This window comes from Ranitomeya imitator, chromosome 10 (genome assembly GCF_032444005.1).
Source record: "Ranitomeya imitator isolate aRanImi1 chromosome 10, aRanImi1.pri, whole genome shotgun sequence".
NCBI lineage: Eukaryota > Metazoa > Chordata > Amphibia > Anura > Dendrobatidae > Ranitomeya > Ranitomeya imitator.
The window spans coordinates 31,814,511-31,958,324 of record NC_091291.1 but is presented as its reverse complement, the minus strand read 5'-3'; the positions used below and the strand labels follow the sequence as shown (position 1 = coordinate 31,958,324).

Sequence of the window (143,814 nt, the reverse complement as noted above, 5' to 3'; positions counted from 1 at the left end):
GAATCCACCCCAGGACAGTCAGAAGACTCCACATGACCTGAAGAAAAGCGAGGATGGAAACCAGTGTTGCAGAAAAAAGGCGAAACCAAGGTGGCGGAACTAGCCCGATTATTAAGGGCAAACTCAGCCAACGGCAAGAATGTCACCCAATCGTCCTGATCAGCAGAGACAAAACACCTCAAATAAGCCTCCAAAGTCTGATTGGTTCGCTCCGTCTGTCCATTAGTCTGAGGATGGAAAGCAGAGGAAAACGACAAATCAATGCCCATCCTACTACAAAAGGATCGCCAGAACCTGGAAACGAACTGGGATCCTCTATCTGACACAATATTCTCAGGGATGCCGTGCAAACGAACCACGTTCTGGAAAAACACAGGAACCAGATCGGAAGAGGAAGGCAGCTTAGGCAAAGGAACCAAATGGACCATCTTGGAGAAGCGATCACATATCACCCAGATAACAGACATGCCCTGAGATAGCGGAAGATCAGAAATGAAATCCATGGAGATATGTGTCCAAGGTCTCTTCGGGACAGGCAAGGGCAAGAGCAACCCGCTGGCACGAGAACAGCAAGGCTTAGCTCTAGCACAAGTCCCACAGGACTGCACAAATGACCGCACATCCCTTGACAAAGAAGGCCACCAAAAGGACCTGGCCACCAGATCTCTGGTGCCAAAAATTCCCGGGTGACCTGCCAACACCGAGGAATGAACCTCGGAAATGACTCTGCTGGTCCACTTATCCGGAACAAACAGTCTGTCAGGTGGACAAGACTCAGGCCTATCAGCTTGAAATCTCTGCAACACACGTCGCAGATCCGGAGAAATAGCTGATAAGATAACTCCATCCTTAAGAATACCAACAGGATCAGCGACTCCAGGAGCATCAGGCACAAAGCTCCTAGAAAGAGCATCGGCCTTCACATTCTTTGAACCTGGTAAATACGAGACAACAAAATCAAAGCGGGAGAAAAACAATGACCAGCGGGCCTGTCTCGGATTAAGGCGTTTAGCAGACTCGAGATACATCAGATTTTTGTGATCAGTCAAGACCACCACACGATGCTTAGCACCCTCGAGCCAATGACGCCACTCCTCAAATGCCCACTTCATGGCCAACAACTCCCGATTGCCCACATCATAATTTCGCTCGGCAGGCGAAAACTTCCTAGAGAAAAAGGCACAAGGTTTCATAACAGAGCAACCAGGGCCTCTCTGCGACAAAACGGCCCCTGCTCCAATCTCCGAAGCATCCACCTCAACCTGAAAGGGAAGTGAGACATCGGGCTGGCACAAAACAGGCGCCGAAGTAAACCGGCGTTTCAACTCCTGGAAAGCCTCCACGGCAGCAGGAGCCCAGTTAGCTACATCGGAGCCCTTCTTGGTCATATCCGTCAAAGGTTTCACAACGCTAGAAAAATTAGCGATAAAACGACGGTAGAAGTTAGCGAAACCCAAGAACTTCTGAAGACTCTTAACTGACGAGGGCTGAGTCCAATCAAGAATAGCTCGGACCTTGACCGGGTCCATCTCCACAGCAGAAGGGGAAAAAATAAACCCCAAAAAGGGAACCTTCTGTACACCAAAGAGACACTTTGAGCCTTTGACAAACAAAGAATTTTCACGCAAAATTTTAAAGACCAACCTGACCTGCTCCACATGCGAGTCCCAATCATCAGAAAAAACCAAAATATCATCCAGATAAACGATCAAAAATTTATCCAGATACTTCCGGAAAATGTCATGCATAAAGGACTGAAAAACTGAAGGCGCATTGGAGAGCCCAAAAGGCATCACCAAGTACTCAAAATGACCTTCGGGCGTATTGAATGCGGTTTTCCATTCATCACCTTGCTTAATGCGCACAAGGTTGTACGCACCACGAAGGTCTATCTTGGTGAACCACTTGGCACCTTTAATTCGGGCAAACAAGTCAGACAACAGCGGCAGAGGATACTGAAATTTGACAGTGATCTTATTTAAAAGCCGATAATCAATACAAGGCCTCAAAGATCCGTCCTTTTTAGCCACAAAAAAGAATCCTGCACCAAGAGGGGAAGAAGACGGACGAATATGTCCTTTCTCCAAAGACTCCTTGATATACGAACGCATAGCGGTATGTTCAGGTACCGACAGATTAAAGAGTCTTCCCTTAGGAAATTTACTGCCTGGAATCAAATCTATAGCACAGTCACAGTCCCTATGAGGAGGCAATGCACTGGACCTGGACTCGCTAAAGACATCCTGATAATCAGACAAATACTCCGGAACTTCCGAAGGCGTAGAAGAAGCAATAGACACAGGCAGGATATCCCCATGAATACCACGACAGCCCCAACTAGAAACTGACATAGCCTTCCAGTCCAGGACGGGATTATGGGTCTGTAACCATGGCAGCCCTAAAACAACCAAATCATGCATTTTATGTAAAACAAGAAAACGTATCACCTCGCGGTGTTCAGGAGTCATGCACATGGTAACCTGTGTCCAATACTGCGGTTTATTTGCTGCCAATGGCGTAGCATCAATACCCCTAAGAGGAATAGGATTTTCTAATGGTTCAAGAGTAAAACCACAGCGCTTAGCAAATGACAGATCCATAAGACTCAGGGCAGCACCTGAATCTACAAACGCCATGACAGGATAAGACGACAGTGAGCAAATCAAAGTTACAGACAGAATAAATTTAGGTTGCAAATTTCCAGCGGTGACCGGACCAACAACCTTAGCTATACGTTTAGAGCATGCTGAGATAACATGTGTAGAATCACCACAGTAGTAGCACAAGCCATTCCGGCGTCTATGAATTTTCCGCTCATTTCTGGTCAGGATTCTATCACATTGCATTAAATCAGGTGTCTGTTCAGACAACACCATGAGGGAATTTGCGGTTTTTCTATCACATTGCACCGAATTAGGTGTCTGTTCAGACAACACCATGAGGGAATTTGCGGTCTTGCGCTCCCGCAATCGCCGGTCAATTTGAATAGCCAGTGCCATAGCATCATTCAGACCTGTGGGAATGGGAAAACCCACCATAACATCTTTAATGGCATCAGAAAGACCATTTCTAAAATTAGCGGCCAGTGCACAGTCGTTCCAATGTGTCAGCACGGACCATTTCCGAAATTTTTGGCAATACACTTCAGCCTCGTCCTGCCCCTGAGACATAGCCAGCAGGGCCTTTTCTGCCTGAATCTCAAGATTGGGTTCCTCATAAAGTAAACCGAGCGCCAGAAAAAACGCATCAATATCAGCCAATGCCGGATCTCCTGGCGCCAGCGAAAAAGCCCAATCTTGAGGGTCACCCCGTAAGAACGAAATAACAATTTTTACTTGCTGAGCGGAGTCTCCAGATGAACAGGGTCTCAGGGACAAAAACAATTTACAATTATTCTTGAAATTCCTAAACTTAAACCTGTCTCCGGAAAACAGTTCAGGAATCGGTATCTTAGGTTCTGACCCAGGACTTCTGATAACATAATCTTGTATGCCCTGCACACGAGTAGCCAGCTGGTCCACACTTGTAATCAAGGTCTGGACATTCATGTCTGCAGCAAGCATAAGCCACTCTGAGGTAAAGGGGATGAAGAAAAAAAAAAAAAAAATGAGAGAGGAGAAAAAAAAAAAACTCAGAATCTTCTTTCTTATAATCCCTCTTTTGCAATGCATTAAACATTTAATATAGGCCTGGCAAACTGTTATGACCCCAATGGCGAGGGTCTCAGAGGAACGTGGAAGTCTGCAAGATACAAAAATCCAGCTCATAGGGCAGTGGTAACTGGGTTGACCATATATCTACTCCTAACGCCAACACTAGAAGTAGCCGGGGGTCATACCTACGTTGATCCTAGATGACTCGCGCCAGCCGGAGAATCTAAATACCCCTAGTAGAGGAAAACAAAGACCTCTCTTGCCTCCAGAGAAAGGGACCCCAAAGCAGGATAGAAGCCCCCCACAAATAATAACGGTGAGGTAAGAGGAAATGACAAACACAGAAATGAACCAGGTTTAGCACAGAGAGGCCCGCTAACTAATAGCAGAATATAGAAAGGTAACTTATATGGTCAACAAAAAACCCTATCAAAAATCCACACTGGAAATTCAAGAACCCCCGAACCGTCTAACGGTCCGGGGGGAGAACACCAGCGCCCTAGAGCTTCCAGCAAAAGTCAGGATACAGATTAGGAACAAGCTGGACAAAAATACAAAACCAAAAACAAATAGCAAAAAGCAAAGTAAATGACTTAGCTGAATAACCGGACCAGGATCAGTAGACAAGAGCACAGCAGATTAGCTCTGATAACTACGTTGCCAGGCATAGAACTGAGTGTCCAGGGAGCTTAAAAGCAACGCCCCTAACTAACGACCCAGGTGCGGATAAAAGGAAAGACAGAAAAACCAGAGTCAAAAAACTAGTAACCACTAGAGGGAGCCAAAAAGCAAATTCACAACAGGAGTGCTGCCTTATATACAGGATCTGCCTATAGGGGAGGGAGTGCTGCCTTATTCTACAGTATCTGCCTATAGGGGGGGAGTGCTGCCTCATATACAGGATCTGCCTATAAGGGAGGGAATGCCGCCTTATATACAGGATCTGCCTATAGGGGGGGGAGTGCTGCCTTATATACAGGATCTGCCTATAGGGGGGGGAGTGCTGCCTTATATATAGGATCTGCCTATAGGAGAGGGAGTGCTGCCTTACATACAGGATCTGCCTATAGGGGAGGGAGTGCTGCCTTATATACAGGATCTGCCTATAGAGGGGAGTGCTGCCTTATATACAGGATCTGCCTATAGCGGGAGTGCTGCCTTATATACAGGATCTGCCTATAGGGGAGGGAGTGCTGCCTTATATACAGGATCTGCCTATAGGGGAGGGAGTGCTGCCTTATATACAGGATCTGCCTATGGGAGGGAGTGCTGCCTTATTCTACAGGATCTGCCTATAAGGGGGGAGTGCTGCCTTATATACAGGATCTGCCTATATGGGAGGGAGTGCTGCCTTATATACAGGATCTGCCTATATGGGAGGGAGTGCTGCCTTATATACAGGATCTGCCTATAGGGGGGGAGTGCTGCCTTATATACAGGATCTGCCTATAGGGGAGGGAGTGCTGCCTTATATACAGGATCTGCCTATAGGGGGAGTGCTGCCTTATATACAGGATCTGCCTATAGGGGAGGGAGTGCTGCCTTATATACAGGATCTGCCTATAGGGGAGGGAGTGCTGCCTTATTCTACAGTATCTGCCTATAGGGGGGGAGTGCTGCCTCATATACAGGATCTGCCTATAAGGGAGGGAATGCCGCCTTATATACAGGATCTGCCTATAGGGGGGGAGTGCTGCCTTATATACAGGATCTGCCTATAGGGGGGAAGTGCTGCCTTATATACAGGATCTGCCTATAGGGGAGGGAGTGCTGCCTTACATACAGGATCTGCCTATAGGGGAGGGAGTGCTGCCTTATTCTACAGTATCTGCCTATAGGGGGGAGTGCTGCCTCATATACAGGATCTGCCTATAGGGGAGGGAGTGCTGTCTTATATACAGGATCTGCCTATAGGTGGGGAGTGCTGCCTTATTCTACAGGATCTGCCTATGGGGGGAGTGCTGCCTTATATACAGGATCTGCCTATAGGGGGAGTGCTGCCTTATTCTACAGGATCTGCCTATGGGGGGAGTGCTGCCTTATATACAGGATCTGCCTATAGGGGAGTGCTGCCTTATATACAGGATCTGCCTATAGGGGAGGGAGTGCTGCCTTATATACAGGATCTGCCTATAGGGGAGGGAGTGCTGCCTTATTCTACAGTATCTGCCTATAGGGGGGGAGTGCTGCCTCATATACAGGATCTGCCTATAAGGAAGGGAATGCCGCCTTATATACAGGATCTGCCTATAGGGGGGGGAGTGCTGCCTTATATACAGGATCTGCCTATAGGGGGGGGGAGTGCTGCCTTATATATAGGATCTGCCTATAGGGGAGGGAGTGCTGCCTTACATACAGGATCTGCCTATAGGGGAGGGAGTGCTGCCTTATTTTACAGTATCTGCCTATAGGGGGGGGGTGCTGCCTCATATACAGGATCTGCCTATAGGGGAGGGAGTGCTGTCTTATATACAGGATCTGCCTATAGGTGGGGAGTGCTGCCTTATTCTACAGGATCTGCCTATGGGGGGAGTGCTGCCTTATATACAGGATCTGCCTATAGGGGGAGTGCTGCCTTATTCTACAGGATCTGCCTATGGGGGGAGTGCTGCCTTATATACAGGATCTGCCTATAGGGGGAGTGCTGCCTTATATACAGGATCTGCCTATAGGGGAGGGAGTGCTGCCTTATATACAGGATCTGCCTATAGGGGAGGGAGTGCTGCCTTATTCTACAGTATCTGCCTATAGGGGGGGAGTGCTGCCTCATATACAGGATCTGCCTATAAGGAAGGGAATGCCACCTTATATACAGGATCTGCCTATAGGGGGGGAGTGCTGCCTTATATACAGGATCTGCCTATAGGGGGGGGAGTGCTGCCTTATATATAGGATCTGCCTATAGGGGAGGGAGTGCTGCCTTACATACAGGATCTGCCTATAGGGGAGGGAGTGCTGCCTTATTTTACAGTATCTGCCTATAGGGGGGGGGTGCTGCCTCATATACAGGATCTGCCTATAGGGGAGGGAGTGCTGTCTTATATACAGGATCTGGCTATAGGTGGGGAGTGCTGCCTTATTCTACAGGATCTGCCTATGGGGGGAGTGCTGCCTTATATACAGGATCTGCCTATAGGGGGAGTGCTGCCTTATTCTACAGGATCTGCCTATGGGGGGAGTGCTGCCTTATATACAGGATCTGCCTATAGGGGAAGTGCTGCCTTATATACAGGATCTGCCTATGGGGTGCTGCCTTATTCTACAGGAGCTGCCTATGGGGGGGTGCTGCCTTATACTACAGGGTCTGCCTATGGGGGGTGCTTTAAACTACAGGGTCTGCCTATAGGGGTGCTGTCTTGTGCTATATTGAGGACTATCTGGCACATTATACTATACTAGATTGTGGCCCGATTCTAACGCATCGGGTATTCTAGAATATGCATGTCCCCGTAGTATATGGACAATGATGATTCCAGAATTCGCGGCAGACTGTGCCCGTCGCTGATTGGTCGAGGCAACCTTTATGACATCATCGTCGCCATGGCAACCATTATGACATCATCGTCGCTGTGCCCGTCGCTGTTTGGTCTAGGCCGGGCGGCCTCGACCAATCAGAGACGCGGGATGTCTACGTCCTTTATGACATCATCGTCGCTGTGCCCGTTGCTGATTGGTCGAGGCCTGGCGGCCTCGACCAATCAGAGACGCGGGATTTCTACGTCGATGCTGTGCCGGTCTCTGATTGGTCGAGGCCTGGCGGCCTCGACCAATCAGAGAGCCGGGATTTCCAGGACAGACAGACAGACAGACAGACAGACGGAAAAACCCTTAGGCAATTATATATATAGATAGCGGTTATCTATGGGGCCATCATACAGTGTGGGGATTACAGTGTTGGAGCCATCAAACAGTTTAAAGGCTACTAAGGGGTCAGTATACTGTGTAGGTGGTACTATACAGTTAGGGGGCATTGTATTGTGTATAGGGGAGCTGTACGGGGGGAGATTCGGGACATTATTAAATGTAAAGTGGGCACTTATTGTACTAGGGGAACTCAGGTTACTCTGACTATCAAAGGGGCACACAGGGCATTATTACTTTCTAGGGAGCAAAATGTAGGCTCTTTTTCCAGGGCACTTGCACCCGGCATTACTATATTATAGAGGGGTGCTTTAGAATTTAGAGGGTACAGAGAACCACAGAGTAGGTGCAGTAATAGGGACACATACGGCAGCAGCGGCTCAGTATTGGGGTATCAGGGGCAGTAATAGGGACACATACGGCAGCAGCGGCTCAGTATTGGGGTATCAGGTGCAGTAATAGGGACACATACAGCAGCAGCGGCTCAGTATTGGGGTATCAGGTACAGTAATAGGGACACATACGGCAGCAGCGGCTCAGTATTGGGGTATTAGGTGCAGTAATAGGGACACATACGGAAGCAGTGGCTCAGTATTGGGGTATCAGGTGCAGTAATAAGGACACATACGGCAGCAGAGGCTCAGTATTGGGGTATCAGGGGCAGTAATAGGGACACATACGGCAGCGGCTCAGTATTGGGGTATCAGGGGCAGTAATAGGGACACGTACGGCAGCAGCGGCTCAGTATTGGGGTATCAGGTGCATTAATAGGGACACATACGGCAGCAGCGGCTCAGTATTGGGGTATCAGGTGCAGTAATGGGGACACATATGGCAGCAGCGGCTCAGTATTGGGGTATCAGGTGCAGTAATAGGGACACATACGGCAGCAGCGGCTCAGTATTGGGGTATCAGGTGCAGTAATAGGGACACATACAGCAGCAGCGGCTCAGTATTGGGGTATCAGGTGCAGTAATAGGGACACATACGGCAGCAGCGGCTCAGTATTGGGGTATCAGGTGCAGTAATAGGGACACATACGGCAGCAGCGGCTCAGTATTGGGGTATCAGGTGCAGTAATAGGGACACATACGGCAGCAGCGGCTCAGTATTGGGGTATCAGGTGCAGTAATAGGGACACATACGGCAGCAGCGGCTCAGTATTGGGGTATCAGGTGCAGTAATAGGGACACATATGGCAGCAGCGGCTCAGTATTGGGGTATCAGGTGTAGTAATAGGGACACATACGGCAGCAGCGGCTCAGTATTGGGTATTAGGTGCAGTAATAGGAACACATACGGCAGCAGGGGCTCAGTATTGGGGTATCAGGTGCAGTAATAGGGACACATACAGCAGCGGCTCAGTATAGGGGTATCAGGTGCAGTAATAGGGACACATATGGCAGCAGCGGCTCAGTATTGGGGTATCAGGTGTAGTAATAGGGACACATACGGAAGCAGCGGCTCAGTATTGGGGTATCAGGTGCAGTAATAGGGACACATACGGCAGCAGCGGCTCAGTATTGGGGTATCAGGTGCAGTAATAGGAACACATACGGCAGCAGAGGCTCAGTATTGGGGTATCAGGTGAATTAATAGGGACACATACGGAAGCAGCGGCTCAGTATTGGGGTATCAGGTGCAGTAATAGGGACACATACGGCAGCAGCGGCTCAGTATTGGGGTATCAGGTGCAGTAATAGGGACACATACGGCAGCAGTGGCTCAGTATTGGGGTATTAGGTGCAGTAATAGGGACACATATGGCAGCAGCGGCTCAGTATTGGGGTATCAGGTGTAGTAATAGGGACACATACGGCAGCAGCGGCTCAGTATTGGGGTATTAGGTGCAGTAATAGGGACACATATGGCAGCAGCGGCTCAGTATTGGGGTATCAGGTGTAGTAATAGGGACACATACGGCAGCAGCGGCTCAGTATTGGGGTATTAGGTGCAGTAATAGGGACACATACGGCAGCAGCGGCTCAGTATAGGGGTATCAGGTGCAGTAATAGGGACACATATGGCAGCAGCGGCTCAGTATTGGGGTATCAGGTGCAGTAATAGGGACACATACGGCAGCAGTGGCTCAGTATTGGGGTATTAGGTGCAGTAATAGGGACACATATGGCAGCAGCGGCTCAGTATTGGGGTATCAGGTGTAGTAATAGGGACACATACGGCAGCAGCGGCTCAGTATTGGGGTATTAGGTGCAGTAATAGGGTCACATACGGCAGCAGCGGCTCAGTATAGGGGTATCAGGTGCAGTAATAGGGACACATATGGCAGCAGCGGCTCAGTATTGGGGTATCAGGTGTAGTAATAGGGACACATACGGAAGCAGCGGCTCAGTATTGGGGTATCAGGTGCAGTAATAGGGACACATACGGCAGCAGTGGCTCAGTATTGGGGTATCAGGTGCAGTAATAGGGACACATATGGCAGCAGTGGCTCAGTATTGGGGTATCAGGTGCAGTAATAGGGACACATATGGCAGCAGCGGCTCAGTATTGGGGTATCAGGTGCAGTAATAGGGACACATACGGCAGCAGAGGCTCAGTATTGGGGTATCAGGGGCAGTAATAGCGACACATACGGCAGCAGCTGCTCAGTATTGGGGTATCAGCAGGATGAGGGGTTTGTGCAGGTTGGGAATAGATGGTGATAGCTGGAATGTGCGAAGTGAAACGTGTCTTTGTTGTTTTCTCTGCAGACAAGTTGTACTGTATCTGGAAGAAGTTGTCATGTCGGTCTGGACCAGATGGAAAAGACGGGAAAAGTGACGATTCCATTATAAAGAACGTCAATGGTAAGACATTACCTGTAACTGTACTGTGATCTCTTACATGTCCTGTAGGGCTAGTATCTACCACTGACCATATGGCGGTAATATCCATGTTGGTCGTTATATAGAGATTATCTTCACTAACAGCGCGGTCATCTGCTGAGGTTCTCCTCCACTATTAGGGGGCGTCATTGAGTTGTAATCAAGGTTACCTGGTTAGGGGCCCACTCAGAAGCTTCGCCCCCCCCCGGACCAAAACCCTAGCTACGCCTCTGGAAAAAAAGGAAGATGAGAAGAAATGAGACATTGTGATTATGAAAAAGGAAAGGAAGAGGAAGGCAATGATGAGTTCCACTAACTAGTTAGAAGGAAGGGAAAGAAGAGGGGAAAAAAGGGGAAGGGAAAATAAAGAAAAAAGAGGGAAACCGAACAAGGATCATTTGAACACTGTTAAATCTGTAGAAAATATTATTCAGACATTTCTAAAGTTCTAATATGTTGACTTATGACTTGCCCAAGATACGATTGAGGCTGCAAGTGGGCTCCAAACTCCTGCACCATCACCAAATATGACACCAACTAATGTAGAACAGGGAATCAAATTATTGCTCCCGTCCGTGGCCCGTGGGAACATGTCCGCCGATCAGGTGACAAATGCTTCTTTGTGCTTTGGTCAGATCATTTATGTAAACGTTTAATCTTCATTTGTCGGCAGCACATCACTCTATGTAAACTGTGATGTGCTGCTGAGAAGGATGAGCGCGCAGGCAAACAACTATCGCAGTCTACTCGTCATCGTTCATCTACGTACAATGCCAGTGCAAGATTCTTGTGAATGGAGCTAGATAAGCGCTGTCCCACTTGCTATATTTCTGATCACAACATATTTGAGCAGAAAATGGACCTGAAGGAATCTAGTTAATGTAGATTAACAGGTATCAGAGGTGGCAGTCGCACCAGTCCCTGGTCACCGAGTAGACCCCAGGGTTTGTAAGACCACCAGACACCAGAAAACCAGACAGGGGGCAACAGAAGGGCTAAGGCTACTTTCACACTAGCGTCATGCACTGCACATCGCAATGCGTCGTTTGGGAGAAAAAACGCATCCTGCAAAATTGCTTGCAGGATGCGGTTTTTCTCCATTGACTAATATTAGTGACGCATTGCGATGCTTTGCCATACGTCGCAACCGTCGTGCGACGGTTGCATCGTGTTGTGGCGGACCGTCGCCACCAAAAAAGTTGCATGTAACGTTTTTTGGTGCTTCATCACCGTCTTTTCTGACCGCGCATGCGCGGCTGGAACTCCGCCCCCGCCTCCCCACACCTCACAATGGGACAGCGGATGCGTTGAAAAACAGCGACGTGCAGTGCCCAACGCTAGTGTGAACGTAGCTTAAGAAGAGAGATGTTGCACTGATTACGCTTCATACGTGTGTAGGAAAGCCTTATAAAAACGTATCTGTGCGGTGAGGAATGAGGAATGCAGAAGCCGCTCGTGCCGGATCTCACATGACCGACAGCACGGAATATTACAACTCACAACGTGACAATCTGCACAGCTCTGCTCTAGAGTCACCAGAGGGGAGCTGTACAGAGGGGTGAGCAGTATAGAGAGGTGAGCAGTGTAGAGGGGAGCAGTATAGAGGGGTGAGCAGTATAGAGGGGTGAGCAGTGAAGAGGGGAGCAGTATAGAGGGGAGCAGTATAGAGGGGTGAGCAGTGTAGAGGGGTGAGCAGTATAGAGAGGTGAGCAGTGTAGAGGGGAGCAGTATAGAGGGGTGAGCAGTGTAGAGGGGTGAGCAGTGAAGAGGGGAGCAGTATAGAGGGGTGAGCAGTGTAGAGGGGTGAGCAGTGAAGAGGGGAGCAGTATAGAGGGGTGAGCAGTGTAGAGGGGTGAGCAGTGAAGAGGGGTGAGCAGTGAAGAGGGGTGAGCAGTATAGAGGGGTGAGCAGTATGGAGGGGTGAGCAGTATAGATGGGTGAGCAGTGTAGAGGGGTGAGCAGTATGGAGGGGTGAGCAGTGTAGAGGGGTGAGCAGTATGGAGGGGTGAGCAGTGTAGAGGGGTGAGCAGTATAGAGGGGAGCAGTATAGAGGGGTGAGCAGTATAGATGGGTGAGCAGTATAGAGAGGTGAGCAGTGTAGAGGGGAGCAGTATAGAGGGGTGAGCAGTGTAGAGGGGTGAGCAGTGAAGAGGGGAGCAGTATAGAGGGGTGAGCAGTGTAGAGGGGTGAGCAGTGAAGAGGGGAGCAGTATAGAGGGGTGAGCAGTGTAGAGGGGTGAGCAGTGAAGAGGGGTGAGCAGTGAAGAGGGGTGAGCAGTATAGAGGGGTGAGCAGTATGGAGGGGTGAGCAGTATAGATGGGTGAGCAGTGTAGAGGGGTGAGCAGTATGGAGGGGTGAGCAGTGTAGAGGGGTAAGCAGTGAAGCGGGGTGAGCAGTATAGAGGGGTGAGCAGTATGGAGGGGTGAGCAGTATAGATGGGTGAGCAGTGTAGAGGGGTGAGCAGTGAAGAGGGGTGAGCAGTATAGAGGGGTGAGCAGTGTAGAGGGGTGAGCAGTGAAGAGGGGTGAGCAGTGTAGAGGGGTGAGCAGTATAGAGGGGAGCAGTATAGAGGGGTGAGCAGTGTAGAGGGGTGAGCAGTGAAGAGGGGTGAGCAGTGAAGAGGGGTGAGCAGTATAGAGGGGTGAGCAGTATGGAGGGGTGAGCAGTATAGATGGGTGAGCAGTGTAGAGGGGTGAGCAGTGTAGAGGGGTGAGCAGTATGGAGGGGTGAGCAGTGTAGAGGGTTAAGCAGTGAAGCGGGGTGAGCAGTATAGAGGGGTGAGCAGTATAGAGGGGTGAGCAGTATAGATGGGTGAGCAGTGTAGAGGGGTGAGCAGTGAAGAGGGGTGAGCAGTATAGAGGGGTGAGCAGTGTAGAGGGGTGAGCAGTATAGAGGGGTGAGCAGTATGGAGGGGTGAGCAGTATAGAGGGGTGAGCAGTGTAGAGGGGTGAGCAGTATAGAGGGGTGAGCAGTGAAGAGGGGTGAGCAGTATGGAGGGGGGGGGTGAGCAGTGTAGAGGGGTGAGCAGTGAAGAGGGGTGAGCAGTGAAGAGGGGTGAGGAGTATAGAGGGGTGAGCAGTGTAGAGGGGTGAGCAGTATAGAGGGGGGCGCAGTGTAGAGGGGTGAGCAGTATAGAGGAGGGCGCAGTATAGAGGGGTGAGCAGTATAGAGGGGTGAGCAGTGTAGAGGGGAGCAGTGTAGAGGGGTGAGCAGTATAGAGGGGTGAGCAGTGTAGAGGGGTGAGCAGTATATAGGGGGGCGCAGTATAGAGGGGTGAGCAGTATAGAGGGGGGCGCAGTGTAGAGGGGTGAGCAGTATAGAGGGGTGAGCAGTGTAGAGGGGTGAGCAGTATAGAGGGGTGAGCAGTATAGAGGAGAGCAGTATAGAGGGGTGAGCAGTATAGAGGGGTGAGCAGTGTGGAGGGGTGAGCAGTATAGAGGGGTGAGCAGTATAGAGGGGTGAGCAGTGTAGAGGGGTGTGCTGTATAGAGGGGTGAGCAGTGTAGAGGAGAGCAGTATAGAGGGGTGAGCAGTATAGAGGGGTGAGCAGTGTGGAGGGGTGAGCAGTGTAGAGGGGTGAGCAGTATAGAGGGTTGAGCAGTGTAGAGGGGTGTGCTGTATAGAGGGGTGAGCAGTGTAGAGGGGTGAGCAGTATAGAGGGGTGAGCAGTGTGGAGGTTTGAGCAGTATAGAGGGGTGAGCAGTGTGGAGGGGTGAGCAGTATAGAGGGGTGAGCAGTGTAGAGGGGTGTGCTGTATAGAGGGGTGAGCAGTGTAGAGGGGTGAGCAGTATAGAGGGGTGAGCAGTGTGGAGGTTTGAGCAGTATAGAGGGGTGAGCAGTGTGGAGGGGTGAGCAGTATAGAGGGGTGAGCAGTGTAGAGGGGTGTGCTGTATAGAGGGGTGAGCAGTGTAGAGGGTTGAGCAGTATAGAGGGGTGAGCAGTGTAGAGGGGTGTGCAGTGTAGACGGGTGTGCTGTATAGAGAGGTGAGCAGTATAGAGGGGTGAGCAGTATATAGAGGGGTGACTACTGTACAGGGGGTAATCAATAAAGAGGGGTGAGCAGTCTAGAGAGATGAGCAGTATAGAGGGGTGAGCAGATAACAGGGTGAGCATTATGAAGTGAGCAGTATAGAGGGGTCATCAGTAAAGAGGGGTGAGCAGGGTAAACACGTGAGCAGTATAGAGGGGTGAGCAGTATAGAGGGGTGAGCAGTATAGAAGAGTGAGTAGAATAGAAAGGTGTGCAATATAGAGAGGTGAGCAGTGTAAAGAGGTGAGCAGTGTAGAGAAGTGAGTAGTATAGACAGGTGAGCAGTATATAGAGGGGTGAGCAGTATATAGAGGGGTGAGCAGTATAGAGGGGTGAGCAGATAGAGGGTTGAGCAGCATTGAAGGGTGAGCAGTGGTGTAGAGAGGTAAACAGTAAAGAGGAGTGAGCAGTATTGAGGGGTGAATGGTGTAGAGACGTCAGCAGTATAGAGGGATGAGCAGTTCAGAGGGGTTAGCAGTATAGAGAGGTGAGCACTGTAGAGAGGTGACCGCTGTGGAGAGGTGAGTACTACATAGGGGTGAGCTGAATATTGGGGTGATCACTATACAGGGATGAGTGATGTAGACAGGTGATCAGTGTACAGAGGTGAGCAGTATAGAGAGGTCAGCAGTGTAGACCGGTATATAGGGGTGTGCGGTATAGAGGGGTGAGTACAGAGACCATGACCCCTGCACCCTCTATCGCCCCCTGGAGTTGGCGCTGCCCCTGTACACTGACTACAGGACTCTGCGTCACACTGTTTCGCCATGTATAGACGCCTGTGTCGGCCTCTGAAGCTGCACATTTCCGCCAGACCCAGCAAATCGGTAGCGGAGAAAAAATGTGCCCAATCAAGTGTACCATAGAGGGGAGAAACAGCGAGACCCTTCAATATTAACATCCAGCCGCCCCCGGAGCTATAAGAGCAGACCGGTGGGTGCCGGACCCCAACGCTCTGATATTGATGAGTTATCCTATGTGTAGCTCATCACAGTAATTATACAGTGCCTTCAAATTATACTGCCATGGAGTGCCAAAATAATGCCACTATATACCGCTATGACCACCTCTGCAGACCATTATACTTATAGACCATCAATATACGATTAATGAGGATCCGAGACCCCGGCCGATCAGCACAGTGAAGTGCCCACTTATTGTCAGGGGTTCAGAATATAAAAAAAAAAGAGAATGTTTAATTTAAGCTTCACAGATGGGGTCCCCTAATCCGGACCCTTCTCTATAAGCCGGAATACAGAGGAGGAGGACAATAAAGTACCGCCATGGGCTCACAAGCAGGACCGGCAGACTGCAGTGTTTGTACCCATAGCCTTCCCCCTCCTGCTCACCCCTTTAAGTGTTTATAATGGCTGACCTAAGTCTATAAAGTTGTTCCTGGAAACATCCATGGGATGTGTGCTTTGCATACACACATTTGCCTGAGATAAGTGCAGCGCACACACAGACCTTTGGGCTCATGGGAACTACAGCCAATAATGGGGCTTATGTATAAGATTGTCGAAATCTTATTATAAATTTTGCTGCTATTGTAAAAAGCTGTTTTTAGTTTGCACTAAATGTGCGTACATAGTCACATTGTAGCACCTTAAGTATAGCGCTTTTTCTTTTTACAGTGTCCTCCCTTATTACACAATTTTTTTTCCTTTTCATATTAACCGTGTTTACATTACACAATGTGTCATAAGTGTTTTGAATCTTAACGAATATCGTCTTGTCTTGCAAGAAATGGGGACCAATATCGAGATGGAATGACATGGAAACCGAACAATAACAACATGGAGACATTGTATCTCACCTTGTGGTCAAAGAGCGGCTCGGAACCTGTTCTTTCCCTACAGTGGAAACCGCATCCTGATCAGTCTCCATTCACATCCTGTCCAGCTGGTCTCCCCCCAATGGTTGTGAAACAATGGGACATCTCTTGTGGTCTCAGGGGTCTTTGTACTTTGGGACCCTGTAAATATTGATCGGAGTCTCCTCATTAACATGTCTAAGGCTTTGTTTAAACACAGCGTTTTTTTGGAGGAACTTTCTGAAATCTTGTAGCTTTTGTTGGCCCTGTAAAAAAAAAAAAGCAGCTTTTAAAGGTGCAAAAAAAAAAAAAATGAAAATTAGTATTTTTTTCCCTGCGTTCATATTCATCTTTCCTTTTGCGCCTCTTCTTTTTTGGATCTTCGTCATTGTGAGGGAGGTTTGGGGGTTTCTAGATGTTCTCGACTTGACTCATGACTTTTTCGGAGAGGCACTACATTTGTTTCAGATGTGCTCTAGCCGCCCCCTGTCCCTGCCCACCGGAACTTTATGTAGCCCAGATTTTTTTTCATAACATCTTTTATGCCGTTTTGAGAAACTTATGACTTTTTGGGTTAAAGGGTCGTTACGAAGGTTTCAGGCAAAAATGAAGAGTGTGGTATATTCTGCACAAACTTCAAAAACAGCGGGAGAAAAATGTCAGCGAAGATTCGGAGAGAAAACAAAGAAAAGTGACATCAAATATATAAAAAATCCAGCAGGGTAGAAATCATTATTGTGTCTGCGCCGATCAGTCACACGGGGCCGCTCCTAATACACACTGGATCTGCCTCTGTTATGGGGGCTGTATGTTATGGGGGCTGTATGTTACGGGGGCTCTGTGTCTGTTATGGGGGCTCTGTGTCTGTTATTGGGGCTCTGTGTCTGTTATGGGGGCTCTGTGTCTCTGTTATGGGGGCTTTGTGTCTGTTATGGGGGCTCTATGTCTCTGTTATGGGGGCTCTGTGTCTGTTATGGGGGCTCTATGTCTCTGTTATGGGGACTCTGTGTCTGTTATGGGGGCTCTATGTCTCTGTTATGGGGGCTCTGTTATGGGGGCTCTATGTCTCTGTTATGGGGGCTCTGTGTCTGTTATGAGGGCTCTATGTCTCTGTTATGGGGACTCTGTGTCTGTTATGGGGGCTCTATGTCTCTGTTATGGGGGCTCTGTTATGGGGGCTCTATGTCTCTGTTATGTGTCTCTCTGTTATGGGGGCTCTGTGTCTCTCTGTTATGGGGGCTCTGTGTTTGTTATGGGGGCTCTGTCTCTGTTATGGGGGCTCTGTGTTATGGGGGCTCTGTGTCTCTCTGTGTTATGGGGGCTCTGTGTCTGTCATGTGTCTCTCTGTTATGGGGGCTCTGTGTCTCTGTTATGGGAGCTCTGTCTCAGTTATGGGGCTCTGTGTCTGTTATGGGGGCTCTGTGTCTTTCTCTGTTATGGGGGCTCTGTGTCTCTGTTATGGGGGCTCTGTGTCTCTGTTATGGGGGCTCTGTGTCTCTCTGTTATGGGGGCTCTGTGTCTCTCTGTTATTGGGGCTCTGTCTCTGTTATGGGGGCTCTGTGTCTCTCTGTTATGGGGGCTCTGTGTCTCTCTGTTATGGGGGCTCTGTGTCTCTGTTATGGGGGCTCTATGTCTCTGTTATGGGGACTCTGTGTCTCTGTTATGGGGCTCTGTCTCTGTTATGGGGGCTCTGTGTCTCTGTTATGGGGGCTCTGTGTCTCCCTTTGTTATGGGGACTCTGTGTCTCTGTTATGGGGGCTCTGTGTCTCTGTTATGGGGGCTCTGTGTCTCTGTTATGGGGGCTCTGTGTCTCTGTTATGGGGGCTCTGTGTCTCTCTGTTATGGGGGCTCTGTGTCTCTCTGTTATTGGGGCTCTGTCTCTGTTATGGGGACTCTGTGTCTCTGTTATGGGGCTCTGTCTCTGTTATGGGGGCTCTGTGTCTCTGTTATGGGGGCTCTGTGTCTCCCTTTGTTATGGGGACTCTGTGTCTCTGTTATGGGGGCTCTGTGTCTCTGTTATGGGGGCTCTGTGTCTCTGTTATGGGGGCTCTGTGTCTCTGTTATGGGGGCTCTGTGTCTCTCTGTTATGGGGGCTCTGTGTCTCTCTGTTATTGGGGCTCTGTCTCTGTTATGGGGACTCTGTGTCTCTGTTATGGGGGCTCTGTGTCTCTGTTATGGGGCTCTGTCTCTGTTATGGGGGCTCTGTGTCTCTGTTATGGGGGCTCTGTGTCTCCCTTTGTTATGGGGACTCTGTGTCTCTGTTATGGGGGCTCTTTCTCTGTTATGGGGGCTCTGTGTCTCTGTTATGGGGGCTCTGTGTCTCTGTTATGGGGGCTCTGTGTCTCTGTTATGGGGGCTCTTTCTCTGTTATGGGGGCTCTGTCTCTGTTATGGGGGCTCTGTGTCTCTGTTATGGGGGCTCTGTCTCTGTTATGGGGGCTCTGTGTCTCTGTTATGGGGGCTCTGTCTCTGTTATGGGGGCTCTGTGTCTCTGTTATGGGGGCTCTGTGTCTCTGTTATGGGGGCTCTTTCTCTGTTATGGGGGCTCTGTCTCTGTTATGGGGCTCTGTCTCTGTTATGGGGGCTCTGTGTCTCTGTTATGGGGGCTCTGTGTCTCTGTTATGGGGGCTCTTTCTCTGTTATGGGGGCTCTGTCTCTGTTATGGGGGCTCTGTGTCTCTGTTATGGGGCTCTGTCTCTGTTATGGGGGCTCTGTGTCTCTGTTATGGGGGCTCTTTCTCTGTTATGGGGGCTCTGTCTCTGTTATGGGGGCTCTGTGTCTCTGTTATGGGGGCTCTGTGTCTCTGTTATGGGGCTCTTTCTCTGTTATGGGGGCTCTGTCTCTGTTATGGGGGCTCTGTGTCTCTGTTATGGGGCTCTTTCTCTGTTATGGGGGCTCTGTCTCTGTTATGGGGCTCTGTCTCTGTTATGGGGGCTCTGTGTCTCTGTTATGGGGGCTCTGTGTCTCCCTTTGTTATGGGGACTGTGTCTCTGTTATGGGGGCTCTGTCTCTGTTATGGGGGCTCTGTGTCTCTGTTATGGGGGCTCTGTCTCTGTTATGGGGGCTCTGTCTCTGTTATGGGGGCTCTGTCTCTGTTATGGGGGCTCTGTCTGTTATGGGGGCTCTGTGTCTCTGTTATGGGGGCTCTGTGTCTGTTATGGGGGCTCTGTGTCTCTGTTATGGGGGCTCTGTCTCTGTTATGGGGGCTCTGTGTCTCTGTTATGGGGGCTCTGTCTCTGTTATGGGGGCTCTGTCTCTGTTATGGGGGCTCTGTGTCTCTGTTATGGGGGCTCTGTCTCTGTTATGGGGGCTCTGTGTCTCTGTTATGGGGGCTCTTTCTCTGTTATGGGGGCTCTGTCTCTGTTATGGGGGCTCTGTGTCTCTGTTATGGGGGCTCTGTGTCTCTGTTATGGGGGCTCTGTGTCTCTCTCTGTTATGGGGTTAGACATGGGTTATATGATCTGCTCTCCACACGTCAGCCATGGAAGTTTTTCTTCTCCTCACGATGACCGTTATTACTCAGACACGGCCGTAAAGCGAGACCTCATCTTTCCCCTGGAAATGACACCGAGTCTCCAGTAATTTCCCGTCGTTTCTGGACTCTCCTGACGTCACTGTTGCTATATTTAGCACGTCACGTTTCCAGCCCCTCCCCGTCTCCATGGTAACACGAGAGCTTTCCTCCCATTATCGTACTACGAGCCGGACGTCACGTAATTTCCGACTTCCACGCCCCCTGCTCGCTCATTGGTCAGTTCAGAATCCTATATAAGCGCCGCTCCTCCGCTCTTTCGTCATTTTACGCCTTAATCACAAACACAACGATAACAGATCCCGCGCCCCGATGACCAGGTATGGCCGATACCGATAGCTGTTCTCCGCTCAGTCGCCGCCTCTCCCTCATGTGTTGTGTCCTGAGCAAGATACCAGTCGGAAGAGCTGAAGTGCGACCCGCGGCCGCCGCCTTCCACCGGAATATCCAGGAGCCTCCCGCCCAGGAGACCGCCGCCAACTTCTGCTGGAGCGCCCTGGTCACAGGCTGATAGCGCCCTCTGGTATGTATGCGAGGCATTGCTGGGATTTATAGTTCTTCTGACCGGATGTGCCTTTTTTAGGTTCTGGGGTTGTTACATATGTATCTATGAAGTAACTCTTTACCGTCCACTTCCTATGGGGCTGATGTGGGTTCATTCATTGATAGGGTGTGTCCCTTTAAGTAGGGCAAGTAATGGGGGTGGACCAAGTTGCCCCCTTCTCCACATGATGACCCGACTGCTGGGGCCTGCAGTGATCTCACAATCTGGCCCTTTTACCCCTGGCACTGTCCCTATGGGGCTACTGGGCTTGGCTTTTTTTCAGTAGCCCCCCACTAGAGAATGACTGGGGGTTTAGTGCATCATACACTAACGTTCCATTGTAATGGGGATCAGCGTTCCCCATTGTGGTCCTGTGGTTAGGAGAACTTGTTGTTCCAGCTTGAGAACCCTTGATGAAGCGTTTTCATGGCGAAACTTAACTCAAATCTGAGGTTTTGTTTTTAAATAAACTCGGGTGGTCTCATCGCTCTATTCTCACAGGGACCCTTGTCTGTCTAGTGTTTGGATCTGTTCATACACTGCTCATGATCCGTTTCTAACTCGCCTATTCTTATTTTTTTTTTTAGCATACTACAGAATGGGACTGGACCATCTAAACTTTCGTTTATACTGGAAAAACTTGACTTCTCCGAGAGGCACTGCTTCCCAGTTTGACGTCCTGAAAGAACATCCACAGTTGCCGCTTGTCCTCACCAACTTTGCCTCAGACGTGGTTATAGTCACAATGGCCGCCAGGATCCTACAGACCATGATTTCCCTGAGCAAGAACCTTCTGCAGAAACGTACCCTGTATTGGATGATGCTTCCTCGTGGCTTTTTGAGTAAGGCCTTGCGTACCGTCGTGGTGGTTTGCTGGAGTGTTCTGGACGTTCTGTTACCACTACTGATGAGCGTGTACGTTTACAAGAGGGTGGCCGTGTCTAAGAGCGAGAAGCCAATGAATATGGTGACTAAGGGTCACTGCGAAGGTCCGATGGAGCCGGAGAAGATGATGGATGGGGAGATCTGCAGTCTAACGATGGAGACTGTAGGAGACATCGCAAAGATGGAGGTGGACAGTGAATGTGAGCAGATGCTGAAGGAGCAGGTTCTCCTACCATCTTGTACCAACCCAATCATCATGTCCATGATCTGCATGCCAACTGATGAGACAGACTCCTCCGATGAGTCTGAAGTGGACAGTGTTAAAGGTTTAGACTTCTCACAAGAAGAGATGTCTACGGACAGCGGCTTGCAAGAGTCCTGGACTCCAGGGTCCAAGTGTGAAGAGGATCTCGGCGAAGGAAGCGATTGGTCTGACGAGGACTCTTGGGACGAAGACAGTAATTCGTGCCAGGAAGACAACGATGACTTGTGGGCATCCTTCTGCCGCAGCGATGATCCGTATAACCCGCTTTCTTTTGCCATGCCTATGAAAGGTCCCAAGAGGCCAGATAAAGAGGTCTCCATCGAAAGTGGTAGAAAGCAGCAGATCCTGGGTCATTTGGACTGTTCTGAAGTCCGTGATGTCAAAATGGAGTGTGGGACTGTTACCGAAAAACCAAAACTGAAGACCAAGCTGTGCAAGAAGCCGATGCTGTCCGGATACAAGTCTACTCACAAGTGCACGCTGCCCAAGGAGGAGGCCAAGGAGGAAGCTGACCAGAGCACCAAGAAAGTAAGTGATAAGATACAGTAGAAGTAAACTGTTGAAGGCTTGCTTTGTCTATTACTTTTTAGCCAAATGTATGCATCTTGGGAGTGTGTGGGGGGGGGTTCATTAAGACTGGTATCTGCTCCACCACTGAGTACCCGAGTTGTCCACAGATGACTACCATTCCTACCTACAAATTGAGCCATCTCATGACTCTGTAAAGGGGTTGGGGTGCTGTATACCCATCTGACGGCAATCTGTCCCACGCAAGTAAATCAGCCGAGCCTGTAGATGTTCAACACCGCCGGTGGAACCATAGGATCAATGGATCATGTACTGTAATTCAGAGTGGCCAAAACTGCTCGTCCCACCTCTGTAAGAGTCAGGAGATCACCCCTCAATACACGCTAGGAAATACAAGGAGGGCTTTACAGTAACTTGCATACATCCAATAAGTGACACTCTTGAGGTTGAGTAAGGAGACCTTCTCTGACTTACAGGAAAGATGCTGGCCAAAAATATACTATATTCAGTCCCTGATGCCTTTTGCTGTGAGATAATTAGGGCAAGTCTGGGAAGAAATTCAATATTTCTACCTGGGGATTAGTGTTGGCGCTGAGATCTAAAGTTTCAGGTCGTTGCGTAAGGTCTCTCGCGAGGCGTGATGCCATCTTCTGAAACAATCAGGTGGTGATGGATGGGAGACGTCGGGGAGTAGACAGTCTGTGACAGCCACGTGACTGCTGTCGTCATCATGACTTGGCTCATTAATGGTGTAATGACTGTAATTATCACATGGTTCGGCCTGTCCTCCCCGGAGAGTCACAGACCTGTTATGTATAGACTCAGATCTAATGAAGCTTTATTGTAGAACCTGGATCTTATATTTAACCCTTCTCTATTTCAGGTGCGCTTCTCATCCAAAGTCACCGTCCACCCCATCATTACCTGGAGCTTTGCTCACAGAATGGCCCGGAAAGGACCCTGGGAAGTGTACGCCCGAGACCGCAGCCGCTTCCAGAGACGGATCGCCGAGACGGAGGCCGCTATTGGCTTTTGTCTGAAACCTCATCACAGAGAAAACATCTGGGCTGGATTATATGCAAACCCCTCGTAGACAGTTATGGACATGTGAACTCTTCTGCCTGATTTTGGATTTTCTAAGTCTTTATTTTTGCACTCACTTGTAGTAATCTTTTGCACTGGGTCCGGGTGGGACGTTCAGTTCTGACAGTATTATTGGAGGACGTTTATTTCATTAGTGGATGGTTTTAAATTGTTTTTTTTTTTAGTTTGCATTAACTCCATGTACGTGGGTGCCAGGAGCCCCAAAATGTGACCTGTTTTATGTTCTGATTCCCCCACAAATGTTACTGATTACCGTATATCCCAATGCAAAAAAAAAAAAAATGGTACGACACTTACTAGCCAAGTGGCACGAAGCGGCCTCAACTGCATCTACCTCACCCTGCCCGGCATTACATGGGCATTGCCGTAACGTGCCATGATTGCTGCTTAATACCGGTCTCTGGCAGCTCCAAACAGATGGAGATTTGCACTAATGTACTCGCAGTTCCTGGGATCCATAGTAAATCTGACAACTGTCCACTTTGTTTTCCGAGAAAGTCGTGCCAAACTTAGCAATTTTTCTAATCCAGAAAAATAAAAATGTATCTTAGCCCTTCTCTCCAATCTATTTGTATAAGCCCTATGTAGTAATGATTGTTTGCAGTGCCCCCTACTGGGGAGATTTATAGTTAGTTGCTCCCCTTCGGTTAGGAAGGTTTGCACCATTTTATTTAACATGTTGATTTTTATTTCTATAATATTTTAATATTTATAAATAAATATTGTTTCGTTATCGATGTGGTGATTTATTATGGTCTGTTCCTTGGAGATAAAGGCCATTTCTGACTTCTCAACACTGATCTGGTTTCCAAAATGGTTTGTTACTTTTATGCTTTAACCCCTTAAGCCCCGAGGGTGGTTTGCACGTTAATGACCGGGCCAATTTTTACAATTCTGACCACTGTCCCTTTGTGAGGTTATAACTCTGGAACGCTTCAACGGATCTTGGCGATTCTGACATTGTTTTCTCGTGACATATTGTACTTCATTTTAGTAGTAACATTTATTCGATATAACTTGCGTTTATTTGTGAAAAAAACGGAAATTTGGCGAAAATTTAGAAAGTTTCGCAATTTTCCAACTTTAAATTTTTATGCCCTTAAATCACAGAGATATCTCACGCAAAATACTTAATAAGTAACATTTCCCACATGTCTACTTTACATCAGCACAATTTTGGAACCAAAATTTTTTTTTGTTAGGGAGTTATAAGGGTTAAAAGTTGACCAGCAATTTCTCATTTTTACAACACCATTTTTTTTTAGGGACCACATCTCATTTGATGTCATTTTGAGGGGTCTATATGATAGAAAATACCCAAGTGTGAGACCATTCTAAAAACTGCACCCCTCAAGGTGCTCAAAACCACATTCAAGAAGTTTATTAACCCTTCAGGGGTTTCACAGGAATTTTTGGAATGTTTAAATAAGAATGAATATTTAACTTTTTTTCACACAAAATTTATTTCAGCTCCAATTTGTTTTATTTTACCAAGGGTAACAGGATAAAATGGATGCCAAACATTGTTGTACAATCTGTACTGAGTACGCTGATAGCCCATATGTGGGAGTAAACCACTGTTTGGGCGCATGGCAGAGCTCGGAAGGGAAGGAGCGCCATTTGACTTTTCAATGCAAAATTGACAGGAATTGAGATGGGACGCCATGTTGCGTTTGGAGAGCCACTGATGTGCCTAAACATTGAAACCCCCCACAAGTGACACCATTTTGGAAAGTAGACACCCTAAGGAACTTATCTAGATGTGTGGTGACCACTTTGACCCACCAATTGCTTCACAGAAGTTTATAATGCAGAGCCGTAAAAATAAAAAATCATATTTTTTCACAAAAATGATCTTTTCGCCCCCAATTTTTTATTTTCCCAAGAGTAAGAGAAGAAATTGGACCTCAAAAATTGTTGGCCAATTTGTCCTGAGTACGCTGATACCCCATATATGGGTGTAAACCATTGTTTGGGCGTATGGCAGAGCTCGGAAGGGAAGGAGCGCCATTTGACTTTTCAATGCAAAATTGACTGGAATTGAGATGGGACGCCATGTTGCGTTTGGAGAGCCCCTGATGTGCCTAAACATTGGAACCCCTCACAAGTGACACCATTTTGAAAAGTAGACCCCTTAAGGAACTTATCTAGATGTGTGGTGAGCACTTTGACCCAACAAGTGCTTCACAGAAGTTTATAATGCAGAGCCGTAAAAATAAAAAATCTTATTTTTTCACAAAAATGATCTTTTCGCCCCCAATTTTTTATTTTCCCAAGGGTAAGAGAAGAAATTAGACCACAAAAGTTGTTGTGCAATTTGTCCTGAGTGCGACGATACCCCATATGTGGGGGGTAAACCACTTTTTGGGTGCATAGCAGAGCTCGGAAGGGAAGGAGCGCCATTTGACTTTTCAATGCAAAATTGACTGGAATTAAGTTGGGACGCCATGTTGGTTTGGAGAGCCCCTGATGTGCCTAAACATTAAAACCCCCCACAAGTGACACCATTTTGGAAACTAGACCCCATAAGGAACTTATCTAGATGTGTTTTGAGAGCTTTGAACCCCCAAATGTTTCACTACAGTTTATAACGCAGAGCCGTTAAAATAATTTTTTTTTTTTTTTCGCAAAAATTATTTTTTAGCCCCCAGTTTTGTATTTTCACAAGGGTAACATAATAAATTGGACCCCAAAAGTTGTTGTCCAATTTGTCCTGAGTACGCTGATACCCCATATGTGGGGGGGAACCACTGTTTGGGCACATGGCAGAGCTCGGAAGGGAAGGAGCGCCATTTGGAATGCAGACTTAGATGGATTGGTCTGCAGGAGTCACGTTGCATTTGCAGAGCCCCTGATGTACCCAAACAGTACAAACCCCCCACAAGTGACCCCATATTAGAAACTAGACCTCCCAAGGAACTTATCTAGATGTGTTGTGAGAACTTTGAACCCCTAAGTGTTTCACTACAGTTTATAACGCAGAGCCGTGAAAATAAAAATTATTTTTTTTTTTCACAAAAATGATTTTTTAGCCCCCAGCTTTGTATTTTTACAAGGGTAACAGAATAAATTGGACCCCAAAAGTTGTTGTTCAATTTGTCCTGAGTACGCTGATACCCCGTATGTGGGGGGAACCACTGTTTGGGCGCATGGCAGAGCTCGGAAGGGAAGGAGCGCCATTTGGAATGCAGACTTAGATGGATTGGTCTGCAGGCGTCACGTTGCATTTGCAGAGCCCCTGATGTACCCAAACAGTAGAAACCACCCACAAGTGACCCCATATTGAAACTAGACCTCCCATGGAACTTATCTAGATGTGTTGTGAAAACTTTGAACCCCCAAGTGTTTCACTACAGTTTACAACGCAGAGCCGTGAAAATAAAAAATCCTTTTTTTTCCCACAAAAATGATTTTTAGCCCCCCAAATTTTTATTTTCCCAAGGATAACAAGAGAACTTGGACCCAAAAAGTTGTTGTCCAATTTGTCTCGAGTACGATGATACCCCATATGTTGGGGTAAACCCCTGTTTGGGCGCACGGGAGAGCTCGGAAGTGAAGGAGCACTGTTTTACTTTTTCAATGCAGAATTGGCTGGAATTGAGATCGGACGCCATGTCGCGTTTGGAGAGCCCCTGATGTGCCTAAACAGTGGAAACCCCCCAATTATAACTGAAACCCTAATCCAAACGCACCCCTAACCCTAATCCCAACTGTAACCCTAACCACACACCTAACCCTGACACACCCCTAATTCTAATCCCAACCCTAATCCCAACCGTAAATGTAATACAAACCCTAACCCTAACCCTAGCCCTAACCCTAGCCCTAACCCTAACCCTAATGGGAAAATGGAAATAAATACATTTTTTTTAATTTTATTATTTTTCCCTAAGGCTAGGTTCACATTGCATTAGGGAAATCCGTTTAGCACTAGCGGATTGCGCTAACGCAATGTCTTTTTAGGTGTCGTGTTTAGTGGTCGCGTTAACGTCCCCGCTCTGGAAGATCGGGGATCGGACCTCGGGCGCGCCGCGGACGCTGCAAGCAGCGTCTGAGGCGCGCCACAAAAGAACGGCACCTTGCTAGCGCGAGCCGAAAATGGCACGCTCTAGCGATGCGCTACACCCGAAAATCACATTGCTGTCAATGGTTGTGCTAACGGACCCGTTGCACGGCGTTAATTGTGACATTTTCGCCGTGCAACGCTGTCCGTTAGCGTTAACCCATTAACGCAATGTGAACCTAGCCTAACTAAGGGGGTGATGAAGGGGGGTTTGATTTACTTTTATAGCGAGTTTTTTAGCGGATTTTTATGATTGGCAGCCGTCACACACTAAAAGACGCTTTTTATAGCAAAAAAGTTTTTGCGTCTCCACATTTTGAGACCTATAATTTTTCCATATTTTGGTCCACAGAGTCATGTGAGGTCTTGTTTTTTGCGGGACGAGTTGACGTTTTTATCGGTTACATTTTCGGACATGTGACAGTTTTTGATCGCTTTTTATTCCGATTTTTTGTGAGGCAGAATGACCAAAAACCAGCTATTCATGAATTTCTTTTGGGGGAGGCTTTTATACCGTTCCGCGTTTGGTAAAATTGATGAAGCAGTTTTATTCTTCGGGTCAGTACGATTACAGCGATACCTCATTTATATCATTTTTTTTATGTTTTGGCGCTTTTATACGATAAAAGCTATTTTATAGAAAAAATAATTATTTTGGCATCGCTTTATTCTCAGGACTATAACTTTTTTATTTTTTTGGTTATGATGCTATATGGCGGGTCGTTTTTTGCGGGACAAGATGACGTTTTCAGAGGTACCATGGTTATTTATATCCGTCTTTTTGATCGCGTGTTATTCCACTTTTTGTTCAGCGTTATGATAATAAAGCGTTGTTTTTTGGCTCGTTTTTTTTTTTTTTTTCTTACGGTGTTCACTGAAGGGGTTAACTAGTGGGCCAGTTTTATAGGTCGGGTCGTTACGGACGCGGCGATACTAAATATGTGTACTTTTATTGTTTTTTTTGTTTTTTTTTTATGTAAAGAAATGTATTTATGGGAATAATATTTTTTTTTTTCTGCTTTATTTAGGAATTTTTTTTTTATTTTTTTTTACAAGTGTGGAAATTTTTTTTTTTACTTTTTCACTTTGTCCCAGGGGGGGACATCACAGATCACCGATCTGACAGTGTGCACAGCACTCTATCAGATCGGTGATCTTACATACAGCCGGGCAGGATTAGAGCTGCAGCTGCAGCCTGATCCTGACCCGGAAGTGCTCCCTGCAGGACCCGGATGCAGCCCGGCGGCCATTTTGGATCCGGGGACTGCAGGGAGAAGACGCTCGGTACACGGTGAGCACATCACCGTGTACCGATCGTCTCAGGGAAGCCCGCAGGGAGCCCTCTCCCTGCGCGATGCTTCCCTGCACCGCCGGCACACCGCGATCATCTTTGATCGCGGTGTGCCGGGGGTTAATGTGCCGGGAGCGGTCCGTGACCGCTCCTGGCACATAGTGCCGGATGTCAGCTGCGATAGGCAGCTGACACCCGGCCGCGATCGGCCGCGCTCCCCCCGTGAGCGCGGCCGATCGCATATGACGTACTATCCCGTCCATGGGAATTAAGTCCCAGGTCACCTGGACGGGATAGTACGTCATATGGGATTAAGGGGTTAAGTGTCTCTTTGGGGGCTGGCCCACTGTGGCGCCTCTTTGGGGGCTGGCCCACTGTGGCGCCTCTTTGGGGGCTGGCCCACTGTGGCGCCTCTTTGGGGGCTGGCCCACTGTGGCGCCTCTTTGGGGGCTGGCCCACTGTGGCGCCTCTTTGGGGGCTGGCCCACTGTGGCGCCTCTTTGGGGGCTGGCCCACTGTGGCGCCTCTTTGGGGGCTGGCCCACTGTGGCGCCTCTTTGGGGGCTGGCCCACTGTGGCGCCTCTTTGGGGGCTGGCCCACTGTGGCGCCTCTTTGGGGGCTGGCCCACTGTGGCGCCTCTTTGGGGGCTGGCCCACTGTGGCGCCTCTTTGGGGGCTGGCCCACTGTGGCGCCTCTTTGGGGGCTGGCCCACTGTGGCGCCTCTTTGGGGGATGGCCCACTGTGGCGCCTCTTTGGGGGATGGCCCACTGCGGCACTACAAACTGCACAGCTCCTGAGGAAGACCAATGTGGCATCTGATAACGAGCGCTAGGGATATGTTTACCGACATGGGAATTTTAATGCTGTAGAAATCTGACATCTCGGCGTGCATGTTCTGAACCTGCTTCTTGTCTCAACGGGCCTAAAGTTCAGTTCTTGTAAAACAGAATATACAATTGAGCAGTAAGGCGTTAAGTCAATGTCTGGAAAAGGCTTAATCTCTAGTGGAAGCATTAAGGTATAGTATTCTGCAGGAACGGTGACCTGTCAAAGGGAATCTCCAAAAAGGTCCCCTGAACCACTTATACCTGTATGTAAGGACTTGGGACCCCCTCTAAATGTCGTCACACTTGTAGTATAGGTTTTAAGTGGTTTAGTTGGAGTACATTTTATATGCAAATGAGGGTAAACCCATCTTTAAGGCTATGTTCACACGCTGTGGATCTTGCTGTGGATCCACAGCATTTCCACAGCTGTGGTTTCCCGTGCATTTACAGTACCATGTAAACCAATGGGAAATGCAATCTGCAGTGCACTTGCTGCGGGGGAAAAAAACGTGCAGAAACGCAGCGGTTTACATTCCGCAACATGTCAATTCTTTGTGCAGAATCTGCAGCGGTTTTACACCTGCTCCATAATAGAAAAGTGCAGGTGTAAAACCGCAGTGGAATCCGCACAAAAACGCAGTGTTTTTACCCTGCGGATCTGTCAAATCCACTGCGGAAAAATCCGCAGTGGACCATTTCTACGTGTGTACATACCCTAAAATCCCGTCCTAATGAATAGTAGGTGTAGTAATATTAGCAAATCCCTCCAATTAGAAATGTAGTGTTTTTTCTTTTTTTCCTGATTCGCCGTTTCCTCATGTGCAGGCATTGCCGGACCTTAGCTTATCCATGGTTACGACCACTGATACAGTGAGTTAGCTAGTTGTAAAGTGGTCGTAACCATGGATACTTAAGGGCCTGCACATGAGCAAAGAGATGTAGTGAGTCAAACAATACTAAACGTCTAACTGGAGGTCTTCACTATCGCATATACTACATATTGGCACAGGATCTTAGAGATGGGGATGTCCCTCAACTGAATCGCTGGCTCTCAAAAGTGGAATTGTGCTTGAAGCTGGCAATGACTCCATGTGAGTGCTCTGCACCTCTGCAAACACTCACATGGGTCAGATTGGCTGCAGCGGTCACATCTGCTCAATGAATATTGGGAGGGCCTTTGGGGCAGGAGAGACCGGTGAAAATTACAAACTAATCTGCCATGTTCCCAGCCCGAAACTGGAAAAAACAATACAGGTTGCATATGTTAAGTGTACATTCATACTGGGCATTTACCTTACCAAAAATGAGCAAATACCCTGAAATAATTTAACCCCTTCATGACCCAGCCTATTTTGACCTTAAAGACCTTGCCGTTTTTTGCAATTCTGACCAGTGTCCCTTTATGAGGTAATAACTCAGGAACGCTTCAACGGATCCTAGCGGTTCTGAGATTGTTTTTTCGTGACATATTGGGCTTCATGTTAGTGGTAAATTTAGGTCAATAAATTCTGCGTTTATTTGTGATAAAAACGGAAATTTGGCGAAAATTTCGCAATTTTCACATTTTGAATTTTTATTCTGTTAAACCAGAGAGATATGTGACACAAAATAGTTAATAAATAACATTTCCCACATGTTTACTTTACATCAGCACAATTTTGGAAACAAAATTTTTTTTTTGTTAGGAAGTTATAAGGGTTAAAATTTGACCAGCAATTTGTCATTTTTACAACGAAATTTACAAAACCATTTTTTTTAGGGACCACCTCACATTTGAAGTCAGTTTGAGGGGTCTATATGGCTGAAAATACCCCAAAGTGACACCATTCTAAAAACTGCACCCCTCAAGGTACTCAAAACCACATTCAAGAAGTTTATTAACCCTTCAGGTGCTTCACAGCAGCAGAAGCAACATGGAAGGAAAAAATGAACATTTAACTTTTTAGTCACAAAAATTATCTTTTAGCAACAATTTTTTTATTTTCCCAATGGTAAAAGGAGAAACTGAACCACGAAAGTTGTTGTCCAATTTGTCCTGAGTACGCTGATACCTCATATGTGGGGGTAAACCACTGTTTGGGCGCACGGCAGGGCTTGGAAGGGAAGGAGCGCCATTTGACTTTTTGAATCAAAAATTGGCTCCACTCTTTAGCGGACACCATGTCACGTTTGGAGAGCCCCCGTGTGCCTAAAAATTGGAGCTCCCCCACAAGTGACCCCATTTTGGAAACTAGACGCCCCAAGGAACTTATCTAGATGCATAGTGAGCACTTTGAACCCCCAGGTGCTTCACAAATTAATCCGTAAAAATGAAAAAGTACTTTTTTTTCACACAAAAAATTCTTTTAGCCTCAATTTTTTCATTTTCACATGGGCAACAGGATAAAATGGATCCTAAAATGTGTTGGGCAATTTCTCCTGAGTACACCGATACCTCATATGTGGGGGTAAACCACTGTTTGGGCACATGGTAAGGCTCGGAAGGGAAGGAGCGCCATTTGACTTTTTGAATGAAAAATTATTTCCATCGTTAGCGGACACCATGTCGCGTTTGGAGAGCTCCTGTGTGCCTAAACATTGGCGCTCCCCCACAAGTGACCCCATTTTGGAAACGAGACCCCCCAAGGAACTTATTTAGATGCCTAGTGAGCACTTTAAACCCTCAGGTGCTTCACAAATTGATCTGTAAAAATGAAAAAGTACTTTTTTTTCACAAAAAAATTCTTTTCGCCTCAATTTTTTCATTTTCACATGGGCAGTAGGGTAAAATGGATCATAAAATTTGTTGGGCAATTTCTCCCGAGTACGTCGATACCTCATATGTGGGGGTAAACCACTGTTTGGGCACTCGGCAAGGCTCGGAAGGGAAGGCGCGCCATTTGACTTTTTGAATGGAAAATTAGCTCCAATTGTTAGCGGACACCATGTCGCGTTTGGAGAGCCCCTGTGTGCCTAAACATTGGAGCTCCCCCACAAGTGACCCCATTTTGGAAACTAGACCCCCCAAGGAACTTATCTAGATGCATATTGAGCACTTTAAACCCCCAGGTGCTTCACAGAAGTTTATAACGCAGAGCCATGAAAATAAAAAATAATTTTTCTTTCCTCAAAAATGATTTTTTAGCCTGGAATTTCCTATTTTGCCAAGGATAATAGGAGAAATTGGACCCCAAATAGTGTTGTCCTGTTTGTCCTGAGTACGCAGATACCCCATATGTGGGGGTAAACCACTGTTTGGGCGCACGGCAGGGCTCGGAAGGGATGGCACGCCATTTGGCTTTTTAAATGGAAAATTAGCTCCAATCATTAGCGGACACCATGTCACGTTTGGAGAGCCCCTGTGTGCCTAAACATTGGAGATCCCCCAGAAATGACCCCATTTTGGAAACTAGACCCCCAAAGGAACTAATCTAGATGTGTGGTGAGGACTTTGAACCCCCAAGTGCTTCACAGAAGTTTATAACGCAGAGCCATGAAAAAAAAAAAAAATTATTTTCTCAAAAATGATCTTTTAGCCTGCAATTTTTTATTTTCCCACGGGTAACAGGAGAAATTTGACCCCAAAAGTTGTTGTCCAGTTTCTCCTGAGTACGATGATACCCCATATGTGGGGGTAAATCACTGTTTGGGCACATGCCGGGGCTCGGAAGTGAAGTAGTGACGTTTTGAAATGCAGACTTTGATGGAATGCTCTGTGGGCGTCACGTTGCGTTTGCAGAGCCCCTGATGTGGCTTAACAGTAGAAACCCCCCACAAGTGACCCCATTTTGGAAACTAGACCCCCAAAGGAACTTATCTAGATGTGTGGTGAGCACTTTGAACCCCCAAGTGCTTCATAGAAGTTTATAATGCAGAGCCGTGAAAATAATAAATACGTTTTCTTTCCTCAAAAATAATTATTTAGCCCAGAATTTTTTATTTTCCCAAGGGTTACAGAAGAAATTGGACCCCAAAAGTTGTTGTCCAGTTTCTCCTGAGTACGCTGATACCCCATATGTGGGGGTAAACCACTGTTTGGGCACATGCCGAGGCTCGGAAGTGAAGTAGTGACGTTTTGAAATGCAGACTTTGATGGAATGCTCTGTGGGCGTCACGTTGCGTTTGCAGAGCCCCTGATGTGGCTAAACAGTAGAAACCCCCCACAAGTGACCCCATTTTGGAAACTAGACCCCGAAAGGAACTTATCTAGATGTGTGGTGAGCACTTTGAACCCCCAAGCGCTTCATAGAAGTTTATAATGCAGAGCCGTGAAAATAATAAATACGTTTTCTTTCCTCAAAAATAATTATTTAGCCCAGAATTTTTTAATTTTCCCAAGGGTAACAGGAGAAATTTGACCCCAATATTTGTTGTCCAGTTTCTCCTGAGTACGGTGATACCCCATATGTGGGGGTAAACTACTGTTTGGGCACATGCCGGGGCTTGGAATTGAAGTAGTGACGTTTTGAAATGCAGACTTTGATGGAATGCTCTGCGGGCGTCACGTTGCGTTTGCAGAGCCCCTGATGTGCCTAAACAGTAGAAACCCCCCACAAGTGACCCCATTTTGGAAACTAGACCCCGAAAGGAACTTATCTAGATGTGTGGTGAGCACTTTGAACCCCCAAGTGCTTCATAGAAGTTTATAATGCAGAGCCGTGAAAATAATAAATACGTTTTCTTTCCTCAAAAATAATTATTTAGCCCAGAATTTTTTATTTTCCCAAGGGTTACAGGAGAAATTGGACCCCAAAAGTTGTTGTCCAGTTTCTCCTGAGTACGCTGATACCCCATGTGTGGGGGTAAACCACTGTTTGGGCACACGTCGGGGCTCAGAAGGGAAGTAGTGACTTTTGAAATGCAGACTTTGATGGAATGGTCTGCGGGTGTCACGTTGCGTTTGCAGAGCCCCTGGTGTGCCTAAACAGTAGAAACCCCCACAAGTGACCCCATTTTAGAAATTAGACCCCCCAAGGAACTTATCTAGATATGTGGTGAGCACTTTGAACCCCCAAGTGCTTCACAGACGTTTACAACGCAGAGCCGTGAAAATAAAAAATCATTTTTCTTTCCTCAAAAACTATGTTTTAGCAAGCATTTTTTTTGATTCACAAGGGTAACAGGAGAAATTGGACCCCAGTAATTGTTGCGCAGTTTGTCCTGAGTATGCTGGTACCCCATATGTGGGGGTAAACCACTGTTTGGGCACACGTCAGGGCTCGGAAGTGAGGGAGCACCATTTGACTTTTTGAATACGAGATTGGCTGGAATCAATGGTGGCGCCATGTTGCGTTTGGAGACCCCTGATGTGCCTAAACAGTGGTAACCCCTCAATTCTACCTCCAACACTAACCCCAACACACCCCTAACCCTAATCCCAACTGTAGCCATAACCCTAAACACAACCCTAACCGCAACACACCCCTAACCACAACCCTAACCCCAACACACCCCTAACCATAACCACAACCCTAATTCCAACCCTAACCCTAAGGCTATGTGCCCACGTTGCGGATTCGTGTGAGATATTTTCGCACCATTTTTGAAAAATCCGCGGGTAAAAGGCACTGCGTTTTACCTGCGGATTTTCCGCGGATTTCCAGTGTTTTTTGTGCGGATTTCACCTGCGGATTCCTATTGAGGAACAGGTGTAATTCGCTGCGGAATCCGCACAAAGAATTGACATGCTGCGGAAAATACAACGCAGCGTTTCCGCGCGGTATTTTCCGCACCATGGGCACAGCGGATTTGGTTTTTCATATGTTTACATGGTACTGTAAACCTGATGGAACACTGCTGCGGATCCGCAGCCAAATCCGCACCGTGTGCACATAGCCTAATTCTAAAGGTATGTGCACACGCTGCGGAAAACGCTGCGGATCCGCAGCAGTTTCCCATGAGTTTACAGTTCAATGTAAACCTATAGGAAACAAAAATCGCTGTACACATGCTGCGGAAAAACTGCACGGAAACGCAGCGGTTTACATTCCGCAGCATGTCACTTCTTTGTGTGGATTCCGCAGCGGTTTTACAACTGCTCAAATAGAAAATCGCAGTTGTAAAACCGCAGTGAAATGCGCAGAAAAACCGCGGTAAATCCGCCATAAATCCGCAGCGGTTTAGCACTGCGGATTTATCAAATCCGCAGCGGAAAAATCCGCAGAGGACCAGAATACGTGTGCACATACCGAAACCCTAACCCTAGCCCTAACCCTACCCCTAACCCTACCCCTAACCCTAACCCTACCCCTACCCCTAACCCTAACCCTACCCCTAACCCTACCCCTAACCCTACCCCTAACCCTATTCTAACATTAGTGGAAAAAAAAAAAATTCTTTACTTTTTTATTGTCCCTACCTATGGGGGTGACAAAGGGGGGGGGTCATTTATTATTTTTTTTATTTTGATCACTGAGATGTAATCTATCTCAGTGATCAAAATGCACTTTGGAACGAATCTGCCGGCTGGCAGATTCGGCGGGCGCACTGCGCATGCGCCCGCCATTTTGGAAGATGGCGGCGCCCAGGGAGAAGACGGACGGGACCCCGGCTGGATCGGTAAGTATGATGGGGTGGGGGGGGACCACGGGGGGGGGGGGGATCGGAGCACGGGGGGGAATCGGAGTGCGGGAGGGGTGGAACGGAGCACGGGGGGCGTGGAACGGAGCACGGGGGGGCTGGAATGGAGCACGGGGGGGTGGAACGGAGCACCGGGGGGGGGGGGGGGGGGGTGGATCGGAGTGCAGGGGGGGTGATTGGAGCTCGGGGGGGTGATTGGAGCACGGGGGGAGCGGACACGAGCACGGGGGGGAGCGGAGCACAGGACGGAGGGGAGCCGGAGCAGTGTACCGGCCAGATCGGGGGGCTGCGGGGGCGATCGGTGGGGTGGGGTGGGGGCACACTAGTATTTCCAGCCATGGCCGATGATATTTCAGCATCGGCCATGGCTGGATTGTAATATTTCACCCGTTATAATAGGTGAAATATTACAAATCGCTCTGATTGGCAGTTTCACTTTCAACAGCCAATCAGAGCGATCGTAGCCACGAGGGGGTGAAGCCACCCCCACTGGGCTAAACTACCACTCCCCCTGTCCCTGCAGATCGGGTGAAATGGGAGTTAACCCTTTCACCCGATCTGCAGGGACGCGATCTTTCCATGACGCCGCATAGGCGTCATGGGTCGGAATGGCACCGACTTTCATGACGCCTACGTGGCGTCATGGGTCGGGAAGGGGTTAAACACTGGCCTTGCTGCCCAAAGCGATCAGATAATGAGGCCCATTGTTACTAGTACAGTACCTTGTAGCCTCTGTACACACTGATCAGATATGTCACAAAGACCAAGCTTACAGTGGACCTAAACTTCAAGGGAAGGTACCGCGTTTGTAGATCATTAATTAATCAATGTAATGTAGCATAACATGCTGTTATAACCCAGATTTGAATGCATGTAAAACAGATTTCGTGTGTTATACGAGTAGAAAGAATGCACTGGGGGCTGACATCTTGGTTTTGCAGCAGTAGCAGGGCACTATCAGTGTCAGATTACGGCACCCCATGGACATAGGAGATAATAGACCGGCTTGGACCCTATCTGTAACATTGCAGCAGCATTAGCAGTGAGCTGGGCACGCCTCTGTGGGCTGCACAACTCACTGCTGTAGGTGTGACTAGCTGCCATTTTATTACAGCCCTGTGCTATCTGCCGAGCTCCACTTGCTCTCTATCACAGGAGAGAAGAAGCCCTCACTTCTCAGAGTCCTCTGTACTGCAGGTTCTGGGCAGACATCTTCTGCTCTCACACGCTGCCCTGTGTGCTGCCCTCTGCTCTGTCTCCGCCTCCCCACTTGCACACAGTCCCAGTGATCTCCGGTGAACTGCACTCTCCCCGTGTCGCTCTCCCTCTCTGTGCGGCGTGGGGGAGGTCTCTGTGCGGCGTGGGGGGGGTCTCTGTGCGGAGGGGGGGTCTCTGTGCGAAGTGGGGGGGTCTCTGTGCGTGTATGCAAGCATCGTCCGATGGGACTACAAGTCCCATCGGACGATGCCTGCTACAATGACAGTGATTGACACATTAGCCAATTATGGGACAGTAATAGTCCCATCATCCGGCTAATGTGTTGAATGAAAAAAAAAAAATACTCCATACATACATGCTACATACATGCTACATACAATACATTCATACATTACATACATATAGACATACAGTACATTAAACATAGATTTCATACTCACCATTACTTGTCACTTTGTTCCCCGAAGCCAGTGTCATCTGTAAAAAAAATATTAAAAAAACAAACAACCAATATACTCCCTGTCCGCAGAAATCCACGAGTGTCCCACGGCGATCTCCCGTGGAGAACGGCAGCATCAGATAATGCGACTGCTCTCTAGGGGCTCCAGGAACACAATGACAGCAGGAAGGTATCCTTCCACCACTGTATTCCTCCGCCACTGTAAAAAAAAAAAGTCCCTAGTCTCACTTTATGCCATTGCTGTATGAGAATTTTTCCCAGGCATCAATTGCCATAAAATGAGACTTTGTCCTAAGGTAACCTCTCAGTGATGCACTGTAGGAGCCATTGTCTCCTGTCAGTGTGTCACTGAGGGTCCTATAGAGCAGTGACATCACCCGATGTCACTGTTCTATAGGGGAGATCGTCGTGGGACACTCGTTATTAATAGGACTACGGCGGACAGGGAGTATACGGTTTATTATTTTACTTTTTTTTGCAGGCGCTGAAGTATGGTAAGTATGGTGAAATGAAGAATATTAAAATACTTTTTTCCTAATGTGTGCGTGTTTTTTTTAACCCTTTCTTACTATTGGATTAATAACGGATAGGTGTCTTATTGACGCCTCTCCGTTATTAACCCGGCTTAATGTCACCTTACAATAGCAAGGTGACATTAACCCTTCATTACCCCATATCACACCGCTACACGGGAGTGGGAAGAGAGGGGCTAAGTGCCAGAATTGGTGCATCTTACAGATGCGCCATATCTGGGACGGCTGCGGACTGGTATTTGTAGCCTGGGGGAGGGGGGAGCAATATCCATATCCCCTCTCTAGGCTATGAATATCAGCCTGCAGCTGTCTGCGTAGCCTTTCTGGCTATAAAATATAGGGGGACCCCACGTCATTTTTTTTTGGGGTCCCCCTATTTTAATAGCCAGTAAAGGCTACGCAGACAGCTGCAGGCTGGTATTCATAGCAGGCTACAGATATTGGCCCTCGGCCGTCGCCTTTCCCCCTATGGCGCAGAAAATTGCACGGGCGCCCACTTTTTTTTTGTTTTTTTTTTAATTCAACCCTCATAAAGGCCTCTTTCACACTTGCGTCGGTACGAGTCCTTCGCTATGCGTCGGGCCGACGTACCGACGCACGTTGTGAAATTTGTGCCCGACGTGGGCAGCGGATGCAGTTTTTCAACACATCCACTGCCCATTCTGAAGTCTGGAAGGAGGGGGCGGAGTTTTGGCAGCGCATGCGCGGTAGAAAATGGCGGACGCGCTGGACAAAAAAAGTTCACTTGAACGTTTTTTCGTGCCGACGGTCCGCCAAAACACGACGGATCCGTTGCACGACGGACGCGACGTGTGGCCATCCGTCACGATCTGTCGCTAATACAAGTTTATGGGAAAAAAACGCATCCTGCGAGCACATTTGCAGAATCCGTTTTTTTCCGCCGGATCCATTTTTTCCTGCTGGATCCGTTAATTCCCGCCGGATCCGTTTTTTTCCACAATTTCCTTTTTTTTCTGCCAGATCAGTTTTTTTTCCATCGGTTCCTTTTTTCCCCGCCTAATCCGTTTTTTTCCGCCGGATCCGTTTATTTTCCACAAGTTCCTTTTTTTTCTGCCAGATCAGTTTTTTCTGCCGGATCCGTTTTTTCACGCGAGATCCGTTTTTTTTCCACAATTTACTTTTTTTTCTGCCAGATAAGTTTTTTTTCGCCGGATCCGTTATTTTCTCATTGAGTTGTATTAGCGCCGGATGGCCACACGTTTCATCCGTTTTTTGCAGGATCCGTCAAAACAGCTGTTTCCGCCGGACAGAAAACACATACAGAGGAACGGTTGAATCGCGATCTCACCCGCCGCTATTGCGGGCACATGTCAGTCATGTTTTTTTTTTATTGACAGATTGGGCGATTCTGAACGCGGCGATACTAAATATGTGTAGGTTTGATTTTTTTATTGTTTTATTTTTGATGGGGCAAAAGGGAGGTGATTTAAACTTTAATTTTTTTTTTTCATATTTTTAAAAACATTTTTTTTTACATTTGCCATGCATCAATAGCCTCCATGGGAAACTAGAAGCAGGCACAACTCGATCGGCTCAGCTACATAGCAGCGATCATCAGATTGCTGCTCCGTAGCTGAATTACAGGCTTGCTATGAGTGCCGACCACAGGGAGGCGCTCACAGCAGGCCGGCATCAGTAGCTATAGAGGTCTCAAGGACCTCTATGGTTACCATCCTGACGCATCGCCAACCCCTGATCATGTGATGGGGGTGAACGATACGCTAATTTCTGGCCGCGCGGCTGGAAGCGGTAGTTAAATGGCGCTGACAGCGGCATTTAACAGGTTAATAGCGGCGGGTGAATTGCGATTTCACCTGCCGCTATTGCGCGCACATGTCAGCTGTACAAAACAGCCGACATGTCGTGACTTTGATGTGGGCTCAGCGCCGGAGCCCACATCAAAGGAGGAGACACGACATGCGCAGAACATGTTGCGTTTTTTACTGCGATGCGTTTTTCCCCCAGAAAAAACGCAACATATGCACAAAAAATGCGGAATGCATTATAAATTGCATTTTTAAATTGTTTTTATCACATTTTTATAGCGAACAAACGCAAAAAAATGCGAAAAATCCTGAACGTGTGCACACAGCCTCAATGTGTATCTCCCCATCACACTCCATATGTGTCTCACTCATCATACTTCACGTCTCTTTCTCTCCCATCAGTCACTCTTAGGCCGGGGACACACACAACGTATAAAAAAAACGGTCCGTTTTTGACGGACGAGAATCGCACAAATGTTACCAAAACAGTGATCCGTGTGCAGTGCGAGGATGCGATTTTCTCGCATCCAATGATCCGTTTGGCGTCCGTGTGACATCCGTATGGTGAGATTTTCTCACACACTTGCAAAATGAGCAAATAATGGCTGAACCTTTCCTGTCACCTGCCCAATGCCTGAGAATTTCTCGCACGTCACACTGATGGTCCGTGTGCTGTGCTATTTTTTCTCACCCCCATAGACTTTCATTGGCGATTCTCGGCCGAGAAACGCTGACAATCGCAGCATGCTGCGATTTCACTCGGATCCTGAATACGGCCGAGAAAATATCGGATGATGGGAGCTGCCCCATAGATTAACATTGGGACGAGTGCTATGCGATTTTTTTATCGCATTGCACTCGTCCGTATTGCGGTCTAGTGTGACCCCGGCCTTAGCCATACAATGCATCTCTCCCCTCCCTCCATAATGCCTGGCTATTCACTGCAGAGCTGGATCTCCCAGACAGCTCCTAATGCTGCTCCATTCACACCACGTCTTCACTCTTCTTGGGTCCAGATGCTGCTGAGCCCACTGTGTTCTGCTCCTCTGTAAACAAGCTGTGCCTCTGATGCAGTAACTGCTGGTGATAGCAGGTCACAGGGCAGTCACACACAAAATGGTGCTGCCCTGTGATGCTGCTCTTCATTCTTACTGTTGGGGCAGTAACTGCTGACATCACCATTTCCCTCCCCTTTGGGTGGTCTAATATCCCTGGGGCAGAGCTGCTAAATCTTACTATAGCTGCTTGAGGTCTAAAACGGAAAATGCTCCCCCTAGTGGTAAATATGTATATTTGTAAAAAAATATATAATATTTTTCATATAGAAATGTTTGCAAACAGTGCAAACATTGCATTAATACATTTTAATTATACTATTTTAAGCTTAATTTCACAAAAAAAACAAAATACAAGAAAACTGGTGGCACCTTCCCTTTAAGGCTCTATTGATGCCCTATCCGCAGCAAGTTTACAGCTACTGCTTAATTCTGATTAAAAAAATGTAATGCTTGTCCACATGTACTCAATATGCTTGCTGTCAGTGACTGGAAACTACACCTGGATGATGCCTACTTGTGCTTACTACTCATATCTGAGGCTTTGCTTATGTCTGAAGATGACAATGTTACTCATCTGTGCAGTTAGTGTGAATGCTACTAAAATTTGTATTTCACCATTTAGATTCAATTTTTGTTTTTGGCTACATCGCATGTATCTCAAAATATACCTCAGATGCCAAGAGGAGTGTATTTATGGCACATGTTGGTATATAGAACTATAAAGTCTGCTATATATTCACAAGTAAAAAGGGGACCGTAATGGGGTTATCCAGCACCCCTCATATCAGCAGTGAGGTTCTGCTGCCATCATATCCCCTGCCTCTTGCATGCATAATATTGGGATTAGGATGAGAATGCCTCTTACCTCCATATATGAAGCTCTCCTTTAATGGGTGTGATTAACCCCCGCATGTTTTGACTGTCAAACAGCTGAGATAAATGCAGCCGAACATATTTTTTTGAGCATGCTGAAGACACTCGGTAGCACACAAACCTGTTCAAGTAACACCGTATCCAAGCTTGTTTGATCATTACCAGTAAGGACATGCAAATCACTCCCACGATAAGAGCACAGACATCTCCAACATTATTTTTATTGAGTGAAAATAAAGTTCCTTACAATAAAAGCTTATTACATTAAGTCGTAAACTCGTCCGCTATGACCTGGAGCCTGAAATGTTACTGCCAGCGCCAAGCCTGGACGAAATATCCAGTAATCTCAATTTATCTACCTCTGTAGCTTTCAATGATGAGAATTTACTTTTGTTTGTGGCTTAGCCCAATTCATTTTAAGGTCTTGTTCACGTGTCCCTGATGCAATTTTTTTATTCTTAAATTTCTGCCACAGTTATCCAAAAACCAGCAAAATTTCCATGTGTATCGCATTTTCCCAAAAAAAAAAAAGGAAAAATACTGTGTGAACACAGCCAAGACTGTGCAGAAGGTGAATGTTTTGAAGCAGGAATCCAATACATGTATTGTGTCTGATCCGGAGATTAAAGCAGAGGATTAGCTCTACCGGAGGACAACGGGGCAGAAATCTTAGACCATCCGCGTAAATACACAATTGAGTTTTATTAGGACATGTGAACACTCCCCTAAGAACTGTGACGGATCAGGCATTTGTATGGTGCCTGTGGCCAGAGATCGTTCACCGGTGGTCCTGCACTGTCCGAGGTTTCGGCAAAATGTGCTAGAAAACAAAAACCACAAGGGTTGTATACTTGCGCTGGCTGGGTCAACGGAGGCCATAGAAATGTAATTCTAAGGGATCTGGAGGCGTCTTTTTGGCACCATGTTTTGAGCAGCACTGAGTCTATATATCACAGCCCGAAACGCGTTGCAACAAAGAAGTCTGCAGCACTGTATATTGATATATGTGTACATACATAATGCGAGGAACTCGACTAAAGGGGATTCATCGGAGGGTGTTTACCTAGTTACTACGCCGTACACCCTACTGCATCTAAGGACTGAAGGGCTATTAGATACAGTGACGCAAGACACAATCTCGCACCCTTTTCTCACTAAGGAAGGTCGGAAAAGGCAAAAGATTAATGGACCGCTAATCATTAGAAACTTGGTGCCCATCTATGGAGTTTAAAGGGCCCGGGTGCTCGTTCATTGAGGAAGTAGGAAGATGGGGGGCAACTACTTGTGGGTTCAGCCCACAATGTCCCAATTGACACAAGTAACAATTACTAGAGGGGGATTACTACGTTTTTACTAGATGCTGGATACATTATACATGCCGGATAGGCAGAGACACAATGTAACCAATATATATATACTGCACATAGATGGGTGACATCGTCGGCCATGATGAAAACAGAAAAAGGTGCTTCTCCAGGGTGCGACCCACCTAACGGCCCACAGTCTTTCGTTACTTTTTGCTTGTTTGTTTGTTTCTTTTTAAGTTTGTTTTTTGAAAACAAGAAGCCCGATTCCCAATGTGAGAGATTTACCCAGAGGTCGATTGCACATCCCTTTAACTTTGAAATTCGGGAGAACAGAGGGATACAGAGTGGAGACCCCAAGATGGAGGTGACCGATCCGTGTGTCCCTGCCGCATTTCCCCCTCCCCTTGGGTCTTTAACTTCCTACTGTTAGATTTGCTGAACTTGATGTTCTTGGGAAGGCGCCGAGTCTTTCGTATCTGGGTGGGCCGCATCTCCTGGAGGTCCCGGATGAACGTCTGACACCTGGTGGGCTTCTTCTGGTTTATCTGTTAACACAGATCACACAATGAAGGCGGCTGGGAAGACGATGCCTGTATCCATTACATAGGACAAAAAGGTAGGACATCGACCCACTCCCAGACATTACAGCTGGTGTCAAAGAGCTGCCCGACACTTTTGTATCAGAGGATTTGGCATGCTGAAATTCAAGAAGCCCAATCATTTTTTTCCCCTTAGGCGTAATCCTATAGGCTTTACTATAGGAAGAAAAACAAAGTGGAACAAAAAACTGTCGAAAAATTGAATATAAAAAAAAAAAAAATTTTTTTTTTTTTTTTACAATAAGATTAACCCCTTAAGCCCCGAGGGTGGTTTGCACGTTAATGACCGGGCCAATTTTTACAATTCTGACCACTGTCCCTTTATGAGGTTATAACTCTGGAACGCTTCAACGGATCTTGGCGATTCTGACATTGTTTTCTCGTGACATATTGTACTTCATTTTAGTAGTAACATTTATTCGATATAACTTGCGTTTATTTGTGAAAAAAACGGAAATTTGGCGAAAATTTTGAAAATTTCGCAATTTTCCAACTTTAAATTTTTATGCCCTTAAATCACAGAGATATGTCACGCAAAATACTTAATAAGTAACATTTCCCACATGTCTCCTTTACATCAGCACAATTTTGGAACCAAAATTTTTTTTTGTTAGGGAGTTATAAGGGTTCAAAGTTGACCAGCAATTTCTCATTTTTACAACACCATTTTGTTTTTAGGGACCACATCTCATTTGATGTCATTTTGAGGGGTCTATATGATAGAAAATACCCAAGTGTGACACCATTCTAAAAACTGCACCCCTCAAGGTGCTCAAAACCACATTCAAGAAGTTTATTAACCCTTCAGGGGTTTCACAGGAATTTTTGGAATGTTTAAATAAAAATGAATATTTAACTTTTTTTCACACAAAATTTATTTCAGCTCCAATTTGTTTTATTTTACCAAGGGTAACAGGATAAAATGGATGCCAAACATTGTTGTACAATCTGTACTGAGTACGCTGATACCCCATATGTGGGGGTAAACCACTGTTTGGGCGCATGGCAGAGCTCGGAAGGGAAGGAGCGCCATTTGACTTTTAAATGCAAAATTGACAGGAATTGAGATGGGACACCATGTTGCGTTTGGAGAGCCACTGATGTGCCTAAACATTGAAACCCCCCACAAGTGACACCATTTTGGAAAGTAGACACCCTAAGGAACTTATCTAGATGTGTGGTGACCACTTTGACCCACCAATTGCTTCACAGAAGTTTATAATGCAGAGCCGTAAAAATAAAAAATCATATTTTTTCACAAAAATGATCTTTTCGCCCCCAATTTTTTATTTTCCCAAGAGTAAGAGAAGAAATTGAACCTCAAAAATTGTTGGCCAATTTGTCCTGAGTACGCTGATACCCCGTATATGGGTGTAAACCATTGTTTGGGCGTATGGCAGAGCTCGGAAGGGAAGGAGCGCCATTTTACTTTTCAATGCAAAATTGACTGGAATTGAGATGGGATGCCATGTTGCGTTTGGAGAGCCCCTGATGTGCCTAAACATTGAAATCCCCACAAGTGACACCATTTTGGAAAGTAGACCCCTTAAGGAACTTATCTAGAGGTGTGGTGAGCACTTTGACGCAACAAGTGCTTCACAGAAGTTTATAATGCAGAGCCGTAAAAATAAAAAATCATATTTTTTCACAAAAATAATCTTTTCGCCACCAATTTTTTATTTTCCCAAGGGTAAGAGAAGAAATTAGACCACAAAAGTTGTTGTGCAATTTGTCCTGAGTGCGACGATACCCCATATGTGGGGGTAAACCACTGTTTGGGCGCATGGCAGAGCTCGGAAGGAAAGGAGCGCCATTTGACTTTTCAATGCAAAATTGACTGGAATTGAGATGGGACGCCATGTTGCGTTTGGAGAGCCCCTGATGTGCCTAAAGATTGGAACCCCTCACAAGTGACACCATTTTGAAAAGTAGACCCCTTAAGGAACTTATCTAGATGTGTGGTGAGCACTTTGACCCAACAAGTGCTTCACAGAAGTTTATAATGCAGAGCCGTAAAAATAAAAAATCTTATTTTTTCACAAAAATGATCTTTTCGCCCCCAATTTTTTATTTTCCCAAGGGTAAGAGAAGAAATTAGACCACAAAAGTTGTTGTGCAATTTGTCCTGAGTGCGACGATACCCCATATGTGGGGGTAAACCACTTTTTGGGTGCATAGCAGAGCTCGGAAGGGAAGGAGCGCCATTTGACTTTTCAATGCAAAATTGACTGGAATTAAGATGGGACGCCATGTTGGTTTGGAGAGCCCCTGATGTGCCTAAACATTAAAAACCCCCACAAGTGACACCATTTTGGAAACTAGACCCTCTAAGGAACTTATCTAGATGTGTTTTGAGAGCTTTGAACCCCCAAGTGTTTCACTACAGTTTATAACGCAGAGCCGTTAAAATAAATTTATTTTTTTTTTCGCAAAAATTTTTTAGCCCCCAGTTTTGTATTTTCACAAGGGTAACATAATAAATTGGACCCCAAAAGTTGTTGTCCAATTTGTCCTGAGTACGCTGATACCCCATATGTGGGGGGGAACCACTGTTTGGGCGCATGGCAGAGCTCGGAAGGGAAGGAGCGCCATTTGGAATGCAGACTTAGATGGATTGGTCTGCAGGAGTCACGTTGCATTTGCAGAGCCCCTGATGTACCCAAACAGTACAAACCCCCCACAAGTGACCCCATATTAGAAATTAGACCTCCCATGGAACTTATCTAGATGTGTTGTGAGAACTTTGAACCCCTAAGTGTTTCACTACAGTTTATAACGCAGACCCGTGAAAATAAAAATTCTTTTTTTTTTTCACAAAAATGATTTTTTAGCCCCCAGCTTTGTATTTTTACAAGGGTAACAGAATAAATTGGACCCCAAAAGTTGTTGTTCAATTTGTCCTGAGTACGCTGATACCCCATATGTGGGGGGGAACCACTGTTTGGGCTCATGGCAGAGCTCGGAAGGGAAGGAGCGCCATTTGGAATGCAGACTTAGATGGATTGGTCTGCAGGCGTCACGTTGCATTTGCAGAGCCCCTGATGTACCCAAACAGTAGAAACCACCCACAAGTGACCCCATATTGGAAACTAGACCTCCCATGGAACTTATCTAGATGTGTTGTGAAAACTTTGAACCCCCAAGTGTTTCACTACAGTTTACAACGCAGAGCCGTGAAAATAAAAATCCTTTTTTTTCCCACAAAAATGATTTTTAGCCCCCCAAATTTTTATTTTCCCAAGGATAACAAGAGAACTTGGACCCAAAAAGTTGTTGTCCAATTTGTCTCGAGTACGATGATACCCCATATGTTGGGGTAAACCCCTGTTTGGGCGCACGGGAGAGCTCGGAAGTGAAGGAGCACTGTTTTACTTTTTCAATGCAGAATTGGCTGGAATTGAGATCGGACGCCATGTCGCGTTTGGAGAGCCCCTGATGTGTCTAAACAGTGGAAACCCCCCAATTATAAATGAAACCCTAATCCAAACGCACCACTAACCCTAATCCCAACTGTAACCCTAACCACACACCTAACCCAGACACACCCCTAATTCTAATCCCAACCCTAATCCCAACCGTAAATGTAATCCAAACCCTAACCCTAGCCCCAACCCTAGCCCTAACCCTAACCCTAACCGGAAAATGGAAATAAATACATTTTTTTTAATTTTATTATTTTTCCCTAAGGCTAGGTTCACATTGCGTTAGGGAAATCCGTTTAGCACTAGCGGATTGCGCTAACACAATGTCTTTTTAGGTGTCGTGTTTAGTGGTCGCGTTAACGTCCCCGCTCTGGAAGATCGGGGATCGGACCTCGGGCGCGCCGCGGACGCTGCAAGCAGCGTCTGAGGCGCGCCACAAAAGAATGGCACCTTGCTAGCGCGAGCCGAAAATGGCACGCTCTAGCGATGCGCTACACCTGAAAATCACATTGCTGTCAATGGTTGTGCTAACGGACCCGTTGCACGGCGTTAATTGTGACATTTTCGCCGTGCAACGCTGTCCGTTAGCGTTAACCCATTAACGCAATGTGAACCTAGCCTAACTAAGGGGGTGATGAAGGGGGGTTTGATTTACTTTTATAGCGAGTTTTTTAGCGGATTTTTATGATTGGCAGCCGTCACACACTGAAAGACGCTTTTTATAGCAAAAAAGTTTTTGCGTCTCCACATTTTGAGACCTATAATTTTTCCATATTTTGGTTCACAGAGTCATGTGAGGTCTTGTTTTTTGCGGGACGAGTTGACGTTTTTATCGGTTACATTTTCGGACACGTGACAGTTTTTGATCGCTTTTTATTCCGATTTTTTTGTGAGGCAGAATGACCAAAAACCAGCTATTCATGAATTTCTTTTGGGGGAGGCGTTTATACCGTTCCGCGTTTGGTAAAATTGATGAAGCAGTTTTATTCTTCGGGTCAGTACGATTACAGCGACACCTCATTTATATCATTTTTTTTATGTTTTGGCGCTTTTATACGATAAAAGCTATTTTATAGAAAAGCCGGATTACGTACCGGTAATGCTCTTTTAATGAGTCCACGACAGCACCCCACATGAGAGAGAGGGATCCGCCCATAGGAACAGGAAACCTACAGAATAAAAGGAGGCGGTCCCCTCTCCTCCTCAGTTTAGTTACAGAGTATAAAAAGGGGAACCGCAAAAGTGTTAGTATTCATTCTTATTCAGTCACATAAATTTCTTAACTCTATACAACCATTATTTGTGACCTTAAAGGAAAGAGCTGTGCATAAATTAGGGAGGGTAATACATGGGTGCTGTCGTGGACTCATTAAAAGAGCATTACCGGTACGTAATCCGGCTTTTTACCCTTCGCCACGACAGCACCCCACATGAGAGATTTTCAGAGAGTCATTATTTGGGTGGGATTACTGTATTAAGAACAGCTCTACCAAAGGTCAGATCAGAAGACGTGGACAGATCAAGTCTATAATGGTTGTAGAAGGTAGAAGGTGTAGACCAAGTTGCAGCCTTACATATTAAATGGATCGGTACATCTGCTTGTTCCGCCCAGGAGGAAGCCATGGCTCGTGTTGAGTGCGCTTTTATACCCACTGGAGGAATCTCGCCTTTTGACGTATAGGCCAAGCAGATAGCCTCTCTGATCCACCGAGATATGGTAGCTCTCGTGACCCCATGTCCTTTCTTGTGGCCCTGAAAGGAGATAAACAGAGCCCTACTCTCCCTCCATGTCTGACACCTTTCTATATAAGTCAGGATGGCTCTTCTGACATCTAAGGTGTGGAACTTATGATGTTCTGGAGTTACAGGTGAATCAAAAAAGGAAGGGAGAAATATTTCTTGTGACCTGTGGTAGGTGGACGCTACCTTAGGGAGGTATGAGGGGTCTGGTTTCAGGACTATCCGATCATGAAATATCAGTAAGAAAGGTGGGTCTACTGATAGGGCCTGGATGTCACTAACCCGTCTAGCTGAGGTTAGGGCTACTAGTAAGGCTACTTTATATGTTAGGATTTTTAAAGGTATTGAATCTAATGGTTCAAATGGAGAGCCTGTTAAGGCCTCTAATACTAGATTTAAATCCCACGGAGGTAGACGGGGAATATGGACCGGTTTACTACGTTCACAAGATTTTATGAATCTGGAGATCCACCTATTAGCTGCTATATTGCATCCATATAGGGCTCCTAATGCCGAGACCTGAACTCTTAAGGTATTTACAGATAGTCCTAACTCTCGGCCTTTTTGCAAGAACTCTAGGATAGGTGTGAGTGGAACTTGCTTAGTGAACGGTACCGTGTAGAAGTCTAAAAATTTATTCCATACCCTACTATATATTAGGGTGGTAGATCTTTTCCTGCTCAATAAGAGGGTGTTTACTAGTTCTGTTGAGAACCCTCTGGAACTTAATAGTTGCCTCTCAAATTCCACGCCGTCAAGTGAAGACCTTTCACTTGCGGGTGGAAAAAGGGGCCTTGGTACAGCAGCTCCTTGTCTGATGGGAGGATCCAAGGATCGCATAGGCACATGGTCTGGAGACAAGAGAACCATGGTCTTTTCGGCCAGAATGGTGCAATGAGGATTACTCTTGCCTGTTCCCTCCTGATCTTTCTGATCACTAGAGGAATCAGAGACATTGGAGGAAAGGCATATGCCAGTCTGAACCGCCAAGGATGGTGGAGAGAGTCCAACATATCTGGGTGATCCCTGGTGTTCAGGGAAGCGAACCTTTGTACTTGCCGGTTGTCTCTTGTGGCAAATAGGTCGATTTGTGGTATCCCCCATGCTTCTGTTATCCTTCTGAATATGGATTTGTTTAAGGTCCATTCTCCTTGACGCAACTCGTTTCTGCTGAGGTAGTCTGCCCTGATGTTCTCTACACCTTTGATGTGCAGGGCTGTTAAGGATGTTAGATGAGCCTCTGCCAGCTGAAAGATGTTTGCAGCTATGGTCATCAGACTTCCTGACTTTGTACCACCCTGACGGTTCAAGTATGCCACTGCGGTGGAATTGTCTGAGTAAATTCTTACATTTGTTCCATGAATCTGCGGAAGAAAATGATATAAGGCACATTCTATTGCTTTTAACTCCTTCCAGTTGGAGGAACATATTAATTCTGTCTGATCCCAAGTATTTTGGGCCAGATTGTCTTCCATATGTGCTCCCCACCCAATAGGGCTGGCGTCGGTGGTAATTATTTTAGACGGGTCTATTATCCATGGCACACCTCGTGATAGGTGGTCCATGTCTAGCCACCAGGATAGCGATTCTAAGACATTACTGGAAAGAGTTATTCTACTTTCTAGATAACCGTCTTTCCCCTGAGCCGACAATACTTCGTACTGCAATTGACGGTTATGGAATTGTGCCCAAGGTACAGCAGGGATACATGATGATAATGACCCCAGTAAGGACATGGCCTTCCTTAGTGTCATGTAGGGTTTGCGTATTGCGTCTGATACCTTTGATTGTATAGTCAACCTCTTTGACTGAGGAAGAAAGCATTTCTGACTTACGGAGTCTAGCTGGATTCCTAGAAATGTCTGAACGGTTTCTGGATTCAGCCGAGATTTTTCGAAGTTGACGATCCAACCTAACTCCTGTAGGGACGAGATCGTATTAGATAAACGAGTTTTACATTGAAGTGCAGAGCTTCCTACCACTAGAAAGTCATCTAGGTAGGGTATTATCAAGGTATCTCGTTGGCGTAGATGAGCCATCACTTCTAGTATCACCTTAGTGAAGACGCGGGGAGCCATAGAAAGCCCAAATGGCATTGCAACATATTGAAAGTGACGAACCTTTCCCTCCAGGGTGACTGCTACCCTTAGGTACTGCTGATGTTCGGCATGTATGGGAAGATGGTAATAGGCGTCCTTTAAGTCTATTCCGGCCATGACACACCTAGGGAATAAGAGTTTTATGGTAGAACTAATGGATTCCATTTTGAAGGTATGATTACGCAGGAAAGAATTTAATTTTTTAAGATTTATGATGGTTCTAAATGAACCATCTGGTTTATTAATCAGGAATAAAGGGGAGTAGAACCCTTTCCCTTTTTGATCCTGGGGAACTTCAATCAGGACTTTCTTAGATAGAAGAGATAGGATCTCTATTTCTAGAGCCCTCTGTTGGTCCTGACCTTTTGGAGATGTTATTATGAAGGAATCCCAAGGGATTCGATCAAATTCTAATTTAAGGCCGTATTGCACAATGTCCAGAATCCACTGGCTGGATGTTATCTGTTCCCATTGGGGAAGAAAAAATTTTAATCTGCCGCCTACTTCCTGGTTAGCGGTATTTACGTCTCGGATTATGGGACCCGCTAAAAAAGGCACCTTTTTGCTTTGGGTCCTTCGACTCCCATCGCTCTCTTTGTTCAAGCGGCTTGTTCCTAGTAAAGGGGCGTCTCCTGAAGGCTCTCCTGTAGGATGGAAGATACTGGTTAGGGAAGCCTTTCTTCCTTTCACCTGCTTTATTCAGGAGTTCATCCAGCGTCTTCCCAAAAAGGAACTCACCCTGACAGGGAATCGCACAAAGTTTTGCTTTAGCTTGTGCGTCCCCCTTCCAATTCTTTAGCCAGAGTGCACGCCGGGCTGTGTTGACTAGGCCGGCTGACCTGGCTGCAAGACGTAGCGAGTCCACTGAGGCATCAGCTAGGAATGCTACTGCTTCTTTAATTTGAGGCAATTTCAGCAGGATAGATTCCCTCGAAGTTTTGCCTCTAATCTGTTCCTCCAATTGCTCCGTCCATACTAGTAGAGATCTTGCAGTACAGGTACTAGATATGGCGGGCCTGAACGCCCCCGTATTGACTTCCCATGACCTCTTTAGTAAAGCTTCTGCTTTACGGTCCAGCGGGTCTGTCAGGACCCCTGAATCCTCCACTGGTAGGACCGACTGTTTGGTTGTGGAGGCTACCGCAGCATCAACTTTTGGCACCTTTGACCAGGTGTTTAGGTCTTCATCGCTGAAGGGATAGCGCCTTTTAGAGGATGATGGTAAAAACCCTCTATTCTGCTTGTCCCACTCCTTTTTGACAATATCCTTGATGGTTTGTATGACGGGGAAGGACCTACGTTTCTTCTGTCCTAACCCCGCAAACATTATGTCCTGTGCTGATTTCTTTTCTTTCCCATCTGGGCACCCCATCGTGCTCCTGACAGATTTTATTAAATTGTCCACATTACTGTTGGGAAGACAAAGTCCCCCTTCAGTCTCGGATGAGCTCGGCTGAGATCCCTCTTCGTCTGAAGAAATACATACACCCTCTGACTCCGAACTAACCGGAGACCGGGACCTGCTAGGCTGACGGGTACTGGCGCTACTTGTCTGCGCCAAACCCTGCATCTCTTCTCGGATAATAGCTCTGACATCTGAGGGAGTCATGATATTTTCCTGCCGTAGAGTTTGCATGATACACTCTGCACACAGTTTTTTGGCATAATCATCCGGGAGGGGCTGCGTACATAAAGCACACTCTTTATGCTTAGATTTGTGTGTCCTTTTCTTAGTCTAGAGGAAGGATACAGGAGGAACATATATCAGCATATAGGAAGAGACTCTTTCAAAAACTCACCCAGTGAAGCTGACAGGTACCGGTTCTGGAGGCGGAATTCGTTTGGTGGTAGAACTCTTCTCTGGAGGTCGGCCACCACTCTTTGTGCTGCTCCTCGTGCTTCTCTCCCTGCTGGGAGAGCGCTGTTGCACTGCGGGCAGGTGCGCTTCGTCGGCCGGTGAAGCCATTTCACACACACCGGCCCGACGCTAGCGCTGCATTTTTAAACTTGCCGCCCATTCTCCTGCCTCCCCGGACCAACCCGGAAGTGCTCCCGCGACTTCCGGGTTAGACGCGCCGCTCTCACTCACCATGCGGCCGCCAGAGGCTATTAAGCCGGCCGCTGCAGCGCGCGCGTCCTCACAGTGCCGGCCGGACCTACGGTGACCGGACCCGGACCGTGGATGTTTGGCCAGACGAGGGGGGAGGCTGCAAGCAGGGGCTCCCCCGCCGCTGCTTCTGGTACCGCAGCCCCTGCCGTTCCCACAGAAACCGGCGCAGGCGGGTGCATGGCCCAGGGATCCTCTTCATCTGTAGGTAAGCCGGGTCCCTGTAGGAACAGGAAACCTAAACTGAGGAGGAGAGGGGACCGCCTCCTTTTATTCTGTAGGTTTCCTGTTCCTATGGGCGGATCCCTCTCTCTCATGTGGGGTGCTGTCGTGGCGAAGGGTAAAAAAATAATTATTTTGGCATCGCTTTATTCAGAGGACTATAACTTTTTTATTTTTTTGGTTATGATGCTATATGGCGGCTCGTTTTTTGCGGGACAAGATGACGTTTTCAGAGGTAACATGGTTATTTATATCCGTCTTTTTGATCGCGTGTTATTCCACTCTTTGTTCAGCGTTATGATAATAAAGCGTTGTTTTTTGGCTCGTTTTTTTTTTTTTTTTCTTACGGTGTTCACTGAAGGGGTTAACTAGTGGGCCAGTTTTATAGGTCGGGTCGTTACGGACGCGGCGATACTAAATATGTGTACTTTTATTGTTTTTTTGGTTTTTTTTTATGTAAAGAAATGTATTTATGGGAATAATATTTTTTTTTTTCTGCTTTATTTAGGAATTTTTTTTTTATTTTTTTTTTTACAAGTGTGGAAATTTTTTTTTTTACTTTTTCACTTTGTCCCAGGGGGGGACATCACAGATCACCGATCTGACAGTGTGCACAGCACTCTATCAGATCGGTGATCTTACATACAGCCGGGCAGGATTAGAGCTGCAGCTGCAGCCTGATCCTGACCCGGAAGTGCTCCCTGCAGGACCCGGATGCAGCCCGGCGGCCATTTTGGATCCGGGGACTGCAGGGAGAAGACGCTCGGTACACGGTGAGCACATCACCGTGTACCGATCGTCTCAGGGAAGCCCGCAGGGAGCCCCCTCCCTGCGCGATGCTTCCCTGCACCGCCGGCACACCGCGATCATCTTTGATCGCGGTGTGCCGGGGGTTAATGTGCCGGGAGCGGTCCGTGACCGCTCCTGGCACATAGTGCCGGATGTCAGCTGCGATAGGCAGCTGACACCCGGCCGCGATCGGCCGCGCTCCCCCCGTGAGCGCGGCCGATCGCATATGACGTACTATCCCGTCCATGGGAATTAAGTCCCAGGTCACCTGGACGGGATAGTACGTCATATGGGATTAAGGGGTTAATAGGGGGTTTAATGGTTCAGAAAACCCTTAACCCTCTTCAGTTGTGTAAAAAAATAATTATTATATATAATATATAATTTTAAATATATATATATATATATATATATATATATATATATATATATATATGTATATATATATATATATATATATATATATATATATAATTAACCCTTCTGTGATCCGGGACGTGCACCTGTCTGGTGCTCGCAGTTAATACCACTGGCACTAGTTAATAATAATAAAATAGGAGGGCCATGTGGCATTTCGGTATTGCCATGTAGCTACAAACCTTGTACAACGGCTCCTTCTGGTACTTGAGCCTGGAACTTCAGTTCTCCATCGGGTCCAGCAGCGGGTGCTCCGGGGGCTTCGGCCTGCTGCGCCTTCTTCTGCTCCATCTGGATTACAGCCTTAAAAAAAAAAGATGAGGATTCTTAATCGCATACCGTCACCTCCAACCATGTTATCCCCACCCCCCCATCGGATGTCTCAGTCCACCTGTGCATTAGACTTGGTGGTCTGTCTGGTGCTGGATGCCCACCTCGCTACGTACCTGCTGGTACTCCTTCTTCTGAGCGTCCAGCTCGATCTGCCTCTGCTGAAGGACTTCATGCTCTTTCCGTAGCTCCTCCGCTCGCTGAATTAAGGCGGCTTCTTGGGTGGCCAGCTCCTGCTCAAACCTGCGCAGCTCATCCTCTGTGTAAATCTGGGTCTCGTCCACAGTCTTAAGGAAAAAGAAAGAAAATGGTCGGCGATGATCTACGTGATGCACAAGTGAGTGGCAGCTATTAATGTTGTATGGGCTCCTTTAATTTTCTCCTTTCATTACCTTCCGTCCCTCATCTCAGTACCTTTCCCTAAACCTCACCTCCTAGGGATTGACCATCAACGTCTAAATCCCAAAGTCCCGAGTTACATCCTCACCTCCCATCCTCCGGCCTCATTAAACTCTTTCCTCTCTGTAGATTTCAAGAACTCTTCCAGCGTCACCAAGCGATCGTGATTCGAGTCCACCTAGCAAAGAAGAAAAACAGTTTTACCAAGTCTGAAATGGATAAAATAAAAATACTTGCATAAATTGATAGGGGAAAAAAACGCCAATTTCTTAAAGGGGAAGGTGTCATCAGCAAATTACTTATCGTTTCATTACTTCTGGACAACACATATACTTTATGGTCCTCACTATACTCTGCACTGACGTTCTAAAATGTCAGTTCAGAGTAAGGGTGATTTGTTTGCCATCGGGGAATACGTCCAAAATCTCCCGAAAAACGGGGTCCGGACGCATGAACAGACGAGGTCATAGACTTTAATGGTGACGGCAGAGCGAATGTGCACTCTGGGAGCAGAGACCATGAAAATTGAGAAGTTTTATTTTAAAGTTCCATAACGTTGTCTTATACAATGACGAGTCTTTAGGCCGATAAAGAAAATCGTCTTTTTTTATTCTGTTTTTCAGTTTTGTTCTACTAGAACTTAATCACTGTGTAAATGAACATTCGACAACTCTATCATTACATTTGTCACAATTTTTCGCCATATTTTGGCTTGCTGTCAGTGAATGGGAACACTGTAGTAGTAAACCTGCATATAAGGAATCCTGCTCTGCTGAGAAGTGAATACAATGAACTACTTGATGTCAAAGAGAATGGAAAAAAAAACTGTTCTCAGCTAAAGTGATTAGCATTTTTTTCCCCCCTATCTCTTAACCCCTTCACTGCCTTGGGTTTTTCCGTTTTTAAGTGATTCCACCTGCGGCTGTTAGGGGCACATGTCAGCTAATGAAATCATGAAAAGTTTCAGGCTCATCACCGGAGCCCGCAGCAAACAGGGGAAGGCTAAATTAGACGTACCTGTATGTCTAAGGTTGGAAAGAGTAGGTGTCATCAGAAAATTACTTATTGTTCAGCTACTTCTGGACTGTCCTCCCTTAACTTTGCGCTGACGTTCTAAAATGTCAATGCAAAGTATCCAGCGCAGACAAGTTAATTATTAGCAATTTCACAATTATTTCTAGTAATTTTCTACAATGTATCAGTGAGGACTACGCTGGCGAGGGGGATGGACAGTAGAGTATAATAATCAAGTCTCTCCCCTATCCCTTTAATGGCATATTTCAAACCTCCATACATTTTTCATGACGTGCTCTCTCATCCGCAGCCTCTCTTCTTCCATTTCCACCATGTCATCTTCTTCATTCTTTGGGTCATAGACTTTCTCCAGCTAAAAGCAAAATCCACAAAACATTATTCATATTATCTATTAAGTCAGAAATAAGACTTCAAGGGGCACAGTCTACTCCAGTGGTATATGAGAGGAGAGAGGAATAACCCAAAAAATTGTATCTTTTTTTTCTCTTTTCTCCCATTTCCTCTTTACTCCCAGGTGGTGTCTGGTATTGCTGATATGAATCGATTCTCAGGATCCAGTCGGTCCATTTCCTATGTCATTGATCTGTGGCCACTTGTCGAGAGCACTGAGATCTCCTCCTACCTTCCGGCATCCGTGACTCTTCTTTTGACTAGCCAGCCTGGCGAGACATCACATGTGCGTCACGCCGCAGCAATAGCGTCAAGCCAGGCGAGCTAATCAAAATAACACTCACGGATGCCTGAAGGTAGGAGGACAATATCAAGGGTCTCATCCAACAACCACAGAGTACTGACATGGCCGGTGGTCATCTGGAATATGCCGCTAGATTACCTCCTTAGTGAAGAGCGCCTCCAGCTCTTGCTCGTCCAGAACGCCGTCTCCATTGGTATCTGGAAAAAATTTAGAGATGAGCAGAATGTTGAATCTCAAACGTTGGTGAGGAACGCTCTGTGTTCACAGTCTACACGCTATATACCATGGACTAGAAGAAGCCGCATAAGAACCTACACACATCTGCGTCCTCGGTCATGATATGTGGTCAGACGAGACTTACCGTGTAACTTGAAGAATGTTTTTGGGTTGAAATCATTGGGGTCCAGCCCGTCCGTCTCCTCCCAGACTTCCTTCAGTTGATCTTTACTTCCCTGGTGAAAACGATGGAGCAGATCAGACATACCGAATAATGAAAATCCGCCTAAAGGTGGACATACGACTGTGGGTCGCTCGTTCAGTCGACAGCTGGATGACCCAACCATGAAGTGCACTTACAGGTACATTCACTTTTGGGTGCTCCCTGTGCTTCTTCTTCATCTCTTCGTAGTGCGCTTCCTCCATTCTCCGTTTATCCTCATCCAGGGACTTCAGATATTCTCGCCTCTCGTGTTCCTTCATCATCTCGTAACGTTTGAACTCTTCATGATGAGCGGCATCGTAATTCTCCAGATCTTTGGTGGCCTGAGCAAAATAAGCAGAATCCACATTACATTCTCACTTCAGTTTTTCTAATAGGGATTAATCGATCCTTTGACTATAGGTCTCCACCCCGCTCTCCTCACATCGCTCTGTTACAAGCTGAGGTGTGCTCCATTCCTCATTATTATGCTTTTATAATATTCTGGCTAGAAACACGACTACTTTAAAGGCTATGGACACCTATAACACAGAAAAAAATGCTTTCTATTTAAATTAGTGATCCAAATTTGAATTTTTTTGGGGGGAGCATCTCTCCCAGTAATATAGGCTGGATGTGAGCTGTGTCTCTCCCAGTAATATAGGCTGGATGTGAGGTCTGTGTGTCTCCCAGTAATATAGGATGGATGTGAGCTGTGTCTCTCCCAGTAATATAGGCTGGATGTGAGCTCTGTGTGTCTCCCAGTAATATAGGCTGGATGTGAGCTCTGTGTGTCTCCCAGTAATATAGGCTGGATGTGAGCTCTGTGTGTCTCCCAGTAATATAGGCTGGATGTGAGGTCTGTGTGTCTCTCCCAGTAATATAGGCTGGATGTGAGCTCTGTGTGTCTCTCCCAGTAATATAGGCTGGATGTGAGCTCTGTGTGTCTCTCCCAGTAATATAGGCTGGATGTGAGCTCTGTGTGTCTCTCCCAGTAATATAGGCTGGATGTGAGCTCTGTGTGTCTCTCCCAGTAATATAGGCTGGATGTGAGCTCTGTGTGTCTCCCAGTAATATAGGCTGGATGTGAGCTCTGTGTGCCTCTTCCAGTAATATAGGCTGGATGTGAGCTCTGTGTGTCTCCCAGTAATATAGGCTGGATGTGAGCTCTGTGTCTCTCCCAGTAATATAGGCTGGATGTGAGCTCTGTGTCTCTCCCAGTAGTATAGGCTGGATGTGAGCTCTTTGTGCCTCTTCCAGTAATATAGGCTGGATGTGAGCTCTGTGTGTCTCTCCCAGTAATATAGGCTGGATGTGAGCTCTGTGTGTCTCCCAGTAATATAGGCTGAATGTGAGCTCTGTGTGTCTCCCAGTAATATAGGCTGGATGTGAGCTCTGTGTGTCTCTCCCAGTAATATAGGCTGGATGTGAGCTCTGTGTCTCTCCCAGTAATATAGGCTGGATGTGAGGTCTGTGTGTCTCTCCCAATAATATAGGCTGGATGTGAGCTCTGTGTGTCTCTCCCAGTAATATAGGCTGGATGTGAGCTCTGTGTGTCTCTCCCAGTAATATAGGCTGGATGTGAGGTATGTGTGTCTCTCCCAATAATATAGGCTGGATGTGAGGTCTGTGTGTCTCTCCCAGTAATATAGGCTGGATGTGAGCTCTGTGTGTCTCTCCCAGTAATATAGGCTGGATGTGAGCTGTGTGTGTCTCTCCTTGTAATATAGGATGGATGTGAGCTCTGTGTGTCTCCCAGTAATATAGGCTGGATGTGAGCTCTGTGTCTCTCCCAGTAATATAGGCTGGATGTGAGCTCTGTGTCTCTCCCAGTAATATAGGCTGGATGTGAGCTCTGTGTGTCTCTCCCAATAATATAGGCTGGATGTGAGGTCTGTGTGTCTCTCCCAGTAATATAGGCTGGATGTGAGCTCTGTGTGTCTCTCCCAGTAATATAGGCTGGATGTGAGGTCTGTGTGTCTCTCCCAATAATATAGGCTGGATGTGAGCTCTGTGTGTCTCCCAGTAATATAGGCTGGATGTGAGCTCTGTGTGTCTCTCCCTGTAATATAGGCTGGATGTGAGCTTTGTGTGTCTCTCCTTGTAATATAGGCTGGATGTGAGCTCTGTGTGTCTCTCCCAGTAATATAGGCTGGATGTGAGCTCTGTGTGTCTCTCCCAGTAATATAGGCTGGATGTGAGCTCTGTGTGTCTCCCAGTAATATAGGCTGGATGTGAGCTGTGTGTCTCTCCCAGTAATATAGGCTGGATGTGAGCTCTGTGTGTCTCTCCCAGTAATATAGGATGGATGTGAGCTCTGTGTTTATTCAGGGTGCTGAGCACTCGCTCATATCAGCGCAGCTTCTATCCTGCACCTTTTTCCACTTCATGCGCTTTCCCCCTTTTCTGTAGCTGGATCTCTCTGCCCTCTCTGAGACGTTAGATACTTTCTCCCATCTCAAATAGTCTCAATGTCCTGGAAATCTACTGCCTATTGCTGCTATCTATAACACTAAGTAAAGGGCGGGGAAGGACGAGAGAACCATCAAGGAGGAGAACCAAGATGTCTGACGGAGTTGCAACATTTTTTTGCAACAGCAGCTAGCAAGATAAAGGACAATCAGCAGCAAAATTTTAGAACATTTTGAATGAAGACTATTTAAAAAGTTGCTTAACTTTACAATTAGGAAACAAGCAAAAAAAAAAAAATGTCCTAAAGTGGATGTAGCTTTAACTACAGAGCTAGGGTACTCACACAAACTGGTGGGCACAGCCAGAATTTCCTTCTCGTCACTGTTAAAGTGATCTTGATGAAAATGATGGTTGAGGGTCCAACCTCTGGGACGCTCACCAACTGGGTGACATTTTTCCTGCAGAGCAGCGCTCCTGGTCACCTCACTGTTGAAGGGGACTGCATCCCACCCAATTCAGGCTATCATGAAGTCTTTATGAAACGGTCTCCGTGTAGGAATAGACGACCCCACAATATACAGGTCCAATCACGGATGATCTTACTTACAGTCTGAATGAGCAACTCCAAATCCCGGGCCTCAAACGTATGTTGGTTCTGAGGGTCCAAGTGCTCAAACTGTTTCAGCAGAGCAGAGTGGTCAATCTGAACGTCTAGGAGAGGAAAAAAAAAATCACGTTTTACACTTGGCAAATTAGAAAAACGCAGGTAAAGAGAGTAAGAATATCATGGACATTGCTCTGCAGAAGAGCTGTCGACGCAAAACGGTGGAATCTTTTTAGAAATTTGCTTTGTCATTTTCAAAAAAATAAAAAATGGGAGACCCAGTGCACTCCTCCAGTGTTCCTCATTTCATCTGCACTTGACTCACTGCCTTCCATGGTGGCGTCCATCTTTGCCTTGATCAGCATTCGCAGCCTGGACACCTCCTGCCTCTTCAGCTCATCTAGCTTGGTCCGGACATGGTGGCTCACAAAATCCAGCTCCTTACTGAGCTTACCGCTCTGCAGACAGGGAAAAACACATCGCCGGTAACTATCGGGGAGCATAAAACCAGATTCTCCGCACTGCATCGTCCCCTTCGCTGCGCTTCCCTCCACAGCAGCGCTCCTGGCCACCTGTCCGAGCAGGTTACTGCAGCCGGCCCCGATGACATAGCGCTCAGCCGAAACATAGTTTGTCCGCCAGCTCTCAAATGTAAAGCGAAGCCATCGGCAGAAAATGCTCCATTGGATAAATCAAAACTTTGTGTTAAATTCAGTTTTCTGATTTTTGGGGGCTTTTTTTCTATTGAAAATAAAATGTAAATTAAATAATAAAATTATTATTTTACTTATAATTTATGTATAATAAATCAGAATAAATAAATTAAAAAATCTTGCAGTTCTCACATTGGCCACTGGGGCTGTTTTAGTCTAACTTCCTGCTGTTTCAGGAAACAACACACGCACATTAGCCACAATCGTCGTATCCCGACCCTATCTAATGAGCGTGTGAAAAGGTCATTGTGATGGGAGGTGAGCTGTGATATCACCTATTGTGAATGGTGGATCCTGTGTTATCAATCATTGTACAGGAGGAGGAGGTGAGCTGTGACATCACCTATTGTGAATGGTGGATCCTGTGTTATCAATCATTGTACAGGAGGAGGAGGTGAGCTGTGACATCACCTATTGTGAATGGTAGATTCTGTATCATCTACTGTATATAGAGGTGTTATCAGTCATTGAACAGGAGGAGGAGGTGAGCTGTGACATCACCTATTGTGAATGGTAGATTCTGTATCATCTACTGTATATAGAGGTGTTATCAGTCATTGAACAGGAGGAGGAGGTGAGCTGTGACATCACCTATTGTGAATGGTTGATCCTGTGTTATCTACTGTATATAGAGGTGTTATCAGTCATTGAACAGGAGGAGGAGGTGAGCTGTGATATCACCTATTGTGAATGGTGAATCCTGTGTTATCAGCTGTGTCCTGCCTCTGATGATAATGAGTGTGCTGAAAACTCAAAAGTGCAAGTTTGAAGAAAAAAACAAACAAACCAGTGGCCATTGTGAAAATTGCAAGAGTAATAATTTAGTTTTTTTTTTGTTTGTTTTTTTTTAACAAAGATCATGATTGAAATGAAAACAACAAAACAAAGCCAACATTTTTTAGTAAACATATATAACACAAAAACCTGATTTAAACAATAAATTATTCTCTGATGATAGCGCCCCTTTAAGGCTAGGCGGAGACACGAAGTTCACAGATTACTTTTCTGGGGCGGCTCTTATCTTCTTAAGAAAACTGAGCCAAAGTTCGTTATCTCCAGATAATTAATGTGCGTCTACATTAAAAAAAAACCTGATGCACTTTGCTCCTCCAGGTGGACAAAAATCAATAGTGGAGAGCAAAGACAGGGTGCAGAGATCGGCCACGGGCACACAACGCTGACGCTCACCTTGATGTCATCTGCGTTGGCGGCCTGAAGCTTCTCGCGGAAATGATTGTCCGTTTCCAACACGTCAATGACCTCTCGCAGGTAACGATCATAGTACAAGCCGGTATCCTGTCACGAGATAATCAATAACCTGATCATGATGATATTAGGGTCCAAGGCTGGTTCTGCTAAAGGGACAGATATGTACCCAATTCTCCGACCTCTATCAGCTGGGCCCGGGGCTTATCCTGCAGCTCTACCAGCACTGACCACATCAAGCCTGTGCTGCCCATGGACCATGTGTAGGTACCACACCTTTCGGTACCTAAATGCATGTATTTAAGGCTAAAAAACAATTTTTCCAATTGGTTTCCATTCAAAAAGTTGCAGCAATTTGCTTTTAGAGCCTGTTTCGCCGCTCATTCAACTTTGATGTGGTCATAAATCAGCTCAGAAAAGAAAAAAATAGATAAAAAGAGGCACAAACTTTGTCAGACCATCATAGCGAGCTCACTGATGGATTCTCCGTTAACTCATTCTGCAGCCAAAAGTTATAGAAGGCACATGGTACAAAATTTTTAATGAAAGCCAATTGAAGAAATGATTTTTACCCTAGGATAGATGGATTAAAAAAAAAAAAAAAAAAAATCTGGATCGGATGCTCTAATTTTCCCTATAATCTGAGCGGATGTGAAGTCTTCCTATGTCGCAGCGGTCAGTCCCGGTGACTGCAGAGGGGTCGGCGTCTGTCTGATCCCAGCTGTTAATGAGAATTTATATCCCCATGATAACTAATGAACACCCGCCCGGGGCGGTCCGACGCTCACATGAGGACGGCCATGATGGAGCACTTACCGCCGGTTCTGCCGGGGGCTCCACTTCTTGCTTTGGAGGGGCCCTGTCTATGGGTACAGCCAGGCAAAGCCCCAGGAAGGAGCCTAACAAGACGAGCGGGATCTTCATCCTCAGGTGCTGCAAAGCAAAAGAATAGAAAAAAATCCTTTAAATACATCCCATCCCCGGATTTCACCATTTCCACCAAGTTTGAGCTTGGTAGTATAAGGCCAGTGCAGAAAGCTTGGCAGTGATTGAGCCCTGTAATGCCCAATGATGGGGTACGTGGAGCGGGCACAGGAGCTGAGCCTGCTCCACACTATGTAGTGTAGTGTGTCGGCTGCGTTATATGCTTCCAACAGAAGCGAATGGAAGTTTCTGATGCCGTATTACTGCAGTGCATAGTACCGATGAAAACAAAAACAAACACAAATATGAACAAAATAAATAAATAAAACTATGGATAAAACAAGGAAGAAAAATACTGATCAACACAAATGTGAATAAATACCAATACGATACATTAAAAAATAATAAATAATATGAACACAAAAAAAAAATAATGAAAACATAAAACTATGGATATAAAATAAAAAATATGAACAAATAAATAAAAATATGAATAAAATAAAAATATGAAAAAAAAAACTGTTTGCAGGTTAAAAAGAAAAGCAAAACAAATGTGACGGCACTGTGTTCATAAAGGTCCAATCTATCAATATACCGTATATCAAAAATTTTATTAACCTGCACACGAAACGTCGTAAAGCAAAAAAGAAAAAAAAAAAAACAAAGAAAAGAAATTGAAATGTAATTTTTTTAAACTTTCACATGAAGAAAGTGCAGAAATTTTTTAAAGCTAATAAAATAGTCGGGTATCACAAAGAGCTGGAAAAATCACCGCACAATGGACACCAGAAAAATGAAACGTATTTATTTACCGGTATTTTTTTTTTTTTCACCATTTCTCCCAAATTGGTCTTTTTTCCCCCCTGTTTTTCAGTATCTTTAGATGAACGGTGTCATTAGAAACTACAAGTCATACCGCAAAAAACAAAAAAAACAAACATACAGCTACACTGATGAAAAAAATACTTATAGCAAAAAGTAAAGAGAAAAATCAACTGGGAATTAAAACGTAGACGTGCTTCCAGAGAACACGAGAGCTTCGTGGAGAGCGGGGGGTTCTCAGAGGTTTGCAGATGCTCAGGACACAGGTGACATTGGGAGCGGGACGCACCGCTCTTTCCTGCGCCGTCAGCTGGAGGATTTTAGCGATTCGCTGGAAGACAGCCTCGGTCACACAATCTCCGATGTCTCCATCATATAGTGACGACTCCGGACACTATTATCACAGATCAGGACTATGAGCCGTGCAGAACACGGAGATTGTGCAATGCTAGAGATGTCCAAGTCCGGCCACGTCCCTCTCCTACACTGCAGCGTGTTCACTAGGGTTGAGCGACCTTGACTTTTTTAGGGTCGAGCCGGGTTTCGCGAAACCCGACTATCTCAAAAGTCGAGCGAAATCGGCCGATTATAGCGAAAAGTCGAGGATCGACCGAAACACAATGCAAAGCCAATGGGAATTTTTTTTTTTTTTTTCCTCTCTCTCTCTCGTCCGTCCGTCCGTCCCTGAACTGAAAAGCTGGTGTTACACAGTGCAAATTGCTACAGCGCACAAGCGACAACATGGCGATAGGCGTCCACGCCCCTAAGACCTATGTCATCACTCTGCCCACGCCCCTTCATTGGCTGAAAAAAATGGCGCCAAGCGCGTCATACGAAACGCGACTTTGGCGCGAAAGTCGCGTACCGCATGGCCGACCAATGACGCAATGGAATAACGCTCATCTTCTGCGCTCCAACTCACCTCCCGCGCTCATCTCCCTTGCGCTCCAGCTCACCTCCTGCGCTCATCTCCCTTGCGCTTCAGCTCACCTGCTACGCTCATCTCCCTTGCGCTCCAGCTCACCTCCCGCGCTCATCTCCCTTGCGCTTCAGCTCACCTCCTGCGCTCATCTCCCTTGCGCTTCAGCTCACCTCCTGCGCTCATTTCCCTTGCGCTCCAGCTCACCTCCTGCACTCATCTCCTTTGCGCTCCAGCTCACCTCCTGCGCTCATCTCCCGCGCTCATCTCCCTTGCGCTCCAGCTCACCTCCTGCGCTCATCTCCCTTACGCTCCAGTTCACCTCCTGCGCTCATCTCCTTGCGCTCCAGCTCACCTCCTGCTCTCCTCTCCTGCGCTCATCTCCCTTGAACTCCAGCTCACCTCCTGCGCTCATCTCCCTTGCGCTTCAGCTCACCTCCTGCGCTCATCTCCCTTGCGCTCCAGCTCACCTCCCGCGCTCATCTCCCTTGCGCTTCAGCTCACCTCCTGCGCTCATCTCCCGTGCGCTTCAGCTCACCTCCTGCGCTCATCTCCCTTGCGCTCCAGCTCACCTCCAACGCTCATCTCCCTTGCGCTCCAGCTCACCTCCTGCTCTCCTCTCCTGCGCTCATCTCCCTTGCGCTTCAGCTCACCTCCTACGCTCATCTCCCTTGCGCTCCAGCTCACCTCCCGCGCTCATCTCCCTTGCGCTCCAGCTCACCTCCTGCGCTCATCTCCTTTGCGCTCCAGCTCACCTCCTGCGCTCATCTCCTTTGCGCTCCAGCTCACCTCCTGCGCTCATCTCCCTTGCGCTCCAGCTCACCTCCTGCCCTCATCTCCTTTGCGCTCCAGCTCACCTCCTACGCTCATCTCCCTTGCGCTCCAGCTCACCTCCCGCGCTCATCTCCCTTGCGCTCCAGCTCACCTCCTGCGCTCATCTCCTTTGCGCTCCAGCTCACCTCCTGCGCTCATCTCCCTTGCGCTCCAGCTCACCTCCTGCGCTCATCTCCTTTGCGCTCCAGCTCACCTCCTGCGCTCATCTCCTTTGCGCTCCAGCTCACCTCCTGCGCTCATCTCCCTTGCGCTCCAGCTCACCTCCTGCCCTCATCTCCTTTGCGCTCCAGCTCACCTCCTGCGCTCATCTCCCTTGCGCTCCAGCTCACCTCCTGCGCTCATCTCCCTTGCGCTCCAGCTCACCTCCTGCGCTCATCTCCCTTGCGCTCCAGCTCACCTCCTGCGCTCATCTCCCTTGCGCTCCAGCTCATCTCCTGCGCTTATCTCCCTTGCACTCCAGCTCACCTCCTGCGCTCATCTCCCTTGCACTCCAGCTCATTTACATCATTTACAGCCCCAATGACTAAGTCAGGAAGAGATTACACAGCGAAAGAAAACTGTCAAATATCTCCCCAAAAAATGGAAAAGAGATGTTCCCAGCAACTAGCCCTCCCTGGGTTCGGTGCCGAGTCTCCTCCGCTGCTCCCGGCTGCAGTGCTATCTTCAGGTTCACAGTGCTGCAGACAAATTGGTGAGCTCAGCGACTCATGCCGCCATATAGGGCAGAACCACTAAGGGCAGAACCACTAAGCTCACCTCACTGGCTGCAGCGCTGTCAACAACATCAGACACCAGGAGAGACTGATCCAGAGAGGGGCAAGTAAAGAATATATATTTTTTGTTTGCTTGTTTTTTTTCCAAAGAAACTGGACCCGGGAAAACCAGGACACCCCTTTAATGTATGGACATGTCTGGTCCTCTAGAGAGAGTTACTTTTTGAAGTTTCTCACCAGTCTGCCTAATTGAGGTTGTTAATAATGAAAAAAAAACAAAAACAAAAAGGTGTTTGATGATGCGTTTTCAAAATCAGACAGCCCCTTTAAGGCTGGGTCTATACAGTGCCTTTGGTCCCGAAATTATGCGCGAACGAATGGGGTTGTAATGTGATTTGTGAGTTACCGCATCCACCACTAGCAATAATCCAACCGATTTCGATGTTTTGCGATTCACTCATTTGTCGGGTGATCAGATCGTTTATGCTGGCGAGTGAATCATCGGTATCGGCAGCACGCAGCTCCGTGTAAACAGGATGTGCTGCCGACAACAAGACGATCATATTAGCGATCGTTGTTCTCCCAGTGATCGGCTGCTGTGCCGTAACATCGCCGCCGGTTGGGAGCATCACCGAGGTGGTGCAGTAGGTAAATGTTCCGGAATTCAAGATTTTCCAACCTATTGATCTGTGAAACCAAACTCCGGCAACTAAGCGTAACGTGTGATTACAGATTGGGAACGGCTTTGCTCTTTTTCCACGCAGGGCGAGACGATGTTCGTTCTTTGCATCAAATAGGCGAGGAGTGAACTAGTGACTCATCTCTACTATCCAAAGGATGTCCTTAAAGGGGCGGTTCAGCCAGATAAAGCTTTTAATGATGCAATAAAACCATAGTATGCTGTGCACCCCTCCTATTCCGATACTATGGCTGCACTGAAAGACGCAAAGAAATATTGGCTTCAACAGTCCTAACGTGCCTCCTCGTCATTGGACACCAGTAAAAATGAGTCACGGCTTATACTTTACGCATTAAGGCCTAGAACACATTCAATTCAATGCTACTTTCAGAAGATTCAAGGTCCTGCACAGACACCCGAGGGGACAGAAAAGACCCAAAAAATACAAGGCCCTGCCCAGTCCACGACGTGGACAGAAAAGACCAGAAGATACAAGGTCCGCACAGATCCCGGGAAAGGGACAGAAAAGATCAGAAAAGACAAGGTCCGCACAGATCCCGGCAGGGGACAGAAAAGATCAGAAGATACAAGGTCCGGCACAGACCCCGGCAGGGACAGAAAAGATCAGAAGAGACAAGGTCCGCACAGATCCCGGCAGGGACAGAAAAGACCAGAAGATACAAGGTCCGGCACAGACCCCGGCAGGGACAGAAAAGATCAGAAGAGACAAGGTCCGCACAGATCCCGGCAGGGACAGAAAAGACCAGAAGATACAAGGTCCGGCACAGACCCCGGCAGGGACAGAAAAGATCAGAAGAGACAAGGTCCGCACAGATCCCGGCAGGGACAGAAAAGACCAGAAGATACAAGGTCCGGCACAGACCCCGGCAGGGACAGAAAAGACCAGAAGATACAAGGTCCGGCACAGACCCCGGCAGGGACAGAAAAGACCAGAAGATACAAGGTCCGCACAGACCCCGGCAGGGACAGAAAAGACCAGAAGAGACAAGGTGTGGCACAGATCCCGGCAGGGACAGAAAAGACCAGAAGATACAAGGTCCGCACAGACCCCGGCAGGGACAGAAAAGACCAGAAGATACAAGGTCCGCACAGACCCCAGCAGGGACAAAAAAGACCAGAAGATACAAGGTCCGCACAGACCCCGGCAGGGACAGCAAAAGTCCAGAAGATACAAGGTCCACACAGATCCCGGCAGGGACAGAAAAGATCAGAAGAGACAAGGTCCAGCACAGACCCCGGCAGGGACAGAAAAGACCAGAAGAGACAAGGTCCGCACAGATCCCGGAAAGGACAGAAAAGACCAGAAGATACAAGGTGTGGCACAGACCGCGGCAGGGACAGAAAAGATCAGAACAGACAAGGTCCAGCACAGACCCCGGCAGGGACAGAAAAGACCAGAAGAGACAAGGTCCGCACAGATCCCGGCAGGGACAGAAAAGATCAGAAGAGACAAGGTCTGGCACAGATCCCGGCAGGGACAGAAAAGATCAGAAGAGACAAGGTCCGGCACAGATCCCGGCAGGGACAGAAAAGATCAGAAGAGACAAGGTCCGGCAGGGACAGAAAAGACCAGAAGATACGTGGTTCGGCACAGATCCTGGCAGGGACAGAAAAGATCAGAAGAGACAAGGTCCGGCACAGACCCCGCCGGGGACAGAAAAGACCAGAAGATACAAGGTGTGGCACAGGTCCCGGCAGGGACAGAAAACACCAGAAAATACATGGTCCGGCACAGGTCCCGGCAGGGACAGAAAACACCAGAAAATACATGGTCCGGCACAGATCCTGGCAGGGACAGAAAAGATCAGAAGAGACAAGATCCGACACAGACCCCGGCAGGGACAGAAAAGATCAGAAGAGACAAGATCCGACCCAGACCCCGCCAGGGACAGAAAAGATCAGAAGAGACAAGATCCGACCCAGACCCCGCCAGGGACAGAAAAGACCAGAAGATACAAGGTGTGGCACAGGTCCCGGCAGGGACAGAAAAGACCAGAAGATACAAGGTGTGGCACAGGTCCCGGTAGGGACAGAAAAGATCAGAAGAGACAAGGTCCGGCAGGGACAGAAAAGACCAGAAAATACATGGTCCGGCACAGATCCTGGCAGGGACAGAAAAGATCAGAAGAGACAAGGTCCGGCACAAACCCCGCTGGGGACAGAAAAGACCAGAAGATACAAGGTGTGGCACAGGTCCCGGCAGGGACAGAAAAGACCAGAAGATACAAGGTCCGGCAGGGACAGAAAAGACCAGAAAATACATGGTCTGGCACAGATCCTGGCAGGGACAGAAAAGATCAGAAGAGACAAGATCCGACCCAGACCCCGCCAGGGACAGAAAAGACCAGAAGATACAAGGTGTGGCACAGGTCCCGGTAGGGACAGAAAAGACCAGAAGATACATTGTCCGGCACAGATCCTGTCAGGGACAGAAAAGATCTGAAGAGACAAGGTCAGCACAGACCCCGCCGGGGACAGAAAAGACCAGAAGATACAAGGAGTGGCACAGGTCCCGGCAGGGACAGAAAACACCAGAAAATACATAGTCCGGCACAGATCCTGGCAGGGACAGAAAAGATCAGAAGAGAGAAGATCTGACACAGACCCCGGCAGGGACAGAAAAGATCAGAAGAGACAAGATCCGACCCAGACCCCGCCAGGGACAGAAAAGACCAGAAGATACAAGGTGTGGCACAGGTCCCGGTAGGGACAGAAAAGACCAGAAGATACATCGTCCGGCACAGATCCTGGCAGGGACAGAAAAGATCAGAAGAAACAAGGTCAGCACAGACCCCGCCGGGGACAGAAAAGACCAGAAGATACAAGGTGTGGCACAGGTCCCGGCAGGGACAGAAAACACCAGAAAATACATGGTCCGGCACAGATCCTGGCAGGGACAGAAAAGATCAGAAGAGACAAGATCCGACACAGACCCCGCCAGGGACAGAAAAGACCAGAAGATACAAGGTCAGGCACAGGTCCCGGCAGGGACAGAAAAACCAGAAGATACAAGGTCCGCACAGGTCCCGGCAGGGACAGAAAAGACCAGAAGACACAAGGTCCCGCACAGACCCCGGCAGGGACAGAAAAGATCAGAAGAGACAAGGTCCGCACAGACCCCGGTGGGAAAATATTCTTTCCCTGAAGAGTTATATGATTCTCAGGACTGTGGCAGCCGGACCAGAACCCTACGGACCTCTCACACCTGCCAGTATCCTCGGCCCCTTTAATTAATATTAGGCCCTTGCGCTGTCGTGATTTTGACATGGGGAGCGTCAGTCAGAAGAGAGGCCCGGGATGTCGCCAGATGCTTGGGGGTCCGTAGGTCACAACGCCACATCGTATTGTACCTGGTCAGTTTTCTGAATAGAATCAAGAACGTTTTCATTTGCTGACAGCAAGCAGAGGTTTTACATGGATAAGGAACCGAAATGTAAAGCATTGGGCGTTAGGTGCTGGGTACCAGGCAGAGCAGCAGCTATGGCGTCCGGTATATGAGGACGCAGATAATACAATAATCATACGTGTGTCCGGAATCTAATGTCTGGCTATGGCACTGCCAGCTGAGCAGTCACTGATTACGGAGGCCCGCACCGATCATGAGGATGGCAGCCTATGACACTGGTGGGGACAGCGGAGCTCAGTGCTCGGCCATCTGTCCTCTAATTAAAGACCAGTTTAAAAACACGTTGACAGATTTTGATCTTTTTTTTCTTCCCGCTTTTCCCCTGATTATTCTCCCTTTCTTTTTTACCTTTAGTGTTTAGTATTTTAGAAAGGGGACGTGGCTCACTGGATCCTCAGGGGCGTGTCTTAGGCTGCTCTGCTTAATTAACCTCTGAGCACCGCCCCCTTTATTAAAGACTAGCTGAAGAGCCCGGCGTTGCCTGGGCATTGTAAACATCTGTGGTTAGTTATAGCACGTCACTTCTCTTATTTTCCCATCACGCCTCTCATTTTCCCAATCACATCTTTAATTTTCCCCCTCACACCTCTCATTTTCTCCCTCACTCCTCTCATTCCCCCCTAACACTTGTCATTTTGACCTCACATCTGTCATTTTCCGATCACTACACTATTTTCCCTCACTCCTCTCATTTTGCACTCACACCTTTTCATTTTCACCTCACACCTCTCATTTTCACCTCAGTATATACATGTTTGTCATCTCCCTTATATATAGTATACACCTGTATGTCATCTCCTGTATATAGTATATACCTGTATGTCATCTCCCCTGTATATAGTATATACCTGCTGTGTGTCATCTCCCCTGTATATAGTATATACCTGTATGTCATCTCCTCCTATATATAGTATATACCTGTATGTCATCTCCTCCTATATATAGTATATACCTGTATGTCATCTCCTCCTATATATAGTATATACCTGTATGTCATCGCCTCCTATATATAGTATATACCTGTATGTCATCGCCTCCTATATATAGTATATACCTGTATGTCATCTCCTCCTATATATAGTATATACCTGTATGTCATCTCCTCCTATATATAGTATATACCTGTATGTCATCTCCTTCTATATATAGTATATACCTGTATGTCATCTCCTCCTGTATATAGTATATACCTGTGTGTCATCTCCCCTGTATATAGTATATATCTGTGTGTCATCTCCTCCTGTATATAGTATATACCTGTATGTCATTTTCTATATATAGCATATACCTGTATGTCATCTCCTCCTGTATATAGTATATACCTGTAGGTAATCTGCTCCTGTATATAGTATATACCTGTGTGTCATCTCCTCCTGTATATAGTATATACCTGTATGTCATCTCCTCCTGTGGCGAGGATGGTGTATGTGTGGTGAAATGTGTGCTGAGGGTGGTATGTGTTCAAGCACGTGGTAGTTTGTGGCGCATTTTGTGTGTGTGTTCATATCCCCGTGTGTGGTGAGTATCCCATGTCGGGGTCCCACCTTAGCAACTGTACGGTATATACTCTTTGGCGCCATCGCTCTCATTCTTTAAGTCCCCCTTGTTCACATCTGGCAGCTGTCAATTTGCCTCCAACACTTTTCCTTTCACTTTTCCCCATTAGGTAGATAGGGGAAAAATAGTTTGGTGAATTGGAAAGCGCGGAGTTAAAATTTCGCCTCACAACATAGCCTATGACGCTCTCGGGGTCCAGACGTGTGACTGTGCAAAATTTTGTAGCTGTAGCTGCGACGGTGCAGATGCCAATCCCGGACATACACACACATTCAGCTTTATATAGTAGACTATACAAATTAGCGCTACACAGAAAGGCCGATATCTCTGGAGCCGTATGGCGGATTAACAAAATAATTAAACAGGATACCCAGGGGAGCAGCGGGAACAAACAAGAGCAAAACTGGACACAAATGGAGGAACCTCGGCTCCAAAGAGGAACCCACCCCATTCGTGTGATTAGTAGGGGTCCAAGCAGTGATCAGCAGTTGTGAAAACGCCTCTTGGAAGCGTGACTGCCCTTCAGAAGTTGTGATTGGTTGGCGTCTGGTGCGGAGACCCCCACTGTTCACTTATAGGAAGGCTATAGCCCCCTGTAATTGCATCCGCATCCCAGAAACTCAAAATAAGCCCCGTCAGACAAGGCCCAGAGGCCCCTCCGCAGATGACAGCAGGCAGGGTGCGTTTCTCCTTTAATTAAAGGGGCTCTCCAGGGTTTAATAAAGTTATTGACAACACGAGCATGATGTCATAGTGACGTCACTGCTCATCATGACGAACCCCCTCTGTCCACCTTCCCCATTACAATCCCATTCAACCTTGACAAGTGAGGTGTTACGTGACACCATTATGTCTCCTGACACCTCCCCACCCCACAAGGGACGACTACTCCTCTCATCCTCCCTCATGGTCCCCACAATGGACGTACCTGTCCAGGAGCTCGCTGCCCGGTGTCTTAGCAGGTGAAGCACAATCCCCGCCTGTGGACAGCTCTGTGCAGGTTCCACGACACCCTTCCGGCTAATGACGTACTACCAACATGACTGCGTCCCACCAGAAACATGGCGCGGCGTCGCAGAACTATGACGTTACGTCGGCTACATAAAACTAACCCACCAGAAACATGGCGCGGCGTCGCAGAACTATGACGTTACGTCGACTACATAAAACTAACCCACCAGAAACATGGCGCGGCGTCGCAGAACTATGACGTTGCGCGGGCTGCAGAACACTAACTCACCAGAAACATGGCGCGGCGTCGCATCCTCATTACGTCACGTCGGAATATAGAGCACAAAACCACCAGAAACTAGGCGCGGCGTCGCGGAGCTATGACGTTCAAAAGCTTAACGCGACCGTTACCATAGGAACAGGTTGATTCGAACGGAAAGCTTCGTGAGACAAAATTGTCAAACAAGCGTCGTTCTTACAAAACATGTTCGAAATTATGCTAATAAATAAGTCATCGATTGCATTGCAGTTATAATATAAAGTTGCTGCTATGGCATTATTTAATAAATTCCAATGTCTCCTGAGATCCATCATTATGGCCCCAAAATGTCCAGAAGCAAATGTTTTTCAGGACATTTTTTGGCTTTTTTGTGTTTACATAAGGGGTTAAATATAAGATAAATCATATCCCGAGTCTGAGACTGCCCTTTTTATTTAAAGGGAACCTGTCAGCAGTTTTGGCCGGTATAAGATGCCGCCACCGCCTTTCAGGTCTTATCTACATCATTCTGTAATACTGCAGATAAGCCCCAGGTTCAACCTGAAAGATGAGAAAAACAAGTTTTATTATACTCACTGGGGGCGGTTCTGTGCTGTCCGGTCCGATGGGTGTCGCAGGTCCGGGTCCTGCGCCTCCCATCTTCATGGGATGACGTCCTCTTCTTTGCTTCCTGCCGTGGCTCCGGCGCAGGCGTACTGATTTGCTTTGTAGAGGGCAGAGTAAAGAACTGCAGTGCGCAGGCGCTGGGAAAGGTCAGAGAGGCCCGGCGCCTGCACGTTGCAGTTCTTTACTCTGCTCTCTACTGGGCAAATCAGTACACCTGCGCAGGAGCCACGGTGCTGGGGAGCGATGAAGCAACAGGAGGGCGACATCACAAGAAGATGGGAGGCGCCGGTCACAGACCTGCAACACCCATCGGACCGCACCGGACCGCCTCCCAGGTGAGTATAATAAAACTTATTTTTCTTATCTTTCAGGTCGGACCGGGGGCTTATCTACAGCATTATAGAATGCTGTAGATAAGCCCTGAAAGGCGGTGGCCGTATCTTATATCGGCTAAAACTGCTGACAGGTTCGCTTTAAGGGGATGTCCAGCCTTAGGGTACAAGTCTGGATTCACTCTATGTGGTCCGATTGTGGGGTACAAGTCTGCAGTCACTCTATGTGATCTGACCTTAGGGTACAAGTCTGTAGTCACTCTATGTGATCTGACCTTAGGGTACAAGTCTTCAGTCACTCTAGGTGGTCCGACCTTAGGGTACAAGTCTGCAGTCACTATGTGGTCCGACCTTAGGGTACAAGTGTCCAGTCACTCTATGTGATCCGACCTTAGGGTACAAGTGTCCAGTCACTCTATGTGGTCCGACCTTAGTGTACAAGTGTCCAGTCATTCTATTTGGTCTGAGCTTGGGGTACAAGTCTGCAGTCACTCTATGTGATCCAACTTTAGGGTACAAGTCTTCAGTCACTCTAGGTGGTCCGACCTTAGGGTACAAGTGTCCAGTCACTCTATGTGGTCCGACCTTAGGGTACAAGTCTGCAGTCACTATGTGGTCCGACCTTAGGGTACAAGTCTGCAGTCACTATGTGGTCCGACCTTAGGGTACAAGTCTGCAGTCACTATGTGGTCCGACCTTAGGGTACAAGTCTGCAGTCACTATGTGGTCCGACCTTAGGGTACAAGTGTCCAGTCATTCTATGTGATCCGACCTTAGGGTACAAGTGTCCAGTCACTCTATGTGATCTGACCTTAGGGTACAAGTCTTCAGTCACTTTGTGGTCCGACCTTAGGGTACAAGTCTGCAGTCACTCTATGTGGTCCGACCTTAGGGTACAAGTCTGCAGTCACTCTGTGTGGTCCGACCTTAGGGTACAAGTCTGCAGTCACTCTATGTGGTCCGACCATAGGGTACAAGTGTCCAGTCACTCTATGTGGTCTGACCTTAGGGTACAAGTGTCCAGTCATTCTATGTTGTCCGACGTTAGGGTACAAGTGTCCAGTCACTCCATGTGATCTGACCTTAGGGTACAAGTGTTCAGTCATTCTATTTGGTCCGAGCTTGGGGTACAAGTCTGCAGTCACTCTGTGTGATCCAACCTTAGGGTTCAAGTCTGTAGTCACTCTAGGTGGTCCAACTTTAGGGTACAAGCCTTCAGTCACTCTAGGTGGTCCGACCTTAGGGTACAAGTCTGCAGTCACTATGTGGTCCGACCTTAGGGTACAAGTCTGCAGTCACTATGTGGTCCGACCTTAGGGTACAAGTCTGCAGTCACTATGTGGTCCGACCTTAGGGTACAAGTCTGCAGTCACTATGTGGTCCGACCTTAGGGTACAAGTCTGCAGTCACTATGTGGTCAAACCTTAGGGTACAAGTCTACAGTGACTATGTGGTCCGACCTTAGGGTACAAGTCTACAGTGACTCTATGTTATCCAACCTTAGGGTATAAGTCTTCAGTCACTCATGTGGTCCAACCTAGCAATAGAGAAAATATAAAATATACTGTAATTTTTGATGAATATAAGTAAAATAAGAGCTATCCTGAAAGGGAAGGTGAGGTTCTATTGCAAAACATTAAAACTCACTCCTAACCTAGATATGTTGTAGGCTAAGCACAAAGGTGTCTCTGTATAGTGAAGTGCATAGACACAAATGTATACATAGTACATACAGCAGTTTCCAGTCCTAAGAACAGAATGACTGGATTAGACCCATCTAACTCACACAGCAGGCTCAGTAGAAACACAAAGTGGTTCCTAATAGGTACTTGAGGACAAGCAGTTTGACAGTGGCCCAAAAAACATTTCTACCTTAACAGAACCACCCAAAAAATCATAATTGCCTGTGTGGATGTAGGTATAATAAACATAAGTGAGGCAACAATATCCACCCAACAAGCTATAGATGATATAGTATGGAATGGTCTCATTCATGTGTGGACAGCAGGTCATCGCGGTACAGCGGAGATCCACCAAGAGACACGGGGTAAACCGGCCCTTAGAGACCCTGCAGAGGCTGGCATAACCTAGACCCCAATACTCTCGCCCTGACAAGGGTGGTCTACATCTGAGCCTTACAATAAAGGCCCTGTACTTTCCCTGTGCCTCCCGATGCGTTTCATCATTATGTGAATCCTCAGGGGACGTATTAGCACATATGGGCACACACTGCTAGTGCAGACAGAAGGGGACACTCCAGGGTTCTTCCTGTGGTTGGGGGAAGCAAGAGAAGCCCAGAGAGAATAAATGTATATATCAACATCAATTATCCAAAACGGAAGGGTTAAAAATTACCCAATCACGAATAAGCACCTACTTACACATGGCTGGAGCGCACGCCGGCTGCCCAGCCTGACCATGGAACGCACAGTCCTCCATTTTCCTCCATTGTGAAGACCGCTCCGCTGTGTTAGAGTATAGGTGGAATGATGCGTTCCACAGAGGAATCATTCCCGGTGTCGACCCCGTCATGTAAAGACATAGGTGGAACGCTGAGCTCCACAGGGGAGAACTTGCGAGGTTGTCCCCAACCCTAGCTGATTCCTCCGAGACAGGGAGGACGCATTTCAAGCATGGGTTATAAGGCCGACAAGACACTTATCCACGGAATTATAACGAGTATCAATACATAGACACAATATAACTCGGCAAGTAGGTAAACAAAGAATAATCTGTATTAGAACAAGGAATAATAGCAGGTGGCCACTACATTTATGATCAAGGTATTGGCACTTAGGAGGACTTACAAAGGGTAAGACAAAAACAGACAAAACTAAAGTGTCTAAGATAGAACAACTATAATTGAGTTCTTCATTCAGGCCTGCTGGCACCACAGTCTTCAAATGAAAAACCCATCTGGTTTCCTTTTGCAAAATCAACCCGTCCCAGTTCCCACCCCTCTGTGGGTTGTCTACCCTTTCAGTGCCCATAAATTTCATGAAGCGAATGTCTCCCCCATGGCAAAGATGTGTCGTGACATAGGGGAATCTCTTTGGTGGAGGATGTCTCCCATGTGCTCCCCAATCCTGTGTTTGCATACCCTGACCGTTTTCCCCACAGGTACAGGTGGCCTTATAGACCACCCTTTACTACTACAATTGATGAATTCCTTTACTTTATATTGTTTACATTACTGGTGAATGTATTCCCAGGAGTAATGTGGGAGCAGGCGGTGCATTTGGGCATCGTTGGGCAGCCATGTACCTACGACAGGTTTCTTAAAGTGACTGTTGACAAGTGTGTCCCTCAGTGAGCGACCCTTTCTATATGTGATCAGTGATTGTTCAGTAAGCTCTGTGCCCATCTCAGAATCCATTAATAGCATGGGACAATGTTTTTTGAGGATATTTTGTATCTCCTGTGCCCCATTGTCAAAGGTAATTATCTTGTAACCTGTAGTTGGTGTTTTTGGTGTAGGTTTTAGGGTAGAACCTTAGTGTACAAGTCTGCAGTCACTCTATGTGATCTGACCTTGGGGTACAAGTCTGCAGTCACTCTATGTGGTCCAACCTTAGGGTACAAGTCTGCAGTCACTCTATGTGGTGCAACCTTAGGGTACAAGTCTGCAGTCACTCTTTGTGATCCGTCCTTAGTGTACAAGTCTGCAGTCACTCTATGTGATCCGACCTTAGAGTACAAGTCTGCAGTCACTCTTTGTGATCCGACCTTAGTGTACAAGTCTGCAGTCACTCTATGTGGTCCAACCTTAGGGTACAAGTCTGCAGTCACTCTTTGTGGTCCGTCCTTAGTGTACAAGTCTGCAGTCACTCTATGTGGTCCAACCTTAGGGTACAAGTCTGCAGTCACTCCGTGTGGTCCAACCTTAGATACAAGTTTGCAGTCACTCTATGTGATCCGTCCTTAGTGTACAAGTCTGCAGTCACTCTATGTGGTCCAACCTTAGGGTACAAGTCTGCAGTCACTCTTTGTGGTCCGACCTTAGGGTACAAGTCTGCAGTCACTCTTTGTGGTCCGACCTTGGGTACAAGTCTGCAGTCACTCATTGTGGTCCGACCTTGGGGTACAAGTCTGTAGTTACTCTATGTGATCCAACCTTAGGGTACAAGTCTGCAGTCACTCTATGTGGTCCAACCTTAGATACAAGTTTGCAGTCACTCTATGTGATCTGTCCTTAGTGTACAAGTCTGCAGTCACTCTATGTGGTCCAGCCTTAGGGTACAAGTCTGCAGTCACTCTATGTGGTCCGACCTTGGGGTACAAGTCTGCAGTCACTCATTGTGGTCCGACCTTGGGGTACAAGTCTGTAGTTACTCTATGTGGTCCACCCTTAGGGTACAAGTCTGCAGTCACTCTTTGTGGTTCGACCTTGTGTACAAGTCTGTAGTCACTCTTTATGGTCTGACCTTGGGGTACAAGTCTGTAGTTACTCTATGTGGTCCGACCTTAGGGTACAAGTCTGCAGTCACTCTATGTGGTCTGACCTTGGGTACAAGTCTGCAGTCACTCTATGTGGTCTGACCTTGGGGTACAAGTCTGCAGTCACTCAATATGGTCCGACAGACGGACATTATGGGGTGTATACACAGACTGCAAAATATGCTTGTGTGAACTCGGCCTTAGGGGGTTTGTCCAGGACTTATATACTGCATATATCTCAAAATCAGTAGGGGCCCGAAACTAGGCATCACTGGTCATTACATTGTATACAGAGCTGTAGTTCTCAAGAATCAAAAAAATACATAATAATGACAATATAGACCCCTCGCAGGATGCAACACTCATGAGATCCATTAGATATCGCAGCGTGATCTGGTAGAGTCCTGTTAAGTGGCAGTAATAATATTTTGCCACTAGATGTCACTTTGGAACATCTAAGGAATGTCATATCCTCCTGCTGCTAGAAAGGTTGTATATGCAAAATAACTTTTTTTTTCTTTAAATCTGACCTCCCCGGGATTCGAACCCCCAACTTATATCATTGGAGGAAGCACCAAAAGGCACATGCCACAGGCTGCACTGACAAATCAGAAAATGTTTTGTAGTTGAAGATGCATCACATTCCACTTCCTTACAGGCAGATTGTACTGGCACATAGAGATACATCTCCATATATCAGTGCATTTCTATGTCCTTGTATTCTAGAAATAAAATAAAAGTCAACGATTTTATTTCTTCTTATTATTAAAAAATAATGAAAATAATTACAATAATTACATTTTTAATACACTTTGGAAAAAAAATAAACATCTTAAATCAGCAAATAACAGATATATTTAGTAAACTGAAATTACAGCAACTTGATCAATACTGTGAACAGATATTTTACACTGATCAATAAATTGCGTAAAAATTAACGTACGTGAATTAATTTTTTTTCTCCACTAAATCCTTAAATAAAAATATAATGCACTTTTTTTTGTAAGTAAAGATAAACTTTGATTCTGCACTTAAAAATGCAACTCTTCTTCTTTTTTTTTTTTTTTACATGCTTTTTTTCCAGGCTCCACATAGAAGCCTATAGAGAAAACAAATTCACCAAAACGAAAAAATCTGATGTGATTTCATGAAAACTCCTGCCACTGTCGGTCTAAAGATCTAAGGGGTAACGTTTCTCTTTGTGGAGAGTGACATGCCAATCTTGGCATGTCAGAGTGAGGAGACTTAGAGGCCATGCATGCAGATGCTTTCTTTCCCTATAGGCTTCTGTTAATGCATGTTGAAAAGGCATGCAAAAAAAAATGTAGGTGGGTTTTAAAGTGCAGTATCAAAGATTTTCTGCTCTATTAAAAAAAAAACACATTAAAAATACTACTGCAAATTTGAAAAAAAAAAACTGCATCAAATAAAAAAATGCAGCAAAAATGTAAGAAAATGGTAAATGGAGGTGGCCAGGAGGTGCAACCAAAAATTTGCCCCACAATTTGTCCTTCTTTCTACTCTATAAAAGTTGTGAAGTATGGACGCATACATTTCATAGCACATTAGTATGATAAGCACATAGCGTGTACTAATATAAGAGTCCGGGAGAACGCTGTAACCGCCGAGAACTCTGCCATGTAACGGGTTTTTCAGTTTCGGAAAACCCCTGTCCCCTGGTACAGATTGTAAAAAAAAATCCTTATTCACCTTTCCCTGGTCCAACGCTGAGTCTTTGGTGTCTGCTTTTCTCTGCAGTACTAATGTCACATTGAGAGCGCTGCAGACAATCAGCAGCTCTGCCCAAGTATATATATATATATATTTATATATATATATATATATATATAAACAACTGCATTTATTCACCCTTCCCCGGTCCAGCACTGAGTCTCTGGTGTCTGTTTTTTTCTGCAAAACTCACGTTGAGAGCGCTGCAGACAATCAGTGAGCTTGGCAGATTTGCCCAAGTAGATAGCATTCAACGACAGACTGCAACGCTGACGTCATATGGACAGCACTGCGGCCTGTCACGGAGCTCAATGATTGTCTGCAGGGCTCTTAAAGTGATGCTAGATGATAACAGAAACCAGGAGCAGCGGTAAAAGATTCAGCACTGGACCTGGGGAGAGGGAGTAACGCATGGACCTGGGGAGAGAAAATAAAGATCTGGACCTGGGGAGAGGGAGTAACGCCCGGGACCAGGGGAGAGTGAGAAAATTTTGGACCTGGGGAGAGGGAGTAAATATATGGAGTGGGGAGAGGGAGTAACATACTGGACCTGGGGAGATGGAGTAAAGTGCTGGACCTGTGGAAAGGTAGTAAAGATCTGGACCTGGTGAGAGGCAGTAATGCCCTGGACCTGGGGAGAGGGAGTAAATATCTGGACCTGGGGAGAGGGAGTAAATAACGACCTGGGGAGATAGAGTAAAGCGCTGGACCTGTGGAAAGGAATTAAAATCTGGACCTAGGGAGAGGGAGTACTGCACTGGACCTGGGGATAGGGAGTAAATATCTGGACCTGGGGAGAGGGAGTAAATAACGACCTGGGGAGATAGAGTAAAGCGCTGGACCTGTGGAAAGGAATTAAAATCTGGACCTAGGGAGAGGGAGTACTGCACTGGACCTGGGGAGAGGGAGTAAATATCTGGACCTGGGGAGAGGGAGTAAATAACGACCTGGGGAGATAGAGTAAAGCGCTGGACCTGTGGAAAGGAATTAAAATCTGGACCTAGGGAGAGGGAGTACTGCACTGGACCTGGGGATAGGGAGTAAATTTCTGGACATGGAGAGAGGGAGTATAACTCTAATTAATTAATTAAAACAAACTGCAAATGGAGGGACAGGGATTTTCCAAAATAGAAAAGCCCATTTTTAGCGCATCAGTCACCAGATAATAAAGGTTTGTTCACACATGGAAGGCGAGGAGCTGCAGTAATGCGGCACAATCTGCACCAACATGCCGGTCGTCGCCGGTTGATTAGTAAGTCGCATGCAGTTTTGCAGCTTAACGTGTATTTTTCCGCGTGGCTATTAGTTATAACGTGCAGGATACGTAACCCAGCACGAAATGGGTTAAAAACTGTGTTCTGCAACGGAGAGGAGGAGAGAAGGCGTGGGCCGAGGAATGCCAACACGGCTCCACGTGGCGCTGCTGCACATCTGGCTGACCGCTGCAGGTGAGAGCGAGGACCCCCGAGGAAAACGGAGACCCCTAAGAGGCCGGGACGGCACAGTTCACACCAGTAAGTGCAGGATCAGGAATATTGGGACAAGTAACTTTATATACCGACCGCACATAACAACACTTTTTTTTAACCCCCCCCCCCCAAAAAAAAAAAAAAAATTAAGCTTCTGCGAATATCATAATTATCGCCGTCTTATACTTCACAGTAAAAGGTCTTAATGTGTTCAGATTGGTATCTGGACCGCAGACAATCCTGTGCTTATGCAATACCCCCGCTATAATAACTTACTTTTTACCGTCATGTCTTACAAGGGTTAAAAATAGCAGCTCCGAACGGTAAAAATAAAATCTGCTGCAAAAACTCTATATGCTTGATTCCGGAGCCTTCTTTCCGGCCCTCATCTGTACTACATGACTTGAGTACGACAGCTTCTTCCGAGCCGCACTGAAATGGCCGCATAATTCGGGTACATCCAAATGAGACTATTCTCCTGCAGAATCGGGCTAATTTTGGTGCAGAAATGCTGCAGATTTCACATTTCTGTGAAATTCACAGCAATAATCTGCAGGAAAAGTCGACATATTGCAGATTTTAAATCTACGGCACAAGTCAATTTTTGCCGCTAATTTTCTGCAAGCAAGGGTACCACAGAGTTTTCTGTAAGCAAGGTGCTACAAAGTTTTCTGCAAGCAAGGTGCCACAGAGTTTTCTGTAAGCAAGGTGCCACAGAGTTTTCTGTAAGCAAGGTGCCACAGAGTTTTCTGTAAGCAAGGTGCCACAGAGTTTTCTGTAAGCAAGGTGCCACAGAGTTTTCTGTAAGCAAGGTGCCACAGAGTTTTCTGTAAGCAAGGTGCCACAGAGTTTTCTGTAAGCAAGGTGCCACAGAGTTTTCTGTAAGCAAGGTGCCACAGAGTTTTCTGTAAGCAAGGTGCCACAGAGTTTTCTGTAAGCAAGGTGCCACAGAGTTTTCTGTAAGCAAGGGTGCAGCAACGAAATAAATGGGTCTTGAAGTATTAATGATAGAGGAGCATTTTACTGAAAATTTTGCTGAAATCCTCCCCTTATATGAGACAGAAAAAAACCTATATTTCCCTAAGTGGGCATCCGTTAGCTGGCTTGGTTTCCCTTGGCAAAAGACCCGTGATAATTGGGGACCCTTGTTGGAGCCAGAGGTGCATTCTTATACTGACGTTATTTTTCTTTCGTTCCTGCACCTCTCCATTCCTGAGATATGGCCCTATCTGCAAATACAGTCTTTTAGCCAAGTGGGAGTGGTCATCGACTTATCTAATAAAGACTATGCCCAATTAGCTAACAAGACTAAATCTGGCTAAAAAGTCACATTTTCTGCTAAAATGTTGCAAAATTTGCTTACAAAAAAATCACATTTGCAAAAAAAAAAATCATAGAAGTGGATTTTTGCCACTTTATAAAAAAAATCAATAAGTAGTTCAATAGATGAATCAGACAAATACACCCGGAAGGATAAAACTCTGCCCATGATGATGAACATAAAAAAGTAAAAACAGGAAAACGCCTATAATATGGAGGGACATAGTAAATGAAAAATGAGGCAAAGATGAAAAACAGGCGCAAAAAAACCCACTAAAAACTAGATTAAAAAAGGCACAAATCCAACAATGTGTATCGCTGAATAATGAAGAATGGGTGACAAATCCTATAGGGAATATAATGGCAGCTGTATATTATTATCCTTCTTTTTGGAAATATATTGGACTCGGACATGCCATGGTTGTACTTCTTGGCTCCCTGTGAACGTCTTGCAGAGGGCCAATGGGGTGACAGAGGGAGCTTTCTCCATCTGTCTAACCACTTCGATGCTGTGGTCACTGTTAAACAACCCGGATCTGAGTGATCTCTGATCCCGGCCGTTGTTGTAGGAGCCTGCCTGTATATTACTATACCTCTTGAGCTAGTATTGATCCAGCATTACTGTACCGAGAACTAACTACGTGCCGGTATATGTTTTTGATGCGCATAATTTTTAGAGAATGCAGAAAAACCTGCTCTGATAATGGGATGGATATATTTGATATACATTGATAAGATGCCAGCACATTATATAACTAAAATGGGGACAAAAATTCCCAGCAAGGGGTGTGGGAACGATTATCTGTATGAATCAGCGGAGCTGGGGAATCTGGATGAAGGTTTGGAGCTGGGCTGGGTTCACATCCCGTTCAGGGCTTCATCAGGGGCTTCTGTCTCCTTAGCTAGAAAATTTGAATCAGATGGAGTAATTGAGTTCAATGAGTCAATACATGAAATTTTGGATTTATTTTGACCTTTTTTTGTCCATCTTTTTTGCCGGATATAATAATGTGGTAGGCAAACCCCAGATGAAGCAGCCAAAGTGAAACCAACCCCTCTAAAATGGTAAACCGCGGATTTACAGACATCTGCTTATATCCTCTGCCATTATGTGGAAATTCAAAAGAATGGCCATAGAACGAAAAAATGGAGTCATCCAGCTGGCTTGTTAGTGGCTCTTATATGGCTTTTTTTTTTTTTTTGGGAGGGGTGGGAAGTACACCTCTATGACATCCATATGTCGTAATGTTGGGTTGATCACATTTTCAGAACACTATATTAAATAGATCTGGAACCAATGAGGCTGGTGTACTTACTATGAAAATCCATGTGTGAATTAAAATGAGTCCAAGAGAGGGATGATGAATTCAAGAGTATTACTCGGACAATCCCATAGTGTCCCATGTAAAATAAACACGCTACATATTCACCTCTCGGACCGGCGCCGTCCCAGCGATGGCGCTGCCGTGTCTGCTGGTACTTGGGATAGACGGGGGCTCCTGCAGCTATCTACAATGCAGATATGACTGGTCCTAAGCTTGACCTAATGTTAAGGGGGTTGTATAAATCGGACCCAGCGCTCGGACTGGCCGGCGGCTCTGCTGACCTGAACATGGCAGCTGTATAGAAATATAGTAAGCTGTCACGCTCGGGTGGGGAGAGCCGCCGGCCAGTCCGTAAGTCCCATAGCCACCACGGTAACACTGGGACCAGTCTATGCCCTCTACATGGAGTCTATGAGCCCAGTGATAAATCGGGCACACTCATGCCCACGGCGTCTGTGTACAGAAGGCTGCGGCATGAGTTACTATTACTTTATTATTTGATGTTCTGCTGTAATAAAGCAAACAGAAGGAAGGTTTTGCTTGTACTGCGATCTGCGCTGAGCGATAAGTAAATGTTCTCTAAGGTCACTTTCTCAGATTTGCCAGCTCCTCTAGGAAGAAAACTGGTGACGTCGGGAAGGTCACAGCCGCGATGTAGAGACGGTGAAGCTCCTAACTCCGGCGGCAGGTTCACTAATCCTGAACAAAACGTATCATGAGTGCCCCATAGATCGGCCGACAAGTCACTCTCGGTATGTGTGGTGCAGGGACGTGGGTTGTGTGTGAGCAGAGACGGCGGCTGTAGACACACGTGTAGGGTGCGTGGTTCGGGTGTGGGGTCATTCACTTTTTAGGGTCAGGAGGATGCAGCGCTTTATTCAAGGCGGCAGCGACTACTGTTAGCAGCGGTGTAACTAGAGTCCGATGGGCCGCGGTGCAAGATTTGGACCTGGGGCTCCCCCCATCCTGGTGTGTGTAGGAAAGCAAGATTTACTACAAGACCAATAGTGCTAGTGATACCCGTGACCTGCTGGGGTAAGTGACAGAGTCAGCGACTTTGTGCTCCATCACAACTCTCAACAGTATGGGTGTCCTGAGATCACCGATTCCATTAACAATGTAGCAGACAAGGCGGCCCACAACCAGACCGGCCCTACTGGCATTTGCCAGAATTGCCGGATTGCCAGTCCAGCACCGACATATGCCCTTCATCCTGGTTTTTATGTCCCTTATCCTGGGCCCCATCCTGATATGTATCCCCCATCCTGGTATATATGTCTTTTATCCTGGTCCCATCCTGGTATATATATATATATCCCCCATCCTGGTATATATGCCCCTTATCCTGGTCCCATCCTGGTATATATATATCCTGCATCCTGGTATATATATATATCCCCCATCCTGGTATATATGCCCCTTATCCTGGTCCCATCCTGGTATATATATGTAACGGAGTCTACCAAGCTGGGGTACCTCTTTCAGTACCACCCCGTGTTTCAGGAGGTCCAATCTGCTTTTGCTAGATTCTGAATGAAGGACGCTGGCAGAAATTTCTTGATTACATGAGAGCATATAAAAGCTGACTGCTACCCCACGTATTTCCAGTCTAAGGCCATGTGCACACGTTCAGTATTTTTCGCATTTTTTTCGCGTTTTTTCGCTATAAAAACGTGATTAAAACGCGAAAATAACGCTTACATATGCCTCCTATTATTTACAGTGTATTCCGCATTTCTAGTGCAAATGTTGCATTTTTTTCCGCGAAAAAATCGCATTGCGGAAAAAAAAGCAACATGTTCATTAAATTTGCGGAATTGCGGGGATTCCGCACACCTAGGAATGCATTGATCTGCTTACTTTCCGCATGGGGCTGTGCACTCCATGCGGGAAGTAAGCAGATTATGTGCGGTTGGTACCCAGGGTGGAGGAGAGGAGACTCTCCTCCACGGACTGGGCACCATATAATTGGTAAAAAAAAAAGAATTAAAATAAAAAATAGTGATATACTCACCCTCTGATGGCCCCGGTGTCTTCCCGCCTCTCTGCGCTGCATGCTGCCGCTTCTGTTCCTATAGATGGTCTGTGTGAAGGACCTGCGATGACGTCGCCGTCTTGTGATTGGTCGCGTGACCACGACGTCATCGAAGGTCCTGCACACACACCATCTATAGGAACGGACGCCGCTGAGTAGATCGGCTGTTTGCAGGGTGAGTATAACCATTTTTTATTTTTTTTATTATTATTTTTAAACATTCTATCTTTTACTATTGATGCTGCATAGGCAGCATCTATAGTAAAAAGTTGGTCACACTTGTCAAACACTATGTTTGACAAGTGTGACCAACCTGTCAGTCAGTTTTCCAAGCGATGCTACAGATTGCTTGGAAAACTTTAGCATTCTGCAAGCTAATTTCGCTTGCAAAATGCTAAAAAAAAACCGCGAAAAAAACGGGGAAAAAACGCAAAAAAAAATGCGGATTTCTTGCAGAAAATTTCCGGTTTTCTTCAGGAAATTTCTGCAAGAAATCCTGACGTGTGCACATACCCTAAGAACAACCTTTATTTACAGCACACAGAATATATAACACAGATACACAGGGCAGGCCGATAGGAAAACAGCTGGCCAGACATACATTACAATAGCCGCAGGGGGCCGGAGCCTGCCAATATTTACTGTGGGAATTGCAAAGGTGGGGGGAGGTCAGAAAGAGAATATCTTGTCCAGGGGCGCAGCCTGTGGACTGATGCATTTCACATGGAAACTATTATACATACATATATTGCATAACATTCTTGGTGCTGGGGGTTCTGTAACAATATATATCCCCCATCCTGGTATATATATATATATATATATATATATAAATATATATATATATATATCCCCCATCCTGGTATATATGTCTTTTATCCTGGTCCCATCCTGGTATATATATATCCCCCATCCAGGTATATATATCCCCCATCCTGGTATATATGTCTTTTATCCTGGTCCCATCCTGGTATATATATATATATATATATATATATATCCCATCCTCGTATATAGCCCCCATCCTCGTAAATGTCCCATCCTGGTATATATGTCCCTTATCCTGGGCTCCATCCTGGTCTATATATATCCCCCATCCTCGTAAATGTCCCTTATCCTGGTCCCATCCTGGTATATATGTCTCTATATATATGCATCCGAGAACGCACATCCAGTTGAAGTTTGCGCTGGCATAAGATGGCCCCTGACCCGTGCGGACCTGGTTGCGACCTCCGTGACTTCGGCCCTTACACCCGACTGTCAGCAACACAAGTCCTCAGTGAAGGCTGCAAGTCAAACTATCAATGTAGAAGTGGTCAAGAGCTGGGAAACACATGATGTGTGATCCAGTCACCAGTGACACCTTCCTCCCCACTGTCCCTGATCCAGCGCGTTATCCTTTGATTTGGGAAGTTTTCCCTAGGGGTCTTGTGTATGTCACAGTACGTTTTCCCTGGAGGTCTTGTGTAGTGGTTCCCTAGCGGTTGCATCTTTTCACATTTATGGCATTTGTGCTGTACTGTCTGTTTCTGGGTTCACCATGAGTGAACTGAGGATCCATCAGTGAGCGCGTTCTGTCCTTTTCTGAGCTCCTCTCAGTTGATTTCTGACAGACCACCTCAAAGTTAATCGTGTAGGGTCTGTAAAAGCCAAGAGGTGCAACATTTTTAATGAAACCCAATTGCAAACATGATTTTTAACCCCCAAATACAGGCATTTATGTCCCGAGAGGTTAACAATCTCTTGAAGTCTAATTTATATTGATAACTAGGAGCTGGATTAATGGACTGGAATGAAGGGATGCACAAGTGTCTCTGATCAGTGACCATTCAGGTGTCACAGCCCTATAACTAAATCTCACGTCAAAGACACAAAAAAAGGACACCTCAGCGCTCCAGAGTGACACACGGCTAAGTTTAGGGTGAGGACTCATCCTCCAATAAGATTTGGCTGATGCAATACTGTGAGAGTGAGCGGGCGCCATCTTTCTGGAGACCTCAGAGCACAGCGTGCAATGGGAATGTGCACAACAAAATGGCGGCAGCACTGGAGACAACATTTTCCGCGCGGTCCTCTAGTGTTTGTGGTGAACATTCCACGCGTGTTCGGCTCTAGTGACATTTATTCTGCAGGTCCTGCGGGTTTAAATAATCATCCCTGTTAATAATAACAACGGTATGTATCCTGCTGGTACAGACGGACAGGGGCGGGAGAAACCGAGGGCAGATACTGACATTAGGGGGGGAACTGTCAGAACCGACAGTCATAGAAAGCACGTGGAGGCGGGGACAGAGCTGACGGGGAAAGCAGCAATGCCGAAGGTTGATAAAAAGAGTCTAAATGAAAAACTAAAAAGTAACCAGTCACAGCGCGGCTTACACATTTGCAGAGCCGAATTATCAATGAAAGCTGCGCCGTGATTGGTTGCTAGGGGGCAATAAGGATTTGTTATTTGTTGCTAGGGGCAGCGTTTCTGTTTTTGGGTCACTTTTGGGATTATGTGAGGTTTTTGTGATTCGGTAATGCAGCTGTCACTGTACGAATGGTCACTTGTCTCAGAGCGCCGCTGTCGCTAAGCTACGAGCTGTCGCTAAGGCGCGTAATAACGTTATTACGTCATGTTCAATATGCAGTAAAAGTAATATGTCCACAGGATTATCCAGGTCCGTATCCTGGCAGGATCCCAAAATTGTGGCTTTTTTTTTTTTTAATTTAGTGGTTAAAAAAATGTAGTTTTTATCACTAATTTCCAAGACCAGTGATGTTTTTATTTTTCCGTCGCTACAACTTTGCGAGGCTTTGTGTTTCGTACATATTTGACATTTTTATTGATATTATTTTGGGATTCATACAGCGCTTTGTTTGCTTTTTATTACATTTTTGGGGGAGACCAAAAAACAATGTCTGGCATTTTTTTTCCTCTCTTTTCAGAATTTTACTTACAGTTTAATTATATTTTTAGAATTTTATATATTTTTTTTCTTCAGTATTTAACGTACAGTTTAATTTTATATATTTTTTTAGAATTTAAATATTCTCTTTTCAGTACTTTATGTACAGTTTTTTTGTATTTTTTAGAATTTTATATATATTTTTTTCCTCTATTTAGCGTACAGTTTACTTATTTTTTTTGTGTTTTATATATTTTTCTCTCTGGATTTGACGTACAGTTTATTTTTTTTTAGAATTTTTTTATATCTTTTTTTTTTTTCTGCATTTAACACACAGCTTATTTTTTTAGCATTTTATATATTTTTTCTCTGTATTTAACACACAGGTTAATTTTTTTTTTTTTTAAAGAATTTTATTTATATTTTTCTTTTCAGTATTTAACGTACAGTTGGGATTTCTCAAGTTTGGAAATTGTCCAGTATTCATGAGATGGGGAATAACGTCATGACTGGTGGTGGTCGCCGTGTGAATGGAGTGGCGATCAATCATGCGCACTGACATGTAGCATTACTGTTGCTTACACAGTGCCTTTCAGGGAATGCTGGGAGTTGTAGTTTTTCAACAGCTTCGTTATTATGATTCCAGCAAACGATAGGAACCTTTATTTCCATCCCAACATCTTGCCGCCGTCCATGGTCGACAAACATAACAGAGGCAGTTTTTTTTTAGTTCAGGACAAGTAAATCTTGCAGAATGCATTCTCGTATCTAAGCGAAAGGATGTTCCCGATCCTATAGTGCTGGCAGAACTAACACATTGGGCAGTTATGGCTGTTTTTTTATTTGGATCCTGATGCTTAATATATACTAAAATCTTGGAAAAAGCGTCACGTGAGCACACCCTTAGAAGTACCAATAACTTTAGGGGTGACTCTCACCCCGCTGATATTTGGCAGCCTAGATGACAGACCGGGAAGCGAAATAGCAGCTTAGATTACGGCTTTTATCCGTAATGACCAGGTCTGGACGGCAAATACGTAGTCGGTGTGTGCGCCTCTCAGATTACTGACCGTCTCTTGCCATCCGCATTTTTCATCCATTTATAACAGGACTATTTTTTTATTTCTTTTGAATAATTTAGCAAAGTTCAGTGCTTTCTACGTGACCACCCGGCACTTTCATGCATTTCTATAAAAGGCTGATAATTTTAATAGGAATTGTGCAATACATCATTTACCCTGTGGTGGCGCTGGTGGGATAGAAACTTTTGCGTCATCGTCCCCCCCCAACACCCTGTGATCATCCTATAGTCCAGGAACCTGTCTGACAAAGCGGAGAGCCCCTTTCCACATCAGTAGGCATAGGCAGGTTCTTTCCGTAGTATTTTAATGATTAGGTGGTTCCGGCTGCCCCCAGGGGTGTTGTGTCTTAGGCAAACAAAATATTTTGTACTGTTGGAAAAGCAACGCGCGCTCTACTCTTCTTTCTCCAGGAGTGTATGGAGCAGAGGATCGAGGGTGCGCCGCACCTCTGCTCCGATCAAGCTGCATGGATAGATTGTCAGGATGAGTGAGGGTCCCAGCGGTCGGACCACCAGCGATCAGTACTATGGACAGGGAATAATTTACTCTTTTTGGGAATAACCTGTCATCTAAGTCATGCTGCTCGAATAAAGACAGCATAAATCAAGTGTGTTTTAGAGAAAATATGGTTTAAAAAATGGTCAGATTCTCCCCGCCCGCACCTCTAGATTGACAAGTCTCTCCCTATGGGTGCGGGACGGGTTCGGGCAGCATGAATCCGATGACCAGATTTCGTTTCAGGCCTTACCGTCCGGCTTTGTGATTCGGCACAGTGACTTTTACATTAACATGAAGGAGCAGCCCCCCGGTTTGGAGACCACCACCTTTAGGACCCTGTTTGGAGTAACGGGGGGGTTAGGCCGTTGGGTATCTTCTACCATAATCTTGCGCCTGTATTTGGGATTACGTGGGTCTTACGTCTCGCGTTATATAATCTCCACCGCTGTGCCGTGGGCAAATTCTCTGTAAATTATCGTTCGCGAGGACGGCGTAAATGGCTGCAGATAATGATATTCCGCATTGTACGCGGATTACAGACTTCATGCCGGCAGCGGACGTGTTGTAACTCGCCGAAGGAGAGGACGGATCAGTCCCGGTGGAATTCTATACGTTCAGGCTTAGGTTGGATTTTTTTAGTTTGTGTTTCCTAAAAATGCAAATTATTTACAATTTTTTTTTTTCTAGATTTTTTTTTTAAACCTCTCCACGGGTGGTGTCAGCTCTCAGCCATTCATTCAGACATTTAAAAGAAGATCTGTAGACGTTCAAGATCATTCCCAGCCAGGCCCCTTCCTTCGCACGAGGCGAAGACTTTCGTATCCTCGTGGATATTCGTTGGCCTCCGCTTTGCGGTCACCGCGCCCGAATCGTAGAGATGCATCGAGGGGACGGGAATCCCCGGAGGACCCAAAACATCCATCCTATTTGATTTCCATAGGTACCATGCAAAGCTTCATTTCCCCTCCGGGGGCGCTGTAGGGAGATTGAGCACGGATTTTTGATAACTCATTTTGGAGGAACCTTCTTAAAATGTGCAGACCATATCGGGAAGGAAACGTCTGCGCCTGTAATCCTCAGGAAATGTGTGGCCACATACAGGAGGTGTAATAATGCGCCCGCCGGGTGCACGCTTCTCCATTCACGGAGCCGTCTGGGGTTGGTACTTTTCAGATGTCAAACAATTGATATCGCCCTCCGCTTGCATGGGTCTCCTTTTCTGGGTAACCTGCCGTCCTCGTTTTTTTTTGCATGTGAAATCCTCTGTCTCTTTCTTTGTCACGTGGGGCGACCATGCTTTTATCAAAAGGCGGGAAATCGAGAGCGTCCGCACTGGAGGAATCCAGAGAGTGGTAGTCCTGGATCTAACAGTCCTGGCAAGTACCAGTCTCACTATATGCTATGTCATAGTGACTAGGGGGTATCATGTGGCATTTTGGGGGTTTGCATGCACCTCTCCAAAGTGAAACTTGCAGCAAATTTGCAAAAACTCTGATTTTAATAATTCTCTTTTTTTTTGCATCCACACAGCTTTTATTTATTTATTTTATTTTTCTTTTTATTTATTTTTTTTGGATACTTTTTGTATTTGAATTCTAGACATTTCTTAAAAGAAAACACTTTTTGGGATTGTTGTCCAAATAGAATATAAGTGTAAATATTTGCAATTTACCAGTGTCCTTGTATTGAGCACGGCGGCGAGCCTACCCAAGAAACCGTTTTCTGGCATCCGTGTGAAGGGGGCTGGCTGTTCATTTCAACAGTTAAAGGTTTTTTTCCCCCATCTTTATTGAGGGGTATTGTCGGATAGGGCTTCTAAATACGGATAATTTAGCAATTTGCCGCTTGTTAAAATTTGCAGCCGTTCTTGAGATATTGACACTTTACTGCTCATTGCCTTGGAAACCGACCACTCCTGCTAGACAGCAGAACATGCGCAGCGCTTACAAGCTGCTCTCTTAAGCTTTTTAAGCACTGTTTTTGTTGTTAATGCTGGCTAGGATCACTCTTACCTCCTAATCCCCTCGGCTAGCCTCTTACAAGCTAGACAGCAGCGGTGGTCGGGTCTTCTAGGCGACGAGCCGTAAAGAATAGATTTTTATTAGGTAATTTCATAGCGAGGCCACAAAATCCTACAAGTATCGAACCCGACGTCTTCGTCTCAGTGCGGAGATCAAGGACTCTAAGACAGAAGACTAGTAGAGAGGGACCCACGAGGAGTACGAGGTAACTGCGGAGGAGGACATCACTTCTAAGGAGGCTTCGCTCCTCCAGACGTCGGAGATCTGAACCAACCACCGGCTACCGATTCAACAGCAAATCCTCCTGAAAAAAGATGGAAGTCGTTTCGACACTGCGATGCACATGCTAATTCTAATGATGCGCAAAAGTGGTCGGATAAGGTGTTATCTGAGCATGCTCGAGTGCTAGCCGGGGGTCTTCGGCGTGCTCGAATGATATGTTTGAGTCCCCGCAGCTGCATGTCTTTTGTATTCAATGTCATTTAGAAGATAAAGGGGTTAAATTGAGGGAAAATGTTCTGTCTAGTATTTCCACGGAGGCGTGGGCACACACACCTCCCGAGACGCGGAGCTGGTTTGCTCAGATGCACAGAGGAGGGGTTACAGCTTGTCTGGAGTCACCGGCGGAGGAGAAGGTAGGGTTAGGACAGCGTGGCGGCTGGGACTGCTGAATGCCGTCCTGTATGTGGCCGGGACTGGGGGGGACGCATGGTGCTGCTGTCACCGGTTGTATTGGTCCATGGCGTCGTATCTGGAGCAGGCGGAGGATTGCCCCCCGTGTAGTAGCGTGGGATTATCGGGGTGCGAGTCAGTGGGTAGCAGCCAAAAATGGTCGGATCTGATGCGGCTGTGACTATTCCTCCCCCCATACAGAAGAGTATTAAAGTTGGAAGACAAGTTTTGTATATTACTTTTTGCTCACTGGTTCGGGCCAAGCAAGATAATGAGGGTTTAGTGTCCCCCTTTAAAATTGCATGGAGTGGCGGTCCCACTGATTACAGGTAGGGCATAAATGGCCAGGTACAGCGCTCGCTATCATCGTGCACCGTAGAGGAGGACGTGGGACCCCCGCCGTAGTGGGGGGTCTCGGCAGTCAGACCTCCTCTAACGTTAACACATGCCCCCCATTCTGTGGGTACAGTAAATATATTGATAGATGGAGTACCCCTTTAACCAGTACCCGACTTCTGATGACCGGGGTGTTTGCAGGGGGACCCCACCACCTTTGCGCCCCTACGAAGCTTCCTAAAAAATCGTCATTTTGTCTATTTACTGGATATAGAACAATAAATCAAATCATCGAAGGTTCAAAGATGAAGTGCAAAGTAAAAAAAAAAAAAAAAATGTAAAAAAATCCCACAAGTTTGAATCATCCCCCCCCCCCTGTTTAAAAAAAATAAGGATTTTCGGTATCGCCGCATCCGTTAAAAGTCCGACCTATCAAAATGTAAAACGATTTAATCTGCACGATAAACTCCGCAAAACAATAAGAAAGACACAATTGCTATTTTTCAACGCTGTAAAAAATAGATAAATGGCAGAATTGCTTTTTTTTCACAATTTTTTTTTTTTCCATTGCTCTTTATGGTAAAATAAACGGGGTCATTCAAAAGGCTCTTCTGGCAGGAAACGAGCCCTGGTACCGACCGTGTCTATAGAAAAATATAAAGTTCTGGATTAAGGGGAGGAAAAAGAAAACAAACCTGAAAGATTGGCCGCGTCAGAAAGTGGTTAAGTAATCGCAATATTTTTCAGGCTTTTTTTTTTTTGTTTACCATTGTTCAATGACCATCCGATAATCCAGAATATCTGATAGTCCGGCAAATTTCCTGTTACGTTAGGCAATTTTCTGTATTTTTTTTTTCTAATATTTGACTTTACAGCACTTGTGTTATGAGCGGAGAATAAGGCACTGCCAGACTTAGAGAACAAAAGGATGGGGCATGAAAATTCAACAGGCCCCATCTTTGTTTTTTTTTTTCCAACATGATCTGTCATTCAGGGGAGATTTTTTTTTTTTCAAATTGCAAGAATAGTCCTTGTTCTCCTGGACTTGTCATCTCCATTTACGTCAGAGCTGGAAGAAGCCGCCGGGAGATTTGGCTGCTGAGACTTTTGGACCGGTTTCCGCATATAAAACACCGTAGTTGCGTCACAATTGATAGACTCACCAGGGACTGAGCGTGATAATACGGCACCTAATATACCACCGCAATACCTACGGCAAGGCACTTTGTCATCTTGCAATAAACCAGTAAATGTGACTTTAAGGAAACTTGGCCAATATCCTTCTGCTTCTATTGAGCAAGAAAATTCTCTCACACTTTTTTAAAAGTTTTGTAGTATTAATGCTCATAGATTTTTTATTCCCTTTTATTTTTCTTATATTTCTTTATCCTTTATTTCCTTTTATATTTCTTATATTTTTTTATCCTTTTTTTCTTTTATATTTCTTATATTTTTATCCTTTTTTTTCCCTGTTATATTTCTTATATTTTTTTCCTTTTATATTTCTTATATTTTTTTAATCCTTTTTTCCTTTTTATATTTCTTATATTTTTTTTTATCCTTTTCCCCTTTTGTATTTCTTATATTTCTTATCCTTTTTTCCTGTTATATTTCTTATATTTTTTTATCCTTTTTTTCCCTTTTATATTTTTTATATTTTTTTTATCCTTTTTTTCCGTTATATATTTTATCCTTTTTTTTCCTGTTATATTTCTTATATTTTTTTATCCTTTTCCCCTTTTATATTTCTTATATTTTTTTATCCTTTTTTTTATTTTATATTTCTTATATTTTTTTATCCTTTTTTTCCCCCTGTAATATTTCTTATATTTTTTTTATCCTTTTTTTTCCTTTTATATTTCTTATATTTTTTTAGCCTTTTTTTCCCTTTTATATTTCTTATTTTTTTTTTATCCTTTTTATTCCTTTTTATATTTCTTATATTTTTTTATCCTTTTTTTCTCTTTTATATTTCTTATAAAAGGGAAAAAGGATTAAAAAAATATAAGAAATATAAAAGAGGGAAAAAAAGGATAAAAAAATATATTTCTTATTTTATCCTTTTTTCAATTATGTTTTATTTTAGCTATATAATTGCACACTTGGCTCTGGCGTGGGCACTGAGCTGAGATCCCAAGAACCACGGTCAGAAAGATAAAAGGAGTAGAGCGAAGAAAGCGACACACGCTCGCTCATGCAAGGGGTTAAGTTGGTAAATTAGGAAACGCCTCTCAAAATGCCAGAAATGTTGCTTTATGGCTGACGGGCAGTAATGAGCGTAGTTGTACTTTTCAGTTTTGCATTTCATCATAACTTAAATATCACCCTCAAAAAACGAATAGTCCGCAGCTCCTCTGCACATCTAAGTGTCTCCATGGTAACAGACAACAAGCAAGCACTGCCTATTCGGACCTTACGGTCACGCTCCTGCTTCTTGCTGATCTGTTCCATCTTTTTCATGTGATACATTTGCAATCTGACTACATTGGGTTGTTTGTAGTCTGTTACCGTGGGAACGCAAGTTTGAATAGTTGATACAATGAGACCAGAGTTCTTGTACAGCACAGAACGTCTTTCCTTTTTTCTTTTCTTTTTTTTTTTTTTGCTCAGGGTTCTTTACGGAGACCTCACTATAGGTGACGGATGAGTGAAAAAAAAATGTATCGGTGTGTTTCTAACAATTTTTTAAAATTTTTTGCAGGTTTTGAAGCGACAGTAACGCCATTACCAAACACTACATTATAGTGACACCACCCAATGGAAAAATCCTTAAATGAATTAGAGGGCAGCGTCGCAGGGGAGTCCAGCCGTGATCTGCTACCGGAGCCCACCTCCCGCCCCACGTGGGGCAGTAAAGTGCAGTACATCCTCGCCCAGGTCGGCTTCTCTGTGGGTTTAGGAAATGTCTGGCGGTTTCCTTACCTGTGTCACCAGAATGGAGGAGGTAAGATCTGCCACATTTTCTATGGTCCATCTCGCAGCCCAGTCCCAAAATGCCTTATTAGAGAAGTCGTCCGGACCCAATGGTACCAGCCGACCACCTGCTGTGTAAGGGGGCCTCCCGAATCTCCCCCCAAAGGTTCGGACCCTCGGAATTCAAGGGAGATAAGTCAGAGGTGCCGCTTTAATTTACAGTAAACTGCTGGGAAGGTTTTATTTTGAGCAGCACCACGCGCACACGCAAGAGATGTCAGCTGACTGCTTGGCTGGCGGGTATCTCCCCCAAATTCCCCATACACAAGCACGCGGGATCTAGTAAGGAGCAGGCTGTCCTCCGCCTGTACACTCCTTTATTGGCTCACACTATCTGGGGCTCCCCTCCCGGGCGTTTTTGCCATGTGAGGCGTGTAATATATCCAGCTCCGGGGTTACTACAGTTCAGATACACCCGGCTCCTGAATAGTTATATTACATATATTCTCAGTCGATCATGGCTGTATAATGGAGAGGCTACACGCTTTCCTGGCTATATTGCTTCCAAATTACCCTTAGCTGGAACAACCCCTTATATATTTGGTCATTCAATAGGGTATATATATATATATATCACCATTAATTCCATGGTGCTGTACATGAGAAAGGGTTACATACAGGGTTATGTATATCGTTTACAGTAAACAAATTTACAGTGACAGACTGGTACAGAGGGGAGCGGACCCTGTCCTTGTGGACTTACATTCTTCGGGATAATGGGGAACAGACAGAAGGTCGGGGGGTGCAGCAGCTCTGATGGTGGTGAGGCGGCAGCTCAGGTGGTGGTGAGGCAGCAGCTCTGGTGGTGGTGAGGCGGCAACTCTGGTGGTGGTGAGGCAGCAGCTCTGGTGGTGAGGCGGCAGCTCTGGTGGTGGTGAGGCGGCAGCTCGGGTGGTGGTGAGGCGGCAACTCTGGTGGTGGTGAGGCAGCAGCTCTGGTGGTGGTGAGGCGGCAGCTCGGGTGGTGGGGAGGCGGCAACTCTGGTGGTGGTGAGGCAGCAGCTCTGGTGGTGGTAAGGCGGCAGCTCGGGTGGTTGGTGAGGCGGCAGCTCGGGTGGTGGGGAGGCGGCAGCTCGGGTGGTGGGGAGGCGGCAGCTCGGGTGGTGATGAGGCAGCAGAATGGTTATTGGAGGCTGTAGGCTTTCCTGAAGAGATGGGTTTTCAGATTCCGTCAGAAGGATCAGAGGGTGGTGGATAATTGGACGTGTTGAGTGGTGGAATTCCAGAGGATGGGGGATATTCGGGAGAAATCTTGGAGGCGGTTGTGTGAGGAGCGAATAAGTGTGGAGGAGAGAAGGAGGTCTTGAGAGGACCGGAGATTACGTGAGGGAAGATATTGGGAGATTAGTTCAGAGATATAGGGAGGGGACAGGTTGTGGATGGCTTTGTAGATCAGTGTTAGTAGTTTGAACTGGATTCGTTGGGGAATTGGGAGCCAGTGGAGGATTTGCAGAGGGGAGAAGCAGGGGAGTAGCGAGGAGAGAGGTGGATTGGCCGGGCAGCAGAGTTGAGGACAGACTGGAGCGGTGCAAGAGAGTTAGCGGGGAGGCCACAGAGGAGGGTGTTGCAGTAATTGAGGCAGGAGATGATGAGGGCGTGCACAAGAGTTTTAGTAGATTGTGGGCTGAGGAAGGAACAGATTCTGGCAATATTTTTGAGTTGGAGGCGACAGGAGGTGGCAAGAGTTTGGACGTGCAGTTTGAAGGACAGGGCCGAGTTGAGAGTAACTCCGAGGCAGCGGATTTCAGGTGCGGGAGAGAGCGTGATGCCGTTTACCATAATTGATAGATCGGGTACGGGGGATACACGAGATGGGGGAAAGATGATGAGTTCGGTTGAAGAAGGAGGATATGTCTGACAGACACTCCGGGATTCTGGACAGAAGAGAGGTGACATCTGGGCCAGAGATGTAGATCTGAGTGTCGTCCACATACAGGTGGTACTGGAACCCATGGGACTTTGAGTTGTCCTAGGCCAAGGGTATAGATGTAAAAAAGTAGGGGCCCGAGGACAGAACCTTGAGGGACACCAACAGAGAGAGGGCGGGATGAGGAGGTAGTGTGGGAGTGGGAAACGCTAAATGTGCGGTTGGAAAGGTATGAAGCAATCCAGGACAGAGCAAGGCCTTTGATGCCGAGGGAAGAAAGAATCTGTAGCAGTGGTCGACTGGGTCGAAAGCAGAAGACAGGTTGAGAAGGAGGAGGATGGAGAACTGTCTGTTGGCTTTGGCTGTAAGTCATTAGTAATTTTGATCAGGGCAGTTTCGGTGGAGTGATGGGGGCGGAAGCCAGATTGGAGGTTGTCAAGGAGAGAGTTAGATGAGAGGTGGGAGGAAAGTTGAGCATGGATATGCTGCTCAAGGAGTTTTGAAGCAAACGGGAGCAGTGATATTGGGCGGTAGCTGGGCATAGCAGTTGGGTCAAGGTTAGTTTTTTGAGGATGGATGTACTGGTGGCATGTTTGAAGGCCGAGGGGAAGGTACCAGAAGATAGCGATAGGTTGAAGAGATGGGTTAGAGCTGGAATAAGCATGTTAGTGAGGTTGGGGAGCAGGTGGGAAAGGATGGGGTCAGGTGCACAGGTGGTGAGGTGTGATTTGGAAAGGCAGTGAATAAGCTCTCCTTCAGTGATGTGGGGGGGGAAGTTATTAGGGAAGGGCATAGGTCTGGTATATGGAGTGGTTGGGGTGGTGGAACAGTTAGGGTTTGCCTTGTTTGGTCGATCTTGTTTTTGAAGTAGGTGGCAAAGTCCTCGGAAGAGATGAGGGGAGTTGGAGGTGGCAGTGGTGGGTGGAGGAGAGAGTTGAATGTGCTGAACAGTTGTTTTGGGTTGTAGGATAGTGAAGATACAAGGATAGTGAAATACGTCTGTTTAGCAGAGGTGAGGGTTGATTTGAAGGCAAGTGTAGCTTGTTTGAAAGTAGTGAAGTCATCTGGCAGGCGTGTTTTCTTCCAACGCCGCTCCGCGACCCTGGATGCTTGTTGAAGTCTTTTGGTGAGATTGTTGTGCCAGGGTTGCCTATTGATTTGTCGCACTTTGCCATGCATGAGAGGGGCGACTGAGTCTATGGCTGATGTGAGGGTGGAGTTATAGAAAGCGGTGGTTGTCCGTGTCGTGGAGTGAAAATATGGAGGACAGGGGTAGGAGAGAGTCTGTGACTGTCTAGGTGTGCGAGGTTTCTGCGAGGATATGGTAGTGGCTGGATGTGGGGGCGGGTGAGAAGGACAAGGATGAGAAGGTGAGTAGATGGTGGTCAGATAGGGGGAAGGGAGAGGTTGTGGGATTAGATCAGGAACAGAGGAGGGTGAAGGTCTAGTGTATGTCCGTCTGCGTAGGTGGCTGTGGAGGACCACTGAGTAAGTCCAAAGGATGAAGTAAGGGCCAGGAGCTTGGAGGCTGCTGGCTGGCGGTGTCAGTAACGATATTAAAGTCGCCCATGATGATGGTGGGGATGTCAGCAGAGAGAAAGTGAAGGAGCCAGGTGGAGAATTGGTCAATGAAGGCAGTGGCTGAGCCCGGTGGTCGGTGTATGACAGCCATTTGGAGATTAGAGGGAGAGTAGATACGGAGAGAGTGAACCTCGAAAGAAGGGAGAATAAGGGAGGGAGGGGGTTGTATAGGGTTGAAGGAGCAGTTTTTAGAAAGAAGGAAACCCACTCCTCCGCCATGTCTGTTGCCAGAGCGAGGTGTGTGGGTGAAGTGGAGGCCACCGTAACTCTGCTGCAGGCGAGGCCGTGTCCGGGGGCGTCAGCCAGGTCTCAGTGAGGGCCAGGAAGGAAAGGTTGCGGGAAGTAAAGACTCAGAGATCGTGGATCACGTGGAGCTTGTTGCAATATATATTTTTTTATTTCATATACATACATCTAATATACTGTATATTTACATATATATGTGTGTGTGCATATGAATAAATATAAATAAGTAAATATATAAAGTATAAATTCAAAATATGTGTATAAATATTTCTTTTTTATATATACCGTATTTTTCGGACTATAAGACGCATCGGACCATTCGACGCACCCCAAATTTGGGGTGAAAATTGCAGAAAAAAAGATTTTTTTATAAGATGGGGGTCCGTCTTATTGTTCGAATTTAAGGTATCTTACCTGTGGGCTGGTGGTGGCCGAGCAGGGTCACAAGAGGCATGGTGTCAGCAGAGATGCGGTGATGCTGAGGCGCTGTGGGTGGCAAGGCGTGCAACTGAGCAGGGTCCCTTCCTGCTTAGGTGGGCGATGCCACGGCCTGGTGTCCATGGGATTGCGGCATTGCTGTGGTGGCGACAGACGTGCGGTCACCTCCTCAGATGAGGTGACGCCACAGCCGGTATCCAAGGCGACCTGCAGAGCTGCGTTAATCACCGGTTTCTCGGTGGCGGCGGCCATCTTCCTGAGGCCGCGCGTGCACAGATGGAGATCGCGGCGGCCATTTTCCTGAAGCTGAGATCTCAATCTGCGAACTCGGCATCTGGAAAATGGCCGGCGCGATCTCAATCTGCGCACGTGTGGCCTCTAGCGGCCATTTTCCTGGAGCCCTGGGAAGCAGAGAACTCAATCTGCGCATGCGCGGCCTCAGGAACATGGCCGCCGCCACCAAGAAAGCCGTGATTCACCCGGCTGTGCTGCTCACCTTGGATACCGGGCCATGGCGTCACCTCACCTGTGGAAGGGACCCTGTTCACACGCGGCCACACCACTGCCGGTAAGCCTGCATTCGAACTATAAGACGCACCCCCCATTTTCCTCACAATTTTTTTTGGGAAAAAGTGTGTCTTATAGTCCAAAAAATACGGTACATACGCATATATGTATATTTACACCTATTTAAAGGTAAATATATATTACAATATATATGTGAATGAATAAAATCTATATGTAATTTTTTTTAACACATTAATTTACATATATATATATAATATATACACACACATACATTACTTAACTTTTTTTTGTTTTACTTAGATGCTTGTATTTGTCGCTAAAGATCATTTTGGCACATGGGTTTTATTAAAAAAAAATTTGCACAGTTTTGGTTTTGCAGCCTGTTTATTTCCCGCCACATTCAACTGTGATGTGGTCGTGAATCAGCTGAGAAAAAGACAGATCTGAGTTATTCACTCCCTGCCAGATTGTGATAGCTAGCTCACTGATAGATCCTCAGCTGACTCATTCTGCAGCAAGCACCGACTGCAGCACAGAGGCTAGAGAAGGCAAACCGTGCAATATTTTTAATGAAACCCAATTGCAGAAATGATTTTTAGCCCCAAATACATGCATTTAAGAAAAAACAAAAAAGTCGCTCGAAGGTGGGCAATTCCTTTAAGGATGGTCTGATGACTGATGTTTTGCTGTGATGATGACATTGTGTCCTTGTCTTGCAGGCGCCTTCTTATTGCTGTACTTCCTGTTACTCCTCCTCGTTGGCATCCCCCTCTTCTTCTTGGAGTTGGCTGCCGGGCAGAGTATTCGTCAGGGAAGCATCGGGGTCTGGAAGCACATTAACCCACGGTTAGCTGGGATTGGCTTTGCTAGCTGCGTGGTAAGGCACAGCCATAGAAATATCATCAATTCTGGATCTCATCGTTCCATCCGTGGTTCAGAAGACCACGACTCTGACCCCAGACATCTCCTCTGATCAGTCACACTTCAGCACTCTACTTAGTCGACTGCTTATTGACAACCAACACAGCGCCACCTGGAGGGGAAATGTGATATTACATGATGGCTGTTCAACTGAATGCAAGGCATAGAAGAGACGGGTCCGCCATGTTAGTCACGCATAGAACTGTTGGGGCATTATGATAACCCCCTAATGAGTATGGGGGTCTTCAGCAGCGGATATTACATTTCAACATTGTGAAATGCCCGATTGTTTGCTACCACTAGAGATAAGGGGGTCTGGCAGCAACATATCCCAGTGTAAGCCCAAACACACGGCCCGATCCAGGGGCGGCCATTCTATAGCCGGTGCTGTCAGACGTGGTGTCGATCACCTACAATGAAGGGTAACGTATAGATAACTGCCCTCGCTGTCCTCTCTTTTCTTAGGTTTGTTCCTTCGTGGCCCTTTACTACAACGTCATCATCGGATGGAGTCTGTTCTACATGTTCAATTCTTTCCAGTACCCGCTGCCATGGGAAAAATGCCCGTCCCTGGCCAACGAAACACTCGCAGGTACGTACTGTTAGGAGGGAGTACCGGGAGTCCAAAGTTTTATTTTTAAGAGGTTGCTCACTCTCCGGTCAAACTTTTTCTACTACCCTCATTGACCGCAGACATTAAACTCAACACTTTCATATTGTGTAGGAATAAGGATGCTGGCGGCAACATGTTCTTACCCATGCGCCACTTCTCTGGCTGCCTCCCCGCCTTTGTCTACTTGAGCAAGTGCTAAAAAAAAGGGTATTTTGCTGCCTATACCTATGTATGCAAGAAACATCGCATTAGTTGGGTTTGAGGTGAGCAAATATGTTTGCAGGACCCTGGCCTTTATTCCGTGGCTAATGTCATGTGTGATGATGTTAACTTCACGCCATCCGACTATGCAGAATTTGAGAATACCCCCCCACACCATTAGTTGTTATAGAATAGCGCCATCTGCTGTTCATAGAAAAAATAATCATGTAAAAGAAATTCAATGAGCAATGGTTCTGCCTGGTGTAGGATTGTCCAGGATACATGACCGGACCCCACAGATCCAGATATTGAGGGTAGTGGGAGATCAGAGTCTTGACTTTCATGTTTTTGGGTGATATACAAGAAGTATTGTTTCTCCTTGCGGAGATTGACATGCTGAGCATGCCGAGATGAGGAGACTTAAAGCTGGGAAATTGCATCTCCCAACACTTCAGGATATAACATTCTCACTGCCATGTCATTATCTCTTGTAGAACCCGAGTGTGCCAAGAGTTCGGCCACCACGTACTTCTGGTACCGGAAGGCTCTGGACGTCACCGACTCTATAGGGGCCTCCGAAATGAACTGGCCGATGACCGGATGTCTGTTCTTCGCCTGGTTTCTCGTGTGCGGAGGGATGATCAAAGGAATCAAGTCTTCTGGGAAAGTAAGAAGAGAGATCTGCTCAGATTCTGGGTGTAGTGAAAATTTAACCATTTCACATGAGGTACAAGTACGCCATCATGGGCCTTTAACAGCCACCTCTTCCCGTGGCTGTTAGCGGCATCATTTAGCACACCTCGGCAGGGGGACGCATCATTCCACACACCCAACATCGAGCCCATGGTGTGGTCACGGGGTGCTGATGAGTGGCCATGACAGCCAGGTATATATAGTATAGGTATATAGTATCTATTGTATAAATGTAATATATTACATTTATTATTACTTATTTTTACTTGGGTGCGTGTTCACTGTTCTTTAAGTCCCCCTCGAGGGACTTTGAACCTGTGATTGCTCTCGCTATATACACCAATACTGCCATATTGTAGTATATAGCTTAAATCTTGGTCTTTTATGAGGCTTCTCAGGTGGCCAATATGGGAGCCATGGGGCCCCTAGCCATTGTGGCATCACATCTGTGGGGAGGGTGTATGTGCATGTTTCCCTGGTCAATATCATCTTTGTTGAACCACGTCCCGACACAGGACATACTGGAGCTGAGCCCATACCATACCCCTCAGACGCTGTCTGTGCTACACAGCCGCCATCTGGATGTAAGAGCTCCGCTGTTAGTTCTTTAAATGATGCTGTCCACCTCTGACCACGACATTGATGGCGGTAATCGCCTGTCATCGGGATAGCTCATCATTATTGGGTCAATGAAACCCAGCACCCTCCCGATCAGGCGTATATACACAGTCCATCACACTGTGTAGTCCCCGCTCCTGGGTCCCGCAGAGCATCTCCCGATCAGGCATATATACACAGTCCATCACACTGTGTAGTCCCCGCTCCCGGGTCCCGCAGAGCATCTCCCGATCAGGCGTATATGCACAGTCCATCACACTGTGTAGTCCCCGCTCCCGGGTCCCGCAGAGCATCTCCCGATCAGGCGTATATACACAGTCCATCACACTGTGTAGTCCCCGCTCCCGGGTCCCGCAGAGCATCTCCCGATCAGGCGTATATACACAGTCCATCACACTGTGTAGTCCCCGCTCCCGGGTCCCGCAGAGCATCTCCCGATCAGGCGCATATACACAGTCCATCACACTGTGTAGTCCCCGCTCCCGGGTCCCGCAGAGCATCTCCCAATCAGGCGTATATTCACAGTCCATGACACTGTGTACTCCCCGCTCCCAGGTCCCGCAGAGCATCTCCTATTATTAGGATACACATAGATTATACGCACTGATGGACATTTCAGTTTGCCCTTTGTCTGTTTTCCAGGTGATGTACTTCAGCTCGATCTTTCCCTACGTTGTCCTGGTCTGCTTCCTCGTCCGCGGACTTCTTCTGGACGGTGCCCTGGATGGGATCCGAATCATGTTTACACCAAAGGTGCGCCACTCCGGCGGCTACTAAAAAAAGAACAAGGCAGACCACTTTCTTCTAAATTTGTAAAGTGTAAATTCACTTTATTCTTTTTTTTTTCTTAGCTGGAAATCTGGGGAAACATACAAGTTTGGCGACAGGCGGCCACCCAGGTCTTCTTTGCTTTAGGCCTCGGATTTGGCAGCGTGATCGCCTACTCCAGCTATAACGATCGTCAGAACAACTGCCACTTCGATGCCATCCTGGTGTCTTTTATCAACTTCATGACCTCCATACTGGCGACGTTGGTCGTCTTCGCCGTCCTGGGATTCCGCGCAAATGATATCGCCGAGCAATGTTTTTTGGAGTAAGCGGTTATTATTCTGAAGCTGCCACCTGTCAATCTCAGCTGGACCCGCTAATGCACATGTTCTCTCATTTTTCAGAAACCAAGAGAAGATCAGAGATTTAATGAAGGTCGGCGTTATCTTTGACTTTCCCGTACCGTTGGAGAACCTGACCATCGCGGAGTACAGCGACTGGTACACGAGGGCGGACAACGTGACCGGCCTGGCACAGTACGACCTCACAAATTGCCGGGTAGAAGATGAGATGAACAAGGTGTCGGACCTCTCCGTGTAGTATCCCTTACCGATATTTTCCTTTTTTTTTCTTCTTTATATGAACTTTCCATACTTTTTTCTTTTTCGTTGCAGGGTGTAGAAGGGACCGGCCTGGCGTTCATCGCCTTCACCGAAGCAATGACCCGTTTTCCCGCCTCCCCATTTTGGTCGTTGTTGTTTTTCCTCATGTTACTGAACTTGGGTCTAAGCACCATGTTTGGAAACATGCAAGGAATAATCACCCCGCTGCTCGACAACTTCTCGTGTTTACGCAAGAGGAAAACACTATTCACAAGTGAGAACATTATTTACGCCGCTTCATTGGTACGGAGATCGTCGCCATTCACATCAGCCCCTGTCTGCTTTCAGCTCAGGGGGGTTATGCATCCATATTATACCCCTGAGACCTCTACAAATCACTACACCCGTCCCCTTTACTTACTCTTAATGATAAAATGATTATTCGGGTTTTGTGACAGCAATTCGATTTCCAAGTAACGTGTTTCGAGGAGCTCGGAGTTCAAAACGTCTTTTTTTTTTTTTGGCGATCAATTTAAAAAAAAGCAGTAAAGATTTGGAGCATTGTTCTTTTTAAAGGGTGAGAAGTAGTTGTCCTTCATTTTGAGGATTGGTCAGAGGTCCCAGCATTCGGACCACCACAGTCCCATAATACAGAGCTTTGACCTAATTATAGCCAACCATTGACATAGAAAGATATCAGAAGTTGCCCTTTGCGGTGGTCCTGTAACTGAGACCCCCCCTCTATGGGACACCTTTTGCATAACCCATGAATTCAGTTCTTCCCTTCATTTTCTTTGTGTTTCTTGACTCTTTTCAGTTTTCTGCTGTGTATGCGGTTTCCTGATCGGACTGATCTTCGTCCAGCGATCCGGCTCCTATTTCGTGTCCATGTTCGACGACTATTCGGCCACCCTGCCCCTCATCCTTGTGGTGATAGCTGAGAACGTGGCCGTGGCCTGGGTGTACGGGGCAGACAGGTACCCTTTCTTTATCCTAAGGTTAGATCGCTCATTTTGGACCGTATGTTACTCGTATTCCCGGGATCCCGTCGTCGCTCATCGAGGCTGAGTGGCTGCAGATCAATCATGGCTCCTGTAAAAAGCTAAAATTGTGATGCCAATGTGAACACAACCTGACCTATAACCTATAGCTGCTCTCCCGTTCCTCCTACCTGCCTGTAGATTAGCACTTGGCCACCAGGTGGCGACTTTTTAATATATAAATACCAAAACTGAGCATAGTCCGGACAGCATTTTCCCCATTTATCCCATGAGTCATAACTCCCCCTTATGTCAAATATCGTAACATCGAGGGGAATATTTTATAGTCAACAGGAAAGTGAGACTAATTTTTTTTTTTTCTTATTTAAAGGGATTGTCCATCTTTGGGGGACAGTTTTTTTTTTCTTCCTTAAATGCATACAAATGGGGCTGAAAATCATTTTTGCTATTGGGTTTCATTAAAAATTTTGCACCGTTTGTCGGCTATAGCCGCAGCATTACGCTTTATATTGGCGGCTGCAGAATGAGGTAACATGTCCATCAGTCTCCTCCAATAGAAAAGCAGTTTTCTCATGCAAGGTTTTCAATTGGGCAAGACCGGTCACATGCTCCTCCATCGGCAGACATTTTTGGACTGGAGATCTGTAAAGGTAATAAGCAGTGCAATACAGCGGCTATAGGAGGCAAACAATGCAAAATTTTTAATAACATCCAATTGTAAAAATGATTTATAGCCCCAATTACATGCATTTAAGTAAAAAGAAAAAAGTCCACAAACACCCTTTAACCTCTTTCCGATGTTGGGCGTTATAGCACGCCCACATCGGTATTCCTCCCTTTGGTGCGGGCTCTGGCACTGAGCCCACATCTTTCCCGGCACGTGTCAGCTGTTTTGAACAACTGACATGTGCCTCTAACAGTCATGGGTAGAATCGTGATCCACCCGCGGCTGCTAACCTGTTAAATGCCGCTGTCAATCTCTGACAGCTGCATTTAACTCGTGCTTACCAGAAATCCCGCCCATCGACGACCCCGTCACGTGATCACGGGTCAGCGATAGGTTGGCATGATAACCAGAGGTCTCCAGTAGACCTCTATGGTTGTCATAGCCAGATTGCTGTGAGCGCCACCCAGTAGTCGACTCTCATAGCAATGATCTGATCATCGCCTGTATGTAGCAGAGGTGATCGGAACTATTGCAGCTTCTAGTCTCCCATGAAGACTATTGAAGCATGCAAAAAGTAAAAAAAAAAAAAAAAGTTTTTAGAAATACGTAAAAAAAAATTAAAAAATATGTAAACATTCAAATCACCCCCCTTTCGCCCCATTCAAAATAAAGCAATGAAAAAAATCAAACATACACATATTTGATATCGCCGCGTTCAGAATCGCCCGATCTATCAATTAAAAAAAAAAAAGAATTAACCCGATCGCTAAATGACGTAACGAGAAAAAAATTCGAACCAACAGAATTACGTTTTTTGGTCTCCACTTCTCCAACTACATTGCGATGAAAAGAACGTATCTGCACCAAAATGGTATCATTAAAAACATCAACTCGGCGCTCAAAAAAATTAGCCCTCACCCACCCCAGATCACGAAAAATGGAGACGATACGGGTATCGGAAAATGGCGCAATTTCTTTTCTTTTTTTTTAACCAAAGTGTGGATTTTTTTTCACCACTTTGATAGAAAAGAACCTAGACATGTTAGGTGTCTATGAACTCGTACTGACCTGGAGAATCATAATATCAGGTCAGTTTTAGCATTTATTGAACCTAGCAAAAAATCCAAACAAAAAACAAGTGTGGGATTGCACTTTTTCTTTGCAATTTCACCGCACTTGTAATTTTTTTCCCATTTTCCAGTACACGATATGTGTCGCTCAAAAGTACAACTCGTCCCACAAGCCCACAAGAAAGAAGCCCTCACACGGCCGTACTGACCGAAAAATAAAATAGTTCTGGCTCTGAGAAGAAGGGGAGCGAAAAACGGAAAAAAAAAACGCAAAAAAGAAAAAAAAGCTCCGGTCATGAAAGGGTTAAAGGCATGTATTTTAGCTTAAAAAAAAAAATGTTACCAGGGAGACAGAATTTTATCATTTCACTCATTGTTAGGGATTTAGATTCCTGTTACAAGAAAATGTAAAGATGAAGAATATTGCAACCTCTTAGATAATGAACAAGGTGCGGCTGAAGGTCGGACGTTCACATGGACGTGTGATTACTATTTCTTTTTTTTTCCCATCTGTGTTCAGGTTTATGGATGACATTGAGGGAATGCTGGGCTACCGTCCTTGGCGGCTGTACAAGTACATGTGGCAGTATTTCAGTGTCCTGGCCATGATCGGTCTCCTGCTCGCCAGTTTGATCAGGATGTGTATCGAATACCCCAAGTACCAGGCCTGGAACATGGAGAAGGTACGATGACCGTGCGGTGGCGTCTTGATCCACCTCGCCATGTTTTCCACTATTCGGCCCCTTCTCATTCCCATTCATGACCTTTTCGGAAAGGCAAATGGCAGATGACATCCCACCCAAAGGCCGGATTTGTATCTAGGCTTTCCGGCACCCGGGGCAAGAATTCAGTCTGGTACCCCCCACCATGCGGTTTGAGTAGTCTTCATATGATCAATCATTAATATGTGATTTGCACACTTAGTCACGCGACGACGAGCTGCTCTCCCTAATTTTTCCACGAATATCTGCTCGGCACATGACAACATATATATGCAAATCGCGTACTGGCGGTTTCGTGACCGCCCTCTCTCACTGCCGGCACCAGAGAATCCTGACAGTGTGCAGTGCGCACTGTGAGAATTCAGAAGTCTGCAGTCACATAGAATGACTGCAGATTCATCACAAACTTGGACAACCTCCATAATGCTTCTCACATAACTAAAAGCATAGTAACTCTTTAACTTGTTGGACGGCACAACGCTTTATTAACATAGTCATGTATCATAATCTTACAAGTTATGGATTGTTACATGTGCACAACATCAGAACCAATACCAGCACAAGAATTCATCACCAGAACCATCATTAGTACAGAAATACATCCATATAACCACCACCAGTACAGAAACACAGCATCACAACCCTCATCAGTACAGAAATTAATCATCAACCACAAGCAGTACAGAAGTTCATCCGTAAAACTCCCATCAGTACAAAAACACAGCATCAAAACCTGCATCAGTACAAGAGTACATCACCATGACCACCATCAGTATATGAATTCAGCACCAGAACCACCATCAGTACATGGTACATCAATTGTAATGCCTGGTCAGACCCAAATACATTTGTATATCATGAACCTACAACTTCCACTACGTCCTTAACAATGGTAAGGAGATACTGGGAATTGTTGCTATCAGTCATCTTCAGGCTGCGGACCATACAGGAACCACAGTACTCATGAGAATTAGTCAGTATCACAAAAAACATTTCCATCCAGGTACCTGATAGATGACATTGTCTTTGGAGTCGTTCCCTTTATTTTCTTCATCTTGTCCAGATGCCATAATGACTTCTCACAGCCACAGCTCGTCTCTGCAGACTTCTATCTTCTCCGGTCTTCTGCAACATGATGCCCTTAAAGATAGCAGTGTCATTATAATGCTCCTGAATAAACATATCAGCCCTACACTGAGCCCCTGAATAAATAATTGCCCCTTACTATATTTCCTGCTCAAAATATGACCCCCACACTGTCCCTCTCACATGCTCTCAACACTGCCCCCTCCTTTCCATTCTGGGACCCCTCTTCACACTGTCCTCTCACACTATGTCCCCCTAATAAGTCCCAGTCTCTAACTCTATACTGTGCCCTTTCATCACAATCCCCTCTCCTTGGCTTACTGTACCCTCACACTTTTCTACTCCCGTACTGTCTCCTCACACATTTCCACCTCTTTCCTCATACTGTTTTTTTCTCACATCTCCCCCTGCTCCTCATTGTGTGTCTTCATACATTTCCCCCCTCGCTCCTCATACTGTGTCTTCAGCTCCACTGGAGCCCTCACCACCATCGTTGTTTGCGCCTCTGCAGCGTCGGCAAGTGACGTCAGCAGTGCGATCATGCTGCTGACGCCGCCGTGACCCGGCAGTCAGAGCTTCAATTGTCCTAGATTCTGAAAGACGCGAGTACAATTGATCACTGGGTGGCGACTCATTGCACTTTCTCTGAAAGCCGGGTCAGAGAACGGCCAACTCCCAGTCCGGGGGGCGGCCAGACGCAGCTGCCGGTGACACACCTCGGATCGCCAATCAGGTGGCCCAACAGTGCCGCGCTGCCCGGGGCATGTGCCCCTACCCCAGATATTCCTCTACGAAGGACCAGGACCATTGCATGACCAAAGTTGGAGTTCGTATTTTGGATCAAGAAATGTATTCTTTTGTTTTTTGATGGACTGAAAGCAGCCGGTGTTGGAGATGATGCTGGTCCCGGCTGTTTAACTTCTTAGATGCTGCGGACATTGGCCACCTTGCATCTAAGTGGTTAGACAGAGGGAAGGGGCTTTCTTCAGCCACCTTGTATGTCATATGAAGGCTGTGGATTGGTGTCCAAAGCCATTATTAATGATTTTTTTGTTTGTTTGTAGGCGGCTGAAGAGAAGTTGGAGTATCCCCCATGGGCGCTAGGCATGCTGATCAGCTTGATGATATTGGCATCCTTGCCCATCCCATGGGTTCTCCTGAATCAATCGGTACAAGACTGGTTAAAGAGGAGGAGGTCAAAGACATACGAGCAGTGCGAGTACGCACCAGGCTGCACAGTCGACGAAGGGCTGGAAGCTATCACAGAGGACACGCCAAGGTGCGGCAACGGCTACCTACACGTGGAGATGGAAGATTTGGCCGAGAGTGGCCAGCTGCTGGCCGACGGAGACGAGGAGGATAATAACAACGTAACGGGCTAAACACCCGGCAAAGGCAGGGAAACAATGGGAATTAGGACTTATATCATGATCACTGAAGCACCTTTACGTGATTTCCAATCGCTCAAGTGGTGAACGGCGGGCGAGTCGGCTTTGTCCACCCCGGGGGGGTTATCGATCAAAGTCTCCCGCAGGGGAGGAAATCGGTGCCACGTCGAAAATCAGACTGTGCCAATCAACCAGAGGTCGGCTCCCGCCTGGCCTCAGCTGCTGGCGTCGGTATTTGCAGTTCCTACCTCTCTCTCCCAAGATTAGATCTTGTGAATGGGGATGTTACCATATGAAGTGGCGAACACTCAGCACTTTTCACTTGCCAATCACCCGATCGGAGAATCTCATGCAGATCTAATCTAGTGATTTTTTTTTTTTTTTTATCTCGTTAATGCGGTCGGAGCAATTTTTTTTTTAATGTTACAGATCCTACGAGGAAGGGACCTCCCTGTTACAACATCTTGTATTGCACCATATGTCATATATATATATATATATATATATATATATATATATATATATATATATATATATATATATATATATATATATATATATATATATATATATATATATATATATATATATATATTTTTTTTTTTTTTTTTTTTTTTTTTAAGAATTGGCAAAAGAAGTGACAATATTAATTTTATTATTATTTTTTTTTTCTTTTTAAATGCTTGAAAGACAATACTGCAGAACAAACGGATTACAGATACTTGCCGAACCGGAAGATTGCGGTACCGAACCGTTCGGATGGACCTGTAGATACTATTATTTATGGCTTTTAGGAGTAAATAATGTGTCCTTTTTTTATCATAGTGTAAAATTTTATTATTTTATTCGTCTTGAAGTCCTCCCTGTCACGTAAAACGCTCGCTGTCGCGGATGAGCGCGGGCCCAGGTCTGTATTGTGTAAGCGGGATCCTCAGTCCTAAGATACGCCATGTGCGTAGTAATATGTCCGGTCCGTACATCGGGGGTCCATGGAGATCTATGAAATACACACATGACGTCTTCCAATCTCCTCATCGGGAAAAATGCATTAATGGTGGATTCGCGGGCGGCAGCAGAAATTTTCGCTATTCTCCCGATCAGTTATACTGATGGACGCTGACATTTCTGCAGTAAGTTTGCCGTGTGTGAATTTACCCCAGGGAATGGGGACGTCCTCACTTTTTGAGCAACTCGTTGCATTCCTAAAGGTGCCAAGTCTGTGGGACCCGTGGACTCGTCGTTGTGCCCATTACTGTAACCTGTCCACACATGACTGAAGTGTAACTTGCGACTGGACATAATGTGCATTTTTTTTTTTTTAATAAATAATTGTGTTTTTGAAGCTTTGTTGAGTCGCTATATAACAGATATATAAATTCCCTAAAACATATAACTGTACATGAAGTTTTGGAAGACTCTTTCACATCCGATTTTTCCAGGTGCGAGAAAAACGGAGAGTTCGGTCCGTTTTTTCTCATACGTGGAGAAATTAAAAAATAAAGTTTCTCCATTCTGAAAGTCTGTGAAAATCAGACCACAATCGCAGTCTGATTTTTATTTTATTTTTTTTATATATATAGTACAGGACGACTTGTAGTTTTCAATGACGCCATTCACTTCACCATATAACATACTGAAACACTTGAAAAAAATTTCTATAAAGGGTCAAAAAAAAACAAAACGCAACTTCAACTTTTGTTTTTTTTTTATGATTTATTTTTATACTTTTTTTATTGTACACAAAAAAAGCAACCCGATTCAGCCATTGTTTTGTTTTTACGGCGTTAAAAAATTACCCCGCAATGTGATCCTCCAGGATAGTACAATTTCGGCAATACCAAATAGGATTTCAAAGGCATAAAGAGGAAAAAAAAGAAGTCAAACCTCCATAATTGCGAGTTTTTGGGTCACCACACTTCCCTAAAAAAAAAATTGCAATGTTTCTTGTTGTACTCTACATTGTCTTGCTAAAAACAAGCCCTGACGCTGCCAGCAATATTACGGGTCTTGGAAAATGTCAAAACTAGAGGGTTTTTTTTTTTTTCGTTTTGTTTTTGTTTCTTTTCCACAAACTCGGGAAAAAAAAATTCACCACTTTAATTGAAGAAAAAAAAAAAAAACTCCACGCAAGTTTGGTATCACCGGACTCATTCTGAGCTGGAAAATCATATTGCTAGGTTATTTTTATCGTACAATGAATCACGTAAAAAAAAAAAAAAATATAGCATTTTATTTCACGTTTTCATCACACTTGATTTCCCCCTCCCCCCCAAGTTTTCCAGTACATTGACATCATTCATTTGATCATACAATCAAAACTATAACTTGTTCCTGCAAAAAATCGTGCCATCATGCGGCTGTGTCGATGGAAGAACAATAATTTGACCTTTGTGCAGCGTTTGCAGGTTGTCGCAATATTATTTAATCTGTAGGAAGTCATTGTCTCGCAGCACCAGCTATAAACCTCCCTCCGGGCAGCGGATGTGCTCTATAAAAGTAGGAGCGGGAAGGTTAACACAATCTAATAATGTGATCAGTGGAGGAAATTCGTCACATAGGGAACTTTTGAAGTCCGTTTTCCTTGCGGCTGCCTTTCCTCTGTTGGCATTAGAATTCATGTCTCCATGATGTTGGATATTAATATTCGGGAGCGACATTTCGTTCTCATCGACCATGGCTTGGAGATGTGTCGCGGAGAGCAGACGGTGACAGATCCGCTTATGACTTTCAGAAAGGGATCCTCTATTCTTGGATGAAGAGGACATTCAGCGGAGCTCTGTAAGTTGAGAGCTTGGTCATCCTAGAGAGGCGTCCGTTCTCGGGAACTTTTTTCGAGCTTGAGAAATGTTAGCTCAATGTCCGGCCATCGTTGCGTCCAGGGCAAAAGCGGGACTCGTCGCTGAAGAGGATAGACCTCCATTCCGGCCTCTGGTCTCCATTTGGAGACCACTTGGAAAACAACATGAAGAGGTGAATGTCACACCGGTCCTACTCCTGGTATGAGATGGCATAATGTACATAACCGGACCCCTCTAGTCTTCATTGTTGGAACCAGTAGTGTGGCCATTTCTCCAATGTGTCCCAGAAACCATTTATCAATACCACAACCCCCGGCCGCATGTTGCTGGCGTTACGTGCGAGCAGCCTGTGTGTCCTACGTGTGCTCCCATGGCTGCAGCATCTCCACACTTGTCTTCCATCGAGACATCATTGGTCTGGGATTACACAGCTGCCAGCAGAGGATCTTGATGGTTTGCTCAAATGGATTCAAATGGTAGAACCTTCCTCCTACGACCATTAATGACCTCACTGATAGCAGCCAAGGCTGTAAGTGCTCATACTCCAAGACTGAATAAATCGAGAAGTTTTGGCCATGCACGAGTCTATCCATTCTGTGATTTCCACGACTTTTCCTTCATGTTACGATCTCAATGTTGAGAAGTGAATTGAATAATGTTGTTTTTAACGTGATGGGAGGTCTCATCAGTTGCTAGAGTATTCTGGAAGGTTGTGTCCCGATATTGATCGGTCACTGACTGTAACCATTTCTGGAGCACGGCGTCGCCATCTGGGGTCTGACGTGAACAGTGACCAGAGAGCACGTGTCATACCGGTTGTATTGTATAGACTGCCCACAGCCGTGTCACCGTGCGTTCCTCCATGTGCAGGTTACTGGAATCAGCAGTTTAGAAAAGTTTCTATATATTGTTCTTCTCTACACGGAACATTTCTGATAAGTGGCACTCTCCTGTGTATTCGGTTTCTGCACGAAACCACATACTTGTTTTCTACACCTTGTATGTTGCCTATCAGGAAGGAGAATAATGGTATGACTCATCTTCAGACTCGTACATTACATTTGCACCTTTTTTTGGTCTGTTTTTTGGTGTTTGTCACCTGTTGTTTTTTCATTTGCGCCTTTTTTTTCTTATTTTGCACTTTTTTTTAGTTTTTCTTTTTACGTTGGTCATCATGTTCGGGGTTTGAGGATGTTTTCGGCTGATTCATCAATTGCACCTTAGCTAAATTTTTGGACCAAGTGTTCTCCTGTCACCCCCCTAGAGTGATTTTTATGTACGTCTGACTTCTTTTTTATTTAAAAGGGCCATGACGTGGACATTTTTTATTTTTGGGGGTTTGTAGATGTCTTCAGCTAATTCGTACATTGCAACTTTTTACATAGGTTCTAAATTTTTTGACCAACCCCCCTAGAGCGATTTTATGTCTGAATTTCTTTTTTTTTTTTTTTCCATTACAGCGGATCTTCTAACTTTTTGCTTTAAAAAGTTGTTTACAAAAAAAAAAAAGGTAATGGCAAAATCGGAGCATTTTTGAGATTTCGGGTTTTTACAGACGTTCTTGGCTGATTCACCACTTTTTAAAAAGTTCCTACGTTTTTTGACCAAGTATTCTCCTGTCACCCCCAAGATTGATTTTTATGTACATCTGACTTTTTTTTTTTCCCCAATTCCAGCAGAACATGCAGCTTTTTTTCTGCCCAAAAATGTTTCCAAATTAACGACAAAAGTACAAAGAATTTTTGATTTTTGCGCCACATTCATGAACTACATGCACCATTTGGAAGAATTTGGCACCAAATACCTCGGCGACAAAAATAAGAAAAGTGACTTTAAAAAAATAAAATAAAAAATGCAAATGTTAAATGGACCCTAAGAATAAAAAATAAAAAACACAACTTAGGAGTTTGGTGCATTTCTCACGAGGTCCTTAGATATACGTCGTCATACGGACTACGACACCTCGTTGGCCCTTTCTTGTCGTTTTGAAGTGCCCAGGTTGGCGATTTCATGGTGGAAAAAGCCAAGTACAGTAGCAAAATTTTGCATCTCTGCTGCCCTATGTCCTGTCCTTGTTTGCTGCCCTGCGTCTTTACACAAGGGTTCCATCCAAAAGATGAAACGTCCCGGAGCGTTGCGCAGAGACCCTTTCGGAAGTGCTTGTCGTTTGGGGAAAAATTCTGCCGAAAAATGGAAATTCCCAACTACCAGGGGATGTGGGATTTTATTTTTTCCCTATTAAAAGTCCCAAAATTTTTCGCCTTCCAAATAATTGCATAAAGAAAAATGAAAAGTATTCATCTCGCGTTACCGGCGTTAATTTATAATCATGTCCAGCGAGCAGCTGATTTGCTATATATATGTAGGGAGGAGACGGTTAATGCATTTTTTCAGAACATTTTTTACGTTCCCTTGTATAACTGTCAATCAGTAAGGCAAGCCCGGACGGTAGCGGCCGTATATATAGCTACTTATGGGCCTAATTCACCGCTCGCTATGTTTATAGGCCGTGCAGCTGTTGGTATGCAGACTCGGATGAAAATCTCAGAGGTCGCTCTGTGTACGAAGCTTCCACAACCGGCTCGCTTGTTTTGACTTTTCTGTAGGATACACATATAACGTTTCTTTTAATATGGCATCTTATGTTCCAGAAAATCTAATAATCCTGGACTTTTTTTTTTTTTTTTTGAAGCGAAGAACTTCATGAAAAAAAAGTACCTAACGGTGGCCATACTCTTCACAAAGTAGACTATTAAGATGGAAACAAGGTCCCGGAAAACTCAAAAAGACCCTCAAACTATTTACAAACTTCAATAACATCAAAAGGCGGCTAAAGGGTCCAATGGGATCAGATAGCATTACAAAGGGGACGGGAAGAGGGGCTAGCCCGATGTCAGTCTCACCCACCTTGCCGCGGAGGTTGGCACCCTAGTATCGCGATGTGGTGCCCCCGCTCCTTGACAGCTCTCCCTCTCTGACCCTATTATACCCTAGGTGTAGACACCCAAAAATTGTCTGATGAGGGACAATAACTGTGAAAGAAGACAAGCCGGTCTCTGGGCAATGTCCTGCTCGAAACCTTACTTCACGCGGATGTGACGCATACCTAATTATTGTACAGACCAAGCACCCCTCTTTTTGGCAGCGGTAGTGCCCTCTTTCTTTTTTTTTTGCCATATTCCAAAAGTTGTCCAGGAATGGACAAGAGTTTGAGGTGGACAACTCGAATTTGGGTAGATACCAAACACTGCTTACCAGGAACACCCCAGATGGGCCATTTTTGGAGATACTCTGAACCCAGATCCCTACACTTACCCATTTATCTGCAATTTCCTGACTTTTTTTTAAAATATATACCGTATCTTGTCCATTATTCATCGGATTATGTGTCATTCTTACGTAACAGGACCTAGATTAGCTGTTGGGCAATAGTATCATACAGCGGAGGAAAATAAATTCTTCGTCGCTTGTGAATGACATCACGTTTTGGGTCATCAGATGAGTTGCTGCCGATGCGTCATGTATCATTCCTGCATAATCTATAGGGACGAGGAAAAATGACTCCTCTCGTAGAGCACACGGGGCACGATCATAAAAAAAAAAATAATTATTTCTCACTTTTTTCATTGTAAACCATGATTTTCTAATACCTATACAAAAGCGAAACCTAGAGAGTGCTAAATTTGGGGGGAAAAAAAATGCAAAAAAAAATTGCAATGGAAGAAAAGGGAAGAAAACTCCACGAAAAGTGCATCGTTGTGCATTTTACATATTGACAGAAGCCCCCCCCATAGCCGTCTGCCAAACCATTGCTCCCCAATAGCTATCACTTCTGAGTCCCCCATAAACCGGAACAGTCAGCCCTGGCGAGCGCTCCCGTGCCTCCTATGAAAGAGATGCTGCTAGACGGCTTATGTCGCGGAGAACTGAAGGATCAACCATTGGAAATCCAACGTGCTGGATCCTTCTCCGGAACGGGAGGCCACCCCATGCACATGACATGGAGGAAGAAGAGGGAGGAAGAATGCTGCAAGAAAAAATAAATGCTGAATTTTGGAAAAAAAATTAAATTTGCGAAACCACCATTTTTCTCCATTTTTTGCAATGTTTCCATAGCGTTCCCCTGCACCGTCTGTTACTGCCCAATCAGCGAGTTGCCGGTGCGAAACATATGGATTCTCTTTTGGTCTCTGAATCTACGGACCCGATTCATTATTGAATTGAATTTCAGCTTTTTTTGTTAAGTTTTTGGTGTTTTTCTTTTAGCCTGTTTTTGATTAGCGCTTTTTTTTTTTTTTTAAGGGGATTTTAACTGTGTTTTCTCATTTGATTCTTTTTATATTCACCAATTTAAGTGTGTGGTTTTTTTTTTATTTCCAAATATTTTCTGCTGATTTGTGCCAATTGCACCTTTTCAAAAAGTCACTAATTTTTGGGGCAAATTTTATGTACGCCTGTTTTTTCTTTTATTTGTGCAGAAATTTTAGCGAAGCCAGACACCGCGGCACTGAGCTCGTAGGAACCGTGGCACTGAGCCCATAGGCACTGCGGGACTGAGCTAGTAGATACCGCAGCACTGCGCTCATAGGAACCGTGGCACTGAGCCCCTGGCACCGCAGCACTGAGCTCGTAGATATCATGGCACTGAGCTTCTAGGCATCGCGGCACTGAGCTCGTAGGTACCATGGCCCTGATCTCAGGTACCGTGGCACTGAGCCTGTAGGCACCGCAGCACTGAGCCCCTGGGAGTGTGGCAGTGAACCAGTAGGCACCGTGGCACTGAGCCCATAGGCACTGCGACACTGAGCTCATAGGTAAAGAGTCACTGAGCCCGTAGGCACCGTAACACTGAGCACCTGGCACTGTGGCACTGATCCATTAGGCACCGTGGCTCTGAGCCCATAGCCACTGCGGCACTGAGCTCGTAGATACCGCGGCACTGAGCTCGTAGATACCGCAGCACTGAGCTCATAGGAACCGTGGCACTGAGCCCATGGCACCGCAGCACAGAGCCCCTGGCAGTGTGGCACTGAACCAGTAGGCACCGTGGCACTGAGCCTGTAGGCACTGCGGCACTGAGACCATAGGCACCGCAGCACTGAGCTCGTAAATACCGCGGCACTGAGCTTATAGGCAACGCGGCACTGAGCTCGTAGGTACCGCGGCCCTGATCTCAGGTACCGTGGCACTGAGCTCATAGGCACCGCAGCACTGAGCCACTGGCACTGTGGTACTGAACCAGTAGGCACCGTGGCACTGAGCCCGTAGGCACTGCGGCACTGAGATCGTAGGCACCGCAGCACTGAGCTCGTAGATATTGCGGCACTAAGCTCGTAGGTACCGCGGCCCTGAGCTCGTAGGTACCGTGGCACTGAGCTCGTAGGTACCGCGGCCCTGAGCTCATAGGTGCGTGGCACTGAGCTCATAGGTACCGCGTCCCTGAGCTCGTAGGTACCGCGTCCCTGAGCTCGTAGGTACCGCGGCCCTGAGCTCGTAGGTACTGTTGCACTGAGCTCGTAGGTACCGTGGCACTGAGCTCGTAGATACCGCGGCACTGAGCTCATAGGTACGTGGCACTGAGCTCATAGGTACCGCGGCCCTGAGCTCGTAGATACCGCGGCACTGAGCTCGTAGGTACTGTGGCACTGAGCTCATAGGTACCGCGGCCCTGAGCCCCTGGTACCGTGGCACTGAGCCCGTAGGCACCATGGCACTGAGCCCGTAAGCACCGAGGCACTGAGCCCCTGGCACTGTGGCACTGATCCAGTAGGCACCATGGCACTGAGCCAGTAGGCACTGCGGCACTGAGCTCGTAGGTAGTGCGGCACTGAGATCGTAGGTAAAGCGGCACTGAGACCATAGGCACTGAGCTCGTAGGTACCGCTGCACTTAGCCCGCAGGCACCGCGGCACTAAACCCCTGGCACTGTGGCACTGAGCCCGTAGGCATTGTGGCACTGAGCCCGTAGGCACTGCGGCACAGCTCGTAGGTGCTGCGGCACTGAGACCGTAGGTAAAGCGGCACTGAGGTCATAGGCACCATGGCACTGAGCCCCTGGAACCACAGCACTGAGCCCATAGGCACTGAGCTCGTAGGCACCGTGGCACTGAGCTGCTGGCACTGTGGCACTGAGCCCGTAGGCACCGCGGCACTGAGCCCCTGGAACCACAGCACTGAGCCCATAGGCACTGAGCTCGTAGGTACCGCTGCACTGAGCCCGTAGGCACCGCGGCACTGAGCTGTTGGCACTGTGGCACTGAGCTCGTAGGTACCGCTGCACTGAGCCCGTAGGCACCGCGGCACTGAGCTGTTGGCACTGTGGCACTGAGCTCGTAGGTACCGCTGCACTGAGCCCGTAGGCACCGCGGCACTGTACTCGTACAGCGGTACTGAGACTGTAGGTAAAGCGGCACTGAGGCCATAGGCACCGTGGCACTGAGCCCCTGGAACTGTGGCACTGAATCCGTAGGCACTGCAGCACTGAGCTTGTAGGCACCGCTGATGATGGAGCCTACAATCCATCATTACTGGTGCTGTTTCAGCAAATCATAGTAACACCCTTGCTCTGCTGGACAAGCCACTGGTCGTCCGTCTAAGTATATTGGTCTTATTGGGAATTACAACCAGACTTCTGGATTATCAAACTGCGACAAATGGTATTTTTACTGTTTGTCAGGACTCAAAAAGCCTCCCTCAGGAAGACTTGGCAGAAGCCATTGAATTTAGCGGGTCCTGGACGCAGCCTGCCCTTCTTGATCTAGACTTACAGCAGGGCCATCGGTGTTGCATCCACAGAGCAGCTGCTGCCCATAAGAGCGAGCTTCAGGGACGAGTGGCTGGGTCACCAACTCAAGTATCAAAAACAGGGACCAAAATAAAAGAATAGTCAGAGGAATAAACAGGGTTCAATACCTAAGATTCGTCAAAGCGAAGTCAAAACCAGGTCCAGGGGAGTCAATGAATCAGATAAAGGCAGGATCACACAGATATAGGAGGTGCAATAATATTCAGCAAGTCTCAGCAGACGGGAGGGAGTTTAAATAGGGTGTGGTGCGGCCATATTGGTCACATCACCGCGGATGGTCAATCAGAGAAACCAACCCTAACCGTCCTCAAGTCATCTGCGAACAATCCAATCACTGGGCTGTGCCCTCCTACTGTTGCTGGGCCTCACTGACCCTGGAGAGACCAAGTATATTTCGCGTTGACTACTCGTTGCAGTTCCCTCCGGTATACTCCTTTGTGGCCTCTGGCTACGCTACTGGTAACAACTGGTCACAGATAACAAGCAGTAGTAACCAATAAAACGCATGATATCTATGAACGGGAAACTTGTCGGACTGGTTTTGGGCACGCACAGCACGCCCCGCCGCCTCCTCCGCGGCTTGTCTGTTCACTTCTCGGCTCTAGAGAAAAATATAGAAGACTGGAAAGGATATAAAAAGTAATAAGATGGAGAATATTGGGGTTGTGGGGGTTTAAGAGCTCTGATAATGACCCCGATTCAATCTCGGGGTCCGTGGGTGACAGATTCGCAGTGGGCTTCTTGAAGGACTTCTCTTCCTCTGTTCACCCAACTAACCTCGTATGTTTTAAAGGGTTATTTACATTTTTAGGAGTTACTTAAATGTTAGGGGTCCGACTGTAGGGACCCCCACCAATCCTGAGATCATGGATTTGCAGAACGTTGGCACCACCACTACATTCATTCTATATGGGGCTGCTGGAAAAAAAACCACACACCGCGTTATCTCATAGAGGAGCGGTGGTCCGCTTTTCTGGCCACCGGTCCACTTTTTTGGCCACGGTTCCATTTAGACAGAACCTAGTTCTCAACATCAGTGGGAATCCCAGTGGTCAGAACCCACCCATTAAGTAATAAATTCTAGAGATGGCGAATACTGTTTATTTACCCACCGTACACCTCATTTTAACTACATTTGGGTCATCAATGCAGCCAGGGCTATGCTGGATGTGACAAATGATGATATACTGCATGTGATCAACCTCATCAGATTGAAGCCATCATTTCCACTGTCAGCTCGCAATGGGATACCTTAGTGGGCTCAGCATTTGCAGATCCTAGATTCATTTAAAGGCTATAATCACCTTGGTCAAGAAAAAAAAAACTATTTTTACACTTTAGCTTTTACCTTTACTTAATAAAATTGCACTAAGTTTCAGTCTAATACGCATTTTGCAGCCTGATCCAAGTTTCAGATTTTTCTCTTGTCGGAGTGTCTCTCTCAGTAATATAGGCTGGATGTTAGATTTGTGTCTATCCAAATAATATAGGCTGGATGTGAGCTGTGTCTCTCCCAGTAATATAGGCTGGATGTGATCTCTGTGTGTCTCTACCAGTAATATAGGCTGGATGTGAGCTCTGTGTGTCTCCCAGTAATATAGGCTGGATGTGAGCTCTGAGTGTCTCTCCCAGTAATATAGGCTGGATGTGAGCTCTGTGTCTCTCCCAGTAATATAGGCTGGATGTGAGCTCTGAGTGTCTCTCCCAGTAATATAGGCTGGATGTGAGCTCTGTGTCTCTCCCAGTAATATAGGCTGGATGTGAGCTGCGTGTCTCTTCCAGTAATATAGGCTGGATGTGAGCTGTGTCTCTCCCAGTAATATAGGCTGGATGTGAGCTCTGTGTGTCTCCCAGTAATATAGGCTGGATGTGAGCTGTGTGTGTCTCCCAGTAATATAGGCTCGATGTGAGCTGTGAGTCTCCCAGTAATATAGGCTGGATGTGAGATCTGTGTGTCCCTCCCAGTAATATAGGCTGGATGTGAGCTGTGTGTCTCTTCCAGTAATATAGGCTGGATGTGAGGTCTGTGTCTCTTCCAGTAATATAGGCTGGATGTGAGCTGTGTGTGTCTCTCCCAGTAATATAGGCTGGATGTGAGCTCTGTGTTTCTCCCAGTAATATAGGCTGGATGTGAGCGCTGTGTGTCTCTCCCAGTAATATAGGCTGGATGTGAGCTCTGTGTGTCTCCCAGTAATATATGCTGGATGTGAGCGCTGTGTGTCTCTTCCAGTAATAGAGGCTGGATGTGAGCTCTGTGTGTCTCCCAGTAATATAGGCTGGATGTGAGCGCTGTGTGTCTCTCCCAGTAATATAGGCTGGATGTGAGCTCTGTGTGTCTCCCAGCAATATAGGGTGGATGTATGCTGTGTGTCTCTCCCAGTAATATAGGCTGGATGTGAGCTGTGTTGTGAATTCTGTGGCTGAATTCACTCCTGTGGTCACAAGTGGTACTGCAGCTTCTGAGCTTCCTCCCTCAGGTGTTCTGGTGAGCTCGTTAACTGCTTCATTACTTAACTCCGCCTGATGCTGCTATCCTTGCTCCTTGTCAATGTTTCAGTGTTGGATCTGAGCTTCTCCTGATTGTTCCTGTGACCTGCTGCTCTGTATAGCTAAGTGCTTTTTGCTTTTTTGTTGCTTTTTTTCTGTCCAGCTTGTCTTTTGTTTTGCTGGAAGCTCTGAGACGCAAAGGGTGTACCGCCGTGCCGTTAGTTCGGCACGGTGGGGTTTTTTTGCCCCCTTTGCGTGGTTTTGCTTTAGGGTTTTTTGTAGACTGCAAAGTTCGCTTTACTGTCCTCGCTCTGTCCTAGAATATCGGGCCCCACTTTGCTGAATCTATTTCATCCCTACGTTTTGTCTTTTCATCTTACTCACAGTCATTATATGTGGGGGGCTGCCTTTTCCTTTGGGGAATTTCTCTGGGGCAAGTCAGGCCTATTTTTCTATCTTCAGGCTAGCTAGTTTCTTAGGCTGTGCCGAGTTGCCTAGGTAGTTGTTAGGCGCAATCCACAGCCGCTTTTAGTTGTGTTTAGGATAGGATCAGGTGTGCAGTCTACAGAGTTTCCACGTCTCAGAGCTCGTTCTTGTATTTTTGGGTATTTGTCAGATCACTGTGTGCGCTCTGATCGCTAAGCACACTGTGTTTCTGGATTGCCTTCATAACACCTGTCATTAGCAAACATAACAGTACAAGGAGCCAAACTAATGATTCTCAATAGAGGGAAAGAAAAAGTTCTGACATCATTTTTTTTTTTTTTTTTTTCTGCTCTGTGTTCACTTTTTTTTTTTTTTCCCCTAGACATTTGGGTGATTCTGGACACAGGTGTGGACATGGATATTCAGGGTCTGTGCTCTTCAATGGATAATCTCGTTATAAATGTACAAAAAATTCAAGATACTATTGATCAGAAATCTATGTTAGAACCAAGAATTCCTATTCCTGATTTGTTTTTTGGAGATAGAACTAAGTTTCTAAGTTTCAAAAATAATTGTAAGCTATTTCTGGCCTTGAAACCTCATTCTTCTGGTAATCCTATTCAACAGGTTTTGATTATTATTTCTTTTTTGCGCGGCGACCCTCAAGACTGGGCATTTTCTCTTGCGCCAGGAGACCCTGCATTGAGTAGTGTCGATGCGTTTTTCCTGGCGCTCGGATTGCTGTACGATGAGCCTAATTCAGTGGATCAGGCTGAGAAAAATTTGCTGGCTTTGTGCCAGGGTCAGGATGATATAGAAGTATATTGTCAGAAATTTAGGAAATGGTCAGTACTCACTCAGTGGAATGAATCTGCGCTGGCAGCTTTGTTCAGAAAGGGTCTCTCTGAGGCTGTTAAGGATGTCATGGTGGGATTTCCTATGCCTGCTGGTTTGAATGAGTCTTTGTCTTTGGCCATTCAGATCGGTCGACGCTTGCGCGAGCGTAAATCTGTGCACCATTTGGCGGTACTGCCTGAGGTTAAACCTGAGCCTATGCAGTGCGATAGGACTATGACTAGAGTTGAACGACAGGAATACAGACGTCTGAATGGTCTGTGTTTCTACTGTGGTGATTCCACTCATGCTATTTCTGATTGTCCTAAGCGCACTAAGCGGTCCGCTAGGTCTGCCGTCATTGGTACTGTACAGTCCAAATTCCTTCTGTCCATTACCTTGATATGCTCTTTGTCGTCGTTTTCTGTCATGGCGTTTGTGGATTCGGGCGCTGCCCTGAATCTGATGGATTTGGATTATGCTAAACGTTGTGGGTTTTTCTTGGAGCCTTTGCGGTGTCCTATTCCATTGAGAGGAATTGATGCTACACCTTTGGCCAAGAATAAACCTCAGTACTGGGCCCAGCTGACCATGTGCATGGCTCCTGCACATCAGGAAGTTATTCGCTTTCTGGTGTTGCATAATCTGCATGATGTGGTCGTGTTGGGGTTGCCATGGCTACAAACCCATAATCCAGTATTGGATTGGAACTCTATGTCGGTATCCAGCTGGGGTTGTCAGGGGGTACATGGTGATGTTCCATTTTTGTCGATTTTGTCATCCACCCCTTCTGAGGTCCCAGAGTTCTTGTCTGATTATCAGGATGTATTTGAAGAGCCCAAGTCCGATGCTCTACCTCCGCATAGGGATTGTGATTGTGCTATCAATTTGATTCCTGGTAGTAAATTCCCTAAAGGTCGATTATTTAATTTATCCGTGCCCGAACACGCCGCTATGCGCAGTTATGTGAAGGAATCCCTGGAGAAGGGACATATTCGCCCATCGTCATCACCATTGGGAGCAGGGTTCTTCTTTGTAGCCAAGAAGGATGGTTCGCTGAGACCGTGTATTGATTACCGCCTTCTTAATAAGATCACTGTTAAATTTCAGTATCCCTTGCCATTGTTATCTGACTTGTTTGCTCGGATTAAGGGGGCTAGTTGGTTCACTAAAGGTACCTTCACACATAACGATATTGTTAACGATATCGTTGCTATTTGTGACGAAGCAACGATATCGTTAATGAAATCGTTATGTGTGACAGCGACCAACGATCAGGCCCCTGCTGGGAGATCGTTGGTCGCTGAACAAAGTCCAGAACTTTATTTCGTCGCTGGACTCCTGCTGACATCGCTGGATCGGCGTGTGTGACACCGATCCAGCGATGTCTTCACTGGTAACCAGGGTAAACATCGGGTAACTAAGCACAGGGCCGCGCTTAGTAACCCGATGTTTACCCTGGTTACCATGCTAAAAGTAAAAAAAACAAACACTAGATACTTACCTACAGCCGTCTGTCCTCCAGCGCTGCGCTCTGCTCTCCTCCTGCACTGGCTGTGAGCCGGAAAGCAGAGCGGTGACGTCACCGCTCTGCTTTCCGGCTCCCAGACAGTACAGGAGGAGAGCAGAGAAGCAGAGCGCAGCGCTGGAGGACAGACGGCTGTAGGTAAGTATCTAGTGTTTGTTTTTTTTTACTTTTAGCATGGTATCCAGGGTAAACATCGGGTTACTAAGCGCGGCCCTGCGCTTAGTTACCCGATGTTTACCCTGGTTACCGGCATCGTTGGTCGCTGGAGAGCTGTCTGTGTGACAGCTCTCCAGCGACCAAACAGCGACGCTGCAGCGATCCGGATCGTTGTCGGTATCGCTGCAGCGTCGCTTAATGTGAAGGGTGCCTTAAGATAGATCTTCGTGGTGCGTATAATCTGGTGAGAATCAGGCAAGGAGATGAATGGAAAACTGCATTCAATACGCCCGAGGGTCATTTTGAGTATCTAGTGATGCCGTTCGGACTTGCCAATGCTCCATCTGTGTTTCAGTCTTTTATGCATGACATCTTCCGTGAGTATCTGGATAAATTCCTGATTGTTTACTTGGATGACATTTTGATCTTCTCAGATGATTGGGAGTCTCATGTGAAGCAGGTCAGAATGGTTTTTCAGGTCCTGCGTGCTAACTCTTTGTTTGTGAAGGGATCAAAGTGTCTCTTCGGTGTGCAGAAAGTTTCATTTTTGGGGTTCATCTTTACCCCTTCTACTATCGAGATGGATCCAGTTAAGGTCCAAGCCATCCAGGATTGGATTCAGCCGACATCTCTGAAAAGTCTGCAAAAGTTCCTGGGCTTTGCTAATTTTTATCGTCGCTTCATCTGTAATTTTTCTAGCATTGCCAAACCATTGACCGATTTGACCAAGAAGGGTACTGATTTGGTTAATTGGTCTTCTGCTGCTGTGGAAGCTTTTCAGGAGTTGAAGCGTCGTTTTTGTTCTGCCCCTGTGTTGTGTCAGCCAGATGTTTCTCTTCCGTTCCAGGTCGAGGTTGATGCTTCTGAGATTGGAGCAGGGGCGGTTTTGTCACAGAGAGGTTCTGATTGCTCAGTGATGAAACCATGTGCTTTCTTTTCCAGGAAGTTTTCGCCCGCTGAGCGTAATTATGATGTGGGCAATCGAGAGTTGCTGGCCATGAAGTGGGCATTCGAGGAGTGGCGTCATTGGCTTGAAGGAGCTAAGCATCGCGTGGTGGTATTGACTGATCATAAGAACTTGACTTATCTCGAGTCTGCCAAGCGCTTGAATCCTAGACAGGCCCGTTGGTCGTTATTTTTTGCCCGCTTCGACTTTGTGATTTCGTACCTTCCGGGCTCTAAAAATGTGAAGGCGGATGCTCTGTCTAGGAGTTTTGTGCCCGACTCTCCGGGTTTATCTGAGCCAGCGGGTATCCTCAAGGAAGGAGTCATTGTGTCTGCCATCTCCCCTGATTTGCGGCGGGTGCTGCAAAAATTTCAGGCGAATAAACCTGATCGTTGTCCAGCAGAGAAACTGTTCGTCCCTGATAGGTGGACTAATAAACTTATCTCTGAACTTCATTGTTCGGTGTTGGCTGGTCATCCTGGAATCTTTGGTACCAGAGAGTTAGTGGCTAGATCCTTCTGGTGGCCATCTCTGTCACGGGATGTACGTACTTTTGTGCAGTCCTGTGGGATTTGTGCTAGAGCTAAGCCCTGCTGTTCTCGTGCCAGTGGGTTGCTTTTGCCCTTGCCGGTCCCAAAGAGGCCTTGGACACATATTTCGATGGATTTCATTTCTGACCTTCCCGTTTCTCAAAAGATGTCAGTCATTTGGGTGGTCTGTGATCGCTTTTCTAAAATGGTCCATCTGGTGCCCTTGGCTAAATTGCCTTCCTCCTCTGATTTGGTACCTTTGTTCTTTCAGCATGTGGTTCGGTTGCATGGCATTCCTGAGAATATTGTTTCTGACAGAGGTTCCCAGTTTGTTTCAAGGTTCTGGCGAGCCTTTTGTGGTAGGATGGGCATTGACCTATCCTTTTCCTCGGCTTTCCATCCTCAGACTAATGGCCAGACCGAACGAACCAATCAGACCTTGGAAACATATCTGAGATGTTTTGTTTCTGCTGACCAGGATGATTGGGTGTCCTTTTTGCCGTTGGCTGAGTTCGCCCTTAATAATCGGGCCAGCTCGGCTACCTTGGTTTCTCCATTTTTTTGCAATTCTGGGTTCCATCCTCGTTTCTCTTCAGGACAGGTTGAGTCTTCGGACTGTCCTGGTGTGGATTCTGTGGTGGATAGGTTGCAGCAGATCTGGACTCAGGTAGTGGACAATTTGATCTTGTCCCAGGAGAAAGCTCAACTTTTCGCTAATCGCAGACGCCGTGTGGGTCCCCGACTTCGTGTTGGGGATCTGGTTTGGTTATCTTCTCGTCACATTCCTATGAAGGTTTCCTCTCCTAAATTTAAACCTCGTTTTATTGGTCCGTACGATTTCTGAGGTTCTCAATCCTGTGTCTTTTCGTTTGACCCTCCCAGACTCCTTTTCCATACATAATGTATTCCATAGGTCGTTGTTGCGGAGATACGTGGCACCTATGGTTCCATCTGTTGAGCCTCCTGCCCCGGTTTTGGTGGAGGGGGAATTGGAGTATATTGTGGAGAAGATTTTGGATTCTCGTGTTTCTAGATGGAAACTCCAGTATCTGGTTAAATGGAAGGGTTATGCTCAGGAAGATAATTCCTGGGTTTTTGCCTCTGATGTTCATGCTTCCGATCTTGTTCGTGCCTTTCATGCAGCTCATCCTGGTCGGCCTGGGGGCTCTGGTGAGGGTTCGGTGACCCCTCCTCAAGGGGGGGGGGGTACTGTTGTGAATTCTGTGGCTGAATTCACTCCTGTGGTCACAAGTGGTACTGCAGCTTCTGAGCTTCCTCCCTCAGGTGTTCTGGTGAGCTCGTTAACTGCTTCATTACTTAACTCCGCCTGATGCTGCTATCCTGGCTCCTTGTCAATGTTTCAGTGTTGGATCTGAGCTTCTCCTGATTGTTCCTGTGACCTGCTGCTCTGTATAGCTAAGTGCTTTTTGCTTTTTTGTTGCCTTTTTTCTGTCCAGCTTGTCTTTTGTTTTGCTGGAAGCTCTGAGACGCAAAGGGTGTACCGCCGTGCCGTTAGTTCGGCACGGTGGGTTTTTTTTGCCCCCTTTGCGTGGTTTTGCTTTAGGGTTTTTTGTAGACTGCAAAGTTCGCTTTACTGTCCTCGCTCTGTCCTAGAATATCGGGCCCCACTTTGCTGAATCTATTTCATCCCTACGTTTTGTCTTTTCATCTTACTCACAGTCATTATATGTGGGGGGCTGCCTTTTCCTTTGGGGAATTTCTCTGGGGCAAGTCAGGCCTATTTTTCTATCTTCAGGCTAGCTAGTTTCTTAGGCTGTGCCGAGTTGCCTAGGTAGTTGTTAGGCGCAATCCACAGCCGCTTTTAGTTGTGTTTAGGATAGGATCAGGTGTGCAGTCTACAGAGTTTCCACGTCTCAGAGCTCGTTCTTGTATTTTTGGGTATTTGTCAGATCACTGTGTGCGCTCTGATCGCTAAGCACACTGTGTTTCTGGATTGCCTTCATAACACCTGTCATTAGCAAACATAACAGAGCTGTGTCTTTCCCAGTAATATAGGCTGGATGTGAGCTCTGTGTGTCTCCCAGTAATATAGGCTGGATGTGAGCTCTATGTGTCTCTCCCAGTAATATTGGCTGGATGTTAGATTTGTGTCTCTCCAAGTAATATAGGCTGGATGTGAGCTGTGTCTCTCCCAGTAATATAGGCTGGATGTGAGCTGCGTGTGTCTCTTCCAGTAATATAGGCTGGATGTGAGCTGTCTCTCCCAGTAATATAGGCTGGATGTGAGCTCTGTGTGTCTCCCAGTAATATAGGCTGGATGTAAGATCTGTGTGTCCCTCCCAGTAATATAGGCTGGATGTGAGCTGTGTGTCTCTCCCAGTAATATAGGCTGGATGTGAGGTCTGTGTCTCTTCCAGTAATATAGGCTGGATGTGAGCTCTGTGTGTCTCCCAGTAATATAGGCTGGATGTGAGGTCTGTGTCTCTCCCAGTAATATAGGCTGGATGTGAGTTCTGTGTGTCTCTCCCAGTGATATAGGCTGGATGTGAGGTCTGTGTCTCTCCCAGTAATATAGGCTGGATGTGAGCTCTGTGTGTCTCCTAGTAATATAGGCTGGATGTGAGCTCTGTGTCTCTCCCAGTAGTATAGGCTGGATGTGAGCTGTGTCTCTCCCAGTAATATAGGCTGGATGTGAGCTGTGTGTCTCCTAGTAATATAGGCTGGATGTGAGCTCTGTGTGTCTCCCAGTAATATAGGCTGGATGTGAGATCTGTGTGTCCCTCCCAGTAATATAGGCTGGATGTGAGCTCTGTGTGTCTCCCAGTAATATAGGCTGGATGTGAGATCTGTGTCCCTCCCAGTAATATAGGCTGGATGTGAGGTCGGTGTCTCTTCCAGTAACATAGGCTGGATGTGAGCTCTGTGTGTCTCCCAGTAATATAGGCTGGATGTGAGCTGTGTGTGTCTCCCAGTAATATAGGCTCGATGTGAGCTGTGAGTCTCCCAGTAATATAGGCTGGATGTGAGATCTGTGTGTCCCTCCCAGTAATATAGGCTGGATGTGAGCTGTGTGTGTCTCTCCCAGTAATATAGGCTGGATGTGAGGTCTGTGTCTCTTCCAGTAATATAGGCTGGATGTGAGCTCTGTGTGTCTCCCAGTAATATAGGCTGGATGTGAGGTCTGTGTCTCTCCCAGTAATATAGGCTGGATGTGAGTTCTGTGTGTCTCTCCCAGTGATATAGGCTGGATGTGAGGTCTGTGTCTCTCCCAGTAATATAGGCTGGATGTGAGCTCTGTGTGTCTCCTAGTAATATAGGCTGGATGTGAGCTCTGTGTCTCTCCCAGTAGTATAGGCTGGATGTGAGCTGTGTCTCTCCCAGTAATATAGGCTGGATGTGAGCTGTGTGTCTCCTAGTAATATAGGCTGGATGTGAGCTCTGTGTGTCTCCCAGTAATATAGGCTGGATGTGAGATCTGTGTGTCCCTCCCAGTAATATAGGCTGGATGTGAGCTCTGTGTGTCTCCCAGTAATATAGGCTGGATGTGAGATCTGTGTCCCTCCCAGTAATATAGGCTGGATGTGAGGTCGGTGTCTCTTCCAGTAACATAGGCTGGATGTGAGCTCTGTGTGTCTCCCAGTAATATAGGCTGGATGTGAGCTGTGTGTATCCACGGAGGTGTTGTCTTCACTGCTCATATATCTGCACAGCTTCCATCCTACATTTATTTAATCTTATCTGCTTTCCTCCGTCTCTATAAATTGTTTTCTCTGCCCTCTATAACACTGTAGACACTTTCTCCCCCTATCAAATGTAGATCTGTGCACAATCCTCTCCCATTTCTTGCTTCTATATCTAACAGTGAGTGATGAGAGGAGAGAGCAGAGAGCGCCATCAGGAGCAGGAGATATGAGGATTTGTATTTTTTTTTTGCAGGTCACTCAGCTAGATTACATTAATTCTGCAAAAGTACTATAGTATTTTTTTAATGAAGGCTATTTAGAAAGTTGCTCAACTTTTCAATCAATTGTGCATCTTCGCAAGACTTCGTAAGACTTAAGGGAGTATATCACCCTTAAAACTCAAACCACTTGTATAGTCATAGGGGGAACATAGCCCTTCCAAAAATTCTACCTGAAGCAGTGGGAATACGAAAAAAAAAATGGCACTTTTGGACACTTTTGATGTTGGTGACAAGTCATCTTTAAGGAGGAGTAAGAGTGACTACACATCTTTAAAAGTCCAGCCGGGGACGTGACCTTGTGCATGCATGTCCAGAAACGTCCCGGTCCTTATCAGACTTGGATGTCACGATCCAGTGTGGGTTTTGAGTCCTGTTTTCCCTTTTTCCTGGTCTGGTCATGTCAAGAGTTAACCTTTCTCAGCCTCTCTCTGGGTTCAGGTTGGCTATTTATCGCCGCCGCTTCCTGCAGGTGATGTCAGTTACAGTTTTTTCGTCTATTCCCGTCTTGACTCAGTTTTTCCCTTTAATGTGCCGACTCCCTGGTTTTGACATGCCTGCATCCGGACCTGCTGCTGTCTTTTGGCTTATTCGCTCCTAACCGTTACTTACCCCTTGGCTTGTCTCTGACCGTGAGTTTGCTTATTCCTTTGCTACTGCGCTTCAGTCTAGGATTTGACCCGGCTTGTTTGACTATTCTGCTGCCTCCTGTGGTAGCCTCACTGCTGCACTGCAGGCTAGCTCTGATTACGTGCAGTTCTGCTTCCATTTTACTGCCTTCTGATAGAGCCTGCCCCTAACTCTTGACAGGCAGGGGTCAGGGGGCTTGGCAGGTATCATAAGATGAAATGAGAACTGGATGGGTGATGTTGCGTTGTGAAGGGGGCACAGGGATTTTTTTTTTACCTTTTGATGGTGGCCAGCCGCATTATACAAAAATCCGCATTTTGCTGAATACGGATTTTCTTGAAAATTCGAGTACAATTCAATTCCACTGCTGGTATCTGGTGCACGGAACCTTTTTGTGCCAAATGTTATTAGGAACAGACAGATTTATCATCAGGTTTGGAATTATTATGGAAACATTACCTAATAGATGTATTTAGCGACCGCGCCTAAACCTGACACAAACAACAGCATGAGTCATCATGACCCCGAGACGAGAGTGAGTAATGTACGGAATGTAGAAGCGGAAGAACTGTCTATAACCCTCCACCGCTTATCACCTGTGCTAATAAACCCGTAAACACCGCGTGTCATCAACTAACGGGAAAGGAGATAATTGACCGGAAATCTCTCTCTTAAATATTCTACTTATTTATGGAGCATTTCCCCTTCAGATAACGTAATTGTTTTTCGGGAAACCCAGAGGTCTGCCAGGTATCTCAGACTCCTGAATAGAAAATTTGCCAAGAATTCTCACAAATAGCAAGAACCTGATACAACAAGTACAAAAGTACAAAAGTAAGGCGCAGAACTTTTTATTACACAGTGAACCCTTTAACGCCAATTTTTACAATTCTGACCAGTGTCACTTTATGAGGTTCTAGCTCTGGAACGCTTCAACAGATCCCACTGATTCTGAGACTGTTTTTTCACTACATATTGTACTTTATGATAGTGGTAAAATGTATTTGATAAGACTTGTATTTATTTATGAAAAAAAAATGGAATGGAAATTTGGGAAAAAAATTGAAAATTTGGCAATTTTCAAACTTTTAATTTTTTTGTGCCCTTACATCAGATAGTCATATCGCACAAAATAGTAAATAAATAACATTTCCCACATGTCGACTTTACATCAGCACAATTTTGGAAAACTATTTTTTTTTTGTTATGAAGTTATAAGGGTTAAAGTTGACCAACAATTTCTAATTTTTCCAGCAAAATTTGCAAAACCATTTTTTTTAGGGACCACCTCACATTTGAAGTTACGGTACTTTGAGGGGTCAATATGACAGAAAAAAACAAAAATGACACCATTCTAAAAACTGCACCCCACAAGGTGCTCAAAACCACATTCAAGAAGTTTATAAACCCACTAGATGGTGGCCCGATTCTAACGCATCGGGTATTCTAGAATATGCATGTCCACGTAGTATATTGCCCAGTCACGTAGTATATTGCCCAGTCACATAGTATATTGCCCAGCCACATAGTATATTGCCCAGCCACGTAGTATATTGCCCAGCTATATAGTATATTGCACAGCCACGTAGTATATTGCCCAGCTATGTAGTATATTGCACAGCCACAAAGTATATTGCCCAGCTATGTAGTATATTGCACAGCCACATAGTATATTGCACAGCCACGTAGTATATTGCCCAGCCACGTAGTATATTGCCCAGCCACGTAGTATATTGCCCAGCCACGTAGTATATTGCCCAGCCACGTAGTATATTGCTCAGCCACATAGTATATTGTCCAGTCACGTAGTATATTGCCCAGCTATGTAGTATATTGCCCAGCCACGTAGTATATTGCCCAGCTATGTAGTATATTGCCCAGTCACGTAGTATATTGCTCAGCCACATAGTATATTGCACAGCGACGTAGTATACAGCAAAGAGCCACGTAGCATATTGCCCAGTCACGTAGTATATTGCCCAGTTACGTAGTATATTGCCCAGCTATGTAGTATATTGCCCAGTCACGTAGTATATTGCTCAGCCATGTAGTATATTGCACAGCGACGTAGTATACAGCAAAGAGCCATGTAGCATATTGCCCAGTCACATAGTATATTGCCTAGTGACGTAGTATATTGCCCAGCCACATAGCATATTGCCCAGTCACATAGTATATTGCCCAGCAACGTAGTATATTGCCCAGCCACGTAGTATATTGCACAGCCACATAGTATATTGCCCAGCCATGTTTGTAACAGGTTAAAAAAGACGTCGCGGTCACATGACTGTGATGTCATGGCAGGTCCTTCTCGCATAGCATCCTTGGCACCGGAACCTGCCGCTTGCACTGCTGAGGAGAGGACGCGACGGCGGAGGGTGAGAATAACCATTTTTTTTATTATTATTATTTTTAACATTAGATCTTTTTACTATTCATAAACCGCATAGAAATGTAGAACAGGACGGCACTAGAATGATACTATTTACAGAAGGACAAAAAATAGGATCCAGAGCGCTAGGCGTCATGCCTGCAAAGGGGTATTGGTGCTCTGCATATTAATTGAAAACCAATAGTTCGTATATGCACATAGAAAAGAAAATATGTGGCACTCACCCCAATTCAGCAGTGGGAAGCGTGAACTTTAATGGAACACATAGACAGATACAAAAATCCGTTAAAACATCAGGTAAGCAGGTAGGTGCGGTGTTGGAGCTTTTTACTATTCATGTTGCATACGTAGCATCAATAGTAAAACGTTGGTCACACGGGGTTAATAGCTGCGTTAATGGAGTGCGTTACACCGCTGCATAACGTGGTCCATTAACGCTGCCCATTAACCCTGTGTGAGGGCTGACTGGAGGGGAGTAAGGAGCGGCCATTTTTCCGCCGGACTGTGCCGGTCGCTGATTGGTTGTGGCTGTTTTGCCGTGACCAATCAGCGACTTGGATTTCCATGACAGACAGAGGTCGCAACCAATGAATATCTGTGACAGACAGACAGAAAGACAGACAGACAGAAATACGGAAGTGACCCTTAGACAATTATATAGTAGATCAGGGGCTTCACGAGAACAAAGCGATGTGAAAGGAAAAAATTAACATTTAACTTTTTTCACAAAAAGTTTACTTTAGACCCAATTTTTTTTTATATTTTCGCAACAGTATCAGGAGAAAATGGACCACAAAATTTGTTGAGCAATTTCTCCAGATTACGTCGATACCCCATATGCGGGGAAAATCCACTGTTTGGTTGCATGGCATGGCTCAGAAGGGAGGGAGCACCATTTAAGTTTTTGAATGAAAAATCGGCTGAAATCGATGGCGGGCACCATGTTGCGTTTGGAGACCCCCTGATGTGCCTAAACAGTGGAAACCCCCCAATTTTAACTCCAACTCTAACATAGCCCTAAACACACCCCTAACCCTAATCCCAACAAACCCTAACCCCAGCTCTAACCCCAAACCTAACCCCAACACAACCCTAACCCTAATAGAACCCCAACCCTAACCCTAATAGAACCCCAACCCTAACCCTAACTGCAAAGAATGGAAAAAATTATATAAATAGGGGGTGACAAAAGGGGGGTTGATTTACTATTCTTTTTATTTTCAAAATTTACCAATAGGAAAAGTCTCCTATGGTAGGCTAGATCATATCAGAGGATAGAGAAATTAATGGAAAACCGGCCTCTTTTTTTGTGATCGCCGTTATTCAGTGCATAACAGTGATCACGTGAGAGGAGATGGTAAAAACCGTCCTGAGTCATGTTCTCTAGGGTCTTGGTATCCGAGCCCCCGGAGATTTTCTGACGCAGGGGGTGGGGGGTGGGGGGGGCACTATACACTTATTTGCTTTGATATCTTTGCCTGGGAGATACCTTGCTGATGCAGTATAACTACCTTGTGTCTTGTCGCTGTGCTCAGTCCCCAGTCCAACACATAAGGGGTTAAAATCAGGCGTGTGTTTCGATTCCCACTTCAGCCCCTGATATCTCCGACTATTGGTGTTTTAGCGACGCCTGCGCTGTTGCCCGATGATCACACTACGTTATGTCATGCGACAGTTTCAGCCAATCAGGAGCCACTAATCAACTGAACCCAGATGGAATACTGAAAATCTGCAATCAGTTGCCGCCGGGAGGCATAGACATCTACATTGCAGGAATGGCGCAGATATTTATTTTTTGGATTATCCCTCTAAACGTGCTTTTGGGTGTGATTCATCATTTGCATTTTTTTAATCAATTTCCTTTTTTTTTTTTTCGTCTTGCGGTATTCCTCAAAAATGGCGCATGTGGTTAATGAATTATGCGCAAAATAAAATTCGCTCTTAATTTTTTTTTTTTTTTTACCTTTTATGGGCCTTTTATAGAAGAAAAAAGTCACACGTTCTTCTAAAATTTCACAAAATTTGTTCAAAGTTTTAAAATCAATCTAGGAAGTGGAGTACATTTGCGTAAAAATATTGAGACTTTTTTTTTTAAAAAGTTGCAATACATGAATTGTCCGCAAACATCTAGAAAGCAAAAATCACAACTTCAGTGGGGAATATAAAAAAAAAATAACAAGCAAAAAGTTATATTAAAAAATACCTAAAAAATAGCACTAACAATAAAAATGTAAAGAAATACCTTCAAAATAAGGAAAAATATATAATCTGTCATATCATCCCCTCTACCTAGAATGTAAATAAAATCTAATAATTATATATATATATATATATATGTACATATATATATATATATATGTATATTCATATACCGAATATATATATAGTTAATAAAATTGAATATATTTTATTATCTATTATTATTGTATTTATTGTACTATTTTTTATAATCATATATATATATATATAATATATACACACACATATATTTATATATATGATGTGCATATACTGTATATATATATATATATGATTATAAAAATAGTAAAATAAATACAATAATAGATAATAACTTTTATAAAATAAACAAATATATATATATAAAACATATAGATACAGAAATATAGTTCTAAAGGTGCTATTGACATGAGATTCATCTGATCCACACAGGCAAAGAAATCCAACCATAGATGTCCATTTATAAAGGAAAGAAAAAATAATAATACTATATAAACATTAATATCTCCTCTTCTTCATAGAATGTAAATCAAATCTAATAAAATAAAGTAAATATAAATAAAATAATATATAATAAAAAAATGCATAAAAGTTCATCTCTTTCCAGAATATAAATAATAAATATAATTAAAAAATGATTAAAAAATGTAGATAAAATCAAATTATACTATATATATATAAAACTAAATTAATAATGTTAATAATTAATTTTAATTTAATCAATTACGTTAATGTATTAATTAATTTATTAATCGATGAATTTAATATTATTTTAATATTTTAAATAAACTATATTAATAAATAAAATAATATATATTATACGTTCTTATCACGTCCCTTTTTTTGAGAATGCAAATAAAATCTAATAAAAATATGTAATAAAAAATAAGAAAATAAAGTAATAAAAACATGAACTTTACATATATATTTTTTATCGCTCCCTTTTCATAAAATATAAACAAAATGTAATAATAAAAAAATCTTTAGAAATAAAAATTGATTATCTATAAATCTGTTTATGCGGCAGTCGCATTGCCGGCTGCATAACTGTCCGAAAAATAAGTTTTCTCTTATTAGAAGATGGGAGGGGCTGGAGGAAGCTGCAGCCGGCGGTCACGTGACTGCTCTCTCAAGGCTTTCTTTCGTTTTCCCTCCTCACACGTAACGATGACGTCACCAGTTCGCAAGGCAATGACACAGCAGGTCTCTTCACTTGCCAGTACTCAAGATGGCGCCCTCTGCAATTTAGCCGTCTATGCGTCATGACGTAGCGACGCAATGATGTCACGTGAGAGGCGTGGTTTAGCGAGCCACCCTGTAGTAGTGTCTTGGCGGCAGCAGCGTAGTTAGGTAGTCAGTGGGTGAAGGAAGGAAGAAGCATGGCGGAGCGGGGAGCCGGCGGGGATTGGCCCCAGGAAGAGAGCGAAGGAGCCAGCGGGGGAGCCCCAGAAAGAAGCGGACGGAGGGAGAGCAGCGGCGGAGCAGGTGAGGAGCCTGCATACAGCAATGTGGGGGAGGGGAGCGCTGTACATGGCCGTGCCCGGGCCTCTGCCCCTCTATAGAGGGTTCTGCTCAGAAGCTGCTGTGGGACTACTACTCCCAGCCTCTCCTTGTTTTGGGTTGTGTTCTGTCAATAAAGAGAAGATCCTGTCCCAAGAGCTGACACTATATGGAGGGGGGGCTCTATACAGGAGGGGGGCTGCTCTGTACAGGAGGGGGGTGGGCTGCTCTGTACAGGAGGGGGGTGGGCTGCTCTGTACAGGAGGGGGGTGGGCTGCTCTGTACAGGAGGGGGGTGGGCTGCTCTGTACAGGAGGGGGGTGGGCTGCTCTGTACAGGAGGGGGGTGGGCTGCTCTGTACAGGAGGGGGGTGGGCTGCTCTGTACAGGAGGGGGGTGGGCTGCTCTGTACAGGAGGGGGGTGGGCTGCTCTGTACAGGAGGGGGGTGGGCTGCTCTGTACAGGAGGGGGGTGGGCTGCTCTGTACAGGAGGGGGGTGGGCTGCTCTGTACAGGAGGGGGGTGGGCTGCTCTGTACAGGAGGGGGGTGGGCTGCTCTGTACAGGAGGGGGGTGGGCTGCTCTGTACAGGAGGGGGGTGGGCTGCTCTGTACAGGAGGGGGGTGGGCTGCTCTGTACAGGAGGGGGGTGGGCTGCTCTGTACAGGAGGGGGGTGGGCTGCTCTGTACAGGAGGGGGGTGGGCTGCTCTGTACAGGAGGGGGGTGGGCTGCTCTGTACAGGAGGGGGGTGGGCTGCTCTGTACAGGAGGGGGGTGGGCTGCTCTGTACAGGAGGGGGGTGGGCTGCTCTGTACAGGAGGGGGGTGGGCTGCTCTGTACAGGAGGGGGGGGCTGCTCTGTACAGGAGGGGGGGCTGCTCTGTACAGGAGGGGGGGGCTGCTCTGTACAGGAGGGGGGTGGGCTGCTCTGTACAGGAGGGGGGTGGGCTGCTCTGTACAGGAGGGGGGTGGGCTGCTCTGTACAGGAGGGGGGTGGGCTGCTCTGTACAGGAGGGGGGTGGGCTGCTCTGTACAGGAGGGGGGTGGGCTGCTCTGTACAGGAGGGGGGGGGCTGCTCTGTACAGGAGGGGGGGGCTGCTCTGTACAGGAGGGGGGGCTGCTCTGTACAGGAGGGGGGGGCTGCTCTGTACAGGAGGGGGGGGCTGCTCTGTACAGGAGGGGGGGGGGCTGCTCTGTACAGGAGGGGGGGGCTGCTCTGTACAGGAGGGGGGGGGGCTGCTCTGTACAGGAGGGGGGGGGGCTGCTCTGTACAGGAGGGGGGGGCTGCTCTGTACAGGAGGGGGGGGCTGCTCTGTACAGGAGGGGGGGGGGCTGCTCTGTACAGGAGGGGGGGGGGCTGCTCTGTACAGGAGGGGGGGGCTGCTCTGTACAGGAGGGGGGGGGGGCTGCTCTGTACAGGGGGGGGGGGGGCTGCTCTGTACAGGAGGGGGGGGGCTGCTCTGTACAGGAGGGGGGGGCTGCTCTGTACAGGAGGGGGGGGGCTGCTCTGTACAGGAGGGGGGTGGGCTGCTCTGTACAGGAGGGGGGGACTGCTCTGTACAGGAGGGGTGGGCCTGCTCTGTACAGGGGGGGGCTCTATACAGTGAGGAAGCGGCAGAGGAGATGTATCAGCGACCAGTCGTCAGTCATTAAAAGCCGCTCTGACCTTGAACCTTTCGGTTTATAGGGCTCTGAAGTTGTGTGAACCGGCCGGGGAGAGGGGGTGATGCTGCTGAAATGGGCAGCGAGCGGCCGTCATTGCCAGGTGCTGTGCCCGGTGTGTGTAGGAGAGCGGGACCCCCCACCATACAGCAGTGAGGGGGAGCGGAACGGGAATCCCACCTCCTGTCTGTAGGGGAGCTTGAAACCCCCCATATGTCTGCATGGGGGAGCGGGATACACCCAACAACCTCGCCCTCTCTGTGTGTGGGGGGAGCGGGATACCCCTGTCTGTAGGCGAGTGGGAGCCCCCCCATTGTCTGTGTAGAGGAGTGGGAATCCCCCCACACACACGCTGTCTGTATCGGAGTGTGGGGAATACCCGCCCCTCCATCTTGTCTCTGCAGGTGAGCGTGCCCCCATTCCTGTGATGTGTGCTCTGATAGTCGTGGGGTTTTTTGTTTTGTTTTTTGTCTGTTTCTATTTTAATGATTTTGCACTTGAGCTTTTCATCTTCTGTTTCTGTAATGAAATTTGTAAATGTTTTTTTTTTTTTTTTTGCAAACAGAATTGATAAAAACTAATGTTTTTGCTAAATTTTCCGCATAGTAACAAACAGCGACAGGAGCCCAATTGGAGGGTTTGTGAGCGGAATCTGCTTCAAAATCCCTATTTAAAAAAAAAAACTAATCAAACTTGTGCCTATAACATAAAAGCTAGAGAGTTGTTTTCTAAGGTGGCCAATAGGAGGCGGTGTTGTACTCTTCAGAGGCCCGTGCTTGTTAAATTGCCTGTGGCCTAGGGGCTTCCTGGCATCTAAAGGGTGGTTCTGGTGTTCTTGGTACCATTGCAAGGTGATTGTGGGAAGAATCAGCCTTTCTTGAGAACGGAGGGATTTATTTATTATGTTTATGGCTTGTTGCGCAGGTTACGACCTCTTCTGCCGTTCAGCAGCGGTGGCTGAATGTGTTCAGTGCTTACAAGCTCTTTGCGTATAGAGCAGTGAAGCGCTGCTTTGAAGCTGTCCGTAGCGCGCCGTTAGCGGCCGCTCCTCCAATGATGCCGCTTTGAGGCCTGCAGCAGAGAGAATGGTTCATGTTTGCAATTGGCCATTATTAAAACTGTCGGCACTGTTTATTGCCGGCTGCAGAATGAGTTAACTAAGAATCTGTCGGTGAGCTTACCTTTGATATGTTGTTTTCTAAGCTCTTACCTAATGTCTGACCACAGACTGTACTAAAGGTGAATGTGCAGAGAATAAGCTAAACGGAGCAATTTTTTTAAATGAAACTTTAATTACAATATTTTTTTTTATCCCAAAATAAATGCATTTAAATGAAAAAAAATAAAAATAAAAAAAAAAATTCCCTTTTCGGTTCAGTTGGACTCACCGTAAGATGTGATGTCAGTGCGGTAGTTCGGGACTGCCCGTCTTTCATGCCTGCGACATAAGAAGCCGTTAAATTTGGACCGGGAGACCCGCGGCCGGTCTGTCACCCCCCAAATCAGTAATTATCGGCTCGCTGACTGTGGAGCTTCGTTAATCCACATCTGCGGGGATCGCACAACCATGAATTCCTCCGTCGTATTATTAGATTCCTGCTCCGGATTCTGCACTGGTGTTTTCTCAATCGTTGCTGCTTGTGAAAAAATAACAAAAAAAAGAAAAACAATTCAGAAATTTCTACTGCTCTTCCAAACTTATTGAGATCTGTTTTTGTTTTTTGTTTTTTTTTTGCATAGATTTGTGCACAGCGTTGGTGACGGATCTCTTTAAATCTGTCAATTTCCGTTACAGATTTTTGTCATTTATTTTTTCCCCCCTTATTAATGTACAGGGGTGAAATCTCCAGCGATCGGTGTCATTTATAGTCCTAGCCTAAAGAGTAAGGCCGGCCTAAACTTCCTGTATGGATCACGATGTCCGGAGCGGACGCGGGTCTCCTGGCCGCAGCTCTGCAGTCTCATATACGTCCAGTTTCGGCCAGGAGTTGTTGCTGTTTGGACACGGACCATGGTTCCTCCTGCGGACCCCCAGGGTAGCTGAGCCGTAGTTCAGATGTTCCTCGTCCTCTCTTATGTAACTGAATGTCATTGAAACTTAATTCGAGTTTTGTACAGAAACCAGACGTGAAGTTCACATCCAGGTTTATGGCTTTCCAGTCTCTGTTGACTTTTATGACTCAAAAGCATGAAACGCATAACTATAAAACGAAGAGCGGATTACTCGGGGGCGCTCGCCCCTCCTGAGACTTTTTTTTTCCTCCTGAGACTCTTCTAACATACAACTCTCAAGTACATCATCTCATGCTCTTTGCTGCCGTTGCTCCCGGTCTGTTGTGCAAAATTGCAGGGTCTCTGCTCACTGACCGGTGTTTTTTCTTTCATGTCTGTACGAAGTAGAAAGCCCCTTTAAGTGGAGTTGACCTCACTTCTTTCCTGGTTGTTGCAGACTTTAGTTTTGTAACCTGAGCTCGGTGCTGTGTAAGCGGTGGGGTCCAGGTAGAGGACGGGAGCCGTCTGTGGTCTTGGAGACCGGATGACTGTGCGTCAACATACAGAGATGGGACAGTGACTCATTCCAGGAAGCTCCGCCGAGCAGCCGCCGCCATCTGCCCCGTCCTCTTATGCGGATTCTCATCCTAAGAGCAACAGAGAAAACAATGTCTAGGAGCATCTCCAGTTTTTTCTTAATTATTTCTTTTGCAAGTTCCTCAATCTGTTAAATTAGGACTTCGCTGTCCCGCTGAGAAATTAGGACTTCGCTGTCCCGCTGAGAAATTAGGACTTCGCTGTCCCGCTGAGAAATTAGGACCTTGCTGTCCCGCTGAGAAATTGGGGACCCTCGCTGTCCCGCTGAGAAATTGGGGACCCTCGCTGTCCCGCTGAGAAATTGGGGACCCTCG

General features: G+C 46.2%; 5 protein-coding genes across 10 annotated transcripts in view; 4 read left to right on the top strand and 1 right to left on the bottom strand.

Moving 5' to 3' along the window:
- The first annotated feature begins 19,979 nt into the window (after positions 1-19,979).
- Positions 19,980-23,773, top strand: LOC138652013 (protein phosphatase 1 regulatory subunit 15A-like). Its single transcript, XM_069742700.1, has 3 exons — positions 19,980-20,237; positions 20,846-21,936; positions 22,820-23,773. Exons 2-3 carry the CDS (start codon positions 20,857-20,859, stop codon positions 23,027-23,029), a joined length of 1,290 nt encoding a protein of 429 aa, XP_069598801.1. The 5' UTR covers positions 19,980-20,237; positions 20,846-20,856; the 3' UTR covers positions 23,030-23,773.
- An 18,135-nt stretch (positions 23,774-41,908) lies between these two features.
- Positions 41,909-73,313, bottom strand: NUCB1 (nucleobindin 1). Of its 2 annotated transcripts, none has more exons than XM_069741802.1 (13): positions 73,024-73,313; positions 63,037-63,153; positions 62,203-62,310; positions 60,627-60,759; positions 60,305-60,408; positions 57,444-57,629; positions 57,229-57,319; positions 57,006-57,064; positions 56,433-56,525; positions 55,227-55,316; positions 54,856-55,026; positions 54,592-54,712; positions 41,909-43,559 (listed from the first exon to the last, which is right to left on the bottom strand). In XM_069741802.1, exons 2-13 carry the CDS (start codon positions 63,142-63,144, stop codon positions 43,441-43,443), a joined length of 1,383 nt encoding a protein of 460 aa, XP_069597903.1. In that variant the 5' UTR covers positions 63,145-63,153; positions 73,024-73,313; the 3' UTR covers positions 41,909-43,440. The 2 variants fall into 2 exon arrangements, with proteins under 2 accessions (XP_069597903.1, XP_069597902.1); XM_069741801.1 differs by having other exon boundaries at positions 54,844-55,026; positions 73,024-73,169.
- LOC138652189 (zinc finger CCCH domain-containing protein 13-like) lies at positions 67,490-69,511 on the top strand. Its single transcript, XM_069742957.1, has one exon. The coding sequence runs from the start codon at positions 67,490-67,492 to the stop codon at positions 69,509-69,511; it is 2,022 nt and encodes a 673-aa protein (XP_069599058.1).
- An 8,495-nt stretch (positions 73,314-81,808) lies between the features above and the next one.
- Positions 81,809-112,590, top strand: LOC138651700 (sodium-dependent neutral amino acid transporter B(0)AT2-like). Of its 5 annotated transcripts, none has more exons than XM_069742099.1 (12): positions 81,809-81,946; positions 96,783-97,025; positions 102,433-102,590; positions 103,100-103,226; positions 103,943-104,115; positions 105,402-105,512; positions 105,611-105,852; positions 105,932-106,106; positions 106,202-106,403; positions 106,947-107,106; positions 109,388-109,550; positions 111,740-112,590. In XM_069742099.1, the coding sequence occupies exons 2-12, from the start codon at positions 96,839-96,841 to the stop codon at positions 112,055-112,057; spliced, it is 2,016 nt and encodes a 671-aa protein (XP_069598200.1). In that variant the 5' UTR covers positions 81,809-81,946; positions 96,783-96,838; the 3' UTR covers positions 112,058-112,590. The 5 variants fall into 5 exon arrangements, with proteins under 5 accessions (XP_069598200.1, XP_069598204.1, XP_069598199.1 ...); XM_069742103.1 differs by lacking the exon at positions 81,809-81,946 and adding an exon at positions 85,280-85,298; XM_069742098.1 differs by lacking the exon at positions 81,809-81,946 and adding an exon at positions 88,638-88,756.
- Positions 112,591-139,032: 26,442 nt separating this feature from the next.
- BAX (BCL2 associated X, apoptosis regulator) overlaps positions 139,033-143,814 on the top strand; it is a 16,099-nt gene continuing 11,317 nt past the window's right edge. The window contains exon 1 of the mRNA XM_069741186.1: positions 139,033-139,240. Within this exon, the coding sequence (XP_069597287.1) occupies positions 139,135-139,240 (106 nt within the window). The 5' untranslated portion in view covers positions 139,033-139,134. The remainder of the gene's footprint in view (positions 139,241-143,814) is intronic.

Coding starts and splice junctions, on each gene's coding strand:
- LOC138652189 (XM_069742957.1), top strand. CDS start 67,490: ATGCTACTTTCAGAAGATTCAAGGTCCTGCACAGACACCCGAGGGGAC.
- LOC138652013 (XM_069742700.1), top strand. CDS start 20,857: ATGGGACTGGACCATCTAAACTTTCGTTTATACTGGAAAAACTTGACT. Junction 21,937..22,819: donor CTGACCAGAGCACCAAGAAA/GTAAGTGATAAG, acceptor TCTCTATTTCAG/GTGCGCTTCTCATCCAAAGT.
- NUCB1 (XM_069741801.1), bottom strand. CDS start 63,144: ATGAAGATCCCGCTCGTCTTGTTAGGCTCCTTCCTGGGGCTTTGCCTG. Junction 56,526..57,005: donor AGGCGCTCTTCACTAAGGAG/GTAATCTAGCGG, acceptor TTTTGCTTTTAG/CTGGAGAAAGTCTATGACCC. Junction 43,560..54,591: donor AGAAGGAGCCGTTGTACAAG/GTTTGTAGCTAC, acceptor CTGTGTTAACAG/ATAAACCAGAAGAAGCCCAC.
- LOC138651700 (XM_069742099.1), top strand. CDS start 96,839: ATGGAAAAATCCTTAAATGAATTAGAGGGCAGCGTCGCAGGGGAGTCC. Junction 103,227..103,942: donor GGCCAACGAAACACTCGCAG/GTACGTACTGTT, acceptor TATCTCTTGTAG/AACCCGAGTGTGCCAAGAGT. Junction 106,107..106,201: donor TAGAAGATGAGATGAACAAG/GTGTCGGACCTC, acceptor TTTTCGTTGCAG/GGTGTAGAAGGGACCGGCCT.